The sequence below is a fragment of the Olea europaea genome, chromosome 13 (genome assembly GCF_002742605.1).
Source record: "Olea europaea var. sylvestris chromosome 13, O_europaea_v1, whole genome shotgun sequence".
NCBI lineage: Eukaryota > Viridiplantae > Streptophyta > Magnoliopsida > Lamiales > Oleaceae > Olea > Olea europaea.
The window spans coordinates 17,479,076-17,623,254 of record NC_036249.1 but is presented as its reverse complement, the minus strand read 5'-3'; the positions used below and the strand labels follow the sequence as shown (position 1 = coordinate 17,623,254).

The following is a 144,179-nucleotide window of genomic DNA, read 5'->3' as shown; positions in this document are numbered from 1 at the left end:
AAAGGGGTACAAACATGCCCATAGTATCATTTGGTGTTATTTTTTAATATTCTTATTTTTTCTTTCATTTTATATTACAATACATTTTAATTCTTATTATATCCGCTTTATAACCTTTATTTTAATTTAATTATAAATTTTAATTAACATATAATCACGTAATAAAAAAAATAACCATTTTATACATCAAAATAAAATTACTCATTAAAACTCAAAATTTACATATTTGATGGTTAGAAATTAAGAAGAAATTAGCACTAGAACAATATAAATATTCAAAATAAAAGTAAGTGTACTAAGTGTAATGTTTTTTAATTTATTAATAAATACAATATTTTTTAGTAATAATATAATTTGTAATATATTATTTTTTGAAATCAATTAATCATTGGAAAAAAAGAAATAATATTTATTTATTGAAGTGTTTGTGTAATGTTGGAAATGATTTGTAAAATGGTGTGAAAGTTACACTAATTTGGTGCAAATCGTTGGAGATAGTGTGACTAATGTCCCCTTTCTTTATTTATCTAGTTGACGGGGATTACAATTAAATTTTTAGTAGATTTTGATAAAAATTAATGGATTATGTGGTTAAAAAGTTGTGGACTGTTGACTTTGACTTAAATTTAAATTTAAATTTTATTCACAAACAAAGAAGGGCCTGTCTATTGACTTTTGGTCAATTAATGGGAGATTAATAGAATTTCGTCCTGTCCTTCAAGTGCTATAAAATTGAAAGATTTGAGATGACGATTGCAACAGTGAAAGATTTGGCACATCAACTAAAATTCTTCCATAATATAATTTTGCTCCTATTTAGTGCGAATTAAAATTAGATTTTTAGTAATTTTTTTATAAAAGTTAATGAAATATATAATTGAAAAGTTGTGAATTTTATGAAAGGTGTAATGAAAATTATTTTTTAACTATGATTTTAAATTATATTGATATATTTAACAAGCGACATATGCAATACCCTAAAAAACTGGGAAGAGGACCATAAAAATGGTTGTGTCAAGTTGTAGACACAAATTTCATGCCTGTTTGTTCCCTTTTAAAATTTTAAATTGTTTGTTACAAAATCAATTTTCATCACTTATTCATATAATAAAATATTATACAGACAATCTAATAAAGACTCTTTAATTTTTAATTACATATTCTTGAAAAAATAATATTTAATTTTTTTTTAATGTTTTAAATAATGAATGACGAATAGACGTCATTTTTCTCGTCATTTAGCAACAATAATTAAGTGAAAAGGTGGAGAATGCATAGATTTGGTCAGACATTGGAAAAAGATTCTTGTGGATATCCACAAAAGCTGACGAATTACAAGTTTTGTCCTATAGTGTAGAGTGCACAGACGCACATCACTTGACGGGTCTCTCTAAAGCCATAATAAATTATAAATGATGTAATTTTCTTAAATAATATTTTATACTCTCATAGAAAATAGGTTTTTTTTTTATTTTTTTATTTTTACATGTCATACTTTTCTTGTTAAGAGCATAATTATAGTCTGTTTGGCTGTGCTTTTTCACTAGATTTTCAGCCAAAATTGAGTTGTTGGTCCAAGCTGCGAGTCCCACCTCACACACATGCAATCAAAAATTGTGGGCTGCAACAGTAGGAAAATTGTTGCCAACTCACTTTTTTGCTTTAAATTTCTCCCAAATAGGCCCTTAATGTAATTTTATATTTCCTCCATCTTATAAAAATAGATTTATTTTTTAATTTTGTTTGTCCAAATTATATATCACTTTTTTGTTGAGAGTATAAATATCTTAATTTTTTAATTATTTAATGTGCTGGGTTGGGAAATTATTAATTTTTCATGTGGACCGACATATGTAATTAATTGTATGTAAAAGCTATTTTAAAGTTAAGTCTAAAATTAAAGTCATCTAATAAAGAATTAAGTAATTGAGTTTAGGACATCTAAATAAAAAATGTGCTGAATTATATGTGTAGAGACCAAATTTATTTAGAATTGTATTTTATGATGTGCGAAATTTATATGAAAACTATATATAAGGTTATGATCTCCAATTCACATACAACTTTTCATTCTCTGTGTTATCCTATCAATACAAGAATTATAGAGAAAACATATTGAAGAGGAAGATCCTAAATCCACAATCAATAACAGGTTATCTACTATCAAGAATCAAGAAGAATGATTCAAGAATTCACAATTAAGAGTCAAGATTAAAGATGCGAAAGACAATATTCAAATATTATAATTCATTATACAAATCAATGGATCAAGATATATTTCGCATTAATTATTTTTCCTTGATGATTTGACATAAAGATCTGGGCAATTATGTAAAGTTTTTAAATTTAAATTCTATAATTATTCAATTATTAACAAATGTGAACTAGCATTATTCAATGAAGTGATATATTAAAGAAAATGTAAGTAAAATATATAGTTCACACACATATTAATTAAGTTTTTTCTTAATCTTTGTAAATATAGAAGCAATAGGATTAGCGGTAAGCACGTGCGTTGCATGTCTTATATACGAAATGAACGATATGCGTAATATTTTTAAAGTAAGATAATTGATAATATTTAAAAAAAATTAAATTGTTAAAGAATATTTATAGGAATAAAAGTTTTATGAAATTACGTACATAATGTGAAAATATTGAATAAATTGAAATGTAATGTTTTGTTTACGCTAGACATTGGTTGGACCCTTATTTTTCAATTATTAAAGCGGCATTGACTAGCTTTTTGGTACGGACGGACACAAAGAAGAACCGAATTAAAATATGTACAAAAAAGTATCTTATCTAAAAATATTTGGAAACAAAAAATTACGTACTAATCATGCTCATAATATTAATTCATAGCATTTATTTTAAATTAAAAACCAAAGTTACATTCAAAATAGATATAGAAGTGAAAATTTTAAAACAAAAGTTTTATTTTTCTTTCGAAAGGGAGTAATACAAATGAAGGAATAAAAATTCTCCCTTTAAATGTATTGAGATAAAAATCTGTTTTTATTCTTTATATTTTTATATTTTTTTTCTCCTCATAATTTTTAAAATTCATTTTTCTCTCTTCTTTCCACATATTCTTCATTAAAAATAATATTACATGTAAACTCAAATTTTTTAATTATTTTTTAACTACATATTCTACATCAATTTATTATTCCAAAATGCATTCTTAACTAAAAATGGGGCTCAAACATGCTACTAATAAGTAACTCAATAACCTTCAATTTTTATGCTTATACAAAAATGAACTTGCAATAATAATAAATACCCAATACTTTATTAAATATAAATTTTTATTAATGCTTACAAAATTTAGTTTTAGTGAAAAATGTCTAATTGAAATGCGTAGTGGAGTGGATACAAATATAAGAAGGGTAAGTAACTCCTAATTATTAGAAGTAATTATAATCTTTTTAAAATTGATGGATAATTTCTCTCATATTCGATTCTTTCATTCCTAATTATTAATCACATTTAAGCATTTTTTTCTCAGTTTATTGTCATTTGTATTTAAATAGTTATATTATCTGTTATACTAATTAAACGCGCAATTTAAAATCTTTGAATAAAAATGTTGATAACGTTATATAAGGACAAATTGGTAAATTTAACATTTCTTATCTATCTCAACATTTTATTTTTGTGTATATTGTAATTATAATATAATTATATTAGTAGCGTTGATTTCAAACGGAGCTCACGTATATAAATAATAAATAATATAATATATGTACATGTACATGTGAAATAATAGGGTTAATTTTACAAACGGTCACTGAACTTACAGAAAAATTACAAAACGATCACTGAAATTTAAAAATTTCAGTAACGGTCACTTAAGTATTGGGATGCTTTCAAAAATGGTCACTGAAATTTAAAAATTTTTGAGCTACTTTTGCAGCAATTTTTCGACCACTTCCGACCATCGATACCATCGGATTTTGATACCGTTGGAAAGCCTACAATATCCTCTTCAATTACAACGAAAAAATCTCCCCCAAACTCCAAAGGATTCGACCGGAATAAACCTATAAAGTTGGCTACCCGAAAAGGCAAAAATCTACCCAAATTTTCAAATTTTTGGTGGACTTTTGCGGCGATTTTTTGACAACTTTCGACATCCAAAATACCCAAATTTTGATACCGTTGGAAAGCTCATAATGTCCTCTTTAATTAGTATCCAGAATCTCCCAAAAACTCCAAAAGATTCGGTCGGAATAAACTCACAAAATTGGCATTACAGATTTTCGCCTTTTTGGGGTACCGACTTTGCAGGTTTATTCCGACCGAATCCTTTGGAGTTTGGGGGAGATTTTGGATGGTAATTGAAGAGGACATTGTGGGATTTCCAATGGTATCAAAATCCTGTGATCTTGGTGGTCGAAAGTCGCTGGAAAATTGCCGTAAAAGTCGCGCAGATTTTCAGATTTTTTGGGGCGACTTTTGCGGTGATTTTCCGGTCGAATTCCTTGGTATTACGGAGAGATTTTGAATGGTAATTGAAGATGACGTTGTGGGTCTTCCAACGGTATCAAAATTCGATGGTATCGGTGGTTGGAAGTAGTCGAAATATTGCCGCAAATGTAACAAAAAAAACTAAAAAGTGTTTTTTTAACTTCAGTGACCGTTTCAGAAACTTTTTAAACTTCAGTGATCGTTTTTGGAAGCGTCCCAATACTTAAGTGACCGTTACTGAAAGTTTTAAACTTCAATGACCATTTTATTTTGAATGGTAATTGAAGATGACGTTGTGGGTCTTCCAACGGTATCAAAATTCGATGGTATCGGTGGTTGGAAGTAGTCGAAAAATTGCCGCAAATGTAACAAAAAAAACTAAAAAGTGTTTTTTAACTTCAGTGACCGTTTCAGAAACTTTTTAAACTTCAGTGATCGTTTTTGGAAGCGTCCCAATACTTAAGTGACCGTTACTGAAAGTTTTAAACTTCAATGACCATTTTGTAATTTTTCTGTAAATTCAGTGACCGTTTGTGAAATTAACCCGAAATAATATTATAATATATTAAAGATGATATTAATGATAGATTAATTTCAATTTAATTTCATGTAATCTCATTCTAAGTATAGAGTTCATTTTTCATATTGAAGTCATAATTTTATATTAATTAAATTAAGTTTAATAGCTTAAAATCGAATCTTGTCTACATGTATAATTATATTAAAACCATAATAAATATTATTTTATATCATAACTAGTAGTAAACACATTTGTTTCACAACTTATATATGGAATAAATAGTATGTGTAATAACTTATAACTAAACTAAAGGTACATAAGTGATTTTCAAAATAAAAAATTAAGCATTTGTCTATAACATAAACTTTGGGTAATTAGCACAAAACGTCCTCACTTTTTAATGTTTATGTGCAAAATGTCTTTACCTTTCGTTTTTTGACAATTTCACCTTCACTTTCACCAGCTAATTAACATAAAATGTCTCCACCTTTCAATATTTTTATGCAAAACGTCCATACTTTTTATTATTTGGCAATTTCATCCTTACATTCATCTTTCATTGCGGAACGGGTCCTTCCCTCCACTCACTATCAAATACGCCATTAATTAAAAAAAGAAAAAGAAAAAAAAAGGTAATATAGTTTTACCCAATCTTTTCACTGACATTCTTGCTACCTTTAAATTCAACTATTCAAAATTAAAAGTAATATGAAAACTAATTTATACAATTATTTCATTAAATAAAAAAAAATGACATAAAGAACGCTATATTTCACCTTGAGAAGAACAATGACTACTAAAATACTGCATTACTCATAAAATTTGGAAAGGTAGATAAAGAGATTGCATATGTGATCGATAAATTGAAGATGTTCATCCTCGTTTTGTACTTTTTAAGGGTTTAAATAGGGGTAAAATAAGAAGAACAATGGCAAATGTAATGCTGTAAATAACCTATCAGATTTGAATATGAATAGCTCATCACATATGAATAGAGAAGATGAATTTGATATGTTCTTTTCTTTTTAGCATGAAATTGAATTAATGATAACAATCCCTACCTATTAATACATTTTAGTTCAACAACCCTATCTTTTAACATAATTTGTAAAAAACATCACTACATGTAAAACTAAGTTGCGCACAATATCCATACCTTTGTAAAATAAAAGGTAGGGATCTTTTTAGAAAAAAACATTGAAATGTAAGGATGATTTGTTTCAATTAGCCTTTTTTGTTGACCAATAGTTCATTATCAAATGAATCTTTCCGTTCTAATACTCTATCGGTTAGCGGAGTATTTGATAGTTGGTGGATGGAATGATCTTTTCCTCAATGAAACGTAAAAGTGAAGATGAAATTTTCAAAAAATGAAATATATGGACGTTTTGTATAAAAACATTTAAAGGTAGGAATGCTTTGTGGTAATAAGCTCATAAACATCTTTACCTTAAAAAGTAAATACAAAAATATCTTATTTAAACACATTTAGAAATAAAAAATTATGTACTAATCATACTTGTCGTATTAATCCATATCATTTATTTTAAATTAAAAATTAAAGTTACATTTAAAACAGATATAGAAGTGAAAAAGAAAAGCGTTCTTATTCTTTTGAATGTGATTAATACAAATGGAGGAATAAAAATTCTCCCTTTAAATGTATCAAGATAATTTTTTTCTTTTCTTTATATATTTATATATAATATAAGTAATTGGATTGCCACCAATTTTTATGCTTATACAAAAATGAATATGCAATAATAATAAAATTCTTAGTACTATATTATTTATTTTTCAGAACGCATAATATTAATTATAATTAATACTTAAAATTTTAGTTTTATTAGTGAAAATGTGTAATTGAGATACGAAACTTGTATTTAGTGAGTAGATACAAATATGAGAAGGCTAAGTAACTCCTAGTTATCAGAAATAATTAGTAAAGTTTTTAAGATTGATAGATAATTTCTCCAATCTTCAACTTTTTTCCTTCTAATTGTTGATCACATTACGCATTTTCTTCATTTCAATTTATTGTTCTCTATATTTAAATAGTTATATTATTTATTACATTAACTAAACGTGCAATTTATAATCTTTGTATAAAATGTTGACAGTGTTATATAAGGACAAAAAGGTAAATTGAACTTTTTCATCCATCTCTACATTTTATTTCTCTATATATTGTAATTGTAATATAATTATATAAATAGATGAATGTTGATTTTAATTTTTAAGTGAAGCTCACGTGTATAAATAATAACTAATATAATATAATTTGTCTAAGCCAGTTTGTTTTTTTTTGTCCAAATCACTTCTTTTTTTGTTCATGTTGCTTTTCTTTTTGTCTAACTTATATACATATATGCATGAGATAATATTATAATATATTAAAGGTGACATTAATGATAGAATAATTACAATTTAACTTCGTATAATCTCCTTTCAAGAATAGAGTTCCTTTTTTTTTTTAATATTGGAGTACTCATAATTTTATATTAATTAAATTAAGTTTAATCACTTAAAATCGAAGCTCATCTATACAAATAACTATATTAAAACTATAATAAATATTATTTTATATTGCAAACTAATCTACCATTATAATAATGCAGCTTTAATATATTATTTTATATCATTATAGTAAAATTACATCAATATATGTGAGCTTCGATTTTAAGTAATAAATAATATAATTTAAGTAATTAAACTAAATTTGATTAATTTAAAATTCTAAACACTCCAATAAAAATAATGAGCGTTATATTTAAATGGATATTAAATGAAGTTAAATTAAATTAAATGGTGCTATATAAACATATAAGAGTAGAACCAGGGTATAACTAAATATATAAAGGTAAAATTGGCAATCAAAAATTTCTCCTTAATCCACACTTTTAATATTTTATAGATTAATCTACCATTATATTAATGTAACCTTTAATATAATATATTATATAATTATAATAAAATTATATCTATATATGTGAGCTTTGATTTTAAGTAGTAAACTTAATTTAAATAATTTAATTTAATTTGATTAATGTAAAATTCTATGTAGTCCAATATAAAACAATGAGCATTACAAATAAATGGATATTAAATGAAGTTAAATAATATTACATTGTACTGTATTATATATATTTAAGGCGGAATTGACATATAACTAAATATATAAGGGCGAAATCGGTAATTTAAAAGTTTCTCATCAATCCACACTTTTAATATATTGTAGATACAGATGAAGATAGTATGTAAAATGGGACAATACAAAACTACTACATTATAATAATCACATTTCAAAATTAACAATCTTATTAAATTATTTCAAAATTTAGGTTTTAATTTCAATTTTATAGACACACACACGCNATAATCACATTTCAAAATTAACAATCTTATTAAATTATTTCAAAATTTAGGTTTTAATTTCAATTTTATAGACACACACACGCACACACACACAAAATGACATATATTATATTTGCATCCCCACCCGCACTCCACAGTCCGTACCTAGAGAAAAATTCCAGAAAGTGAAAACATTTTCTAGAGATTACAGTTCCTACCCCACGGAACCGACCCCACTCATCCCATCCACTCCCATATCACTTTACCTATAGAAAATTACTAGGAAAAAACATTTTTTTAGAGATTCCACCCCACCCCACCTCACCCCTCCTCGCCCGACGATATGTAACCAAGTCATTAGCACATATTATATGTGACTAACTATAACTAAACTTATCTTTAATATGATTAACTATGATCAAATTTGCCTTCAGTATGACTGTTTATGATCACTATCAATTTTAACCGTAACTGTATGTGACCAAATCACAATCGGTCAAAGTTAACACATAATTGGTTACAATCAGTCACGATAAACACATATTTGGTCACACTTGGTTGTCACCGTCACCAACACCACTCCTAACATTGTCAAGAACCAAATGCGCACCACGTCACTATGACCACATGTACCACTGGCAACAGAACCATCATCATCTACACCACCACCAACAACTATAGAATGGCCCATGGAAAAGAAAATCAGTGTCACCATTTGCAAAACACCATCAATTAAAAAATCTAGCTAAACATTATATCTATAAAAAACCACCCACCAACAAACTATCCACATCGTAAATCATCCACAGCAAATTAGATCACATAAACCACCAACAAAGACATCATTAAATATCAATAACACATTCAGAGTAATGAAATGCATTCAAACTATCTAAAAATATCTCGTCATTAAATATCAGTAAGCAGCATCATTGATAGCGGCGTCCACCAATGTGACGAGAAGACCGCAGCTAGAGATAATGCTAGAGATGGTTAAGCGAGGGGTGGGGCTGCGTAGGTAAAGAGAGAGAAGATAGAGAAAAGGTAGAGGGTGAGAATTTTAGGGTTTGAAAATGAAATTGATTTTGGGATGCATGGGGGTTGAGTGGAGGATGTCGGGGTGAGGATGAATATGTAGATTAGGTGTAATTCAGTTTTTATTAATTATAATTATTTAAAACCTAATGAAAGGAAAGTTAATCTTCTTTTTTTTTTTTTTTAAATTAATTTTTAAATCTAGGTTTCTAGGTAATTTTCCCTATGTAAAAAGTAGGGAAAGTGACTCTGTTTGGTACGGGGATGTCAATGAATCGAGCTGACCTGAAACTCCCAACTTGGGTTTGGCTCGAGCCGAGCAAAAGCTCGGTCAAACAATTAAGGCTCAACCCAAATTTTCGGCTCGAGTCTCACTGAGCCGAGCTGACCCAGGCCAAGGTGAGCTGGCTCGATTTTTTTCCCATAGCTATAGCTACCTATTTGGTAGCTAAAAATATTTGCCAAATAGACAGTTATAAATGGCAGCAGAAATGCTGCATGTTGAGGCAGCATATTAGCTGCCAAAAAGGTTGAATATTTTTTAATTTAAATGGGTCGGCATGTGTGGCTCGGTTTGAGCTTTGGCTTGGTGCCTTCGAGTCTCAAGCCAAGTCAGTTCGAGCTTTTTTCGGGCCACGTCACAGGCGACCGATTGTCATCTCTATTTGATGCGCATTAAAATTGATAAAAAATAAAATAAAAATCAACAATTAATTTTAGTCATATATATCATGAATCTTGTAACTTTTATCAACTTCTAATTCACACGTTTCATTAAATTTATTAAAAATTAATAAAAATTTAATCTTTAGCTACATCAAATAAGGGATAAGTAAAAATAGATTAAAATTTTATTATTCTTGTCATGCCGATTCAATTTATTTTTTTAATGTAAGATCTAATATGACTACATTTTTTATGCATACGTGATGATTTCTATGGGCTTTGATATTGTGTTGAATCATTGTATCTTAAAAATCAATGTTTAAAAAGGGCGAAGTGAGGTCAAATTAGTGATAACAAAATAATAAATAAATAAAATTAAGTTTGTGAGAGCGAATAGGCTGATTTTGGAATGAATGAATTTCTGAAATTATTAATGAGTTCTAATTTTTAATTTTCTACATACAAACAAACTATAAATCATATTGATTTACTATTTTTTCCAATGAAATTAACCGAACTTACAACACTACTAAGGACAAATAATTTGAGGTAGTAAATCTTCAACAATGTGGAAGCTTAGAAGCCATGAGAATATAGAAACAAAGGGATTCTTTTCGAACCATTTTGCTGGTTTTGGGCCTCCAAATCTGTATTGTGGTTGGAATATAAATAAAAACGTGGGAAAGTTGCATAATTAGAAAGCTTTTAAGACACACTTCCAAAAATAAAAAATCTTCTAAAAAAAAAATTCAAAAATCAGAAGGTCAAGATCACGAAAAAAGGTCAAAGTCACAATAACAGACAATTATACTCATAGTCACAAGCTGCATAAGGTTACAGTCAAAGACACAAATTGTGAGTCACAATTATAAATTTAGTTGCAATCACAAATTTTTCTAGATCGCATATTTTTTTCAGATCAAATATTATTTATTGATCACAAATTATCCATTTTATTGATCACAATCATCTAAAAAATTGATCACAAATACTCTTCATCTTTCACCACAACCACCACCAACAACAATTATAATTTGCAAGTTGACACTAGATTTGAAATTGCAAGTAGTGGCCTGCAATTTTACAAATTGCAGTAGAGTTCCTTGTCTCCAAATTCTCACTCCAATCCTAATTTTTCCCTTCGGCGTTGCCTTCGGCCACATGCATACCGTAGCAGCACCACATATAGCAGTAGCTCAATTGATGGGATCCAAAGAAGGCAATCAACTATCAAGACCTTGATGTTTGTTGAGGGAGAGGCTAAGGGCAAGTTCGAGAATAATTAGAGTCAATGAAGCAATGCCACTCGTTCGAGTTACGGAGTCTAAGAGGTTGGTGATAACAAGTCAAAGACCAAGTTTCATGTTGGACACAGGGCGGATACAAGTTAGAATTCATTTGAATCAATAACTCAAACTTGGAGGCAAGACAGGAGCCTATGCAACTGCATAGTACAAATTGGAGATGCAAATTTTTCAAAATTCGCGAAATCTCATAATTTTGTTATAACTCTGTATTTTTTGATATCTTTTATAATCTTTAGAATTTGATTTCGTTTTAACTAGGTTTACAAAATCTTCTATTTTAGTTAAAACTCTATTTTATGATATCTTTTAGTATTTTTGGACTTATTTTCCATTTTAACTAGGTTTTTATGATTTCCCTATAAATAAGAGCCATTTTTTTTCATTGTAAACAATTAACTTCTAAGAGATATTATTGAGAGGTATAATGATTTCAATTTACGTTCTTCGTGGAACTAATTTCAAACTTATATCAAGATTTATTTCTTACGGTGTTCAAATAATTTAGGTGAGATTCTTGAGTCTTGTGATCACGGGGTTAACATATTGATTGTGATTGTGTTGATTCTGTGATTCAATATTTTTGGATCAAACTCTAAACATTGATTCTTGGCTTTTCTTAGGATTGGATTAATCTTATAAGGGTTTCATAGCTATTATTGCTACATGGATTCGCATCATTAGTTTTGCTACTACAACGAAGAAAAAGTTGGCAGATACGTGCGAAAGGCGAAGGTGGTAAAGTGATGGTGGCAATGGGATGATGGTGGTCAGCGACAGTTGTGGTTATGGCTGTGTGGATGTGATTGCGAAATGGGAAATGGTAAAATAATAAATTAGGGTTTGTGGTGGGGTGGGATACATTTGATTTTTGAAAGAAAGAATATTGTACCTGATTGTTGAAATGAGAAGTTGAAAAGTAAGTGTGAGTGTAATTTCCTCATAAAATATGAAGATCATTCAATTATTTTAACATTCTAGGATTTTTCATTATCTAACATCGATAATGTTGACCTCGATTTTTGGCTAAATAGTGTGGGCAATAGATCTCGACTCTATATACGTCCCCAAGCAAGACTCATACACACTTAGACAAAGCGTTAGAAGGTGGGAGAACTAGTTGCTAGCACTTCAATGGTGAAATTAGTCAATTATAGAGGTAAATATTAAATAAGACATAAACAGAAGACATGAACTATAAGAGCGTGTACATGCCTCGGGATAATGAGCAAGATTACTATATAGAGAGTGCAAAATTGAATTACTTGTATATGACACTAAGTTTGAGCTTTTATAATAAAATAGGGGAGTGTTTATAATTAGATGAAAGACACGAGACCTTATTCGATGGTTGAGGCATCATTTTCATAAACGTCACTTCTATAGTCCTAGGTTCAGGCAGCATTTAATGATTTTGAAAATGATCACTCTATAGTCTTGGTCTGACAATTGAAAAATAGACCGATAAGTTGTTATAGAGCCATCTACTTTAGAGATATCACATCAATCAATCTTACTAAAGATCTTGTACAAATGATCTTTTAGAAGAGGCGAAGCTAAAAAGATGCCTTTGTGAAATTTATGGTTCATGAGTTGCAAAGTAGATAATGGCACCTCGCTTCTGTCATGGAGGTTCAACCTCAACATGATGCCTCAACTGAAGAGATGGCATCATTTTTACTCTCTCTGTTTGATGACCTCGATTAGATTATCTAAGCTAGTGATGTGGAGTGCGAGTTTGCGGTGACTCGTTAGCTGGTTGCCACATGTCCAGTAATTGAAAGCCTCTTACGATGAGGGGTAACAAATAATTTATTAATACACTTGATGGAATATATATTTCGTGGACCTGACTAGTATCATTTGTAGAATTACATCAAAGATTGTCACAAAATATTATTCTAGAATTGGAAGTGCAACCAAAATGTTATAGTATCTTCAATCATGATGTAATATAGATCTAAATTGTGATTTAGATATCTAAAGTCTTGAAAAACCTATGTAATGGAAAGATGCAAAGAAAAGGCAAATTGAATTTTTCAACAGAAAATGTAAAAAGATATGTAAATTTAAATCTTTTTTTTTTTTAATTTCTACAAATGGTAAAAAGTGGATTTAGATCTTTTTATTGGAGCAAAATTTGAATTTGGATTCATCGGATGTAAATGAGGATGCAAAAGCGATTTTGGAGATATCAATTTACATTCAATTTTACATCGTCATTGGAGATATTCACACATTATCAGAGATAGAAATTTATTCTAGGGTTCTGCTCCCAATATATATCAAGTTTTACACTTAAATAAAAATAATAATATAAAATGATATTATTATAACCAATATGCATTTTAGTATAAATGACTTATTTTTATTTATCAATCATTAAAATATTAATTTTTAAAATAAAAGTTTATTAAACACTTTACTAGGTTTTTTTCTTTCTTCAGCAAAATAAAAATTCTCTTAAAAATAGCAAATTCATTCTGCTCTCTAAGTTTGGAGAGGAAACTAAGTCTCTATAATTAAATGCATTCAAAATATTTGAATTTTCAATGGAAGAAAATAACATAATAATTTGAAGGAAAACTAGTGAAAATAAAATATAAGAAACTATAGTAATATTTCCTTAGAGTAGTAATATTAAATATAAAGAACCTGTTGAAGTACTTAAAACTTTTTACTTTATAAATTGAAGAGTATATTTTTTAAAAATAGAAAGTCTTTTGAATACACTTTCTAATCTTAATACGTACAAATTAAATCAAAGATAACATTTAATTTTAACAATATATTTTATGAATTCTACAACTTTTCAATCACATTTCATCAATTTCTATCAAAATCTACTGAAAAATTAATTTTAATTCCCACCAAATAAGGGCTAGATGAAAAAGAAAGTATTAACAGTAGAAAATCCCCTATATACTTGATGATGTGCATTATACCCCTATCTATTGAAAATTGCAGAAAATGTCACTATTTGAAACCTTTTGTTCGAAATACCCCCTACCGTTGAGATCCATTAGTTTAACTGTTAAAACAGGAAAAAAATATATCAAAATAAAAAAGGAATAGTTGCAGCTGTAGTACCCAATTTTTTATTTTTGCAAATTATACCCAAAATTTTTTATGTGACACCTACAATCTCAAAGGAAATAAGTGGAAATAACTCTTTGACTAACCCTTATTTTCACATTGGCCCTTGACCAATTTTTGAAAAAATGAAAAAATATTTTAGACATAAGTGGACAAACTTTCATATTTGTCCTTATCTTTAACAAGCAAACAAGAGAGGGAGAGAGAGGAGAAAAAAAATTTAAAAATCACACAGTCGACTGTTAAAGTCAGGTCCCGTCGAGTCCCAAATCACCACCACCATAGAAAGTTTCTTAGAACAAGGTAATTTTTCCATATCTAAGCTTTGAATTTTTCATTTGAATTTTTTTTTTGGTTATTTGTGGATTATATATTGTTATTATTGATGTAAAATCTTCATTACTGGTGAAGATTAGATTGTAGAGCTAATTGAGGGTTAAAAATGGTTTGAGCTCATCGAAAATGATGATTTCTCGCCATTTTCGATGAGACAGTCAGTGGAAGCTGACTTTCCATCGACTGTTAGAAGTAGTTGACTTCGAAAGTCGACCTAGCCAGCTCCTTTACTATTTTTTTTTTATTTTTTTGTTTTTAATTTATTTATTTTTTGAAATTGTTTTTAATGACTCATTTTTTTTTCTTTTTTTGTTTCTAATTTATTTTGTTTTTATTATAATTTTTAAATTATTTTTAATGACTCTTTTATTTTCCCTTTTTTAATTTTAATTTATTTTGTTTTTATTATAATTTTTTGAAATTTTTTTTGACGACTCTTTTTTTTTCTTTTATGTTTTTGATTTCTTTTATTTTTATTATAATTTTTTAAAATTACTTTTAACGACAATAGCTTTTTTTCCTTTCTTGTTTTTAATTTTTTTTATTATAATTTTTTAAAATTGATTTTAACGACTCCTATTTTTTTTTAATTTCTATTGTTGTTATTATATATATATTTTTTAAATTGTTTTTAACGACTCTTTTTTTATTCCTTTTTTGTTTTTAACTTCTTTTGTTCTCATTATAATTTTTTTTTAAATTGTTTTTAACGACTATTTTTTTTATCTTTTTTTTTTCTTTTGTTAAATTTGTTTTGTTTTTATTATAATTTTTAAAATTGTGTTAATCGAATGAGCAAAATTTTTTTCTTTTAATTTTTTAATTTAAAATTTTTTAATTTTAATAATTTGTTTTTCTTTAAATTTGTATATATAAGATTTATATTATAGATAATATTGTAGAATAATATTAATTATAGAATAATCTTTTGATTTGTTCTACGTCTTGCGTATGGCAGTTACGATTCGGTTCGCATAATTTTTTGTTATTATTCTTTTTCCAATATTTCTTGTACAATGTTTTAATATTCTGTTTGAATTTTTGCAGGATAGATTATCATCTAGACGCAGAGTTGAGACAGATGCGAGGTAGCTTTAACAATATCACCGCTGTACTAGAGCTGCTCGATGATCAGCATGCGATATGCTACGCCAGTCCTTTCTGTGGCCCCTGTACCAGCTGAGAGACGTGCAGTACTCGGGTCAGATAATCGATGCTCTTCTATGTCGATTGCTGAGTCCAGTTGACGGCGATGCCCTCCACTTCGACCTCGGTGACAAAGTCGTCCATTTCTCCATGTTCGAGTTTGCACTGCTCATTGGATTAAAGATTATTGGCGATGACACAGCTAGTGACAGGACTCGAAAAAGAAATAGGCTACATGACGCTTACTTCCACGGACAGAGGATGGTAGTTCTGCCTCAGTTGATCGACTTAATCAGGGGTGTGACGAGATGTTAGACAGATCGAAATTAGGTTTGGTCTATATCCTTGAGAGCATGGTGCGGTGTCACTACAAGAAGACTGCGATCGACCTCTTCCACCTGGAGATCGTCGACAACATTGATCGGTTCAAAAATTATTCATGGGGTCGAAGATGTTTCGAGGACACCGTACACATTTTTACCAGATTGCACTTGAAGCCCAAGATGCACGTGCGTAAGTACGACACCTTCGGATTGTCCCTGGCGGTGTAGGTAAATGATTAACATAATCAATGTTAAAATATTTTTTCTATTGAATTTGTATGTAATAATTTATGTGTTGCAAATCTGGCCGTATAAGACCGTCCCCCTATTGGTTACCCTCTTTGTGAGGCGAGGGGAGACACGCTGTCTTCGGATTCACCACTGGTAAGCATCTCAAGCGGAGGGATGTCTCACTAGAAAATAATTATCGACTCTCCTCAACGACCCTCATGTAAGTATTGTACATTTGTGATTTATATTGTACATAGTTTAAAATATCATTTCATGATTGTTAATGATTTGAAATGTCAATATGTCAGCTTAAAGTAAAAACTGATTTAACACCGTCGATGAAGGAGGATGCTCAAGGTCTTGTGCATGAATTAGCCGTTCCACACACCCAAGACGACCAGATGTCCAATTGGATCCACGATCGAGACTGGGTAAGTAAATTCGATTACTATTTTGTATGAGTTAGCAATTATTGATTAAGTTAATAATTTGTAAGGTTGTTTGTGTAGGAGCGCGATCCAGTTGATCGGGTATCACTTCCATCGAGGGCATCACCTCCACCGCGGGCATCATATCCTCTCCGTCCAGAGACCTTCATCGTGAATCTTTCGCACATAGTCAAGGTCATTATTCTGATGATCTATATGCCCGCCTAATTGGATTTATGGTGGAAGATTGGCATGCTTCATCGAGAGCTGATAGTAGTTATAGCTGAGGAGGTTGGCGTGCTTCGTCGAGAGATGATGGAGAACATCGACAATCTAGGACGCCAGTTGGTAGGGAGGGTCAAAGATATATTTGATGATGTTAGAGTGTCGTATGGCCATTGTGTGGACCTTCATGATGAGATTGCAGCACTCTGAGGTGATATAGCCGGCAGATGATGGGGTGATGGAGATGGCGATCGCAGGGTAATCGAGAGGATGATAGAGAGGAGATTATCGACAGTCGTGGTCAGAGGATGCAGTGAAATTCTTTTTGCAGTCCATAGAGCGGGAACGGGTGATCCCGTTGGGGACGAGAGCGGTGGTGGAGGAAGGGGTGGCGACGAGGGCTGAGGAGGTGACGGTCGTTGGGGCAGAGTAAGTGGCTATCTCCAAGGTGGACGATGGGAGGATGACCACTGTGACTGAGGTGAAAAAGCGTGCTGTTGACGTGCTGGAGCTGGTGGTAGGCAAGAGGCCAAGAGTACCATCACAATACATCGTATCTCCCTTCACGGCTAAGACAAAGATAAAGTGGTTCGTTACAGGATGTACCCCAATCTGTTTCGAGAGGTCGACTATGCCAAATGGAAAGCATTCGATACCCAGTGGAGAAAAATATTGCCCGGGTAAGTATTGTATGATTTTAGTATATTACGATAACTCGTATATGCCTCGTTTAACATTTTCTTTATTTTTTCAGAGCCAGTGGCAAGATAGCCAAAGGACGATATCTGATGCGTACAAGTGGTTCCATGATATTACCACTCAGGAGGCTTGACTCGTGATGATGTAAGTAGTGATACTGTTAATTTTTTTTATGCATTATGTTTAGTTTGATTTATTAAATGAAATAACTACCACTTTTTTTTGTTTTCTTTGATGTAGTACATCGACTTGGCAATGGACTTGTTGTGCAATCGAGGTGAAAGATATCCACCACTGTTCCACATTCCTGGTCGAATAATACTAAATAACGAGTTTTTTCAGGTCGTTACCATTGAGTATCAGTCACTCCAGCTTATGGGTAACGGTGCCCGAGTATATGCTCAAGTAGGTTATCGAGCTGTCGCCAAGTGTCGGGAGAAAGCTATAGGAGCATTTTACGCATATGTACATTCCAGTGATCGTGAGTCATCACTGCATTGCTCTATAGATTGTATTCGCTGACTTGACGATATATGTGTATGACCCCGATCACTCATGTCTGGTACAGGGACAGGTCGAGTTGAACTTGGAGTCGACAGCTGTGATCGTTCCTCTGATGGCTAGATAGGCTCGTTTTACTATGCAGGACAGACTAGTCATCGTGTGGGACACAACGACGGCGAGACAATCCATATCGTAAGTGTTTGTTAATTTATTTTTAAATTTTTAAATTAGTTTTTACATAATTCGAACTGAACTAACACATTGTTTTTCATTTGCATGGAAACAGTGGCAGTTTTGCAATCAAATACATTGAATTTTTGAGTATAGCACATAAGGTTAATGAAATCAATCAATCCTGGATACAGAATTGGCGAAATAAGTAGGCGTGCGACTGTTACGACTTTAATGGTGATCCATGAATTTATTGTAATTATTCGTTGTAATTATTTGTAATTATCTTATAAATATTCTTTGAATTTTTTGTAATTTAATTTTTCTGTAATAATTCTTTGTAATGTATGTACAATCTTCGAAATTATTAAACTTTGTACATTGATTTTTTTTATCATATGAAATAATTGCATATTAAATTACGACGTAGTTTGAAATATAGTAAAATAAATACAAAGACTGTTTATTTTCGACAACATTACAAAATGGTTTGATTGTCATTTAGGAAAACCTGACTTGTACAATATTGACGAGTATGCCCTACTGCTTTGCACCTGCTGTACCTACGCGATCAAGAAAATTCTCCGATAGATGGTATTCTAAATGTATTTGGACGTCTAAGACCACACGATTCAATGAAAGGTGGCGACAATGTATTGAGTGTGCGAATATGATCGGGAACTTCCCACTCGCCTTCATTCGGTAGTTGAAATATTGTCTCAGCATATGCAGCTCTCTAATAATCAGTTGTGTAATAATGAGAGCACAATGTTTTCGTTGCAAATCCTCGATACATAGCCACCTCGACTGCATGCTCACATGGAAAACTCTCTAACTGAAATTTTTTTACAAGTGCATGTGTCATCAGTCAAGTCTAGAATATATGTCGTATTACGTGCACATTCTACAGAGGAGTGTGACTCGTCCAGTGGTTCGACATTCAATTGTCTCACAAGTTCTGCAACCTTGAATAACCTTTCCTCTTGCGCCGGGGCTAGAACGCTTATGCAATTATGTGATTCCGCACGTCGATCGTGAAACCATTGCTGCAGCTTAGTACAGATATTCTTAATCAGTGCAAGGATGGGTAATCTCGATCCTTCTTGAATAATGCATCGAGAGACTCTACGTTGTTTGACATCATTACATTGTATCAACTTCTTGAAAAATACAAGTGCGCACAATGTTCAATCTCTATTTTCATTAGATAATCTTATGCCTCGAATTATTTACTTCCTATTTCAACTATAAACTCATTACACTTTTCAACACTGTAAACTTCAGTCGCTCTCCTGAACAATGAAACTATACCTTTGCCCCGATACCTGGTTTATAGGTTGCCTTGTATATGGTACATGTAATACCCATGATGTGCATCGAGAAAAACTTTAGCGAAAACAATTATTAAAGACGCTATCCAATCGGTTACAAATGCAAAGTCATCGACTTCTCCGATTACTTCCCCCAACTTTGTGAAGAACCACCGCATTGACAGATCATTCTCACTATTGACTATGTCAAATGCAAAAGGGTAAATTTGGATATTGGCATTTTGACATGTAATAATAATCAATTTGCTGTGACATTTAGATTTCAGTGTTGTACTATTAACTAGAATTAGGGGTCGTATAGCATTTCGAAATTCCCGAATGCATTGTCCAAAAGCCATGAAGAACTTGAAGCAATTCTCACCTTCCATCTCAATAAAAAATGACGAGTTAGGATTAGTTTTTTTTTTCCATATTATGGCAATACTTAGCCAATTTAGCATAACTTTTATCTGCAGAACCCATTAAATCCTCAAACGCGTATTCTTTGGCCTTTCAGGCATTCTGATAGCTCAAGACTACTCCGTACTCTTGACGGATGTCGTTAATTATGTCCGATGATTTGCAGATCATACGTAGATCCTGATACTTATACACTAACTATCGACCAATAAAACTTTCTTGTGATCATTTCGACGTAATCTCATTTCACAAATATGTTCTCGTGTATACTTGCGAACTACAAAGCACTCATTCGTGTTCATTTTCGACGTTCGCAAACGCCAACGGCAACTATCGTCTACGCAGGCGATTGTCAACACTTGTTCGATTTTTTTCACTTTGAACTCAAAGTTGTATTTCAGTGCAATTAGGTACACAGATTCCAAATCTTTTTTTTTTTTGGTTTCAAATAGTTGCTCGACATACAAATCATCACTATCGAGAACTACACACGAAGAGTTGAGGACGATCAATTTGATCCAACCCCTGACATGTCTCTGCCGGGATAAAGCGATCAAATCCTCATTGTAAAAGTATTTATATTTTCACACTCGTTGTCTTGAACTATGGAGAGAATTCTATACGTAATTGTCTCTAGAATAACCACATCATCTTTACGAACTATCTAGATCGTATCATAAAAATCATTAACATTGTGATTCCCTTCATCTGAGTTTACTTGTTCACATTCGACGATATCCTTCCTCACTAAACTCACGCAAAGAGGAGTCGTGTGCTTATTGTTAAATTCAAACAGATAATTCACTTTAGAATTAGAAGAAATTGTCATAGTTGGAATCGAAATATCATGTTCTCTGAATTTAAATTTTAGTTCCATGTCATACTGAGAGAGATCGACATTCAACTTGTTCTATAAAACATTATGCACTTCTGCATATGATGTATTTGATGTTATAGAAATTGGGATACCACTATGTCTATTGCTCTTCCATTTCCATATCCATTGATCCCTTTTGTCCAATTCGAAATCACCAAAGTAACGAATTAGGACTACAACCATATTTGCATGACGAAACATAATTTTTAACTGCAAGAAAAATATCAAAAGCAATAAAACAGTAAAAAAAAAATTTGAAAAACAGGCGGCCTTTACAGTCGGCTATAAAATAACCGGTTGTAACAGCCGGCTGTCTGGCCAATTACAATCACCTACATACAAATGAATTTTTTCATATATGCCAATGAATTTTTACTCATCAAATGTTTATATTTTTCACAAATGTATTAAAAAAATTATCTACATTAACATTATATGTCAAAATAAATTTAAATGTGCGTATTTTATACTTACTGATTTGACAAGATTGATATAAAAAATTCTTTGGCTACTGCATTCAATAAATTTTTCAGTTTTTGAGGTTGAAGCGTTTGAAAGATGAGAACATTTTATCTATGTTGGAGTAAAATAAGAAAGGTTTGTTGATTTTGATGTTTTAAGTGGGAAGTGTTTGGTTTTTAATTGTTAACTAAAGGGAAGTAATGTCTTTTAAAAAATTCATCTTTTGTTACAATAGCATGCTTTGATTTCCCAGACCTCGTGTTCGTTCTTGGATCACCTACACATCCACGCGTTCATAATTTTGTCAGCTCTCTTATTGAAAAAGCAAACATAGTAGTAATTCCAGTTGATTACAAACTCGCCTTTGAAATATGTAAGTGATTGATGATAGAAGGAGAAAATAGAAGCATGTTAAAAAGAGAGAAAATAGAGAACTGCAGGAGCGTGTGACTGAATTTCTTCTCATTCAATTATCTCACCTTCAATGAATGCGTAGCTACAGATATATAGAAGAGGGTCCTAACTAAATATACATACCTGGCTAACAGAAAACTAACAAATAGAAAGGTTAATAGAATAAAATAGAAGCAACATCTATACAGCTAACGGAACAAAATATCTATATAAATAACTTAATATACATTATACTGTAATATCCCACTCAAGATGGAGAATAGATGTTTCCCATCTTGGATAAATGTGAAGCAAGAGTAATAGATGAGAGCGCTTAGTGAAAACATCGTCAAGCTGGGATTGAGTGTGGACATAGGATGTGGAGATAAAATAGGCGTCAATCTAATCTTGAATTAAATGGCAATCCAGCTTGATATGTTTAATACTTTTATGAAATATTGGATTGGAGGCAATGTGTAATGCTGCTTGGTCATAAAGGAGTAGAACGGATTGAGGATGAGAAATCTGCAAAACTTGTAATGTGTACTTCAGCCAAGTGATTTGAAAACAGGTGCTAGCCATCAAATTGTACTTTACTTTGGCATATGATATTGATACCACATTTTGACTCTTAGACTTCCAAGAAACTAGTAAATTCCCAAGGAAAATGCAATAACCAGTAATTAACCCCGGGGAATTCGTGTATGTAGCCCAATCAGAATCACAAAATGTACAAAGGATCAGTGAAGATGAAGAGGAAAATAACAGACTTTGATCTGTGCCAATTTGAGATACATGAGTACTTCGTGGACTGCATGAAGATATGTGTAAGAACGGGCTTCCATAAATTAACTGAGGTTTTGAATGGCATAACAGATTCGGGTCTTGTAAGGGACAGATACTTCAATTTTCCCACCAATCTACTATAAATAGTTGGATTAGGTAGAGCCTTCCTGAGTCCTTAATTAGCCATTGTGTGAGCCCCATTCTTTTGATAAGAATGAGTTTTTAAATAATATTTCAAAGAATGGAAGTCAAACAAGGGCTTAGTTTCAAAGTTTGATCCATGGTGAGTTTAACTGGTTTAACCTCAAAGAACCAGAATCAGCTAGTAAATCTAAGGTATATTTGCATTGACATATATAAATACCTTTGTTGGATCATGCAACTTCAATGCCTAAAAAGTACTTCAAATCACTTAGTCATTGAATCTTAAACTGATCGCTAAAGAATTTTTGCAATAAATCAATGTGTTCTAAACTAGAACTCCTACCACTATATCATCTACATACACTAGAAAAATTATCTGTGGCCATGGTGAATAAACTATAATCTGCTTTTGAATGGGAGAAATCGAATGCTATGAGAGTTGTAGAAAATGTGGAATCCCATTGTCATGAAGTTTGCTTCAGGCCATATATGCTTATTAACAGTTTGCAAACTTGAGTGGGGGTCCCTTTTGTGTAGTCGGGCGGTCTTTTCATGTAAGACTCCATTTAGGAAAGCATTACTTAGATCAAATTGTTTCAAATACCAAACTTTAACTGTTACAATCCAATTTTTATAGTCAAAAATTCAAATATTGACTAGTCAAGGTCAAAGTCAATCAAGGACTAACATGAAATTAAATATTTTATTTGGGTTATTCTGCAATTGGCAAAATATAAAGGTTGAATTGGATATATTTAAAAGTTTGGAATATATATATATATATATATATATATACTTTTGAAAGTTAAATGATTAAATGTTACTAAAAAGTGAAGTTAAGGACTTAATTTGCAATTATGGGTTAGTGGACCAATTAATTCAAACCTTTGACCCATTTTCTCTCATTTCACACCTTATACACACACACAGAGAGTTACGGGAAGAAGCAGAGACCGAGAAAGAAGGAGAAAAAGGAAAAGAAGAAGGGAAAAAGAAGAGGAAAGGAGGTAAGGTTGATATCTTCAAGTTGGGTTGAAATTTTCCATTTGTTTTAGGTGATAAAGTATGAATTATGTTAAAATTTTTAGGGTTTTAACTTGTTGAATAATATGTCGAATTTTAGGGATATTTGCACGAATTGGAGCTCAAGTGTGGCGATTTATTCATTTCAAATTTTCAGCAAGGTATGGAGATGTCAAATTTTTGGGAAAACCCTAGAATCCGATTTTGGGAATTTTAATTAATTAACTGTGAAGTGATTATGTAAATGAAATATTTACTTGGGAATTGATTTTATGGAACAAATGTATATTATGTGGGTGGAATTGTGGTTACTAGTTTCATTAGATTGGAGAGTAAAATTAGTTTTAAATTTGAAATGATGGTTATGTTGATAAATTAGTGATTAACCAAGGGATTATAAGGTGTGATTAGCTCCAATTAATAAAGGAAAATTTGAGAATTTATTTAAGTACCAAGAGCATTTAAATTAAGTTCTATTATTAGATATTAAGGTTTCTCGATTTGATAGTGGATAAATTGGTTATCATTATCGTATTTCAGGAGGTAACGAGGCGATTGGAAACGTCTATCAGCCTATCTGGCTTGTAGCTTATACCTTGTGAGTGGATAAAACTTATTTTTCAGTAATAAGTCTTCATTAAATTTTAAAGTTATTTATTGTATAAAGTTTACTTCATAGCATGATTTTTAGAATAAATTAGATTTTATTAACAATTACTTTTAAAGTTAAATTCAGTTCAATTAAATCATTTGACTAGCATGTTATATGAATATAAATGTTTCAGTATAGCTAAAGTTATTTTAAAACCATCATAAAGTACTCAGGTGATTTTATCCCAGTCTGCACTGATGTGAATGTGTTTCCACAGTGTATGACTAGTTACAGTGATTTTACCAGCTCTGCACTATTGTGAATGTGTTTCCATAGTGTATGACCAGATTATCAGAGGTCTTTGGGACCCACTCTCGTACACACATAGGCTTTGGGCCGTGTACTACGGTGATTAGCCTTTGGGGCAGCTCTGCGTACGTATGACCAGATTATCAGATTATCAGCTATCAGATTATCAGATTTGAATGGCTTTGCCTTGTACATCGAATTACTCTGTACATGAGTAAGGCTATTCATTGGGTACTCTTTTTGGTGTGATTTTTCAGTATTTATTCTATTATCAGATTTCAGATTATGGAATTCAGTTAATTCAGTTTTCAGAATAAAGCTTTCAGCTTATAGTATTAAGGCAGCAATATTTCATAATTTTTCATGGATATCAAAGTATTTATAGTCAATATGTTATACAGTTGCCTTTCTAGAATTATGTCCAAGAAATTATGATATGATCATGTATAGTTTTTTTTTAAAGTGTTACTATTTTTTTAGAAGTTCTTAACGTTAAATAGTGTAAGAATTTTCAGAAAATAACATAAATGGAAAAATTTATTTATTTTCAACTATCCACTCACTGAGTTATAAACTCATATCTTTTTACCATGTTTTCCTATCAGGAGAAGGTCGACTTTGAGATATTTGGGAAAGTCTGTTGAAGCAAAAGAGACCGTTTCATAAGTATGTAACGAATAGTTGGGGAACTTATGTTTATTAAGTAATTGTCTAATTTTGGGTGACAAGCATATTCGTAGAAGGGTTTGTAAGTGATGTAATATCTGCATGTTGACAGGATGATGTTGTAGAAACACTCAGTCGAATTTTGTTATATTCTGTAGTAGTTGTGGTGGTATTAGAGGAAGTGGTGGTTTCCAAAACTTTTGGTTTAAATGTCTATTTGAGATTTTGATGATTTTTCAGGTTGGTTTTGTCCATGTTACAGGGGAAACTCTGTCAAAATTTTCATAGAAATTAGCACAGTCAAAATAGGTCAAGTTTGCCTTGGTGGTGGGTCCGGCATTTAGCTGGCATCTACTATCGGGGCACGACACGTGTCGAGTCAATTAGGTTGAGTCGGGACGGGTCGTGTCATTAACTGTTAACTCCAAAGGAGTATACTAAGAAAATGCATTTGCATGTTCAAGGGTCAAATTTTTTCTTCAGTGGACTAAGGTGGATGCGAAGCAAAGACACCCAAAAATTCTAAATTGTGAATAGATTGGTTAGGTCTGAAATAAAATCTCGAGGTGTTGTATTTTGTAAAAGAGGTGTGGAATTCTATTTATTAAAGCCCTGTTTGTTTCCTATTCTTTCTTCATTAAAATGAAAAGTATGATCGTTATCCATCACATCAAACTACTATATTTGAATTTCTATCTCTTGTGTGGGGCCCGTAACGACTATATTTTTCATTCTCATTTTTACATGAATGGAAAACAAATGGGGCCTAAGTATGTAGCTGTAAGTATGAATTCATCCCAATAAAAATACAGAGACCAGATTGAAAGCGTAAAGCTTGAGCCACATTTTACAAATGTTGGTGTTCCCTTTCAATAATTCCATTTTGTTGAAGGGTCTCAACACAAATTTTATAGCGTATAATCCCTTTAAGAGAGTAAAAAAACTTTTAAATTGAATTCAGGACCATTATCACTTTTCAAAATTTCATCGTCGTTTGAAATTGAGTTTTAAATAAATTGATAAAAGACTTAATGCAATGAGTTGCATCAGATGTTCTCTTAAGCATAAACACCCCAGTGGTCCGTGAAAAATCATCAACCATCGAGAGGAAGTACTTGGAGCTATCATTAACCATGCTAGGACATGGACTCCAAATACTACAGTGGATGAGTTCAAAGATGATTATAATTTTGTTAGTGCTAATAGAAAAAAGGTGACCTATGCTGCTTGGCTAATCCGCAAATAAGATAAGGAGTACAATTTGTATTTCTGTGTTGAGAAGTAACAAAATGATCAGATATAAGTTTCAATCTAGAATTAGAAACATGATCGAAACGACAATGGCACAAATGTGACTGAATGTTAGAATTTATTACAGATGCTCCTAAGGAAGGTTGCTCAAAGGTAAACGCAGATAAAGCAGTTTCTTGAGCCTTGGGAAAGACTTTTTCATGTAGGACTCCAAACTTTACCATTATTAATCATTCTCCAAGACAAAAGGTTCTGTACGTAGCATGCATTAGATAAAAAAAAAAAAATTAGACAGCATTGAAGTTGTTGTGCCAATTTCTTGGCTGATAATGAATTGAAGTTAAATATAGGAACACTTTAGGAGTAATTAATTAGTGACTTTAACCACACCAGTATGTGTGATAGGGACTACATCTCCATTTGAAACTTTACCGAAAATGAGGATTTTGAATTAATATAAGTAAAGAACCTGGTGTGACAAATCATAGGATATGTTGCACCAGTACCAATAATCCAGGGAATATTTGAAGGTTCATGAGTGTGTGTGTGTGTGTGTGTGTGAAAAATAGATAGACAAATGGGTATGCAGACATGGAAGACTGAGAATCAATTTTGAAGTGGTTAATGGTCTGAATTTGGTTGGCAGAGTGAGAAGCATCCTTGTGTTGAAGCAAAGCTAGGAGCTTTTGATATCTTCTCTTGGTCAAAGAGTCTTGTTCCTCACTATTTTCCTCCATTGTGTCTGCTTGGTTTGCACTATTTTCCTCCATTGTGGCTGCTTGGTTTGCAAAACTTCCTTATCCCTTTCCCGAATTTTACAATTTGTGGTTTGGGGATGACTGTAACTTATAGCACCTCTTTAGAGTGTCCAGTCATATTATAGGTGCATCGACATTGCCTGCTTTAGAGCAGTTTACGATGGTGCGTTCAGGATCTTGCAGTATGTGCAATAGGATCTTTCTTTTTTCATTCGAAAATGTCTTTCCATAACCAGACACTGCAGACACCTTATGACCCCCAATATTTTTCTTAACAGTCATTGCAACAGTTTCATTGTTTAGGACAAGTTGTTTTTGCCTTTCTTGTTGTCGAATATATGACAACACCTTGTTAACCAGTAGCATGGGTTCCATCATCATAATCTGGGCCCTTGTGTTATCCTAACTATCATTTAATCCCATCCCGTTGATATCTATCAACTAACACATTCAATTTTCTACTACATTTAGGAATAGGCTCATAATTTGATAATTCATCCGAGATAGTTTTGAGCTTACCATAATATATTCTCATTGAATCTTTTGTTTGTTCCATATTTCCTAAGGCTTTCTTTAGTCCATAGATTCGAGACGTATTCTGCTAATAGAATCGATCTCTAAGTTCTGACCAGATTTAATTGGCTTCATCCATGAAAGCAACAGTAGATCTGAGAGATGAAGACATGGCATTGTGAATCCATGACACCACTATGTTGTTGCATCGCTCCCAAGAGCCAAACATTTGGTTGAGACTGTCTGGTTTAGGTATTGCTCCGTTGATGAAACCGAGCTTGTGTCTCTGCTCAAAGTGCTCGTGACCAAGTTGAATAGTTATCTGTAGTCAATAGTTTTGTAACCAGCACAATCCTAAGATTATCAAAAGGAAAAAGCCTCTTACACAAGTCCTGTGTCCATGTGTGTGCACCTGCACAGGCCTTATGCAAAAGAGCCTGTGCAGGTAGCACAGCCGTTATCAGAATTCTCTAACTGTAAAGGATTAAAAATATCAGTGCAGGTGTCTCAACAAAATGGAGGTGGGGTAGGGTGGGGTGGGATAAGGTGGCCTGGGTAGAACATAAAATTTTAAAAGTTTTAGATCACGGATAACACATAAAGAAAATTGGGCATAACTTATATAAGATAAAAAATTTGAGTCCTATAACTACAATTATTTCGTTTCAATTTTAATTTTAATTTTAATTTTAATTTTAATTTTTAATGGTTAAACTAACGAGCCCTGATGGCATAGGTATTTCGAATAAAAAGTTTTAAATAGAATTTTTATTTATTTATTTATTTTTTTTTTTTTTACGATTTTCAAAAGGCCAAGGATACATGGCGTTGAACGATTTTCTCTTGTGAAGCCAAAAGAAAAATAATAGAACTTCGATAAATGAAATAGGGGCAGCCGCTGAAGTCCCATTCTCCTTCACCGCCTACTTTCTCTCCTTTCCTATCTTCACTCCCTTCTTATCTTCTCTCTGTCTCTGTCTCTCCAAATTCTCTTTTTTCAGTTTATTGATTTACAAATGGCCGAAAGTGGAGTCGTAACCGTCTACGGGAATGGCGCAATCACTGAAACCTCAAAGAAATCACCATTCTCAGTGAAAGTGGGCCTTGCCCAGATGCTCCGTGGCGGCGTTATTATGGACGTTGTCAATGCTGAGCAGGCCCGGATAGCGGAGGAGGCTGGTGCATGCGCCGTTATGGCACTTGAGCGTGTACCTGCGGATATTCGGGCACAAGGTGGCGTGGCCCGTATGTCAGATCCACAGCTGATTAAGGAAATTAAGCAGGCGGTAACTATTCCTGTTATGGCGAAGGCCCGGATTGGGCATTTCGTTGAGGCCCAGATTCTCGAGGCTATTGGGATTGATTATGTTGATGAGTCTGAGGTGCTTACCCCTGCTGATGATGAAAATCATATTAACAAGCATAACTTTAGAATCCCTTTTGTTTGTGGCTGCCGGAACCTCGGGGAGGCCCTCCGCCGTATCAGGGAGGGCGCTGCCATGATTCGTACCAAGGGGGAAGCGGGTACTGGGAATATTATTGAGGCGGTGCGTCATGTGAGATCGGTTATGGGAGATATTCGGCTCCTTCGTAATATGGATGATGATGAGGTGTTCACATTTGCGAAGAAGATCCAGGCGCCATATGATCTGGTGATGCAGACCAAGCAGCTTGGCAGGCTTCCAGTGGTGCATTTTGCAGCCGGCGGGGTGGCCACACCTGCAGATGCCGCCCTCATGATGCAACTGGGATGTGATGGCGTTTTTGTGGGTTCTGGAGTGTTCAAGAGTGGGGATCCTGCCCGCAGGGCTCGTGCCATTGTCCAGGCCGTCACTCACTACAGTGATCCGGAGGTTCTGGTTGACGTTAGTTGTGGGCTCGGGGAAGCAATGGTTGGAATTAATCTAAATGATGAGAAGGTCGAGAGGTACGCTAACAGGTCCGAGTGAGGAAACATAATGGCGCCGGAAGCATAGGCAGGCTTCAGCTTCAGATTTCGTGGTCAGTGGATGAGTATAAAGGAACCTCATGGATAACTAATCTATATTGGTCAATTTTACAGTTTCTGCTTAATGAGATGTTACTGTTTTAGGTTCAAAAACTTGTTATAATTTGATACCTATGAATTTGTGTGGCAAATTGAATTTAATGATGATTCTTGTTTGCTACCCTGTTTTTACACCCCCCCCCCCCCCCCCCCCTCTTTACCCCCCCCCCCCCCCTCCTCCTCCTCCTCCTCCCAATGTATTGTGTGTTATAGCATGTTTTATGGTAAAGCTTTTGAATGTTTTCTGTGTTGTTATGTTTCAAATATCTTAGATATGATTTTGGGATCAATATATTGTTCGTAGGTTGGATTATTGGAAAATACCTGTTTTTCTTAAGAGTTCATATCCATGGATCGGCCAGAAAGGCAATTAAGGGTGTTTAGTTAGAATTTATTGGATCTCACACTGGGTTGCTCTGAGTAACCTTCAAAATTGAAAATAGAACTCAAATCGTTTTCACTTCTTACTCTGGACTTCAAATTGGTATCTTTAGGTTTCTTGAATTTGAGTATAATTTTTCAAATACTGGTTATAAAAGTTGATTAAAACAACTAATTATTCTTGAAATGTGCGAGCAGTAAAATCAACTCTTGTCTTACGTGTTTGAAAGTTAATGAATTCATAAGGCCTTCAAACTTGTCTTTATGAGTTTTAACTCTTTCTGAAAGTCCAAAAGTTTATTTTAGAGAAGTCTAAATGGGTTAAGATTCTGAAACTTAGTTCATGACTTACCCTTCTTATGTCAGAAGTCTGCAGCATTAGAGCCATAAGCCTAAGCGGGTTAAGATTCCAAAACTTAGTTTATGACTTACCCTTCTTATTTCAGAAGTCCGCAGTATTAGAGCCATAAGCCTATATAACGCTTCCTAAACTAATTTTACATGTCTTCGTAAAATCGATAGCTCCGTTTGACTTGTGATAGGTGCTTTCGTTGCTTTTTACTCATGCCTTTTAAAATTAAGCTCTTATTTTTGAAATGGGTTGAGATGCTAGTTTCGAAGTTTTAAAACTATTTTCTTCTAATTTTTTAAATTTAGCTAACTCTTTTTACAATCCTTGGAAAACTTCCCAACTGAATTACGTGGAAATATACAGTGTAAAACAGGAGCAATCTTAATGGCTAGATCTGGGTTATTTGTCTATATTAAGAGTTTTGTATTACTGTGGTGAAATTCTTGGTGTTTTAAAGTGTGAGAACAATAGTTAAAAACAATGTTTCATCTCAATTATTTTTTGGAAAAGGCTATGTTTCATCTCAATTATTTTTTGGAAAAGGCCTTGTAGTGTACATCATTGACATAGATTTCTTATATATATGCTGTATGAGATCTTCATTTTTATTAGTCTTCTCAAATACATTTACAAAGCTATCTTAACAATGTTAAGCCACTCATATTTCTTGAGGTGACATCCTTCCAAACACTAGAGGGAGATTCCCCTCTATTCTTTGATCTGTCTTAGGCTCTGTGGCAGTCTCGACCCAAATGGAAATGCGATGTGTCCTGAAGCCTGGGTCCCCTTACTGACTGGGCTTTGCATGGGGTTTTTGTTGAATGCTACTATTCAAAAGCTAAAGGAAAAACCTTTATTAACGTATGTAGATCTTAAAGGATTGAACAACTGTAATTTCAGTGTGAATTACTTACTTTTCTCCCTACTCAATTTGTGCTTTACTTGAACCTTTAGAATTGCATCTGTACCGCATCCACTCGAATAACTCTCTCTCTCTTATTTCTGTACGCATTTTGATTTGGTTTTGAAAAAGCTATAATCTCTTAATTTGCAGAACAAATTAAGGTTTCTACTCAACTTTCCTCGGTAGACATGAATTAAATGACTTACTTATGGATATATGGAGTGTTCTAGTTATAGATCCTCCGCAAAATCTGCCTATATTGGGAAACATTTTGCCAGAGTGATTTTGCAAAAGTGTCTCTTTCGTCTTTTATAATTGTCATTTGAAGCCTACTATTGCTACTGTCATAAATTGTATTTCTTCCACATGATGTACGTTAATGGGTGATGTTTGGATGGCTTTTTTGTTGTTGCTACTGAAATTTAGTGAACGGTTCGAGGATGCAGGTTGTTCAAGGGTGAACCACTGTAAATTTGAGTGTATCTCATTTGTCATTTTTCCTCTTTCGGGATATATATGTGCTATAACAATTTACAGCATGTTTGACTAAGCTCAAACTAGCTTCTTTCACGAGTATTAGTACGAAAGTAATGCCTCAAGAAAATCCAGTGATGGATGAACTTGAACATATACAAAGTATGGTCGATTAATGTATTCTTTTTACTAATGCAATAATGTAGTTTTAGCTGACGAGTCTGAAATAGGGATATGAGCACATAGAAATGGCGTCCGAGAGTTGTCGGAAGCTGTCTAGGTTCTGTATGGAATGGCATCCGAGAGGAGTTGTCTTCTATATGCACATTTTTTACACTTACGCGAGTTTTAATGTACTGATATGTCAAACATGTATTCCTAACTTGTTTGATGTCCATTATTTGTCAAAACAAAGCTTCGAATCATGAATTTTTAGAGAATCTATGGCTAAAAATTATGGAAAAATTTTGGGTTTATGTGTAGAATATTTTATTATACGAATGTGTGGTTGAAAATGAGTATGTATAAAAAGGAGTTTTGAAATAAAGTATATCGAACAGGGTAAATAATCCTGAACATGATTGAGGAACAAAAAAAAGTCAATTCTTTGTGGAGTGTAGACCAATACAGCTTGCCAACATCCACAAAATTCAAATCTTCTAAACTATTTCGGCTCATCTATTTTAACTAATCTCAGTGATGTATCTACTAAAATAGTAATATTTTTCCCTCCCTCCCTCGACTGAGGCGGCGGAAGTGAGCACGACGGAGCTGACGAGAGAAAGGTAAACGACCTTTCAAGAAATCGCCTCTGGTTTCATTGGAGAAGCAGAAGATAGAATTGACACATACTGCTAAAGCATTGGATTTTCAAATGAGCTTGAAATCTTGCTGCTTTGAGTACTCGGTAATGAGATGATACATGGAGTCATAGACCCAATCGATACTCACACTTCCCACAAACTCTTGGGCTGCGCTCCCAATTAATTTTTGCCTGCTTTGGCTATAGACAGTGTGAAGGACGAAAAGTAAAGAATTATACATTATAACGTCTTGTATCTAATATTGCATATCGAACACGTTATATTAGAGTTTTGGGTTCATTAAACAGGATTTTATGGACGGTCGGTTGATCGACCCCTGTTATACCCCTATAAAGAAGTATCTAATCCAAGATATGAATCACTCCCCACTTGTGAAATCAGTTTAGCATGAGTTTTTGGTCGGAACTTGGCATGGCAAGAATGTATTTAATGCTTACAGACCAACCATATCCTTCATGAGGAGGACATCACTTGTTTGGACTAGCTTATTTTCTTGTGGATCATTTATTATTGTTTTATTTCATAGGGCTTTTATTATTGAGTTTGGCCCAAGCCCACTTACTTTTTAGATTTATTGATTTCTCTATTTGTAAGACTTGGTAATGTAATTTTAAGGAGATGATGAACATGATGAATTGAATGAGAATTAGCTTTGCTTTCTCCTGCCTTCCCCTCTTGTTCTCTTTTCCTCCGGTCTTCTCCCCCCATTCTCTCCAGTTCTCCCCCTTCTTGTTGCCTATTTCTTCTTAATCCTTTGCCTATTTTCTGCTGGTTATTGTTTAATTGCTGAAATCCCTTTGATTCTACATCAACTTGACATCAAAGCTAAACCTTGGTCATATTTCTTCATCCATTCCACACACACAACCAGGTAAATCCATCAAACGTTGCTGCAACTCCTTTCTCGCCACTAGTGCTGCAACCGTAATTAGAGAACCAACCAATTCCACCACATGCGAAACCAATACTTCTGCTACCCATCATTAACCGTCACAGTATCAAACCTGACTCGGCTGCACCCCCATGTCTTCATCCAAGCAATCCATTACCTAAAACCACCACAACATCCACTCACAAAATAACCACCCACAATCATTAAATCCCCCAACCCTTTACAAACTATAGAGTAATCTCCTGCAAAAAGTAATTAGCCAATACCTTTCAATAAGCCACACAAATAAATAAGCCACCAAATCCATTATCTAGTAACCAACACCATTGCCCGCTCTAATAATACAATAGGCTTGACCCAACATTCGTCTGATTATTTCTTGCACAACCCATCAGTTCAACCACCATCTCGCGCCAACAAAATCGACCACACCGCGACTCAAGTTTCATTGCCTGCACATATACACTACCACTGTCAAAACGCCACCTCCTCACTGCGACCTATACGCAGTTGCTCAAACGATCTTTCTCTTCCACAAATAGCTGCAAATTGCTACTTTAAACTCGCGAACTCCAACAATAATATGAACCATTACTTAAAGTCCACTGTAGGAGTCGCCAATCGAGTATTCCACCTCCGATTGACGCTAATTGTCATAGAAAATCGGCAGCCCAATCGCTACAGACTTGATTTGCTTCACGGTGTTGGACCTCCATTATGTTATATAGCCTAGTTTGTGATTTGGGCTAGGGTTGTGCCCTGTTCATTTATATTGTGGTTAATTTAATTTTGTTAGACAAAATAAAAAAGAAAAAAAAAGAAAGAAAGAAAGAGAAAAGAAAAGAAACCAAAAAAAAAAATTAAAAATAATAATAATAAAATTAAAAATCGAGAATTTCCTAGCATTGTTTTGCAGGTATATTTTAGTTTGACTTATCAGTACCGAGTCTCAACGAATACGGGAATTTTCTATCTTGGCATCTCAATAAATCAACACAGCATCTCCATGAACGAGAAAAGTTACTATTTTTTCTATTTTGGTTTATATTACTGTTCATTTTAAAATGGCATTGATTAATTTTTTTTTTGCTGCGGTATTCCTCATTTTTACCTAAAATTCACATAACCAACACCCTAGACCTATTCAAACTCTTGTCTTGTTCACTTTTCACTTTTCACTTTTTACCTTTTTACGCCATTATATTGTTAACTAGTATTTGACCCGTGCTTTGTTATTTTACATAGATAAGCAATATTAGCTTACATAATCCCACACAAATAATAATAATAATAATAAAATTTCATAACTGCTCAAGTCTATATTGTCTTTATGTGCAATTGTTGTTCATTGATGTCCTCATGCATTGCATTTAGTTGTTACTACATTGCATGCAATTACGGGTGGTCGTCTTGTCATCCCTAGTGCTAATATTTTGATCATGGATCCTTCCCAATTTGATGCATTATCACGACAATTAGCCCAACTTGTCACTAATCAACAACAGTTTCAGACTCAATTTACGACTGTCCAATTCGATATAGCTGCTACTCGTGAGGAGAGAAAGAACCTAGCTGCTAAGATGAGCCATTTTAAACAAATCCCTTATTCGACTGACGTTCATAAATCTAAAGTGATCCATAATAGACAATATCATCATCGACAGAGTAATAAAAAATGCTTCTGACACGATCGTAGGGATAGAGATCAGGTTCGTGAGCGAGAACGAGGTTGTAATCGTCACAGTACTCATTCAATGTCTCGTCATAAGGAGAGTTTTTTTTAAAGACATTAAATTAGATACTCCTACTTTTGATGGTTGCTTAGATTTTGAAGTTTCTACTCAATAGATTGCTCTTAAACAAGGGATCGGTTAGTGACTGAGTATATTGCACAATTTGAGGAATTTTGAACCAAATCTCATTTCATTGAGGATGAGACCATGACTTTGAGTAGGTTTAGCCAAGGTCTAAGAGATGATCTTAGGCGTGAGCTTTTCCTTCGAAGTGTCACTATTCTTGATCACGCTTATTCTTTAGTTAGAGATTTTGAGTTGTCTATTAGTGCTTCATATGAAAAGCGCGATCACTATCGTTCACCCATGTCATTATCACCACCTCAACATGAGTCTGTCATAGAGCCTTCCCCGTCTAGTGTTCTTCCCACTTGGAAAAATAAGTGTAAAGGTCGTGGTAGTCCAAGGCCCCCTTCTTCATATAGAAGGCGTATTGACAACCATTCTTCTGTTTCATTAGCTCAACTTCCTCCCGTTAAGTCCCTTCTAGGACTTCTCCCGTCTAATGTTCCTCCAATCTTGGAAAATAAGGGTAAAAATTTTGGAACTCCAAGGACTTTTTCTCACTAGCTATGCATCAGCTGAAAAGACTTTGGCCACATCTATTCCAAATGTCCTAACCAAGCCTTAGTCATAGAAAAACGAAATGATGTAATAGAAGAGTCGTTAGAAGATCTAGTATATGAACCTAAACTTGAAGATTTTGATGATGATAGTGAGGACAATTCCTTAGGTGGTATTCAGACTCTTCTTGAGACTCTAGATACTATATCCCATGATTTTACTAGTCACTTTTGGAGAACCTAGTCGCCTATGGTTGGCACTAAATTGAATCTCCAATGCAGATCAACCTCACACTGATGGTCAAAATAAAGTCGTTAGCCAAAGTCCTAGTAATTTGTTCAAGTCTCTAGTCTAGAAAAATCTTGAGAATTGGGACTTGATCACCCTAAATATTCAAACTTCATATAACAATTTTGTGAATCAATCTCTAGGTCTAAATCTAGTTGTAGTTGTTCATAGTTATAAGTCTGGGTGGCCATTAGATCTTATTCCCATGTCCCCTCATGCTAGTATGTTGTTGTCAGCTGGAGCATTTGTATATCATCTTCATGACTTGCATACTGAGACCAATAAACAACTTGACGCAAGTAATGCATTATATAAACCTTGAGCTGATTGGCATAAACAATATTTTGAATTTAACATTGAGGATTATGTAATACTGCAAGCCCGCAGTACTGGTCCTTATGAAATTTTAAAGCATGATGGTTTAAATGCATGTGTCATTGATCTTTTATCACATTTTGGCCATCATTCTATTTTAACTATTAAGGATTTCGTCACTTATAAATGCTATTTTAACCCATCTGCTGATCCGTTTCTACCTCCACATGGGAACTCATACACTAAATCTTTTACCATGTCTACTTCAATCCCTCCTATCACAGCACACAAAGATAAAATTGATATTATTTTAGATGAAGAGATTGTGTTGACCAATGATAAAAAAAATCGGAGCTTCCTTGCTTGTTAGGTAAATCGGCCTGATTTTGACTATACATGGATTGTCAAAGAAAAGCTACAACAACTCTGGATCAAGCTTGAGTTTCGATTTATGGTTCTTACAAAAGATTGTCCCCCTTGAAGTTCAACCACTCGATAGAGTCGAGTTTTTATCTTACTCCGAGAGAGTTGATGAAGACATCACTTGTTTGGGCTAGCTTATTTTCTTATGGATCATTACTATTGTTTTATTTCATTGGGCTTGTATTATTGAGTTTGACCCAAGCCCACTTACTTTTTATGTTTATTAGTTTCTCTGTTTATAGGACTTAGTAATGTAATTTCAAGGAGATGATGAATTGAATGAGAATTAGCATTACTTTCTCCTGCCTTCCCTTCTCGTTCTCTTCTCCTCCGGTCTTTTCCCTCCATTCTCTCTGGTTCTCTCCCTTTCTTGTTGCATATTTCTTCTTAATCCTCTGTCTATTTTCTGCTGGTTATTGTTCAACTGCTGAAATCCCTTTGATTCTACATCACTTTACCATAGATCTTGTACCGACATAATTGCATAAGAAAGAATAGGGAAAACTGAATCACATTTAGCCCAGTGTGAGTTCATTATGATGATCCCGATGAGGCGTTTCAAAAATGGTCTAACGGCATGTTTAGTACGATAAACTGGTTATAGAACTGAATACGCTTAAAAAAGTGAGACGAATGGGAAAATATGTTGTGTTTTTTTTTAATCCAACGGATCAAATATACATAAATGGTCAAATCTTGCTACTACCTCAATTCAAGTCAAGCAATGACTCATTTCCCTTTTCAACTTTTAAAATGGTAATGCTATTTGATTATCAAAGTATCCAATGAACATTTATCAACTCTTATTTTTATTAAACTCGAATTTATTTTTCAGGTCATATTAATTATGCAAGATACTTCAAAACCGTTTATGCGAGCATTCACTCTATTTTGTCTTCAATTACACTTACATCCACATGTTGAAGTATATCTTTATTTTTATTTTTTTTTTATTACTAATATCTTAATATTGCAATTAATCATTTTAGCATCCTTATTTATACTATGTAACATAAAACATAGCTAGTATAAACTTCATCATGGAATTTACGTGCGAACACAGTGGTCTATGACCAGGACCAAGAACCAACACGAGGTAGGAGCTAATCTTTTACTAGAGGGAAAGCTGGGGACTCCATTACGCTGCTCGCCCTATTAGTTGGCGGCAACCATGGTAATTCATTAATCTCAGCCAGTCATAGTTCGAAAGGCATGGTTTTCAATGTCTCTAGATCGGGCCTCCACTAGTCCCGCTAGCTAGTGAGCGGTTCTTTGGGGCGAGAAGGGGCAAGTTCGACTCGTGAACGATCAGCAAGTGAAGGACTGATCCTTCTTTTGCACCAATACTATTGCGAGATTGGTATTTCAGCTTGCTGCTTGCTTTCTCACATTCGAGAGGCGAAGGGAGCCTGACCTTTTTAATAGGTTATAACTATCAATAAAGTAGGGATGGTAAAGAAAGAGGTGCACTTATTTGGACACATGATCTAGAGTTTTTTCATCTAACTTTCATTTTTGAGTGGTTTCTTTGTCCTCTTATTTATTTGGATTGAATGGTATCATAGACCGGCATGGATATTTTAATTTCTTGTCCACTCTTTCCAATATGAATGTTCGATGGTACCTTGCTCTGACCTGAGCTATGTTGCAACGAGATCCCCCTTGATCCTTGCCGAATATTTTATTTACCATAAACAACGCACTTTAATCATTTATGATGATCTCTCCAAACAAGTCCAAGCTTATTGCTAAATGTCTTTTCTATCATCAAGATTGGAATGCAGATTTTTTCATCGCCATATAATGATTAGCTCATTTCCCTACTTCCATTCCGTTTATCAGCCAGATTCGAGCCTCCTGTTATTGTTTGGCCTGGTTAAGTTATAGCAGCGCTGACCACCATCCAAAAGCTCCAGTCCTTCTAGTTTGCACTAGAGTGGCTGTTGTTGAATCTCGTGCAAGTTAGGTTGTGGTTGTATTGGTTGTAAGCCAAACCGAATGTGTAGGGAAAGCAATTGGTAGGATATTTGAGGCAGCTTCTAGGTAAGCCCCTACAATGAAATATATGTAACAAAAAAAAAAACATTAACATACTATGGCAGATTTTTTTCTTAATAAATTTAATTATCAATTTTATTGTAAACTCCAATTAGAACTAAATCAGTTTGATTCTAGATCTAAAATAACCAATGGAGTGCCCCTCGAGGCATAATCCAGTGGTGCAAAGGATATGAATGAGGTAGTCTCAGCTTTGCTGACAGTCGCAGTGTGAGGGTTCGATTCTTAAGATATGAAATTGAACTCTTTGTGGGCAACAGTGTACGGGTAAACTCTTGTTCCCTAACCTACTGGGATATATCCCGCAATTTACCTCTCTCACGATGCACCAGGGAATGGACGGTGGGGGCCCTCGAGGTTGGAGTCCAATCTTAAAATAACCAGTGGAGCTGGACGAGGCCCGTAGGAAATGGTGGCAGATAGGCAAAAAAAACATACAATTTTCCAAAATGACCATTGACCACTGCTGAAAAAAAATTTGTAAAAACTTTAAAAACAATGAAAACTCAAAACTGCCCCTGATAAGAAAATTTGAAACCGACGGCAGGAGAGAAAGAAGGGAAGGAAAAGAAGGAAATCGACGAGTTTTTCTTGGAAGGAGACGACCGGCCACCATTTGAAGCGAAGAAAGTAAGTTTTGCATAATTTTTCCCCCATTAATCTTTGTTAAAGGTTTATTTTGTTGAAAATAGTGGTAGAAATTATTGTAGAATATGTAAAAATAGTAAAAACGTTAATTTTTTAAGGTTTAAGTGCCGGAGACCGCCGAAAATGGCGATCTCCGGCAAGGGGCCATCAAATGGGGAAGAAGGCGTGTCTGTTTTAACTTTTTTTTTAATATCTTTAAATTATTATTTAAATGATAAATAATTATTTAATTATTATTTAAATGGTAAAAGAAAAATATAAATAATGAATAAATGTTAATAATCAAAATATGTAAGTAAAATTTAATTACAGATTAATTGAAAGAAATTTATCATTTTAAATAAATAATTAACTATTTACGTTTACTTGTTCAATAAATAATTTAAATAATTAAATTAAATAAACAATTGAAATGAAAAATCATTGGAATAAATAATTAATTTCTCACAAAAATAAATAATGGACATGTAAATAATAATTAAATGATTATTTAAATGATAAATAAATAAATGTTATTAACCAAAATACCAATTAAAATTTAATTGATACAAATTTCTAACATTTGAATTAAATAATTACATTTGCTTGTTCAATAAATAATTTAAATAATCTTTCCATATAAGTAATTAAATCAAATAATTTAAATCAACAGTTGAAACAAATAATGAAAAACAATTGGAATAAATAATTAATTGAAATGCACAAAAATAAATAATGAACATTTAAATAATAATTATGTGAATATATAAATGATAAATGAATAAATGTTAATATTGAAAATATTAATTAAAGTTTAATTTAAATAAATTTTTAACATTTGAAATGATATTATTAAATATTTACCTTTGCTTCTTCAATAAATAATTTAAATAATCGATTCATATAAGTAATTAAATCAAATAATTTAAATGAACAATTGAAACAAATAAATGAAAAACAATTGGATAAATAATTAATTGAAACACACAAAATAAATAATGAACATTTAAATAATAATTAAATAATTATTTAAATGATAAATGAATAAATGTTAATAATCAAAATATTAATTAATGTTTAATTGAAATAAATTTCTAACATTTGAAATAAATAATAAAATATTTGTGTTTGCTCTTGTTTAATAAATAATGTAAATAATCGATCAGTATAAGTAATTAAATCAAATAATTTAAATGATCAATTGAAACAATTAAATGAAAAATAATTGGAAAAAAAATCAAAGTAAGTAATTAAAATGTAGATAAACAATTGATATAAATATCTAACATTTAAAATAAATAATTAAATATTCGCTTAATAATTAAAATAAATATTGAATAAACAACTAAAGAAAAATATAACAAATAATTACATATTTACACTTCAATGTTCAATAAATAATTTAAAGAAAACAATTAAGTATACAATTACAATAAATAATTAAAATTAAGCATTCAATAAACAATTAAAATAAATGTGAAATAAACAAATAAACAATCGAAATAAATAATTTTGATAAACAATTGAAATAAATAATGAACATTTAAATAAAAATAAACAAATTAAATAAGTAAGAAATATAAATTTTCAAAATAATTTATTTAAATATGTAATTAAATATAAATAATCAAATTTAATTAAATAAAGAATTGAAATAAATTTCTAACATGGGTTAAAATAAACTATAAAATAAATAATTTTATAAAAATTACTTTTTCCCTTTTTTATAAGTTGTTGTGTAATTTTTAATTCATTTTCTTTATTATCTGTTATTTCGTGCGCATATTACTTACAGTTCGATTAGTTGAATTTTGTGACATTATGTTTTAAATATTCTAACATTTGAAATTTTGTAGGATGGATTACCATTTGGATGCAGTCTTGAGATAGGTTCCTGGCAAAGTTACATCGAACTGTAACTTTGCCAGTTTCACAGCAATGTTGGATTCACTGGACGAGGAGCACGCAGAGATATTACGTCGATCCTGTCTATGGCTCCTATATTCACTGCGATCTGTACAGTTCTCTGGACAGTTGATCGATTCATTACTGTGTCGGCTGCTTAAGCCAGTTGACGGAGATGCCCTCCACTTTGATCTTGGGGGCAAGGTTACTACATTTTCTATATTCGAGTTTGTCCTCATCACTGGATTGAGATGTACGGGCGAAAAGGCAGCGAGGGCCAGTATTTCGACAGACAATAGGCTGCTGAATGATTACTTTGATGGGCACACGACAGTGACACTTGCGCAGTTAGGAGATGCATTCAGGGGATGCGACCAGATGTCCAAAAAGTTGAAGTTGGGGATGATATTTATACTAGAGAGCGTACTGAGGTGTCATCACAGGAAGACGTCGATTGACGTTTTTCATTTGCAAGTTGTTGATGACATCGATACGTTCAACAACTATTTGTGGGGGGAGAGATGCTTTTCAGATACATTACACGTTTTCAGGAGGGGGCATTCGATGCCTAGGGGAGATAGGTCGAAGCGTAAGTACGATATATTTGGCCTGCCGTTAGCTTTGCAGGTAAATGTTTAACATAATGCGTTATCCATATTTTTATTAAATTGTATATATAATAATCGTAATTGTTGCAGATATGGGTTTACGAGACTGTTCCCCTCCTAGCTGGTTGGTATGCGAGGAGAGGGGATACATGCATCCCTCGGATGCACCATTGGCGAGCACAAGACAAGCCCCTTGCAAAACAGCTATCAGTTATCCTAGACGATCTTGAGGTACGTATTATATATTTGCGCTTTCTGTTGTATGTCACTTTCGAAGTTGGATACGTGGTCAGTAATTCGATGAAAATGTCAATATGTCATGTTGAAGTCCTCACTGAGCTGACACCATCGATCGAGGAGAAAGATCAGACTTATATCCGTGAGTTGTTGACAGATCGTGCTACTCGAGAGAGGCCTGAGTCCATCGTCGATCGGGACATGGTATGTTAATTGAATATAATATGTTGATTATCATTTTAATTTTTTAATGAAATTATTGATTTGTAATGTTTCTTTTTTCAGGAGCGTCGTCGACTATCACCTTCACCGAGGGTGTCACATTCCCCGAGGATGTTGCCTCCGTCGAGGGTGTCCCCTCCCTACATGAGTTCACCTCCGTCGAGAGTGTCACCTCCCTGCATGAGATCACCGTCTCCTGCGTCTGGACACCTCCCACATGGATCAGCTGCACGTAGTCAGGGTGTTTCTATCTATGATATTTTCCGACTTATGATGGAGATCAGAGGCGACGTAGCTGGCTTAGGAGACGAAGTAGCTGACTTATGACGTGATATCGGGATGGTACAGGTCGGTTTAGCAGACCTTTATGCTGAGGTCGTAGCGATACGGGGCGACATAGTAGGCCTGCGTAGGACTGGCGAGTATCGGGATGGAGGGGGTGGCGGAGGAACAGGCGGCTATCAGGACGGAGGGACAGGTGAAAGGGGATGATGGAGGGACATGCGGCTATCGGGACGGAGGGGCTGGTGGTTATCAGAGTCGAGGAGGTTAGATGGGGTATGTTGACTCGTTGTGGGCATCGAATGATGCATTAGCTTCATATCTCGATGGCCCGATAGATATGGAGATGGAGGATCAGGCCCCGATGGAGAGGGAGAAGGGGGTACCCGAGGTGACGGTCGGGAGGGTGTAGGAGGTGGAGGTTGGGAGGGTGCCGGAGGTGGGGGTCGTCAGGGTGTCGGAGGAGGAGGAGGTTGGGAGGGTGCCAGAGGAGGGGGTCATCAGGGTGTCGAAGGAGGAGAGGGTACCCAAGGAGGATGTCGTGAGGGTATCGGAGGAGGAGAGGATGCTGAAGGAGGATGTCGAGAGGGTGTCGGAGGAGGAGGGGGTACTAGAGGCAGCGGTCGGGAGGGTGATGGAGGTAGAGGTTGTCACGGTGTCGGAGGAGGAGGTCATGAGGGTATCGGATGAGGGGAGGGTGCCGGAGAAGGAAGGGTTACCCGAGGCGAAGGTCGTGAGGGTGTCGGAGGAGGAGAAGGGAGTATCCGAGGCAGAGAGGGTACCATATCAGATGTCAGACTCGTCGGATGTAGTTTTTGTGTCAGAAGGGACGAAAGAGGTGGTCCCGATGGTAGGTGAGGGAGTGTCGGATATTGGGAGGGTTTCGCGTACTGTTGATGCGCCGGAGCTGGTGGTCGGCAAGAGGCCGAGGGCACCATCACAGTACGTCGTGTCTCCGTTTACTGCGAAGGCGAAAAGGAGGAGGTTCGTCTACGGCACGCACCATAATTTATTCAGGGAGGTGGACCACGCCAAGTGGAAAGCACTTATGCCCGGGTAAGTATTGTATTATTCGTTAAGGATTTGTACATTATGCAGATGCTGACACATCTATATTTTTACTTAACAATTTCTTTTCTTATTTTTCAGAGTCAGTCGCACGATTGCCCATAAGACGATCTCAAACGCCTACAAGTGGTTTCACAACATCACAACGGGGGCTTGGCTCGCCGATGATGTAAGCGAAGTAGTAATAGTTTTATTTATTACGTATACATATTTTTGCGTTTTGCATTTATGAAATTAAATAACTCATTTTTTAATTTGTGCAGCACATTCACTTCGCGATGGATTTGCTACGAGATCGAGCTAAACGACATCCAAGATCGTTCAACATTCCTGGCCGACTCATATTGAATACTGAGTTCATACGTGCCGTTGATATTGAGTACTAGACGTTGCAAGCTATGGGTAGCGAGTACACGGTGCCTACATACATGATGGAGTGGGTCGTAGGGATGTGGCCGAGTGTCGGGGAAAAGTCATGAGAGGGTTGTACGCATCTGTACATTCCCGTGTGTGTCAATCATCACTACATTGCAGTGGAGATTGTATTTGCCAGCTCGACTATATATGTGTATGACCCCGATCATTCATACCTAGCACAAGGTTAGCTTGAGAAAAATTTGGAGTCGGTGTCTATGATCGTCCCCATGCTGGCTAGACGAGCGAACATTACTGTGCAGGACAGACTAGCCATCGTGCAGGACACGACAACGGCGAGACAGCAAATATCGTAAGTGTTTATTATTTTATTTTTGTAATTTACAACTTACGTTCTAGTTAGAATATTTTGTAAGTACTAATACGATATTTTGTAATTGTAGAGGTGATTGCGGCATATTCGCTATCAAGTACATAGAATTTTTGAGTGTAGCACAGAAGGTTGACGCAATCAACCAGGCGTGGATACAAAATTGGAGAAATAAACTAGCTTGTGATTTATTTGAATTTAATGGTGATCCGTATATATTGAGTCGTGTTTCTTTAAAATAATTGTAAATATTATAACGTTTAAACAGTATATATTTCATTCATTCATTCTTTTGTAATTATGAAATAATTGTAAAACATATATTATTTTTTTAATATTTAAATTTTTTTTCTAGTTTATGTATTTATTTAAATGTTTCATGATGTATTTATAATGTTTGGGTATATTGTGGAGAAAGCACTGAGTTTTAAAAAAGGATTAACTTCAAAAATTACGCAACTAATTAATGAGATATTAAAATAAAAAACTAAATCTAATAATTAACATAAATAATGAACATTAAAAATATGTGTGGATAATTAATATCAATGTTATAAATAATGTTACATAAATTTCAATTATACATCTGTTACGTTGTTATGCAGAGGGATTTGACTTGTGCAAAATCTTCTAGTATGTCCTGTTGCACCACACCTGCCGCACTTACGAGGTCGGGGAAATTCTCCGATCGATGGTATTCTAGACGTACGTGTACATCCAGGAGTATGTGGGCCGACTGCTGGTGGCAACAAGTTATTCAATGAGAGAATATGATCAGGAACTTCCCACTCGACTTCATTCGGTACAGGAAATATGGTTTCGGCATATGCTGTTCTCCAAGAACCAACCATGTAATAAGCATTACATAAGGTGTGTGGTGGAATTCCTTTATACATAGCCACCGCCATTGCATGTGTACAAGGAAAACTCTCCAACTGAAACTGTCGACACGTGCACGTGTTATCATTTAAGTCGACGATGTATCCGAAATTACGTGCACATCTCGCGGAGAAGCGAAACTGATCTAGTGGTTCTACATATACCTTCCTTCCCACCTCTAGAGTCTTGAAGAGTTTATCTTCCTGAGCTGGGGTTAGCACACTTGTGCAACTCTGTGATTCCTTACGACGAATGTTCTCAAGCATTGCGAGAATTGGTAACTCTCGATCCTTCTTAAATAAGGCATTGAGCGACTCCGCATTGTTCGACATCATCATGTTGTATCGACGTCCTGGAAAATGTGATCGTGCCCAATGTTTGATCCCCATCTCCGTCAGATACTCCCATGCATCATAGGATTTACTTTCGATTTCAACCATAAACTTTTCAAACTCTTGAAAACTGTAAGCCTCTGCAGCTCTCCTAAACAATGTAACGATGCTCTTGCCTCGATACTTGGTCTTCAGATTTTCTTGTATATGGTACATATAATAACCATGATGTGCCTCGGGGAAGATTTCGACGATACCGTTAATTATTGACTGTCCTCGGTAAGATACGAATGCAAGGTTCTCAACATCCCCAATTACTTCCCTCAACTTCGTGAAAAACCAATGCATTGCCAAATCATTTTCTCCGTCAACTATGCCGAATGCAAGAGGGTAAATTTGGATGTTAGCATCTTGACACGTTGCAATAATCAACTTGCCCCCGTATCTCGCCTTGAGGGTTGTACCGTTCACTAGAATTAAGGATCGCATTGCGTTTCGAAATCCTCAAACGCATTGTCCAAGGACCATAAAAAAATACTTGAAGCGATTCTCGTCATCATTCTCAATAAAAAATGCTGATTCAGTATTAATTCTTCCCATGTTATAGCAAACCTAACCAATTAAATAAACAATAATCATAATTTAAATAATTAAATAAACAATATTAAAAAATGAAAAATTAACAATTGAATTAAATAATTAATTACACATTAGATAAAGATTCGATAAATAATTAAATAAACAATTGAAATTAATATTTGGCTAATTTAGCATAACTCTCTTCGGTCGAACCCATCAAGTCCTCCAACGCGCATTCTTTGGCCTTCCAAACCTTCTGATAGTTCATGATCACCCCGTACTCTCGACGAACGTCATCAATAATGTGCGAAGGTCTTTAAATTGTTCGTGGGTCCTGAAATTTGTGCATTATTTTTCGACCAATGAACCATGATCGGGCGTGCCTGTGATCATTTCAACGAATACTCACTTCACAAGTATGTTCCTATGCATACTTACGAACCACAAAGAACTCATTCGTGTCCATTTTCGTTACTCGTAAATGTCAAAGGCAACTGTCGTCAACGCAGACAATTGTGTAAGTCGACTTATTTGATTTCTTCACTTTAAACTCAAAATTGTGTTTCAAAGCAATCCGGTGAACAGCTTCTTGCAAATCTTTCTTCGTGTCAAACAGTTGCTCGATATACAAATTTTCATCCTCGGGGACTATACGCGAACAATTAGATGACCGTGCACTCGGTCCAGCCTGTGAGCTCCCGCTCGACGCATGTCTCAAATGGGATAAAGCAATCAAATTTTCATTTATAAAGTCATTATCTCTTTCATTGTCTTGAACTATCGAGCAAATTCTGTGTGTAACAGTGATATCATGGTGAGGAGCAACTGTCTCTGGAACAGCTACAACATCATCATGCATATTTCCACTGTGTCCCAAAATTCATTCACATTACGATCCCCTCGGTCGAAATCTACCTGTTCACTTTCGGGGACATTCTTCTTCATCAAAATTATGCAAAAAGGAATCGCACGTTTCTGATTCATTTCAATTAAAACCTTCATTTTAGTTTCAGGAGTAATCGTTATAGGTGGAATTGAAATGTATGTATTCTCACTCATTAGAAATTCCAATTCCATGGCGTACTCAGATGAATCAACTTTCAACAAGTTCTATATCTCATTGTACATTTCTGGATATGATGTACTGGATGTTATTACAATTGCAGTACAACCATGTCTTTCACTCGTCCATTTCCACACCCATTGATCATTGTCATTATTTTCAAAATCACCAAAGTAACAAATCGGGACAGCAGCTGATCCCATATCTGCATTATGAAACATTATTTAATAAAAAAATTATAATTACGAGAAAAAAATTTACGTTTAACAGCCGGCCCGGACAGTTTGGGCAGGCTGTTAGTAGCCGGACTAGATTGGGGCCGGTGGGCTGGCTGTTAAACATCCGGCCTGGACACAAAAATTCGGCTGTTTACATCTGCACAGATGAATTTTTTCTTCGTTTTGGCTAAAAATTTTTTTTTTTACATCCATTCAAGACTGTAATCTTTCATTTTTCTAAAATTATATGTTGAAATAAAATTTAAATATTCAAACAATGTACTAATTTAACTAAAATGAAATTAAACATACGTATTTATACTTACCAAATTCAAGTGTCGATTGTGAGTAATACTTTTTTGTTGAGCCTTTGATTATTTTTTGAGATTTCAATGTTCAAGCAGATGGAAGAGGAAATTTCTTTTTAATTGTGTTGAAAAATCTGATAGAAAAAGTGATTTCGTTTTGAGATTTAAGTGGGATCGTTTGGATTTATTATTTTTTTTAAAGAGGGTATTATTGTCTTTTGGACAGATGGTATGTTTTTGTAATTACAACACATAACAAGGATAAAATTGATATTTACCTTTCAAAAGACCATTTTGGTGAATGACAAAATAAGGTTGATCAATGTGAAAAATTGGTGTTTTGACTTGATTATTTTAAAAAGTACCCTGCGAGGCCGCCTAGTCAACAAAGAGGCCCAACATTCTCGTCCAATTAAATCGGCCCGAAACACGTCATGGTCGTACGTGTCAGTTCACCATTGGGCACACCCATAGAACCCACACTTCCATTATAACCCTCGCAGCACTCTATTACTCACAGAGTCATTGGTTTGGATTAGCTCACTTTCAGAGTTGGATCTTCAAAGAGACGAAAATGGCGAGATATTGGTCGCGGCAGTTACTACTTTTCGGTCTTATGTTCTTTCTCAGCCTTGTTGCCACTCAGGTTCTTGTTTTAACAGGAAATTTTCTTTTTTGATGTTTCTTGCTTCCGATTGGAATTATATTTTGTTTTCTGTAAATTTGATTGCTATGAAATTCATTGACTTGTGTTAGGAAGTGGAATAACTGTAGAATTTTACTGTTATTAGCTTATTTTCGTTTTTCGATCTGGTTTTGATCGATTTGATCTGAGGACAGAAATACACGACATCAATTTGGTTACTAGTTTTTCGATTGATCTGAATAAAATTTTCTTGAGATTAGTCCGGCGAGATCTTGATCTAGTTCTTTCGTATAGCTCAGAAAGCAAAATAGTGATTTCGTAAGTAAGCTGGAGGAAGTCGGCAAGACTGGTGAATCCACTAGGAAAACTGAATTCTGGCAGTTCGTGAGCCAGTACTTTAGTTATGGAGCCAGAAAAAAAATGTTTAAAAGGACTAGTTTGTCCATTTAATTGTCTAGATAGAGAATTCTGGGACTTCAGGGAAAAATAAAAAGAAAAGAGAGAGAGAGAGAGAGAGAGAGAGAGAGAGAGAGAGAGAGAGAGAGAGTTGAGATTGCAGGAAAACCAGCTGGTATGCTCTTAATCTCAAATCAATGATATATTTTTATGATATTGCATTATAATTTGAAAACTTTCATTCAACTCTTCTTTTTCATTGTAAAAGACCCTGGAAAGTCTTCTCTTTTTGGTTTGTGCATCTGGAAATTGTGATGCTTAAGTTTTGTTTATGTGTGTAATGCGTATCAGCGAAATTGACCATATTATTAGCGGAATGAGAGAGTGATATTTCTTGTCAAACTGATGTGAAGAGATTCTTACACTTGATTACTTTAAGATTTTTGCACAAGAGAGAAAATTAACGTTTCAAGTTGTTTAGCTGTTTGTGAATACTACATGGAAACATTGTTTATCCATTTTGGTAGAAGAGATAGTAGGATCTTGAAGAATTCCGAACATTCCAGGCTCTCGATAGACATCACATCTAGTGCTGGATTTGCATCACAGGATCCCGAAAACTTCAAAAGATACAAAAATTTCTATAAAACTGAACTTTTCTCAAAATCAAATCTTCATATGATTTATGTAGTCTTATCTTGCCATATTTTCCAAGTATGTATTTCCAAATTGGAAACTAAAAATTGATAACTAGATCAATTCCAAGAAACTTGGAATTACTGAAAAAAATCACTTGTCCATTTTAAGCTCTTAACGTTCTGGAAATTATGAAGAGCTGAAATGTACCCAAAACCTCTTTTCTGACATGCTAAATACAAAGATTCAAATCCTTCTCTCATCTTTTCATGATCGTTATATTGCCTGCCTCATTCTTCCTCAGCTGGAGAAAACTCATTGCTTGTTTTTAGGCTTTGGGGGTTAGAATTCATGATTTTTGAACTAGTCGCCATTACTTCGCACAAGATTTTGTATGCATCTGCCATCACTACCTATGAGACAGCGACAAAAATATAAGGATAATTAGCTTCTTTCTTGTAACCCGAAATTGTCTGGAATAAAGTTTTCCAGTCTAATTATTTGAATCCTTTTTGTTTGGGCAAGGTCACCTTTACCTCCCCAAAAAAAAACAGAAAAAAAAATTAATTGCCAGTTAAAATATAAGCATGAGTTGATAAGAGGAGAGAACAATTTGGTTCACGGGTGTCACGGTGTATGCTGTCTAAATAGGAAACTTCTTCTATCCAAAATAGTTGTAATAAATATTTTGAATGATTCCTCATATAACTCATTTATTTGACATGTGGCTAGGTAACTGTTGAAAGTGATACAAGTCAAGCGGATAATTATTGTTTCTTAGTGTGTTTATCATTGCAAATGTCATGATTTTTTTTGTCTGAAATTTTTATTAAGGGCAAGCATAGGAAAAATGAATTCTCATCCCATAACTACCAATTTAGGCTGACTTCATTTTAAAATTTACTAATAGATTCTCGTGATCTAATTTTTTGCTAGGTTTTGTAGTTTTATTCACCCTAATATATCAAATGCGCTCTCTGTTCCAGGGCGTATTGTTATGGGTCTCTTTGGAAAAACTGTGCCGAAGACAGCAGGTATTCTGGTTTTATTAGATGAATTTTGATAGAACTCGTTTAAGATTTGATGTTCTGGGAATTAATTTTACCACTTACTTTCTCTTGCAGAGAACTTTAGAGCTTTGTGTACAGGTATACTCACCTCTGCTTTGGCTGTGTTTTTTTATCCAAGTGGCTAGCACCGTTCTGAATCATTTAATTGGATAGATGAATATTCTCTTACTATATCACACTAAATGTTTTATACTAGTATAATTTTTTGGCTGCCTTTCCGTTCAGCATCTTCACAAACGTGTTTTTATGCATTCAGGGGAGAAAGGCACTGGAAAGAGTGGGAAGCCTCTTCATTACAAAGGAAGCACATTCCACAGAATAATACCCAGCTTTATGCTTCAAGGCGGGGACTTTACTCTTGGTGATGGAAGAGGCGGGGAATCAATTTATGGGGAGAAGTTTGCTGATGAAAATTTCAAAATCAAACATACTGGACCTGGTAGGAAAACTGCCTATGCCCAGAACCTCCCCTTCCCTAATACCATCTCACTCCATGATTTCAGATTTCTGAGTTTCACTGTGTGAAAGCATTTATTCTATTGTGTCATCTGATTATTTTTGTCCAATTTTCAGGGCTTTTGTCTATGGCAAATGCTGGCCAGGACACTAATGGTTCACAGTTTTTCATCACAACTGTGACGACCAGCTGGTAACTATATAATTTATGATCCTGCTGTTATGAGAAAACTGTCATCCATTTTCAGATCTTCTGTCTGCTGCTTCTAACAAAAGTTTCTTAACGTTCAACAGGTTGGACGGTCGTCATGTTGTATTCGGAAAGGTGCTGTCAGGAATGGATGTGGTATATAAGATAGAAGCTGAAGGCAACCAGAGTGGAACACCCAAAAGCAAAGTTGTGGTTGCAGACAGTGGTGAACTTCCCCTGTAATCAGCTTGTACTTGTACTTGTCTGTTTCTCCCATCTATTTACTCCGGATTATGCATCTTAATTTATGTACCTGAACTATGTTAATTCAGGAAAATGAAATATGTACCTTAAATGTACACTTTTCAGTTTGGCACTTAATATTATGAGTCCATATTGCCTGTAGAATATGTATCATTCTATTCTCAGGGCTGGAAAAATGTTAATGGGGTGGGGTGGGGTGGGGTAGTGTGGTCAAGCAACTCCACTGGTAAATTTCTACTTTGGGCATTCCTTCCCGGGCAGGTTTGGTTGACGGAAAATTATCAGTGTTGAGTACATGTAAGATGTGTTACATAATTTTGAAAGAAAAGTTTATTATTATTTTTGTTGAACTAAAACATCTGAAATAAGGGATCTTAAAAGTTTTTCCATTTTCTTCTATATCTAAAGAGTCAGCCGTAGTTACCCTCATAGCAAAAGAGTTTCTCCTTTTTCCCCTTTCTTTTGCAAGTCATCCAACAAGGTCAATTTCAACTCACGTGAGCCGAGCTAAGTGAGAACGAATAATGACTATTTCAATTTTAAACTCTTTATTATCTTGTAGTATAATCATATGAAAAGTAGTAAATTAGTGATTTTAAATGAGTAGAACTAAAACTAATTACACTTGAGATAAAATATTCTAGGTTGGATGGGTAAGCATGTTTCCCTAAGCTTAAGCTTGAAAGTAACTAATTCCAACAAACGATCAATCATAATTAAGGCCCCGTTTGGTAGGGATTTTTTGCCTCAAAAAATTGATTTTTTGACTGTTATTTTATTATTCAAGCCGTAATTTTTGACTTCTTCTCTCACGTGTGGACCCCACTTTTCTTCTAACGGTCAAAAAATCAATTCTCAAAATCCCTAACAAACGGGCCCTAAATCTTCCTGTTTCCTGACGAGACATATTCTATAGATAGTTTCCCCCCGTTTGAGCTCCATTTTTTCAAATTATAATGAGGAAAATAGTAATATTTTAGAGAATGTGTCGTTAAAAAAGAAGGAAGAGTTTGTAGGTTTGCGTGTAGTATTATTTTGTTGGAAAGTACGTGATTGATAAGGAGAGAAAAATGAATTTTAATTTAATGAGTGTCAAACAGGATTTATTTGTTTTCAATCTCCCATTTACCGATTTCTTTAGTTAATCATTAGAAGATCTGACTGAGCCTTGAGGCACTTCATGGGTCTATTATTATTATTATTATTATTATTATTTTGTTGATCAAGTAAATAAATTTGGATTGATCAAAATTGTGAGTATAACTGCTCCGAGAATACTTAGACGTTCAAAGTAAAACATTACAATGATCCAGTAATCCAAACCAAATGATTGAATATGAATCAAAACATTACAAACTTGGTTAATCTAGAACATGAAGTGTCAAACCATTAACGGTAACAAATTTTCAGAGTCTTGTCAATTTAACTTCAAGACAATGCAGGCCGAAATCCCAGCTTCAAGGAGTTTCCCATTCGAAAACTTGATCAATTGGCAACACTTTTTGCCATAATCGGGTTCCCAATGCTGCAAGAAGCAGTCAACAATGCCGGTAACTGCAGGGTACAATTCCTTTCCCAAACTAGTAAAACCAGCTTAACGATGATCCTGAATTTCAGGCTGCTGACCCAGTTTCAAAATTCTCCCAATCTGGAATAAAAGCTTATTGCAGCCTATCCTTCTAACACAATGTCGGCTAATATAGAGTGTATGCCATAGGTAGTAGTGGCCGGAACTAGCAAAAGGAGGCTGTCGGAAAATTCAATTCCAGGCTGTTTTTGAATTCACCTGAACTTGGATAGGGTTCTGCATACTGTAATATTGCTATGAAATTCTGATTTTTCAGAAACAGGCCTCTTTATTTTATATAACCCTTTTGTAGATTTTGAGGTACACTTCCCAAAGCACCACCAAAGAAGCTACCTTTGAGCGAACAATATTTGCAGCGAAACAATTGTATATAATTATGATAAATGGAGACTTAAATTTGGCAACGGGCGGGACAAGGCTGCTATTTCCATTCCTCCGCCTAGTCGAGTAATTTTGTCTTCTCAGCTATTTCCATTCCTCCGCCTAGTCGAGTAATTTTGTCTTCTCATCCTGCTCCCATACTCAATTAAAGTGGAACGAGGACGAGACATGCCCCCCCCCCCTCTCCCCGCCCTTCCTTTTTGCTTTTATTTTTATAATATTTTTAGTTTGTGAAAATCATTTTTTTTCCTAATTATATAAAAATCCATTTTCATCTAGAACTGATGATTTTTACTTTTTGAGACCCGTATCTCGAGGCCCATTTGTCCCCATCCCATTGCACCCTACCCTATTAGGCAAGGAATCCCAACTCCGTTCAAGATGGGACCACAGGTATTGAATATAACGAATTTTTTTGCCTCCCTACTTAGACCTTCATCTGATGCAATTTATTTTAACATACAATGCTCTCTGGAATGACAATTAAATTTCAAATTCTTTACAAGTACAAATAATTTAATGCAAATTTGCTACAAATAACTACATAGACCGCACCAAAAACATAAAATTGTGTCCGAAAGTGTACTTCGAATTTCTTGACCTCAAATACTACTTCAATTTCCGTTGTTGAATTGCCATGCACAGTACAGTTAGGATGTTCACCTTCAGTCAACTAAGGGTCTAATGCTCTATAGAGCATTTTTCAACATAATGTCCCATGGTACCCCAAGCCTTGCTCAATTAGAAAAACAAATTTGTCATAACAATGTTTACTAAAGATCATCGAAATTTTAAAAGCTATACAGACAAAGTGAAAGCCTACCAATACTTTTCTCATGTTCTCTTTAGACAAATTTATTGACACCACAAAACAACCTATCAGGCAATATCATGTATGCACATTAAAAAATAATAATAATAAAAAAATAAAAATAAATAAATTTATCGGCCAGAAAACTACATGCAAAATTCAACTGGCATGCTTTTGTAAAATGTGATACGCGCAAAAAGTGTGAAATACACAAAAAAATTGCGACGAGCTTCAGAACCTATGCAAATTCTAAAAAGTGATCCCTGAACTATGTTATTGGCAAGTGTAATCCTCATCCTACATTTCTTTGTTTTCAGTTCTCTTCTGTTCAATGCTTTTAGCTTGCAATCGTTCTTACCATCGAACTGCCTGGAAAAAGAGGCATAGAGCTTCAAAAAGCCAAACATCTGAGCTTGCTGTTACAGTACAAAATACAAATTTATTGACTTGCAATGGAAAATTATTCCACATTCTCTTATGGGTACTACATGCTAAAAGAACATATTTAACTGTCAAGGAAACTGTAGACTAACTAGCTTTAAAGTTGATGGCTGAGGACAACACTTGCCAATCACTCAGATTTGGAACAGCAGCTTGCATAGGTTGGGAACCTCCATTGCAATTTTCCTAAAAATATAACCAGAGATATTAAGCAACCCAGCCTGCAAAAGTTAATTGTAGAAAAAGTGCAATTTGACTATATTCTCAGATTTTAGACCCTGTTTGACAAATTTATAAATGGTTTGTAAAATAGGAATAACAGTGAGTCTCATGAAATGTATAGTTACGAATGTGTGGTTAAAATTATCTTTGACTTTGACTGAGTTAATAAACAAATTTATAAATTGATTCCAAATGGAGGCTTTTTTTTCCATATATGCATGTTCCAAGATGTTGGTAATTAGTGTTCAAACAGTGATTCAATGTGAAGAAGACGTATATGAAGACTATTGGCAGCACATAGTTCAATGAAAAATGTGTGGGGTCCAAAAATGATCAAGCATTAATTTCAACAAAAAGGCAGCAGTGAAAGGGCCTTATCCACTGATTCTATTCTGACCAAAGTATTATACTGTAAGAATTCTTGTACATAACAAAGAAGCTTAAAAACTCAAATAAAAACAAAAAAGAGAACAAAGATGCAAATGGTAGTGGGATTAAGAAAAATCTGCATGATACAAATAGACAAGCAATGCTGTCCTTCACCCATGGTTTCTTTATGAACTGTTGAAGGATTATATGCTATAAATTCAGAGGTCGAAAGTAACATCAAGAAGCATGTTTGATGTTTCCCATGAAAAGAGAAAAAAGATAACACAGAAAGCTTCATGTAATTCAAATAGAAGCATAAACCATATCCACTGAAGAACTGTGTAGCCCTACACACGTAAATCCTAAATTACATGCCAAACATGCTTCCCCTAGTTTATGTGAACGAGAAAATAACTTCCAAATTTGAAACCCCAATTAAAAAAAAGCTTTCCTGCTGGCTGCTGCTAAAGTACTTCTGTCCAGCCAACTACATGACACCAACCAAACATGGACCACCGTCCAAAGTTAAGAAAGTTATAAGGGCAGATCAAGTTGAGAAAATCCCAACTAAGACAATGTGTATACTTACATCCAACTTTAATCTGTCCCTAAAACTTGACACTTCAAAGCACTCGTCAAGAAGGGTTGACAGCTGGGGTGCAGAAAATGGTTACATAGATGATATTATCCAAATTCTAATTTACATATCTGCTCTGTAGATTTAGAATAAGGACAGAAATATAAATGCAATGTTATAAACATAAGTGCCTTAAGTAGAAGTTGCCTGCCTGAAATATACATGGACAATAAACAATCAAGAGGTGATTGCCAATAAATCTTTCCAAATAAGATGGTGAAATTCCAGCACAGTCAAATTTAGAAGGTGGGTAGTCCTCCAAGAGGTTCTCTGGTTCCTACAACTAAAGCATACGCATTTCCAGCAACTTAAACTTCTCTGGTTCCTAGAATTAAAGCATGCACTCTTCCAGTGTCAATGATGTAGAGAACAAACACATTTTCAGTAAGCCTCCTTCAGTTGACTTCATAACTGCCTTTTGTATTTTCACTTTATGGATATTTTGATAAATTCTCGCTATTCTATAAATAAGAGAACTTTAGGAATCAGCTTTAGTTTATAACATTCTATGAAACTTCGGAAATTCTAAAAGGCATAGAACTGATTCAGCAGTTAGTCTAAATAGTTCCCACATCGCAATCGAATAATTTGCCCTCTTGGATATACGTGCTCGAAGTCTATGTGAACTCGTGTGATACTTCGACTTAGATAAGAATTTAGTAATAGAGATTTAAGAAAAATTAAGTCTTGGATTTTGAAGTGCTAATTCAGCTCTTGGTTTGATGCCTATAGGATCATATGATCAATGCCTGTGAGAACTCCTTAATTTTTGTTCAGAACTACCCATCAGAAGCAATTACAGTGATTAATTTTATTTCTCAAGGTTTCTTTGGGGTTTAATACATATTCACCCAAGACGATTCCCAATACAAATCCATAAGCCCCAAGGATGTCAAAGCATGAGTTTTTCATCCCATACAACTTTCCCACTAAATTCTACGAGATTCAAAAACTCATTATTCTTCATTGAGCTATGGATCAATTATGCAACTCAAACACGAGAACTGATTACTTGGAAAGCCAAAGAAGTTATCTTGTTGCAGAAAACAAAAATTTGAAATAAGGTTACTTAGTTTGCAGAAAAGTATTTGACGTCAAACAAGGAAAGCCTGGGCAGAATAATTGATAGTGTATGGATGGCTAGAACGATTATACAAGGAAAGAAATCCTTTATCTTTATTTATTCAGCAGAGAAGAAACATAAGATAACATGTATGTACTGAATCCTCTTTGAAATAAACTATATTACAAATGGAGATCAAAAGACTGCAGCACCAAAGAAAGTAAAAAAATGTGTTATAGTCTTGGGGAAGCAGCACATCTATCTGTCAAGAAGTCATACTAAAGAATCTATTTAAGAATAGGAGATCATTATCGCATAAATTTGATTCATGGCTGAGAAAATATTATACCAATTCAGTCGAACAAGTTTGTAACTCTGAATAGGCACATGTTGAACAAATGCAAAACTCCTGGATGCATACTCCAAATAACTATCAAAGCTAGATAACAGGACTTGGTAGTGATTAAAAAATGCTAGTGGAAGATTTCGCCTTGTTAATGATGGTGCACTAAAGATGCCTGCAGAGAATGAACATAGTGATGCTAATGGGACAGAATTACTGAATGTAGCTCGTCAAAGTATCAAGAAGTTAGTTAAGCTAAATTTGAAAAAACTGCTATTTTGAACTGGTCACTGAGTCAGAAGACAAATTCATTCATTCAATGGGAGATTGATGGTTTTAAACCGACGTGAACTCCAAAAATCCATTTTCAAAAGCAGAGGTATCACATTATCTCCACAAAGACCAAAATTGAAGCAAAAGATGTTTCGAATACAGAAATGGTCATTGGCTTGGAGTCTATCGATGAATATGTAGCTCACGTTTCAGAGACTTGAATGTTTAAGGCCAAATACCTTAGACACAACTCTACCCAGAACTATACTAGGATCTGCATCAAATTCAGCTATTGAGTTCTTGGACACACCATGGATATATGATGCTTGCACTCTCCAAAAATGGAAAGCATCCATGTCGACACGACATGACATGAGATATGGATCATATCATTGGTTTTGCAATTGGACACTGGAGCAAAAGGGATAAGATTGCGGAAGGTGGAGTCATGCTTCTAAGTTTCAGAAGGAGATGTTGACAAAGAAGAGAGAGCTGTCCGAACATGAAATAATTGCCTTATCTAAAGAGTGCAGTGCAATCACACAGCACAGGCTTCCGCCCAAACTGAAGAATCCAGGGAGTTTCAATTTGCCTTACTCTATAAAAAATTTAAATAACATTAATGCTTTATTGATTTTGAAGCAAGTATTAATTTGATCCCTCTGTCTATTTACAGGAAATTAGGATTGGGAGATCTAAAAGGCAACCTCAATAATCCTATAGTCGGCGGATGGAACATTGAAGCACCCTTATGGAATAGTTGAATATATGCTCACTAAGACTGGAGACTTTATCTTTCCACCTGACTTCATTATCCTTGACATAGAAGAAGCACAACAGCTGCTAGCTATTTGGGGAAGAGCGTTCCTATCGACTGGTCCTGCTTTGTTGGATTTTGAAACAAATGAGCTCATCTTGAGAGTGTAAGACAAGCAGCAAAATTTCCAATGAACACTCCACTCAGGCGACCATCCTATTTTGAGAACTTGAAGAAAGTAGAAATAGAAGAAAATGATGACTATGCATGTCATCACTGCAAAAAGGGAGTTAGTGGAGTAGTTAATACAAGAGGGGATACATCTGGGCACTATCAACTGTGGAGTGTAAAGGATGGTGCTGCAAATTCCCTTTTTAAGACACCATGAATAGTTCAAGCAACAAAGTTAAGCTAAAGACTATAAATAAGCGTTTATTAGGAGGCAATCCAATTTTCTTTCCCTTTCGTTTATTTTGCTTTTTAGATTTAGGATAGGAGTTTAATTCTTTTTTATTTTTTATATGTAACTCATTGATTTTTTGTTTTCCCTAGGTCCTTGAAATTTAGTTGACCTATTAGATGTTTGAGCTAAGTAACACTTATTCCAAGTATTTGATCTTTAATGTTTTATTTTACCGCATTGTACATGAACATGACGTCGTGGAACACTTAAACCAACATTAACCAAGGAGATGACGAGAGCAATAAGACAAGCTAGCCATTGATTTTACGCCATATTAGAAGAATATTTTCTTCATTTTCTCTCCCATCCCTTTAGATGCGGACTTAAAATTTAAGACATTGAGGGCAATGTCTAGTTTAAGCTTCTATGTGGACAACTTTTCTTTTGTTTTGTGTGTATTTTATTACTTTAAATATTAAAAAAATAAAAAAAATGAAAATTTTGAAAAATTCAAAAATTATTCTTTGCATGCACTTGTGTGAGTTAGTTGGCCTGGCTGACAAGTTGATCTAATGTGGATAACCTAACATTTATTATATAACATTTAATTACTAATCAAGCATTAACAATTGGAACTGGGAAGCAAAGCATTCTGGTGAATATCAAAGTATAAGTAAAGATGGTCCAGGTATCAAGCTGCCAATTTAGTCTTGAAATAAGGATTTGACGTTTTTTGTTTCTTCACTAGAATTTGCACTGGATTTTTCTTCTCTACATAAATGAGAAGCTTCGTCTTCCCATAAAAAATAAACATTTTTTTCCATCAAACCTTCGGTTAAAATTTTCCAAATTCTTGCTTACTCCCAATTTTCATACATGAATCCATCTAACTCTACATTAGATATTTGTTCATTGCAATCTTCAGATCCTGTCAAGGAAGGAAAAGTACAAAGATAGGCTAACAAAATATTGGGATTTGTGTATGTATGCCATATTCTTATATTCTTTATTTCTTTTTAGATATCTAATTTTATTAAATTAATATTCATATATCTATATATTTTTGTAGGCAGGAATCAAATTGAATTGGATAGACAAGGTGGCATTGAGATAGCGAAACTATCCCTTGATGAGAGGAAGATGAGTAAAGCTTGATTGGGAATGCTTGTTTAGTTTGATTTCAAGTGGGGAACTTTAGGCATTGTTTGATTCCTTTTTTTTTTTTTTTTTAAATAATTTTTTTTTTTTTTTTTTTTTTTTTTTTTTTTTTTTTTTTTTTTTGGATTTTATCATTTTAAGAAGCATTTGTATTGAGGAAATTTCTATTTTCTTTAATTGAACCATTATTCTCTTTTTATTCTCTTTGCTACTTTGGCATTGTTCTATCATATTTTTTCTTTTTAAAAAAAAAAAAAAAAAAAAAATTTGTAGGACATATCTCTGTACCCGTATCCAAAATTCAGATAATTTTTAACCGTATCCCAATATCTTAACTTTTAAAATGAGAAGGATTCGACTACCCATATCTAAGACCCACTGGAGTCTAAGAAACATAGCCATGCGTCATCAGCCAAAGTTGGATAAGAAGTTACAAAATCAATTAAGGAAGCTGAATGGAGTATGAAGAAAAAGTGAGAGTCAAAGGACACATGATTGTCACATAGTATGTTCTTTACCACTGCCATATACCACAAGGGCACAAAGAAATGTAATAACATCGAGAAGTTCTCCAAGATATTTGCATGTTTACCAAATGACAGAAACTAAGTGCACAACTCCTAGCGAAATCAGTTATCTATACAATAACCAACCCAACTTTATCTTAAAACAGTCCATGTATCCAAGCATGTCAAAGATAATAATTTTGGTATGGGTGATAAAGCTTAGTTTGTTGTTGCATTTACAATTGGAATTAGTCTTAGTTGTGGTTATTTCTTTAGTAATTCTAGAATATCTAAAATTAGTTAAGAGTTGATATGTTAGAGTTTCCTATAAGGAATAAGGAATAATAGGAGTACGTTGCATAGTTCTTTAATTAAAAGAAAATTTGGTACAAAAATTCAGTTTTGAATTGATGCCCTGTTCTTCTTCTTGAGAGCCTAGCCTTGCTCCTCTTCCACTAATAGTTTTTCCACGTTGCTGACTGGCACGCAAAACAGCCATTAATTTTTTTTTCTCTTGGTATCTATAGGATCTTCAACCTTTACCCATTCAATACACAATATAAATCCCTACAAATCCAGAAAACCTCAAGGTTGGCCAACATCACTCCCATTTATGTATACATAAATACCCCATACAAATCCTATATCTCTGCCTTTACTGGCAGCATGTGACAAAAATAACCATTAAATCTTATTTGTGAGGTGGTTAGGGGTCACAATCTTACTCTAACCCTAATATTTCAATCCCCTCCAGTATGGGAGGTGGTGCGAGCCTTAGTTCAGTGATATGTCATGAAATACCACTTGTCTCTCGCCCATATGCGAGGACAATCACATGGCGGTTACCTACATCCTCCATCGTTTCAATATGATCCGAAAGTTTCACTTAACAAAAGTAGCAGATATTTATTCTAAAAGTATGTATGAAATAACTTACTGTGGTAAGTCATAAGCATCTTCCAGGACAATTTGACCTGGGATATCATACCAATAAAACAGAAAGTGTCCAAAAATGTCATTATCCAATTCATAATTTGAAACTTTCAATGTTATGGAAAGATATATAACCTTAGTGATGCAAATTGGAAATTCTAGGCGTAATTGTAATCAAATCAATTAAAGATTGAATTTTCATTATTGCTTTTCTTGTTTTGGTAGAGTAATAAATTTGTTTCCTTTTAAACAAAAGGAAATTCTAGTTTTTCCTTGCAACTCTCCTTTTTTCTTGTTATTTGGAACCTATGAATTAAGGTTCTTGGATTGTAATAGACACTTGATTATTGAATAAATCTACTATCTTCCTTAATTCTTAGCTTCTTACTCTCTTCACTTTTTCTATTGTTCTTGTCTTCACAACTGGCATCACTTAGCCTAGTATATCTTATAAGAAACTGAAACAAAATGAGACAAACACACACGATTGAAAAGAATCTCATGTAAAACGCCTAATATGTTACTCTAATGAAACTATGAAAATACCTTGCCATATACCACTATCCACAAATTATAAGAAATTTACAGAAACCTAAAGCAAATAAAGTAAAAATTACCTCATTTCGTCTGCGGGCATCATTCAATCAATGTAAGGTAGTCCCGCAGCTCACAAATCAATCATCAATCCTTAAGATAGGCAACACAAGATAAACAGAAAAACTACATGAGCGTCATAATCGTAAAATCTCCACCATCATCAATTCGGAATGTACTGAGATGAAATACCACATAATCCGTAAGAATAATCATTATACTTGACTCGTTGAGATACCAGTTAACACAGCTAACGCAAATTCTATTATGACACGCCAAACTGTCCTAAGAAAAATCAAAATCACAATCAATGTAGTTAAATACCACATAATCCATGCGAATTGTTAAGTATTATGATAACTGACTAAACGAGTCCATACAGCGAAGATCAAATTATATTCACACACACCAAACTGACCCAAGGGAAATCACCACCAAAATCACGCACACGCACACGCACAAGCACACACATCTAGATCTTACTTCAATTAAAAGGTCGTCGAAAGTTACAGGAATATGGAATCAGTCATTTCAAGATTCAACGTCCTACAACGCTTTGTTGCTATCATTTTCTTCGCTGATATTCTTCTCAACAGCCGAGTTAATTTCCCGCCGCTGTCTGATGACGCTGGAGAAATTCGAAGACAGATTCGAGTAAAGAACGAGTACTTTGGATATATTTCCATTAATTTCCTTAATCAAATCAACATTTTTCGCCAAATTATCAGGAATCTTCGACTGGTGATTCTCGTTCGCCTTTTGAATCAAAACACGGTTGTGATTTAACACAGTTTGTACCTCCTTGAAGGCCTTGCTCAAAATCTCCCATGCTTCCACGTCGCAGCATGCTTCTTCTTCGACGTCCTCGTCATCACTTCCGCCGCCGTTGATACGGCGATTGGCGTTGGCATCGATTTGGAAACTGTTGTCCATGATCGAGGAAGGATCAGCTGTTTGTCATTTCATAGTGTATTTACCATTGTACGTGCGTGTATATATATTTTTCTTATTTTCTAATTAATTTATTGGGTGTTGGTGGAAAAAAGGCGGTCGCGTGAATAAAAGAACAACCGACTCCACAAAGACTGCGGCTTTTTCGAATAATTTTAGGGTGCGTTTGATTACAAGTAGGAAAATTACATGGAAAGAAAATGAATTCCAAGGAATTGAATTACCTAGAAATTGTTTTCATGAAAATTGTAAATTAATGTGTTTGATTGTATAAATTTTTCACGTGAAAAATGTTGAAGTAAAAGTATTTTTTGATGTTCGTTTGACTTTGTTTTATGTGGAAATTGTCAATTTCAGGGATATCCTCTTTTACAATTATTCCTAAAATTTGTTCCCATTGCCAACAATTAAAAATAAATAAAAAAGCAAAAAAAAAATAAAAAAAAAGGTGGAAAACCAAAAACCATCTATCCCCTAGGAAAAAAAAAGTGGAAAATCACGCTTTAAGGTGTTGTACCTAGAAATTCATGGAAAATCAATTCCCTGAAAAATTTTGTCAATCAAACAGGCCAAAAGTGGAAGTTGGAATTCGAATTCCAAGTTCCATGGAAAATTTCGTGCAATCAAACGGGGCCTTATAGAGTTTTTGGCTGTCATACTTCACCAATAAATAATTTGTAAAAATCTTTGACGTGATAAATAACTAAAAATTAAATCCTTGTTTGGGCTCTATTGAAAAATGTTTTGAATGAAAAATAGTAATTTTTGAAAAATGTGCGATTAGAAAGAAGAAAATGATTTGGGATCAATACATAATAGTTAGTTTTAAAGATTACATTTCACAAATAACAAATGCATTAAAATATTTCAAAAATCATGCCGTAAATAAATTTATTAAATATTAAATTATAATATAATATACATTAATTATTTCCAGCCCATGCCACCTCACCACAATACACCACCTTCCCTCTACCTCTCCACTAGAGATAGCCATAGGCTCCCACGGCATTTTTTTTCTTATCATTGACATGTGATTAATTCTATTGGATTTGTAACCCATACATATTGTGACATATGAAATATGACTTGTAAACCATGAATTGTTACTCGTGACTGTGATTGTATGCAACCAACATGTGTTATTTTTGATCAACTATGACCAAATTTGTCTTCAGTGTAATTAATTGTGACTAAATTTGTTTTAAATATAACTGTATGTGATCGGGTCAATTCGAATCAATACTGTATGTGATTAAGTCAAAATCGATCACAACTAACAAAAAATTGGTCACAACCAATTATAATAAACACATATTTGGTCACAAAGTGTCACTACAAACAAATATGCACACACCACAAACCAATACCATAATCTACCACCACTACCATAACCTCTAATGCATCACAACTACCACATTCAACTTAAATCCATGATCATAAATACTACTTTATTTTGTGACTGTCTGTAACCAAATTAATCTAATTTGTGATTGTATCTAATCAAGTCACATACAATCACAAATCTCGTCACGAAAAGTCACACTAAAAATAGAGTTGGTCGCACCCTATTGCCGTCGCCACCACCATTCCGAATACCATCAAAAATTAAACGCACACCACCTCACTAAGACAACATGCACCACCACATATTCAAACATAGGTTCCACAAACAGATCCACACACATCCAGCTACTTACCACCAATCATCACCACGAACCCACCCCAACCCCCAACCCCAACCCCAACCCAAACCCAACCCAAAATAGCGAGCTAAATAGGCACCCAAAAATATGACACAATATACAGGTTGGTAGATTGAACGAGGGACTCCCACGTGTACCTCAATCCATAATGACAACCGCCACTATCACATTAAACCCGCTTTGCGATTTAGCAAGTTTCAAGCCCTGAGTCTATTGATTTGGGAAAATCAATTTAATCCACCAATCATAGACCTCACATTACTGAAGGCCCAATCATTAATTAAGAGGAAGCCTTTATTGCCGAAGGTGAAGAATTTATATTGAATCGACTCCTTTGAGTCCACTGAGTCAAATTGGTAGGTATTCACTCAAAAATAGAGCTAGGCATGGTCCGATCCGATTCGATTCGATTCTCTTTATAACAGAATTGAACCAAAAATTTTGGGTATTTAGTTAGTGGAACCGTCGGGTCCAAATATAATTATAGAACCGTTCGTGTTCGATTCGGTTCGGTCCGGTTCCGTTATGTTCGATTCAATACCATAATTACATTTTAAATATTTACAACAACACTACATAAATACAACTAATAACATATTTAATCATAGCTTTTACAAATTAACAAAGTCCAATTCAAAAACATATAAATAACAAGTTGTCCAATAAAATTAATTTACCAACGTATACAAATACCAAAAGTAGATACTAATACTAAAATATTAGCAATCCATATCAATAATTCATTTGCTTCAACCGTCAAGTCTACATGAAAAAATTCTTGAATTAGAAGTCATAGAGATAAAATATTTTTAAGTATTACTAATACTTACCAGTTATTTGGTTTAATCATCAATTGGGTCAAAAAATGGATTTAGAAATTGGTTGGGTTGGGTCAAGCTAGCTAGGTTAGGGCTTCGGAGATGGAGTATCAATCAATCACCTAATTAGTTAATTTGTTTAGAAAAATTTAAAATAGTTTGATTTATTCAATATTAAAAAATTAGGAAGATTCGGTTCTTATTCGATTCTTCAATTCCTGGTTTAGAATCGAGAACCGAACCGAATAGTACCCGTCAATTTTCAATTCAGGTATCCGTTCAGATATTTAATTTGAGAAGAACCGTCGAGTTCGGTTCGATTCGGGTTCGATTTGATCGATTCTGGAGTTTTGCTTAGTCTTACCCAAAAGAACATGGCTATGGAGAAGAAGAATCGCCATCGAGTGATGGCACTATTTCTAATAATGATGCTCAATGCTGCGCCAACCACCAAATGCACGAAAAGGAGGATAGGTGACATATTTTTTAGTATTCCATACCTTCTTGGCACTATCACGGAGGCGAAGAACAAGGTGTATATTGGACTCCTTCAGGATGTAGTTGATGATGGGTGGGGCCGTCCTCGAGGTGGCCGGAGTTGATTATGCCATCGGAGTTGGTATAGATAATAGAGAAAGGGAATTGTAGGTTTGGGTTCGAATTAGTCGGAGTGGTGGGGCTCTTGAAACTTATCCCCATTTTTTATGAAAACTAATATTTAATTTTATGATTCAAGGTAATTGTCCTAAAAAGTTTTGGGTTTACATGTAATATTATTTTATCGAAGAATGTGTAATTAAAAAAATATATTTTGGATAAAATAGAGTCGAGAGAGGGGCTAAGTTTGATGTGAAAATCACACAACACCCTATTGAAAATTTAGAATTCTAAAATCAGATTGGATGTTTCATTGTTCACAAATCAGATGTGTTATTAATTAATTAATATATATAAAAATTATAAATCCACCCAACCTTAAAAACCCAAAATAATAATAATCATAACCCACATCTTCTGTCTCTTTCCTTCCCTCCCTCCCTGACGACTTCGATAACAAGACATGGAAGAATGGTGGCTCCGATCTCGTTGATCGTTTGCGGCGTTGCTATAGTAACTACATGCGGCGCTGTGCTTGTCGCGTAAAGCCTTATAAGACACAGCAGTAGCATCGTCAGAATCGTTGATGCAGTGGTTGTGGAGTGATTTGGGATGGTTTTTTGTGGATGCTGTTTGCATATTGTGGTCATGGAGGTCGTGGTGGTGGTGACGGTTTAGGAATCTTTTAGTGGACGGTGGTGGTTGCGTGGTGGTGGCAGATCGACGCTGTTGAAATTGTTGAAATCGTTGTTGCTATGGCGATCATGCAGATCGTGAATGATGGGGGTTTTCATCAGATCTGGTGACACCACAATTGGTAAGATGAGGTTGGGAGTGGCGGTTCGGTGATGATGGCGGTGGTGTGCTATTGTAATATTGTGGGTGTGGTGGTGGTGTGATGAGTTTTGTGATGCTATGGGTGTAGTGATGGTGGTTCTATGATGCTGTGGTTGTGGCGGTGGTGCAGTGAGTTCTGTGATGTTATGAGTGGGGCAGTAGTGGTTCTGTAATGACGTGGTGGTTTTAGCGAGCAACAGTTTTGGTGGCGTTGCAGCTAATAATAGTGGTGAGGTGGTGATCACAAATGATTTGGTTGACTGTGATCAATAAATAATATGTGACCAATAAAAAAGATAAATTGTGATTAAAAAAAAATGTGACCTAAGATTATGTTAATTTGTGATCAATATTTGATTTTTTTTACTGTATAATAAATTATGACTTGTAAAATTTGTGATTTGTGACCTATGAAATTTTTGGTCTGTAACCGTTAAATAATTTGTGACTTATAAAATTTTTGATTCGTGATCGAAAAATAATATTTGTCTAACTAAATCGTTAATCAGTAATCAAATTGTATAGATCTATAACTTTAATATATTTAATTAATAAAATATATAATTAATTAATTAAATCATAAATAAAATTTATTAAATATCTAATTTTTGAAATTTGAAACTTTTATTCTTAGTTTTGAAATAGATAATACTTATTCTCTTACTTACGAAATTTTCCCAAGTTTGATTTACTTTTTTGAAATCTAAGTTTTAAATATATGAAGAAAAAGAAAAAACTAATTAAGTAGGCCATTTAAACTTTAAATTTTGCCCATTTGAGCTCTATTTTAATTTTGTTTTTCAAATTCATATTTAATCTCAGGTTTCACAGCAAAAAATAAAAAATTACAAGTAAATTTAAAACCTTTGTTTCGAATTTTTAACCACGCATAATAATAATAATAATAATAATAATAATAATAATAATAATAATAATAATAATAATAATAATAATAATAATAATAATAATAATCAAGTTTTACAAAATTTATTTTGAAAAATGGACTCAAATAGGGGCTAAAAGCCATTTACCCATTTTTAAAGTCTAAAATTTAAATCACCATTTCTTATTAAACTTTGGAAAAATTGTAACCAAGGTACTAAATCTTTCATTTAGTAGAAGACTTGATTCAAACTTTCATTTGTGTCACTAGAGGTACCAAACTTTGAAAAAAATTGCAAGTCCAGTCCAAAAATAACAGTTTCTGTCTATTTGACCACCAAAACCATTAGTTGACCCAGAAATGAAAAATTTAATAATTTTCCCCAAAAAAATGAAGTGCAATTTGGATAATACACATTTTCCCTTAACAAAAAAGTCAGTTACTTCTTTATTTCATCATCCACTATGAAACCTGTAAAAACCTACAAAGAAGAAGATGAAAGATACGAAGAAGATGATCATCCATCAAATATTGCAGCACATTCTCAAGGTTCTCTTCCCTAACCTATATATGATAAGTGTGCTTTCTTTTTTTCCCATTCACGATATGAAACACTATGATGTACTGGGAAATGTGAAAATGTTGAGTGATTTGATGATTTGGAATTTAATATATTTTATAATATCTTGTTTTGTACATGTACATTGCTTGAACTGAAAAGGATTAGGCTTGATTTTATTTTATTTTATTTTTCTAATTTTTTTGTTCAGTGGAAAATTGAAGTATTTCAGCATGCAACTTCATCATGGTGAAATTTTATTTGGAAAGATGAGAAATTTTTGTACGAGCTTGGAAAAATAAGTTATCTGGACTATGTCGACTCTAATATTTTCAATAGATTTCTTCTACACAATGCCATGAAGATATTAGGATATTATGATGGAATCATATATCTATACAAGATGGAAAAGAAAAGATTGAGTAAAGCATCCTTTTGGTTGGTAAAAGATTTAGATTTCATGAATGTAGTGAAGTTGCTTGGTGATAATATGATGGCTGAATTGTATTGATTGCTGTAGTTGAGGTTTTGGAGTTGACAAGGGATGAAATAGAATGTAAGGATGTCTCTGTGGTTGACTGTGAGACTCATGAGGAGTTGGCCAAGGTTTAAAAGTTTGGAGGACATGATGACCCGCAATGGATGAGAAGCGACCATGCTATACCGTTGAGATTTATAATGAATAATTAGAAGGTGATGTCTTGTACATAGTTGATGAAATAGATGACTTGGAAGCAGATGAGAAGCATGTTATCTTTTGATGAGATGATGGAAAAACTGAGATGGATGTTGAGGCATAAGATGATGTTGAAGAGGCTGTAGTACATAGAGTAGAAATTTACCCTAGTAAAATCGATTTTGGTATTGAAGATGTAGAGTTTATGAAAACAGAGGTTGATTTAACTATGGCTGAACTAGTGTTTGGGGTGAATTTTGATAGTAGTTTTGAACCAGACTTACATGAGGTATAATCTAAGATTCATGAATCTGAGGTGTAGGTTGCTGAACTAGAGGTGCAGGCTGGTGAAAGTAAGATGCAACAAGGTGAAACTGATATGGAGAATGGTGAATCAAAGGTACAATCCAGTGAAAATAAAGTGCAACAAGGTGAACCACAAATTGAGGTACAGGCTGGTGAATTTAAGGAGTAACATAATGACCCAGAGGTCCATGATAGTGAATCTGAGGTGCAATTTAGTGTACCATAGGTACATGTTGGTGAATATGGGGTACACAACATAGTGAACTAGAGGTGCATGATGGTAAATCTAATGCGTAGTATGGTGAACCAGAGTAGTTTGAGGCTAACTTCACTGCAAATATAGATGTTACTAAGTGTGAAACGGAACCATAAATTGAAGCTGAAACAGATCATCATGTTGAGCAAGAAGACCTGTAGATGATGTATAAGTAGATTCCATATATCCTGAGTTAGATAATGAATATGAAGAGGGTATTTTGAAGGAATTCAATGACAGATATAAGCAGGAAGAAAATATTACCATGGATGATAATGATAAAAACAGAGATTTCAGATTGTGTGAAGGTTTTGATATTGGTATTGATAATGTAAAGGGTGAGCAAGAAGGTGGAGCAATTTCTCAAAATGAAGCTGGAACACATTATGAAGATTCCGATGAGTTTAGAAGCTTACCTAATGACAATACGGCTAAGGTATCATCTGGCAAAAGGAAAAATGTGCGTTGGTTCAATTTACAACGGATATGGATGATCTAAAGTTCAATATAGACAATGCATTTGTAATACCTATTCAGTGTTGTTCGAAAATATAATTGAAAATATGCTTTGTTCATTTCTTACAGGAATAAAATTTGACAACTCTAAGGTCTGTAGTAGTTCAGTACTCAATTAAAAATTCCAAGCAACTCAGATACGTGAAAAATATAGGGACACAGTCGAGTGTTAAATGTCAAAATAACTGCCCTTAGATTCTATATGCATACTTTTTTTGTTATTCTTTAGACTGATTGTGCCTAGTTTGTTATTTATTGCATTTATTAGGATAAACTCATGTTTGGATGAAGAATTAGAAGCAACATGGAAAGGAAGTAAATCTAGAGTTCGGGGACCAAAGTGAAAATACTCAAAAATTGTGTCGAACCTCAAGATGAAGATTCAAGACTTCTAGGTGTCAATTGGATGATGAAATAAGTCAAAAAGATGAAGTATAGTCAAAGTATTATCACAATTCAACTTTTACCCGAACAAGTTATGCTTTGAATTTTCAGCCTTATATTGAGACCCAATTTTAGCATAGGGAACTTTCGAATTAGAAGCATGATACATAAAGAAAAATTGTATCTCTTTGAGTTAAATTTCTAAAACACTTTGAATCACCTTAATAGGATACCGAAAGAGAAAATTATGACAAACATATTGAAGGATGTTTAGTTGTTGAAAATTAGGCGATGGCGCAGTAGAAGTTCCATATACATCCAGACTGGCCTAGCTTGCACCTAAGCATAGCTAGGGCGTGCACCTCAATACAAAAAGGAAAAAAATAATCTAATTTTCCTTATTTTCATTTTGTAACAATTCAATGCAATCTTTTTTACATCCTTTAAATACCAAAACTCGACTGAAATGTGGAAAACCTTCATTTGACCTAAATTTCATCATATTCCACGTATTTATAGGTGAAGAACAAGTCTATATATCAATTAAAGGTGGATCATACAAGAATTTTGAATATTCATAGCCCGATTTTGAGATTCGAGCCAAGAATGTGGATTTCTCCTATTTCTTCCATCTTTCTTATTTGCAGGTGATGTTTTTCCAATAATTCTTGTGTAACAATCATAAGAAAGTTATGCTAAGTTTTTCATTGTATTGAATGAATGATAAACCCTACAGTTTGTTTATTTTAATTGAAGACATTTAGTTTAGTGTTTCTTGATTCTTCTTGCATTACCATTGAATTATTTGATTGCTTGATTACCATTTAGATAGTAAATTGCTTGTTATAGGATAGGAATGCGCACAATAAGTCTAAAATTTGACACAATCAACACATGAACAATAGGTATTTGGAATAATATCTATGGCATGTGCAATCATTTGTGATAAATCTTGTGAATCAATGCATATTCTTCACATAAATTCAGACTAGGAATAAAATCTGGTCGTGTTAAACATAAGTTTCGATTGTCTTGAATGCATGAATTTACTAGATTACGAATTCAGAATTGAACTAAATGGCAATAGAGGGATTCACGATTCTAATACAAACAATTCGCATATTAGATAAATACTTTCTTTACTTTCTTAGCTTAGGATTTGTATAGAAACATACAAACCATATCTTTTGATGTTACCACACTGAGTTTAATAGTAGCTATGGACTATAAATTAGACATTATTCCTTGTGGGGAAACTCACTGATTTTTTTACTTGTCAACAATCTCGCAGTTTGCGGGTTTCGTCCGAACAAATTTTTGGCGCCATTGTCGGGAATAACGATTTTAATTTTAGTTTATTAGTTTTTATTAGCTTTGGTATTTTACTTTTCTTTTTTTGTTTGTTTTAGGCTATTCATGTTACTACCTAATTTCTTTGTATTTCACTTCTTTCAGGTTGTCAACAGTTTATGCAGATTATAAAGAAATCGATCTCCTACCATTAGATCTCGAGATTGAAAGAACATTCAGACAATGTAGAAGAGAACAAAGAGAAACAGTGGCAATAGCGAAAAATCAAAACAAGAATCAAATTTAGAATCTAACACAACAGCCACCACCAGCTCCATAGATACGTATTGCCAACAAGGGCTGAATATTAGTAGAGAGTTTTGTGAACAAGTACTGGCACCAGTGCACCATGAAATTATCTACCCACCTTTTAGACAAGCTAACTTCAAAATCCAACTAGATATCATTGATCTCTTTTAGAATCATCAGGACATCAGGTTCTGCGGGAAACCACGAAGAATCCACACGAATACATACATGCTTTTCTAGTGTTGTGCGAAATTATCAGCCATGAAGGGATGTGAGCTCTTGCAATTTTGATGTGATTTTTCCTTCACACTTTGAAGGATGCTGCAAGAGAGTGGGTCTGCACACTGCCTCTCGAGAGTATCTTGTCATGGAATGACATGGTGCATAAGTTCACGATGCAATTTTTCCTGCCATCTCGAGTCCATCAAATTCAAAAATGAAATCTATACGTTTAAGTAGAAAGATCTCGAGAGCTATCCAAATGCATGGGAAAGGTATAAGAACTTTTTCAGGAAGGATCCCAATCTTGACATTCCTAAGCAAGAGCAAGTATACCTCTTTTACTATGAAATACGCCAAGAATTCAAGAATATGGTAGTTGTTTCAGCAGAAGGATCGATAATAACTATAGACGTAGATGATGCTTATGAGCTATATGAGAGAATAGTAGAGCAATAGGAAAGTCGAGGAAAAAATAGTTGATATACATAAAGTGGACACAATGATAGGTTTTGCAGCATAGATAGAGGTAATAACAAGAAAGCTTAACACTTTTTGGTACAAACTTCAGCTCCGATTCGCATAGGTTGTGGGATTGATTACATCACTGCAAGTTATCCATTGGTTTTTTCTCACATGGGTCAGCTAACAAAGGTTAGTTATGTACAAAACTTCAAGAGGTAGGAGAACTATCCCAACAATTACCATCTAGACTAGAACAAGTAGACAAACTCCTCATGGGCTACTAACTAAGGGTAAAATTATCAGAATAGAGCTCCAGGGCTCCAATGCAACAACAATATCATCAAGAATGAAGACCGTCACTGGAAGACTTGTTATCTTAGTACATCATAAAGATTGAGACCAATTATCAGAATCAGCAGACTTCTATCAAGAATTTAGAGCATCATATAGGATATATAGCAGTTGTAATAGCCAACAGACCACAAGGTACATTGCCTAGCGACACGGAGAAAAATCCATAGAAGCAGGTACATCAGTTGAGGCGATGAAATCTGAATCTAAAGAGTCGCCATCATTGATCCCCGCCACTTTTGTTCAAGTCATCACCGCTAAAAGTGTGGTTCATCTACTAGAAATTACTAGAAGAAGGAATGAAATTGAGGGTACTTAGGTATCTACAAAAGGAAAGGAACAAGCGAAATATTTTGAAGAATCAATAGAGACAAATGCCTTTGGACAATCCACGAGTTGAGGTACAAGTTTCTATCAAAGTACTTGTACACCCAATCCTATTACCTTAAAGGTTGAAAGACACTAAGCTGGAGAAAAAGCTCATAAAGTTCATGGAAGTCCTCAAACATCTGTGTCAACGTCCCTTTCTTTGACCTGATACTTCAAACATCAAACTACTCCAAGTTTTTGAAGGAGATGTTAACTAAGAAGAGGAAGCTATCCAAGCATGAAATAATAGCTTTATCTGAAGAGTGCATTGCGATTATTCAGTGCAAGATCCCTTCCAAATTTAAAGATCTAGAGAGTTTCACTCTACCTTACTCCATAAGAAATTTAGATGGTATAAATTGTTCAATTGATTCAGGAGCAAGTTTTAATTTAATTTCCTTGCCTCACTACAAGAAACTAAATTTAGGAGATCCTAAGGCAGCATATATTATCCTTTAGCTGGCTGATCGATCACTGAAGTACCCCTACAGAATAGTTGAAGACATGCTTATCAAGATGGAGAAATTTATTTTTCCAACTGACTTCATCATCCTAGATATAGAAGAGGCATATTAGATGCCAACAATCCTGGAGGGCCATTATTGTCTACAAGCAAACCTTGCTGGATTTTTATATTAATAAGTCAGTCTTGAGGGTGGAGGATAAACAAAAGAGCTTTATCATGGAGAATCCAATCAGTCAATCCTCCTACTTTGAGGATTGCTAATGAGTGGATCATTGGGAGAGCTACAAAGACAACCCAGATGCAAGATGATATTGGTAGAGATAACAATAGAAACATGATTGTTTGGATACTAAAGGATGAGCCAATGAAGTGTAATTTCTGCATCAAGTGTAGAGTTGAGAACTCTATTTTCAAGCTATCATGAAGGGCCTAAAAACAACACGAGTCAAGCTAAAGACTTTACAACAAAGAGCTTAATGGAAGGCAACCCAATCTTTTTTCCCTTTTATTTATTATGCTTTCTAGTTATACGCTAATTTAGATTAGTTATTAGTTTTAGTTAGGGAATCATCATTCCCTTCTCCTTCCCTTTAGATCCTTGAAATATTAGTTGGTGTACTAGATGTTTAAGCTAAGTAATGCATGTTCCAAGTTTTTTTATCATTAATGCTTTATTTAACCGTATTGTGCAGGAATATTACGTCACAGAACACTTAAACTAACATTGACAATGAGAACAATAGGAAAGCTAGCCATTGAATTTCATGCTATATCAGGGGAGTATTTTCTTCCTTTTCATCCCCGTTCTTTTATATTCGGACTAAGGATTTAAGATATTGAGGATAATGTCTAATTTAAGTTTGGGGCGGAAAACATGAGTTTTCTTTGTTTTGTGTTTTTATGTGTTTTATTGCTTTAGAAATTAGAAAAATACAAAAAATGAAATTAAAAAAATTGTAAAATTTCAAAAATATGTTCTTTTCTTGTGCTAGCATGAGTTAGTTGGCTCGGCTAGCAATGATAAATATATTGAATTATGAATTGATCTATAAATGGTGAATATGTTACATGCTTAGTTTAATTTTTTCTTTTCTATGCAAATTTTGATATATATTGAGTACATGAATTAAGTTGAGTATTGTATAGGAATAAGTTGATTTCATAATTGAATATGTTGAAATAATGGACCATAGAAGCTAAACCTAAAATCACTATATTTTTACATCTTTAGACCAAATTTAGAATAATTTGGGGGAGATTTCACTGTTGTAGGAAGATGTCAAGATAAATGAGAATTCCATATGTGAAATTAAAAATCTTGTGTGGATTGTCTAAGGTTAATAGGATGAACTTGGGAAACACTCTTAAGTTAGAGGTTGGTTTACTTGGATAGGTGTTTAATGAGGGACATTACACTAATTAAGGCAAAAAAAATATTTTATTTGAAAATTTCTCTTTATAGCCTCTATGACTTGAGTTATTAAGCTTGTGAGGGTGCTAAAACCTGTTTCTATAAAGTCAACTGCTTTAGGAATAATCGGCCTAAAATGTATTACATGGGTCAATTAGAAAACTTAAAGGAGGGAATGTTGCAAATAAAGAAAGGAAATAGTGTAGAAAAAAATTGAGAAAAAAATATAAAAAAGCAGGAAAAACAGGTGCATGAAACAAAATAAGCACCAAATGCCTTAGTTAAATCCCAGACACTTATTTTGGGAAATTTGACTTTTGATAAGAGATTATTAGCATAGTTAAGTCCTAAAGATTGAAGTAATCAAACATGATGGAGAATCCTTGTTTATTGACATGTTGAAATGCAATTGGTGAGATTTATCTAAACTAGAGAGGTGAGGATAGTATAAAATTCAATCTTAGATCACACATTTGAAAAGAGCGAAAAGAACAAGCATGGAGTTGTGTGAATCTCACGAGTGAAGATAAGAACATATTTGAATATTAAGGGTTTGGAACTAAACAACTTGTGAATTCATGATGCCATGCTTAATTCTTGGTACGCATGTTGACTTTGCATTGAGAAAATAGACTTTGATTTTTGTATTATAATCTTGAAGATGTACTTAGATTTAATGTCATGATTTCAATTCTAAAATAAAATGCCAGGTTAGCTAGCTAAATATTTCGTAGGTTTTTAAGTTTGTTCTATAATTGGGTTTTAATTTTGTTTAAGGACAAACAAAGATTCAATTTTGGGGTTTGATAACCGTAATTTCTACACTTATTTGGGATCCTAAATGATAAAATTTTGTTATTCTTTAGATGGATTGGTGCCTAATTTGTTATTTATTGCTTTTATAGGACAAACGCGTGTTTGGATGAAAAATTGGAAGAAAGAACGAAAAACGGCTAAAATGAAGCAAATTCAAAGTTTGGGGACTAAAGTGAAAATACTCAAAATTTGTGTCAAACCTCACAATGAAGATTCACATGATTTATCACATATCAACTTTCAGCCGAAAAATTATGCTTTGAATTTTCAGCCTCACATTGAGACCCATTTTTCACAGAAAAATTTTGAATTTGAAATATGATACCTCTATAAGAACTATAGCTCTTCGAGGTGCTTTTCTAAAGCACTTTGAATCATCTAAATTGGATATTGAAAGAAAAAATTATGACAAAAATACTAAAAGCTGTTTGGTTGTTGAAAATTAGAAGAGACGTGCCTCAACAAAAAAAGAGGCGCCTAATATACCCCAAACCTACTGGATATGCTATAGCTATGCCTAGGTGTGCGCCTCAATACAAAAAGGAAAAAAATTCGATTTTCCTTATTTTGTTTTGGTAACAACTCAATGCAATCTTTTTGACATCCTTTTAAATATCAAAACTCGACTAGAATGTGGAGAACCTCCATTCAACCTAAATTTCATCATATTCTACATATTTTGGAGGTAAAGAACAAGTCTGTACATCAATTCAAGGTGGATTATACAAGGATTTTAAATAGCTCGATTTCAAGATTTGAGCCACGAACGTGGATTTCTCCTACTTCTTCCATCTTTCTTATTTTTGGGTGATGTTTTTTCAATTATTCTTGTGTAATTTAATCATAAAAATATTAGACTAATTCATTGTATTGTATGAATGATGAACCTATTACTTGTTTATTTTAATTCAAGACAATTAGTTTAGTATTTCTTGATTTTTTTTTCAATTGGTTTTACATTCGTATTGAACTATTTGATTGTTTGATCGTTAGTTAGATAGTAGGCTGCTGGTTATAGTGTAAGGAAATAAGTCTAGAACACAGTAAAATCAACATATGTGCAATAGATATTAGAAAATTCTATGGCATGTGCAATCATGTGTGATAAATCATGTGAATCAATGCATGTTTTTCATATAAATTCAGGCTAAGACTAGGATCAAGTCGTCTTAAATATATGTTTAATATATCTTGAAAAAATACTAAGTAAAAGTGAATTATCGACTTTCATGAATGCATGAATCCACTAGATTACGAATTAATAATTGAACTAAATGGCAATAAGGGATTCGTGTTTCAATACAAACCATTCAGATATTAGGTAAGTACTTTATTTACTTTCTTAGTTTAGAATTTGCATAGAAAATATATAAACAATCTCTTTTGATGTAACCACGCTTCAAATTTAATAGTAGCTATTGAACTACAAATTAGACCTTATTTCTCATGGGAAGATAAACTCAAAACTTGATGATTTTTATTACATGTCAACGATCTTGCGAGTTTTGTTCAAATATCGGTTATCTAGCAAAATATACATAAGAATGTTTTGGTCAAATCCTAAAATGCCATTGAGCAGTTTTGTGAAAACTGTGAAAAAAGATTGTATTTATGAGATTTCAAAGCATCAGTTCTACAAGACAAAATCTAAATGTGCAGAAGTGATGCATGAGATTGTAGTTGAGCAATACAAAATTTTATGGGATTATGGAGAAGAATTAAATAGAACAAATCCTGTAGTTCAGTGCAGATTGAAGGTTCATATCATACTTTTAACAGATAGTACCTATGTTTAAGGACTTATAATGAATGCTTTAAGGTTAGTTGCAGACTAGTAGTTGGGTTGGAAGGTTACTTCATAAAGTTTGCACAAGGTGAGCAATTGCTGGCAGCTATTGACATTGATGGTGAGAACTGTATGTTCTCTATAGCATGGGCAGTTATAGATGTTGAGAACAAAACAAATTGGCAATCGTTCATAGAGTTGTTGGTTGAGGAAATATGAATGTAAAAACCTAGAATTTGGACATTCATATTTGATAAACAAAAGAGATTGGTGGATCCTATAAGTCAATTTTGTGAAGGAGCTGAGCAATGTATTATGCTAGACATCTATATAGCAATTTCACTTGACACACAAAGGCCTAACATTTAAGAATTTCTTTTAGGCTATAACAAGTGCAGCAACTGTGCTAAAGTGGAGGAGAGAAATGAATAAGTTAAAAGATATTAATGAAGATTATTACAAGCAGTTCAATGAACTTCCCAGTGAAGCAAATCACACTTTGAAGAGCATTCCAAGTATGATATTCTTTTGAATAACTTATGTGAAACATTCAATTCTTCCATTGTTGTTGTCAAAGAGAAGCCCATTTTCTCAATGCTGGAGAATTAAACATCAGCAAATGATAAGAATGAATGTAAAAAGAAAAATAGCATAGAGGTGGGATCTTGCATTTAGGCCAAAAATAATGAAAATCATTCAGAAAGCTAAGTTTGCGACAAGGTAATTGAAGGCAAATTATGTAGTTAACCAGAATTTTGAGATAAACAGCAGAAATGGATTGAGGTGGAATGTTGATTTGACAAAATGTGAATGTACATGCAAAAAATGGTAATGATTGGAATAATACGTCCCTATGCAATATCAAGCATGCTTTCAAGGGATATAGACATATATGAGCACGTTGATCCACGTTATAGTAAGGAAACATACCTAATGTGTTATTCCCTAAGGATCCGACCAATGTCAGGACCTGAGCTTTGGCCAAAACTGGGATAACACCCTCCAAATCAACCTCACAAGAGAAAATAGGCAAGTATACCCAAAAAATGAGAAATAGGTCACAAACTGAGCCACATGCAAGAATTAATATGGGAAGGACTGACATGAAGATGACCTATAAACGATAGGGCCTAGACATAACAAAAGAAGCTACAAGGGAGCACTACTTGATGAAGCTAGTTCACCACAAGAATCACAACCAAGCATACAACCAGAGTCTCAAGAAGATACACAGTCAAAATTTGTAAATAGGAAGAGAAAAGTACCTTCAACAATAACTTCCCAGTCATAGATGAAGTAGTCAAAGAATAAAAGATCCAAATCTTGAACATGATGTGATTTATCCTTCATAGTTTTGTTGGAAAGTAAATTTATTTTGTGAATGCTATGATTTTGTAAAGTGAACTTGAATTACTTTGTAAATGCCATGGTTTTTTGTAATGTAAACTAGAAATAAGTGCAACAAATGGCGTGATTTTGTAAAGCGGCCTCGAATTTCAAATGGAACTGTCGCATATGTTGTTCAGGAATGTTTAAGCTGAATTTCTTGCATTATACTGTGTTTTCATCAGATTTTCAAATTGTATTAATCAAATCTGAGGTGCAAGTGACTAGGATTTCAAATCTTTGGTAATTTTTTTTGAATATCTTACTAAAGGTTTGGTACTATCTATGCAACTATTATAAAAGGTTTGGTACTGTCATTGTAACTATTACAAAAATGTTTGGTACTTATGCTGTGATTCATTAAAATGTTTGATACCTATGTTGTATCGTCTACAAAATGTTAGAGTGTGACCTAATTTTTATTTCATATTAAACAAAAAGGCAGAAATAGAACTGTGAAAGTTAGTACCAGCAATAATACAAAAAAGGGCACTTCATTTCAAGGAAAAAGGTACAATACAACCACAATTTATATCCAAATTTCACAACATCTAATACAAAACTCCGCGCCAAAACCTTAAATCCAAATTTCTGAAGCTAAAAACCCCTCATCCCACAAACCCATCCTACATACCCTGGTACAAACCCATTTTACAAACACTTTACATACAAATCCGAACAGTTAAGTTTTCCATACATTTGGTTGCTTGGAGAATGATGATTTCAGCTTTCATTTCCCTTCTAGTCCGTAACAGACTAGGAATCAACTCCCTAGATCTCTCACAAGTTAGAGGGCCACACCACACAGAGAAGGTACATCCACCCAAATCTTGGCTTCAAGAAAAAGTGAGAAATATTCTTCCTAGGTTCAGGTTTGTCCATAAGGTCTTCATTTGCACTGGGGAACCACATCTACATATATTTATTTTCATCTATGTGCTGATTTTTCTATCTAATCGTGGGAGAGAGAAGGATATTGATAGTGGAGAAAATGAACAGTGAAGTGCAATAATAGAAGGGAAAATGTATAATGCCCCCAATTGCCTTCACTTATTTGGAAGAAATTATTAAAATTTTCATTTCTAGGATTAACTAATGATTTAGGTGGTCAAACAGGCAAAAACAGTCAATTTAAACTAGATCTGTGATTTTTTAAAGGTTTGGCGCCTCCAGTGACATAAATGAAAGGTTTGGGTCAAGACTGCTACTAAATGAAAGGTTTGGTATCTTAGCTGCAATTTTTTTCTTAAACTTTGTTTGCATAAAACTTCTTCAAAAAGAACAAGCTTTCAATGAAACAATACATCTCTTATATCCTAATCTGATACAGAAGACAAACAAACACAAGCTTTCAAAGACATACATGCCTACTAGTGTTAAAATCGAGCCACTCGACTCACCTACCTTTTGGCTCAGCTTGACTCACATAATGAACTAGCTTATCTTGTAAATGGGACTCGTTGAGCATAAGCTGCCTTGCTTTACAAAATCTGGCTCAGTTCTTCCTACCAAGTACCGACTTGTTCTTTGATTGGGCTAGCAAGCCACTTATGTCTCTTTTTTAAAACTGAAGACTTCATTTTACTCCATCAGAGTATAATAAAGAAGTGAATTTTTAAGAAAATGGCAAACATATAAAAATTATTTTGTCAAAAGAATTATAAAGGTGTAAAAACTCCCTCATTTATCTAGGCTTATGATCGACTACAATAGATAAATGGAGTTAAAATTATATTTAAATAAATATGTTGTGCACAATATTTTATTTAAAAAAAATTAAATGTCAATGCATAATAACAAATCTAAAATTTAGTGTACCAAAAAATTCACGAAGATTATAATTGATAAACATATTTAGCAATTACATTAATGATCTCGTCTTGTATTCGGTAATCCACGTCTTGCCAGTCCTTATAGCACATTAGAGCCTCAAACATACTTTTCAACTTGCTTTTTTTTTGTGTGATATGACCCGTAACATGTACTAAAAGTAAGCTACACTCTACAGTTGACACTAGAAGAGTTAGTTGATTGCGTATCATCAAAAATAATATCAAATATTATTTTCATTTGTTCATCATTATTTCAGAAGATTAAAATTATTTATTTCTTTTCGATTTAACACAATAAGAATATGGTATGAAAATATCTAGCTAACTTAGCGAGAATTTCATTTTGTTGGTATTAGTACTAGAAGAAAAATAAGATGATGAAAAGCCTGCAGTAGTCGTACTTAAATAGATCCATACATCTTCATCAGAAAATGATGAAGTTGTACAAGGTGGCGATGGTGGATCATTTCTGTCAAATTGATAGCACATTCAGAACATAAATTGTACAAAATACTTTCTATATCAAAATATGTAATAAAGAGAAGATTTTTTTTTTTTTTTTAAACATTCATGTAAATTAATACAAGAATCCATAACCATAGGTATAAGAAATAATATGGGCAAGTCCTTACAATATTTCCAAAATTTCATCTCCATACTAGCAATAATATCACCAGAAAATGAACGTTCTTTATTTACAAAATATTTTTACAATATTAAAAAATGAGCTAAAATGATAAGAGCAACAAAATATTAGACATCTACGCACATCAATGAAACCTTAAAAAATTTCATCATCTCAAAAGCAGTTGACCAATCATTCAAATTTAAATCATAATCAAAACCATATAAATATATACCATTACAAAAGTTAATACCATTGCAAATATCCTATCAGATAAATTAGAATCTAACCATATACTCGCAAATGTTTGTTTGTGAGATAAAGATACATAAATAAAGACAATAACTTGTCTAATTATTGTCAACTGTGGTGTAATGTACCTGAGGTCATCTTGCAAAATCAAATCAAAAGTACGACAAATACAACACAATTGACAAAGCTTCACATCAAAATTCGGAGGAAGTTGTTAATCATTTTTAATAACCTTAGTGTTAGTGTTAGCATTATGAAAGTGAAACTACATACTTTTCTTCGCCAAAAAAATCTCTAAGTACACATGTTAACGTTGAAAATTTTTTGTGCATTGTGTCGAAATTCAATAACCTTAAATGCAATGATTTTTATGCATAAGCCATAACTTATCAACGTAATGGATTTGGGCACAAATATACTTTTTTTCCTTAACAAATCACAAATCAAAAGTAAATGAAACGACATCGCTATAATTTATAAGTTGTCATTAATTGGTGCTTTTAACCTTTTGAACACAACTAATATCTATTCGAACTCCCTTTACTTGTAGGAGTGCGTCTTGACTACTTAAATTTACAGCATCGTTAAAAGCAAGATTGACTCCTAGCACGAGCAAGATCTTTTTCACTAAATTTGATTGACTTATAGTGTAATCCAACCTTCTACAATGTTTTTGGTGACTTACAAACAAGGAGCACTAATTTTTTTTTTTTTACAACGTTGAGCTTTACGGGACCTCAACACGATCCACAATTTTATAAAATGAAGAGTTTACAATTTAAAACTTCCCTCACAATAAAAGATATATTCAAAATTGATTACAATGAGAGAAGTAGGCTAATACTTTAATGAATAACAATGAATAAAGCTTAAGTGTTAAGTTTGAAAAACTTTGATAAATGAAATGATTTGCAGAAGTAAATTCAATCAAAAGTTTTTTGAAAGTAAATGAATTGATAAAAATAAATAAAGAGTGGAGATCAAAAGTTAAAGTTCTATAATATCTCAATTTAATGTTCTTAGAAATGCTGAAATGAATGCAAAAAGTGGGATATTTCAGAGTTCAAAACAAAAACAAAAAATATGTATTAGGATAACCAGTTTGGTCGACTGTCTCATCTGGATGACCAATATAGTCGTTTATACAGTAAAAATCAGAGGTCAAATCTTTGACCCTTGGAGGGGGATCCAATCGACGCCTCTCTGGGCAGTTGACTGTCCCGACAGCGCAGCTTTTTTACGTTTTGGCCCCGTTTGTTCCGATTTGAGAATTTTGAGGTGCATGGATTTTGGGAAAATATTTTTAATTAACTTTTCATGATAAAAATGTTTTTAAAGTCCAAATATCATTTTTTAAAGTTATTTTTATATTTGATCAAAACGTTGCATTTGAATATCTTTTAGTGCACAAAAATTGTTTTTAATGTATAGAAAGATTTTGAGCTAACTATTCATTGTCAAATATCAAAGTGTTAGTACTTTTACATTTTGTTTGAGAAATCAAGTCTTTGATCTTTGAAATTTACCTCTTAGACTTCTCGTCTTGATCTTTCTTTGATGTCGTCTCTCATGCTTTTAATCTTAATCTTTCTTGGTGTTTATCTTTTAAGCTCTCGTCTAGAATGATTTGACTTGAATGCTTAGCTTCCACTTTGATCTTCATTTCATGTCCGATATATAATGCTCGATTGATTTTAACATTGAACTATCATCACTCAAAATAAATTGTTTGAAACAATATTAATTTTGTTTGTTATGATCAAAACATTGAGGATAAAGTCGACCATATGTCAACAGATAGACGAATTTGGTGAGAAAATACCAACATATCCATGTAATTAGTAGAACATCAATATTAACCTATTTGACAAGTCTAGCATTTATTTGTCATTTTCAACATCACGAGTCATGTATTCCCTATCGAATCCATTATTTGATAAAATATTGTATTTCGATTACTTGTATATTTCAGATAAAAACAACTCGATCACAAAGTTAAGGGGATGTATAGTAAAATCTCTCTATAGTCATATTGTTGTGATCATACTAATTTTATTACTACGAGGATGTTATAACTTAATAGAATGCATTGCTAACATTCTTATTTTACTTAATTATCCTTATTACAAATGGTATAGAGGTAAAGTATGCACTATACTAATATAATCAGTTAATAGAACATGTCAAATCTAAGATATATACATTGAGAAAAGAGATGGATATAATTCGAAATAACTAGTACATGTATCAATGTAATGTTGAAAATATGAAAAGTCGTCTTAGAAATCTAAAATTATATATTTTAATTTCTTCAAATTTTTTCAATGTAAATTCTATATATACATTGTATATAGCCCAGTTTGGTATTGATTTAAATCACATATTATTCTAAGTCAAAAAAAGTCAAACAATCAATATTAAACAGTGGAAGCATAATTAACATAATAAACGATCATGTTAAATTAATTGATACATTTTATATATTTTTCTTTTATTTTTCATCATTTTCATTTATTGAATCATGAGTAACAATATATATTTAAAGGGCATACTGGATGCCAACAATCAAGCCAATTTTTTTTTATTAGCATCGCAATCTGATAATTGTTCCCAGGCATGAAAAAATTGATTATGTCCTTGAGTAACCATTTTCAGTTACACCTACCGATGACCCAAATAAGGAAGAGGTGGCTATAATAATAACATGGTGATGATGATAGTACTGCAACATGTATGATGATCGTATTATGTCACCTGAGTTACAAAAGTAACATGAGGGTATAGATGATAATACATGATTTTTCATCTCAAAAAGTTGCATAATGAATAATTGCGTGTGAAATGATATAAAACTTCTAAGCAACTATACTAGTGCAAGATGATAGAGTCATCTTTAGTTAGTGCTCATGTATTGAAGATGATTGACATTGAGTAGTTGTCTCAATTAGGTTCAATATCGAATATTAACTAAGATAGACTAGGTTTTACAATCTCTGACAAATAGCTATTTATAACTAATTATGAATTTTAATATGAATAACTTCGAGTGCATACTCCCTAAATTGCTGAACATGCTTAGGACTATTAAGCCCAGCATCAAATTATGTAGTGGGCAAGTTTTGGCCGTTGATTTCTCTAAGGATAATAAGAGGAAGTCTAAAGGAAGCTTTGGGAAAGCATCTAAGATGACTAAGTCAATGAAAGCAAATAAAGACATTATCAAGTCCGATGACCTTGATATCATTATAGGATAAAAGGTCATTAGAAGAAAAATTGCAAGACTTATGTCTACTTCATTAGTCTCTTGGAGATTAGATATCCGGTATGAATCTCATATTTGTATAGATATGTAGAGATTAAAAGTAGACTACTGCAAAAGGCAAAAGTTGACCTACTCGTTGACAATTAGCAAAATGTTGCTGCATTACCTAAAGGAGCATACTTTTGTCATTGCCTTTAGGCTTAGTAATAGAATTAGAAAAATGTCATTTGTTTTCATCATTACCAAGAACATATTTCAATTTCATGCTTTGACATGAATGTAAGTGTTAAGGACAATTGTTGTTTACTTATTCTTGATAAGATCTTAATGATTATGGTAAATTATAAAATGACATTTATATTCTAAATATTAAGTATTCTATAATGAGTAAAGAAATTGAGAGGCATAAGAGTGATGATTTGATAAACCTAAATTTGGCATTGTAGACTAGGTCACATAAATTAAAATACAATTCCAAAATTACATGGAGATGTATATTTGAGGTCAATTGATTTTGAATCATTTGACAAATGTGATCATGTTTGTTAGACCCAATGACCAAATCTCTTTTTACTTGAAAAAGAGAAAGTGTTGCATAATTACTGGCCTAATGTATAGTGATGTCTATGAACCCATTTCAATTAATAATATATGTGGTTTCTCTTATTTCATCATATTTACTTACGATTATTTAGAAATGGTCATGTATACTATGAAATTCAAGCATGAAGCACTTGAAAAGTACAATATATTCAGCTAGAAGTAGAGAAACAAATACATAAAGGTATTCTCACAATAACATCAGATTGAGGTAAAGGACATCTTAAAGGAAAATTTTTAGATTATCTAAAAGAGAATGAGACTATCTTGTAGTGGACTTCGTCAAATATATTGTAGCATAATGGTGTATCTAAACGGAGGAACCGCGCATTATTAAATATGGTACAATCAATGATGAGCCATGAAAACATCCTAAAATTATTTTACGGTCATGCACCAATTGCTGCGTGCTACACACTAAATCGTGTTTCATCTAAATTGATCAACAAAACTCCATACGAGTTATGGAAAGGAAGACAGCTCAACTTATAATATATGAAAGTTTGGGATTGTAACGTTTATGTGAAGCGTACTGAATTGGATAAGTTTGAGAGTAAATTGATAAATGTATAGTTGTGGATATCCAAAAAAGATTGGATGTCAATTCTATAATCTCATTGATAAGAAAGTCCAACAGAAACAGTTCATTCTAGGAGAGGACAGTAGGAGCAGAATAAATCTTGAAGGAGTTTAATAGTCCACAAATATAGTTAACGAGTAGATGAACCTGAGTCTGATCTCACAACTATTGATGGACATACTCTTGATCAGGAAGTAGAGACTTCTAGGGATAAATCAGCTCCGCGTAAATCTTGTGGGATCATTTGACTTCCTAGAAGGTACAAATCCATGATTACTAATCAAGGATGATTAACCTATTAGCTACTAAGAAATAAAGTCAAATGTTTGACTCAAAGAGATGGTAAGAGATCATGAAATTCAAGATGAACTCGATGTATGTGAACAAGGTTTAGACCTTGATCGACCAGCTTGATGGGTTAAAACCCATCGGTTTAAATGAGTTTACAAGAAAGAGGTTGACGTGGATGGAAACATCCATGCATATAAAATAAGGCTAGTAACAAAAGGATTACAAACAAAGACAAAGAGTTGATTTTGATGAAACCCTTTTACTTATAGCCATACTTAAGTCCATTCGAATTTTATTTGCAATGGCTGCATATCATGAATATAAGATATGGAAAATGGATGTCAAAAATATATTCCTTAACGGGAACTTGTAAGAGGAATTGTACTTAACACAACCCAAAGTTTTTGTATCAAAAGATGCTAACAGGATATGTAGGCTTAATCTATTCATATATGGATTGAAGCAAGTCTCTACGAGATGGAATTTTTGATTTGATGAGACAATCAAAATGTTTGATTTTATAGAAAACGAAGACAATACGTATGTTTATAAAAAGATAATAGGAGCGTTGTCATATTCCTAATATTATATGTAGATAACATATTTTTAACAAGAAACAACATCTCTATATTTCAATCGTTGAAATTGTGTTTGTTAAAAGATTTCTCCATGAAAGATAGGGGAGAGACAATTTGATCTATAGAGATAGATCTAGAAGATTGCTTAACTCATCCTAATCTACGTAGATAAAATGGAGAAAATAAACTAGAGTTCATGAATACACTAGTACTTTTAGTCAGACTAGAAATGATTGCAAATATCAATCATGATATTGGTTTACTCTTAAGCGGTGTGTTGAAAATGTTCCAAATAAAAAGGTTGTGGTTTGGATTAGGAAGTTCATCAATGAACTTGGAGTAGTTCCAAACATTGTTGATATCATGCTTCTGCATTATGATAACAATGGAGACATCGAGCAAACGAAGGAACTAAAATCTCATCAATGATCCAAACATGTGTTAAGGTGGTATCATCTTATCAGAGAGATAATACAAAGAAATGATATAAAGAAAAAATGAGTTCTCATAATTGATTAAATTACAGATCCACAAATAAGGAATTGTTGCAGTATGAACATGCTTTCATGTAGGCTCTTATAATATTAGATATATAAGTTATTGGATATAGTGTAACTAAGAGTTTGTAAGTGTTATGCCTTAAGTTTAACCAACTTTACATGTAAATACTTTTAATATAAAATTGACTTAATTTTATGGTAGGTCTATTATTTAATTAATAGTTAATTAAATTAAATAATAGAGTCCGTAGATTTAAATTTTAGTAATTTGTTAATCACAAGAAGTTATAATTGTGAGATTTAAATCACCTATTACTGAATCTTAAATCATTCATTGTCGTAAATTATAACGAGATACGGATATTGTTATTATGGATAAACCATCACGTGTAGCTTTTTTACTTGTGAAATAAGTAGCCGATCTCACAAGTTAAGTGTAGTGATACTTAAATTAACATGTTGATTTTTGTTATAGAACAAAATGTGGGAGACTTAAAGAGGAGATTCCACATGGACAACTATTTAAGTGTTAGTAGTTAATCTCTAACGTTTGGCAGTGAAATTGGTCCTTTGACTTGAGATCATCATATTACTTTATATGAGGACAGTTATACTTTAGTGATGTTGGATGTTGCTCTGCCAAGGGTTGCTAATACGACATTGTTTGGATATGTCAGGAATCATATGAACGCTGTGAATGATCAATAGAGGATTTATCATTCTTAGATAGTATGATATTATGATTTATATTTTATTCAGTTAAATTGATAACAAAATTCTTGGCCAAGATGTGTTACACCCCCATTCATATAGATAACTATCCATTAACCTGTGTGGGAATGAAATTGATGACTCGACCTAGGCATAAAATTTCACACTTTTTTTTACCTGATAAAACAACATAACTATGTCTCTAACCCTATAGGTCGTCATCCATATACATCGAACTCTGGAATTCCGTAAGAGCTCCATAGCTAGCCGTGCTCTCTATGTAGTTCCAGGCTCACCTACAATGCAAGAACTACATAAGCCAATGCTTAGTAAGCAAAAATCATGTATGTCATGAATATGAATAATAATGATATATGACACTATGCCATTTACATTAAACATTACGATAAAGAAGCATCATATTCTAATATTCATCAAAGTTGACTCGAAATCATTTCATTTGAAACCTTTCATTTCATTGGACCCTTGACCCACCTACTATGCACCGGATAGAGCTCTACATAATATCAATATCAATAATCAAATGGCCAATATGAAATCGACATCGGCGAGTGAACCATCCTCTTGTGACTACTAGAGGCCTATTCCCTAACTATCCCTATGATCACCCAAGAAGTCTCCCACTCGATAGCGCCAATAATCATAATATCACAAGGGTACAGTCGAGTGGTCCACCCTCCCGTGATCACCAAAGGCTCATCCCCTATCTACTTTTGCAATCACCGAGGAAGTATCACCCGCGATGCCAAATATATCACATAAGCATACCTCACATGCCTCGGTGCTCTAGTAGTGGTCAATAAGAATATTTATAAAGAAAACTCACTTTGAAATCATGTTTCACATGCAGGATTTTCAACCATGATCACATGTCGTGCTTGCAGATGAAAATGCTCATGAATGATATATTTAATGAAAATTGATGTCAATAGGTTCTCCAACCTCTTACTCAACGATCATAACCATCATATGATGTGCAATAATCCTCTTATCAAAGTTATGTGACTATTTCAACATTACCATATGACAAATACTAGGCTCTTGCATCGTAGTTGCATATGGATTTTTACTTACCTTTCGCTTTTGTGTGTGCAAGCTCCTATAGAGTGTATATCAATTTCCTTTTTTGCTCAATGTCGAAAAATCACTTGTATTACCATCTAATATTAAAGTCAATCCTCCATTTAATAACCTTAACACACACAATCCCAAAATACGTCCATTCACGCTAAAACAATTTAGATGAAATCATTATTTCAAGTTACCAATGACATTATAAATTGATCCCATAAGTCTCGCTATTTCTCGAATCCAATTATGAACGTCAACATCATCCAATTGTTGTCGACAACCTAGTGCTCATTATAATCTATTTTCTAGGGCCAAAAGATAATTAATAGATATGTAAAGGTTGAAATCACATTAAAAACACAAATGGGCAGAATCTATTTTCAGATTTCTATTACCGTCCAATTATTTTTCTAATCCTTTTTCACCCCCTTAACTATAATGAACAAATTACAAATTTTACCACACTTATATAACATCTATGTGAAGGTAATCATGATTTAAAGTTGTGACAAATGAAGTGTTTTCAGCCTCAAAAACCGTCCCCTTTTCACCACACCAAATCAGGCAGTTTTCTTTTCTTGTGACTGTTTTCGGTTTCCATTTTACTAGCATGTCACCAATTAGATTTCAAGATGTTAGAAGACCATTTATATTCTTGTAACTCTCATATAAAAACATTCATTTACATAGATACAAGTTATATCTTAAGTATTATCCAAAATCAAAGTTTAAACCATTCAAATATAGTAAATCCTCATCTCTGTCCAGATTACTTTCTTTCAAATTCTTATAATTAATTACCTCTAGTTAGGCATCATAAAATCATTAACAACACTCCAACCTAATCACAAGAAAGTTCAGAAGTTCAAGAAATCATAAACCCCTTAAGAAATAATGGATACAAACCTCAAAACTATGAAGTAACAAAGCTGTCCAGAATTTTCAGCTTCTTGTTTTCTTATCCCTTTTTGCTTCCTTTGCTTTCACCACTTGGGGTCAGTTGGGGCTGTCTTTGCAGAGTCATGTCTCTTATTTAGGATCTATTTAAGAAGTCTTAAGGATTGGGGTCATGAGTGATACTTAAAGGTGAAGGAATTTGTGATTACAAGACAAGTATTCCCCAAGCATGAGGTGTCCAAGCAGGATGTGGCTCCTTGCAGCCAAATCTGACTTTTCTCCTATCTTATATGGAGTCATTTGTCACTTAGGAGATGCACATCTATCCCATATAAAGTTCTAAGGATTTAGAAGACGTGCTGGATGCCTTATGGTTGAAGCAATTATACATTAAAGTGATAAGTCTCCTAGCATCAGCTGTCTAAGTAGGAGGTGGCTTCTTGCAGCCAACTTTGACTTCTCCCTTGCACCATATGGAGCCATATGTGACTTAGAAGAGTTATATATATCTTTTGTAAAGTGCTAAGGACTTATAAGATGTGTTGGAGGCTTAAGGTTGAAGGAATTAGAGTTTAAAGTGACTAGTCGTCACATGTTAAGTATGTGTTGTCTCCTTTGATTAAATTCTGATTTCTTACTTATCATTGGGGGGTTTTTTTTTATTTTTTAATGAAATTTAGGGATAATATATCACATATAAGAAGTCTTAAAGGAGTGATAGACGTGAATAATGTTTAAGAGTGAATGAATTGACCATTACAAAGACAAATGAATAGGGATGACGTGTACTACGTATCAAGGTGTTCCTTATAGCAAAATCCGATTTTTACATCTATCCTTGCAAGTATAAATCAAGTGTTGTTGGCTTATTTTAATGTCTTAAAAATCCGTTTTACTTGCCCTAATATCCCAAAACATATTATAGAGCCAATTCCTTAACTATTCATTTGATTACTTACCCGATTCTCAACTGATTTCAACAATTCGTATCTTCATATTTATAACATCATATAAAACATATATTATTACTTCGTGATTATGTCACTTCATGTCTTATGTCCCAAATATGGTAATTACCTTTCTAGTGTTTAAAGTGACCTCGATCAGCTGAATGGAAAGCTTAAACCTTCGTCAATACAAATTTTCAGCCTTTCCGATATTGCATTACTTACCAATCTAATCTTCAACATTTAGTTAACCTAATTTTTTATCATAGCTCAATACAAAATTCACCACCTAGGTCAAGGAGTCGAAGTTTATCACCATGTAAAAATTATAAAGCCTTAACAATCGAAGATACCGTTTTAAGAGAAAGCAATTAGAAAATTGATGCTAATGACAATGTAATTAGCATGAAATGCATGAATCATATTGACCATATGTATAACGTGAAGCTCGAGGTATTACAAGATGTACTCATAAGTCGAATCATATTGGCAAAAGGATTATAGTTTCATCGTAAATAAACAAATTTGGTTTTGTCATACCACATGACATTTTTCGTCACATGTATTGTCTTGACACATTGCTAGATGTCAATTTAGGATGACAAATATAAATTGGTAATAAATTACAAAATGGATATTTTAATTTATCAATTTTGATTAGATTAAAATAATAATTCACATTATTTGGTCTCGTGATAAAAAAATCTAATAGGTCACATACAAAATGAAAACTAGAAAAATGAGATTTATCAGTTAATTAATTGAAAAATGTTGGCTAATTAATTAATTGGGTTGCTCGTTATAGATAATTAATTCATGGACCAAATTCAATTAATTGGATTAATTAAATATTGCACCGGGTTAAGTTTAAGGGATGGGTCAAGCTCCATTTCGACTTATATGAATAAGTTGCTAGGGTTTGAAAATTCATAAGAGATTCGTATTCTTGTTGCCTATGTGGATTTTTATTTGAAGTTATATAATTGGACAACTGTGAATTGCAGATCGTGATTGTTCATGTTCTAAGATCAGCAAATGAGCTTGCAGATTTTGTCAAAGGCATTGTTCAAAACACAAAGCAAATCCATGGTGAGAATTGAAGAATAATTTTTTTCGCTATGCATGACCCAAAAAAATAAAATTTATAATTCAGCAATTTGTTCTCCCAACTGGTTGGCAAGTACATTTTGGATTACAATTTTCGAACTTTTAAGAATGTTCTCATATCATTTTGAAGTACTAACATTGTACTTTAAAATATACATTTCAATTCGCAAAATCACTAGACGATGAGGTAACAATAACAAATAAAATTGGTTACACGAAATGAATTTAATAAATCTAATATGTAACCATCACAACTTTTAACTTATTTTCTGACTATATTTTACAATCGTCAGGATAATTCTTTAGAATGTTCTCAAAAATTTATGACCACCTATGCAATTCATAAACCAAAATAAGAAATCGTTAAACATTTGAATTAAAATAGTTAGTCAAAGATGGTTGCTAAAATAATTTAATAATTTAATTTTGTTCTCTTGAACACCGATGTCAACTTAGATAAATTTTTATTCGACATCAATCAACACTAGTCGGATTTGAATATCCGTGTCCCATTAGTCGAAGTGCAGAAAATTTTAATTTCAAGAGAAGAATGTTAAATGTGTTGGATTCTCGTGAATTACATACATAATTAAATGTTTGCTATGGCCGCATTGTGATTAATTAATTTTTTTGAATATACAAAGAGACTTATTAAGTTATATTATTCTAGAATATAATAAATCTATTCACGTGTGGAATAAGGTCTATTAATTTACGAGATGCTGCTAATGTTATGGTGGCGCCTGATGCTACTAATGATGCTGGTGCGATGGTTGGTTTTGATGATGGTGGTGGTGCTAGAGATGGTAGTGGTGGATCCGGCGATGGCGGTGAGCTGTTGGTTTTAGTTTTGGTTGTTGAAGTGGTTGTGGTGGTTTCCATATTTTAATGTTGTTGGGGTTCGAGTGGTTTTTGTTGGTGGTGCTAGTGGAGGTACTAGTGTTGGTGGTGGATTTGGCAACGACGGTGACAGTGAGGTTGGTGGTGGCAGGGACTATGTCGGAGTTCTGTAATTCATAACAATTAGAGGCAACGTTGATAGAGTGAAGCTAGTGACCTTGGTGATGGGGGGAGGTTCTTTGGTTGGCTGCTGGTGCTGTTGGTGTGGTGGTGGGTTGGTGATAGTGGTACTCTAGGTGGTTAGTACAGGTAGTGGTGGATCTAGCACTGGCTATGAGGTATTGGCTTTGGTTTTGTTTGTTGGAGTGGTGGTGGTAGTTTCCATATTTTGGTGGTATTAAGGGTTTGGGTGGTTTTTATTGGTGGTGCAACTACTGGTGATGGTGGTAGATTTGATGGTGGCTGTGGCGATCATGATCGTGGCAGTGGTGTGGTGGTTGTAGGTGGGATGGCGTAGGGTGGGGATGTTTTATGATCAATTATTTGGCTGATTGTGACCAATAATTTGAGATTGTTACCAATAAATTGAATATTCCGTTGTCAATAACTAATATGCAATCGATAATTTATAACCAATAGATAATGTGACCTAAAAACTTGAGTTGTGACTTATAAAATTTGTTATGTGTGACCGATAAATAAATAGTGACCTGTAAATTTGAGATTTGTAACAATGCTACCAAAAGTGGTACCTCGCGGATCCCCAGGATGATGACTGAAGATGACACGAACAAAGCCTTCCAAATACCTGAAACAAAGGTAACGAGGTGTGTGCTCGTCGTCCCTCCAATGCTTAAGTCAGAAAAGGGATGCAAAGAAGAATATATGCTGGAAATTGTGTATGTAGAACGTACCTGAATAATGGACCTGGGTCCTGTATTTATAGCGGTAGGTAGTGCACTCCTAGTAGGATTGAATAAGTTGGATGTTCTTATCTAATAGAGTCTTGCCTGAGAGAAGTATACTATTTATAATATAATTGCATGACCAATGATACAATTGTTGACATAGAGTTCTTGTGGGCGTAGGAGTCCTGGGTAGAGATGTTTGAATCACATTGAAATCCTCAGAAGGTAAGACTTATTACGGGCTCGGGTGAAAAGTTTGGCTGGAAGGACAGTGCTTGAGTACTTAACCTCGAGGACTTATGGGCTTAGGAGATAGAGTAGAGTCTTCGGGATAAACACCTCGAAGACCATATAAACCCCAGGGACTATACCGCAAAATGAAATTATAAAATTCAAAATGTCCTCGAAACAATAGTCGTCGAGACATGTCAGTCCTTGAGTATCCAACTTGGCAATATCACTGGACCTCGCGCACTCCTTCGTAGAGCTAGCACTCAATGGAGGGGTGCGCTTGGATGTGTGCCACGTGTCGTATCTTGAATGGCTCAAGATAGCGACTTTGGCCTTCCGTATTCCCTCCCTATAAATACCCTCATTTACCTTTCATTTTTTACTTTTACTCACTGTGAAAAACCACTCTACAAACTCGTGCTCGAGGAAAGTAATCCTAATCTAGGCATCAAGAATTCTTTAGGTAAGGCTCGAGACTTCAGTTATTTTTCTAGTACTATTTAAGCAATGTCGGGTAGTGAGGGTAGTGATCGTTCTGAAAGCTAGGGGGGTAATGAGGGCTCAGGAAAGGTGTTAATACCATTAGCTATTCCTATCGACGCCAAACCTAGGTCCTCGGGTGATGTCGTTTTGGAGTACCTTGACCAGGTCAGTACCTTGAAGGAACACCTTGCAATAGCTGCGGCTAGGGAACATGGGTTAATGCCTAACTATGACATTAGATGTCCAAACCTCGAGGATAGGATGGTAAGGGCTCGACAAGGGGAGTTTGTTATTTTTAGGGAGACACTTAAGGCTGGGTTCAGGTGGCCATTACATCCTTTCTTTACTGCATTACTGGTCGAGCACTCTATGTGCCCTGGGCAATTAGTGCCCAACGCCTGGAGAATGGTAGTATAATTTTTTATTGCTTGTAGGTATTTAGGCATCGTCCCTTGTGTTGACCTTTGCAAGTTAGTCTTCGAGCTCAAGAAGTACCCTAGATATACATGCTTTGGGTACCTCTTGGCCATAGGAGGGTTCAGGGTCCCGAGGATGTCTAGTTCTTTGAAGGGGTGGCGGGCGGGTTGGTTCTATGTTATAGCTCGAGACCTTGACTTTCCTTTCTGGCCTGAGTGGGGAATCCCCGATGCCGAGAAGTTTTGTGAGGGTGAAGTGTATCCAGACCATTTGGAGCGAGATAGGAGGATGCTGGTGAAGCTGTGCCCTCTGTTCTCGAGCATGAAAGAGATCAGGGAAGAGGTGATAGATCTGGCAGATGTTAGAGGCATCGAGGGTAGGGTTTACCTCTACCATCCATGTTCTTTTGGAATATCTCGAGCTTATGCTCGTTCTAATGTGTTGTTCTTTCCTTTCAGGAATGTCTTTTGATCCTCGAGCATTGCGTAACTTCGTAAATTCTAGGGCCGGTGCCCAGCCTCAGGGCCAGCCCCAGACGAAGAAGAAAAGCAAGAAGAGGCCTCGAGGCCCCCAATCTGACCACATGGAAAGGGGTCCTAGTGAAACATCACGACCTCAACCAGAGCTACCGAGCCCGACGTTCCAGCAAAGCCAGAGGTCTCCAACTCCCAGGGTCACTCCTCGAGCTCCCTTTGAAGTCGTCGATCTTGAGGACGACACCACTCCTACGGTGGCTTCGATTACTGAGGAGTTTGAAAAGTGCCCCCTGGTCCCGAGCTTGGTCACAAAATATCGGGAGGATGTTGAGCTTGATGAGGACGTCAAGGACCTCGAGCTCCTTATAATGAAGGTTATCCTCGATATTTTTACTTTGAATTCTTTTGTTTACTGTGCAAGATGTGATGCTCGAGGTTTATTGCTTGCAAGTTTTGAGTGTTGCTCGAGGAGTCACCCAAAGAGGTCTTGGAGAGTCCAAGAGAATTGTTGATATTACGGAGTCCCCGAGAAGTAAAGACATGAGGATTGCTGAGCTCGAGGCTGAGCACGAGGCTTGGCTGAAGGAGTACGAGGATGTCCATAAGGAAAACAGGAAATTGAGGGACGAGGCTGGGGCTACGAAGGATGAGGCCAAGGAAGCTAAACTCGAACTGATGCGAAAGACCAAAAAGTTCGAGAACAAGATAGCGAAAGTCAAGGAGCGAGCTTGGGAAGAATTTAAGACGTCAGAGGACTGCGACAGAATCAAGGACGAGTACGGCTCGGGTGCCTACCTCCATGCTTTTAAGGAGGCTCGAGCTTTTCTTCGTCCAAGGTTGCCTGACGTTATCCCTGAGGCCTGAAGATAGTGCCCTCCACTACTGATACTCTCGAGCTCTTAGAGTCTGATGATGGGGGACCGAATGAGGAAGATGATAGCATGGAGGGAGGAGAGGTTGAGGATGCAGATGATGAGATCGATATTACAAACCTCGATCCCCCATTGGGGCATATAGGCTAGGCAAATCCCACCCCTATCCTCGCGCTCTGTTTTTACTTTTTGTAACACATTTTGGAAATGTAATCAAGTGTTTTTCTTGAGGTTATGATTGTACTAGCTTTTGTCCTGTGTTAAATTTTTATTGTAAATGATAGCTCGATCTTGATCACAATTCTCGAGGACCTATATACCTCGATCACTTGTTTTAACATTTATGTTGTTTGTGTATATGGTCTTTTTTTTTACGGCTCGAGGGATGTCATCTCGAGGAATGTTAGAGTTTAACCAAAAGATGATTTGATGATCTCGATGATGAGTGATTTACACTCATTATATTATGCCATTAATTTCATGATTTTGCTATCTTGGAGAGTATTTTAGAAGTGCTAACAAGTGATTTTGGTGTTGTTTTGTAGATTGATGGAAGTGGAGAAAACAAGAGCTAAAAGAGGCCAAAGGAAGGAAATAGGCAAAAGTTAGCGAAATTGGATGAAATGACCAAAATGTAAGAGATCCAAAGTTCGAGGATTAAAATGAAATTAATCAAAAGTCGTGTCGAAACTCACGATGAAGATCCGAGAGTGCTAGGATTCAATTGGATGAAGGAAGGTGTCCAAGGGATCAAATTTAGTCAAAATATGATCACAAATCATTTTCCAACCGAAAAGTTACGCGCCGAAGTTTTGGTCTCACATTGAGACCTATTTCTGACATCGTAAACGATCGAATTGGGAAATGATGTTAGAAGAAAAGTTATAGCCCTTTGAGTTACTTTCCAACGCATCTTGAATCATCTCAACCGGACATCGGATAAAGAAGTTATGCTAAAAATACTGAAGGAGGCAAAAACTGCCTTTTCCACCCGAAGTGGGCGCCGTGGCGCCCAAGATGCTGAAAACAACAGTGAACGTGGCGCCGTGGTGCCCATCTCGCCTGTGCGGAAAAACGGGATTTTATATTTTTGGAATCTTTTTTTGGCCCAACTCAATCCTAATTCGTCCAATAACCCCAACATACTATAAATACTCTTTAAAAACCCTATTTTCATGAGGGATGGAAGGGGGCAAGATGGAAGAATTCAACCACACAATTTGAAGGAGGCAAACATCAAAAGGAAGGAGGAACAATATCAAGGAAGAAGATTGAAGATCTACCCAAAAGACTAGTTTTTTCTATCATTTTCCTTATATTGTTTATTATAATTTGTATGATTTTCATTTATTACATCATGAATTAAACAATTTATCTAAGGGATTGATGTAGCCGAATCAAGATTATGGTTTGATGATTTTATAATTATTTCTTTGATTTTCCCGCTTATATTTAATTGTATCATGATTTTAACGCTTTCAATTGCCTGATCAACTATTGGATGATTTGATGCTTATCAATTCCGACGCTCGAGAGAATGGGAATTTAGGCGTGATCATAAGAATAATACAGCATAGAATTTATATGTTTTGAGAGAAAGTATAAATCTGTGAAGCTTACTCCATAAAAGAATCGGATCTTTATTAAATTATTGATTTTCAATTTTGAACAGAGATGTTAGAATTGGGATCTAGGGTTAATTTCTAATCGGTGCTTGAGAGAGGGGGTTAGAAATACATTAGGATTCTTGCTTTTAAATATGGGAAAATTAATTGGAATAATTTGAATTCATTGAATCATAATTGAAAGTTAGGTGAAATCAATCCCTAAGCCTTCTCATTTGATAAATTTGCATTCTCCAATTTTGTCGCATCCAATTCACGTTAGATTTAGTTTATATCATTCACTCATAAAACATTAAATCCATTCAATCATACATTTGTCTAAATAAAATAGAAATTTCACAATTGTAGTACTCAGTGAAATTTAAATTACAATCCATGTAGGTTCGACACTCTTTACTCTATTACTATATTACAAAACTTGACACCGTACACTTGAGGTATAAAATCACATTGCATAAATCGCGTGGCAAGTTTTTGGCGCTGTTGCCGGGGTTTTTTAATTTGATTTTTACTAATATTATTACCAAGTAATTTCTATTTTAATTTAGATTTTTTTATTTATTTTTTGGTTTTTTGTTAATTTTGGCTATCCATCCTGATCATTTTTGGTATTCTTTTCAGGAACTACTCAATAATATATGCATGTTTCCAACAGTGGCAAGAGAGCATAGCAATTGAAATAAGTAATCTCAACATGGATACAAATGACGTGGTTGTAGAAAATGTCTTCTGTCAGATTTGCTAGGAGATGCATTACATCGAGTACTGTTGACATACACCCATGAACCCTTATACAATAAAGATTGTAAGGTTTATACATTATTTAAAATGCCGACAAGAAGCGATTGACAACTCTGATGAAGACTATATGCCTTTGGAAGATTATGCACCTGACGATTGGGATGAGGACATCATACTTACGGGAAAAGGTCCTCCTATGTTGAATGAGAGGGTGATTGCAAAGTACTACAATAAATTGGCCAATTTGGAAGAGAGCAAAATATCGATTGGAGATTGGAGTTACTTGAATGAATTGAAAAGGTGGAAATACAAACCACTCGAAGGGGTTAAAAAGAAAGATTCCTCGTTGCTTGTGGATCTTGAATGTGGATCAATCGGTCAATCCGAAGAAATTTCAACAATCGTAGAAGAGCCTGAAGTGAATGACAACTTGATCACAAAGGAACCAAACGAAGATGTAGAAATCAATGAAGATAAAAGCAACATAAATTCGTTCGAATTCATTGATGTTAGACAAATTGATTTTGTGATTAAGTTCGATGAAGAAGTTGAAGTCTACATTGTTAAATTTGAATCGGATGGCCTAAAAAGATCCTATTACATTGAAAAGGGCAACGACGAGATTTGGAGAAACAACGAAGAGTAGAGCAAAATCAAAAGAAGAAAAATGGACAGGGCATCAAAAGCCTTCTTTAAAGTTCCATGATGCAATTGCCAAACTCAAGCTAATGACTATAAAGAAGCGCTTCTTGGAAGGCAACCCAAGCATTTTATTTTATTTTTATTTTTATTTCGTTTTCTATTTTTGATTAATAGGATAGTTTCAATTATTTTATAATTTCTATTTAGGAATTCATCAGCCATATCCCATCTTCCCTTAGGTTTATAAGTAGTCAAGTTGGTTATTTGATGTTTGAGCTAAGTAACACTTGTTTCATGTATTTAATATCTAAATTTGATTTTTCAGGAACATAACTTCACGGAACAATCATACCAACTTTGACAAGGAGAACATGAAAAATCTCAAGTTTGGGGGTAAAAGCTAGAAGAAGCGTCCATCAAATTCAACGTCAGAGCACAGACTGTCATTGGCAATTCAGACAATTCAGGGAAGTCCTGCTCATTTTCTTTTAATTTAACATTGGGGACAATGTTTAGTTTAAGTTTGGGGGAGTATATTATAAATTATCTAGAATTGCCTAATTTTCTTATTATTGTGTGAATTGTGTGCATTTAAAAAAAAATTATTTTATTTTATTTGTGTGTTTGTTTTTAATTTCTTAACTGTGTGTATTGTTAAAAAAAATGAATTTATTATTAATATTTTGCATGCTTGTGTGAGTTAGAAAGCCTTGTCGGCGATAATATATATTATTGAGAACATGTGTTGATTTATGAATTGTGGACGAGTTATGTGATCGAGTTAAATTTTTGCTTATTCGTGTGAAACGGAAAATATTTATGCACGTGAGTTAACTAGCGTTGGGCATGAGTAGCTTAATTCACGTTTATAGGTTGAAAAAGAGAACTTAGATGCTAAATTCAAACAACCTTTAAATATCATTATATCCTTAAACCAAATATAGGCTGTTTGGTAGGTTAAGCTGTTGTAAGGAAACTTGGAGATATATGTGGATTCAGCGTGTGCTAAATTTTGTGTGGATTGTCTGAGACTAATAGGATGAAATTGGGTGAAAACCTTAAGTTAGAGGTCAATTTTCGAGAATAAATGTTTAATAAGGGGCATTGCACTAATCATTGCATAAAAAAAAAAAGATCCCAATGAGGACAACTTTAATAATCTCATTGTAAATTGTCTCTTCGTAGCCTTTATGACTCGAGTGATTAAGCCTATAAGGGTTTAAAACCTGGTGTCCTAAAGTCTTCTGATTTGGGAGTCATCGGCCTAAAACTCGCTACAAGGGTCATTTAGAAAGCTTAAGGAAGGGACGTCTGCACAAAGGATGATTAAGGAGTAAAATTTATATCTGAAAAAAATAAAAATAAATTTGGAAATCACATGCCTTGATTAAACCCCGAACACTTGTTTTAGAGGATTAGACCTTTGATGAGAGAACAGTAACTTGGTTGATTCTGAGAGGTTGAAGCAGTCAAAAATAAGGAGAATCCTCATTTCTTGACATGTGGAACTACAACCAGTAAAATCTAACCAAACTTGAGTGGTGTAAGAAATTAGTATTGAAAATTTAACCTTAGGTTACACCATTGGAAAGAGAAAGGAAAATATAAGTGTGGGGGTGTGTGAATCCCACGAGCGAAGCAAGGAAAAATTTGACTTCTAAGGTCGGGAATTGGGTCAACTTATTATTGTACAGCATTGCACTGGACTCTCTCCACACACACACACACACACACTCGTTTTGCATTGAATAGGTGAGAATTTAGCTTTTGCATTATAGCTTTGAAGTGATTCATGGAATCGAAGTTATGTTTTTAATCCTGAGACATGAAGGCAAGCTATCTAGCGAAATTTATTTTAAGTGATTTTGTTTGTCTTAGTTGTGCTTGTGTGTCCATTAATTATTTTTATTGGTTTTGGTGTTTGCTCGAGGACAAGCAAAAGATTATGTTTGGGGGTGTTTGATGAGTGATTTACACTTATTATATTATGCCATTAATTTCATGATTTTGCTATCTTGGAGAGTATTTTAGAAGTGCTAACAAGTGATTTTGGTGTTGTTTTGTAGATTGATGGAAGTGGAGAAAACAAGAGCTAAAAGAGGCCAAAGGAAGGAAATAGGCAAAAGTTAACGAAATTGGATGAAATGACCAAAATGTAAGAGATCCAAAGTTCGAGGATTAAAATGAAATTAATCAAAAGTCGTATCGAAACTCAAAATGAAGATCCGAGATCGCTAGGAGTCAATTGAATGAAGGAAGGTGTCCAAGGGATCAAATTTAGTCAAAATATGATCACAAATCATTTTCCAACCGAAAAGTTACGCGCCGGAGTTTTGGTCTCACATTGAGACATATTTCTGACAAAGTAAACGATCGAATTGGGAAATGATGTTTGAAGAAAAGTTATAGCCCTTTGAGTTACCTTTCCAACGCATCTTGAATCATCTCAATCGGATATCGGATAAAGAAGTTATGCTAAAAATACTGAAAGAGGCGAAAACTGCCTTTTCCACCCAAAGTGGGCGCCATGGCGCCCAAGATGCTGAAAACAACAGTGAACGTGGCGCCATGGCACCCATCTTGGGTGCTGTGGCACCGCCTGTGAGGAAAAACAGGATTTTATATTTTTGGAATCTTTTCTTGGTCTAATTCAACCCTAATTCGTCCAATAACCCCAACATACTATAAATACCATTTAAAAACCCTATTTTCATGAGGGATGGAAGGGGGCAAGATGTAAGAATTCAACTACACAATTTGAAGGAGGCAAACATCAAAAGGAAGGAGGAACAACATCAAGGAAGAAGATTGAAGATCTACCCAATAGACTAGTTTTTTCTATCATTTTCCTTATGTTGTTTATTATAATTTGTATGATTTTCATTTATTACACCATGAATTAAACAATTTATCTAGGGGATTGATGTAGCCGAATCAAGATTATGGTTTGATGATTTTATAATTATTTCTTTGATTTTCCCGCTTATATTTAATTGTATCATGATTTTAAAGCTTTCAATTGCCTAATCAACAGTTGGATGATTTGATGCTAGTCAATTCCGACGCTCGAGAGAGTGGGAATTTAGGCGTGATCATAAGAATGATACAACATAGAATTTATAAGTTTCGAGAGAAAGTATAAATCTGTGAAGCTTACTCCATAAAAGAATCGGATCTTTATTAAATTATTGATTTTCAATTTTGAACAGAGATGTTAGAATTGGGATCTAGGGTTAATTTCTAATCGGTGCTTGAGAGAGGGGGTTAGAAATACATTAGGATTCTTGCTTTTAAATATGAGAAAATTAATTGGAATAATTTGAATTCATTGAATCATAATTGAAAGTTAGGTGAAATCAATCCCTAAGCCTTCTCATTTGATAAATTTGCATTCTCCAATTTTGTCGCATCCAATTCACGTTAGATTTAGTTTATATCATTCACTTATAAAACATTAAATTCATTCAATCATACATTTGTCTAAATAAAGTAGAAATTTCACAATTGTAGTACTTAGTGAAATTTAAATTACAATCCCTGTGGGTTCGACACTCTTTAATCTATTACTATATTACAAAACTTGACACCGTACACTTGCGATATAAAATCACGTTGCATAAATCGCGTGGCACTCGACCATTAAGATAATTAGTTAATACCTCGACGATAATGATTCAATGCTAATCTCGATGCCTAAATGAAGTTTTAACCTTGACGCCTAAGATATTATATCCGACGACAAAGATTCATTTTTGATGAGCTTGACCAATAGGATTATCTTGAGGATTGAATTTCACAAAATCATTTTCAAAATTATGCATTGAGCTCTAGCATAGTACATGTTTATCTCGAGGACTCAATTTCGTAAAATCATTTTCGATGATCAGTGTTGAGCTCGAGCATATAAGTTATCTCGAGGACTCATTTTCACAAAATCATTTTTCGAAATTATGTATTGAGCTTGAGCATAGTTCATGTTTATCTCGAGGACTCAATTTCGTAAAATCATTTTCGATGATCAGTGTTGAGCTCGAGCATATAAGTTATCTCGATGACTCAATTTCACAAAATCATTGTTCGAAATTATGTATTGAGCTTAAGCATAGTACATGTTTATCTCGAGGACTCAATTTCTTAAAGGTTTCGGACAAAGGTAGTAACTCGATCAGGTCATTCCTTAGTAGGGGGATTATCTCGAGGATTAATGACAATGTATGGTACCGACCTATAACATGATTCCCGAGGACAAGGATGGCATTTTTATAAGATCTGTCACATCATTGATCGAGCACTGTGTGGTCGGGAATGTTATTTGTATCATTTGCCCTGGTAACAATCTCTATGAGTTTGCTCGTGGTAATACTTTTTGATTGCTTGCGTGGGGCAAAGCTTTTTGATTGCTTGAGCGGGGCAAGGCTTTAATGTTGCTTACTGCGGCAAGGCTTTTTGATTGCTTGCGCGGGGCAAGGCATTTTGATTGCTTGCGTGGGCAAGGCTTCAGTTGCTTGCGTGGGGTAAGGCTTTTTGATTGCTTGCGCAAGGTAAGACTTTAGTTGCTTGCGCGGGGCAAGGCTTTAGTTGCTTGTGCGGAGTAAGGCTTGATTGCTTGCGCGGGGCAAGGCTTTAGTTGCTTGCGCGGGGCAAGGCTTTTTGATTGTTTGCGTGGGGCAAGGTTTGAGTTGCTTGCGCGGGGCAAAGCTTTTAGATTGCTTGCGCGGGGAAGGCTTTCAGTAGCTAGATCATATTTTGATGAATAACTTAATTCTTATCATATTTTAAAAATAGACTTGGCACGCAGGTTTGACGACTAAAAACGTGAATCTTGGTACGCAGGCCTGACTACCGAAAAATAAGACTTGGCACGCAGGCCTGAAAACTGAAAAAATTAACCTTGACACGCAGGCCTGACTACCGAAAAATGGAAGAACATGTTACTTGTAATATATTTTTAAATTCTCGACGTTCCATGGTCTTGGAAGTGGTCTTCCTGATGTATCCTTTAAATTGTATGCACCTCCTTGGAGCTGTCGAATGACTTCGAAGGGCCCTCCCAAACTGGTCCTAGCTTGCCCAGGGCATGATCCGCTGCTTCGGCCCTTCTTAACACAAGGTCTTCGGCTCTGAATCTCCGCATCTTCACTTTTTTATTGAAGTACTTTGCTGTTCTATCTTGGTAAGAGGCCACTCTTAAAGTTGCTTGATCCCGAACTTCTTCCAAGAGGTCAAGGTGTTCAGTGGTGCACCCTACATCTTCAGGCTTAAGCCTTCTTTGGCTGGGCAACCTGACTTCAACAGGGATGGTGGCCTCAATACCGAAAGCCAACATGAAGGGGGTTTCCCCCATAGTGGTTCTATCGGACGTTCTATATGTCCAAAGTATGGAAATAACTCATCAGACCAAGAACCTCTTACATCTCCGATCCTTGTACGGAGGTCTTGCAATATAATCCGATTGGTCACTTCGACAAGACCATTGCTTTGAGGATGGGAAACTGATGTCAAACGGTGATCAACCCTAGGTTGGAGCAGAAGCTTTTAAATTGTGCATTGTCAAACTGCCTGTCATTATCAGTTATGAGGACTTTCGGTATCCCGAACCTGTATATGATGGACCTCCAAATGAAACTTCTCAACTTAGGCTCTGAAATTGTTGCTAAAGGCTCAGCCTCCACCCACTTAGTGAAATACTCTACAGCCACCGCCACAAACTTCAATTGCCCCTTGCTATTGGAAAGGGACCAAGGATGTCAATTCCCCGTTGCTCAAACGGGGCCCTACAACTAATGCTAGTGAGGTCTTCTGCGGGAGAATGGATGATATTGCCGAATCTCTGGCACTTGTCACACTTCTTGACATATTCCTGGGCATCTTTCTTCATGGTAGGCCAATAATATCCATACCTTATGAGCTTGAAGGCTAATGCCCGAGCTCCTTGATGGTTCTCACATATCCCTTCTATGGAAGTGTGAGGCTTCTGCGAAGTAGAACTCCCTCAATCATGCAATACCTTGGAGCTTTGGACCGGATGTTTCTTGCTACTCGAGGATCTTCTGGAAGATTGCCATGTTTTATGAAGTCCACTATTGGATCCATCCACGATGGCTTATCATCAATATCCATTACACCTACGGTTTGATTGATGCTTGGCTCGATTACAATTCTAACGTGGACTATCCTGTCAAGTCCATCTATTTCCATGAACACCAATCTTGACAAGGCATCGGCCTTACAATTCTCAGTCCGAGTAATCTTCACAATTTCACAACCCTTGAACTTTTTCTGGAGATCATGCACTTTCAAGCAGTATAAGCTCATCTTCTCGTCCTTCCTATCGAACGTCCCTTCAATTTGTCCAACCACCAACAGAGAATCACTATAAATTTTGATATTTTCAAGCTCGAGATTGATGGCAAGTTCTATGGCTATGATGACGGCCTCATACTCTGCTTCATTATTGATCGCCTCAAATTCGAACCTGAATGGACACAGAATGTCTATGAGCATGTCCGGGCTTATGATTATGACCCATACACCCGATCCCGACGAGTTTGATGCTCCATCTACAAAAATTTACCACACGTCTGTAGTCAAGCTCGAGCTACCACCTGGCCCCCGAAGCCTTGGGTGAGTTCTGCAATGAAGTCTACTAAGGCCTGAGCTTTGATAGATGGACGGGGCTTGAACTCTATGTCAAATTCTCCGAGTTCAATTGCCCACCTCAGTAATCTTCCTGAGACATCTGGTTTCTGAAGAATGTGTTTTAGAGGCTGATTGGTGAGCACTACAATAGGATGTGACTGAAAATATTGTCGAAGCTTTCGTGCTACCACTATCAGTGCAAGGGCAAGTTGTTCTGCCAAAGTGTATCTTGTTTCTGTATCAAGTAGGACTTTGCTTACGTAATAAATGGGTTGCTGGGCCTTGTTGACCTCTTTCACCAAAACATCACTCACTGCATTCTGTGATACGACTAAGTATAAATACAAAGTATCCCCGGGCTCGGGTTTGGTGAGGATAGGAGGAGATTCCAATATCTGCTTGAGCTCCTGAAAAGCCTTCTCGCACTCCTCATTCCATTCAAAGCAATGATTACCCCTAAGGGCTTTAAAAAAAGGAAAGCACATGTCTACTGTTCGGGACATGAACCTGTTTAAGGCGGCTACCCTGCCTGTCAACTTTTGAACTTCTTTCTTGGTCCTTGATGATTCCATTGTTGCTAGAGCCTGAATCTTGTTGGAGTTGGCCTCAATCCCCCGATGAGTGATCATGAAACCCAGAAACTTTTCCGAAGTTACGCCGAACACACACTTCTCTAGGTTGAGCTTCATCTTATATTTTCATAGGGTGACGAACACCTTCTCAAGGTCGGATATGTGTTGCTCTACCTTCTTACTCTTTACAACCATGTCATCTACATAGGCCTCGATGTTCTTCCCTATCAAATTGGTGAAGATTATGTTGATGAGCCTCTTGGTTGCCCCAGCATTTTTCAACCCAAATGGCATCACCCTATAGTAATATATGGCTGAATCAGCCATGAATGAAGTCTTCTCTTGGTCTTCTTCAGCCATGAGGATTTGATGATACCTTGAGAATGCGTCTAAGAAGCTGTACAGCTTATGTCTGGATGTGCTATCCACAAGATTATCAATCCTGGGTAGCGGGTAGCTGTCTTTCGAGCACTCCTTATTAAGATCTGTGAAGTCAATGCAAAGCCTCCATTTACCACGGCTTTTTTCACAAGAACAACATTAGCGAGCCAATCGGGGTATTGGACTTTCCTTATGAAGCCCGCTCTCACCAATTTGCCAACTTCTTCCTGAATGACCACACATCTTTCCGGCGCAAACAACCTCTTCTTTTCCTTAACAAGTTTGGCCTTTGGGTTGATATTGAGTTATGGACAGCTACTTCTGAGTCTATCCCGGGCGTATCATCTACCTTCCATGCAAAAACATCGATGTTGCGGGTCAGACAATCGATGATTTCTTCTCGGAGGTTGGCCTGGAGATCCCGATAATAGTGATGGCTTTCTCGTGCTCGAGCTCGACCACTTCTAACTCCTCAACGGGGGCCAATCTGCCCCTTGGCTCGAGCTCGAGGTCTGAAAGTTGCATGACGTCTGTACTCATTCCTCGGATGCTAGTAACATAGCACTGTCTGGCAGCCGTTTGGTTTCCTCTAACTACTCCGATGCCCTAATCTGTGGGGAACTTCATGGCGAGGTGGAAAATTGATACAATAGCCTGGATCTTGTTCAGTAGGGGTCTTCCCAGAATGATGTTGTAGGCCATTGGGGTATTAACCACTTGGAATGGAGTGATCTCCATCACTTGTATATTACCAAATCCTAATGTAAGCGGGAGCTTGACGATACCCTCAGGGATAATGACTCCACCACCAAATCCCTGTAGAGGAGTTTTTACTACTTTGAGCTATTTGGGAGAGATCCCCATTTTGGCGAAAGCCTTCTGCAAGAGTATATTTGCTGCACTCCCATTATCAATCAGGATCCTCTTTACTTCGAAGTTAGCCACAACCGTAGAGACGACCAAGGTATCATCATGAGGATATGAAATTTGTTCCAAATCTCTTGCCCCAAAAGTGATGTCTTTAACTTCATCACGAGATTCCATTGGGGTATGAGCATGTTGGCGGGCATACTGCTTTCGCCCACTATTTGTGTCTCCTCCAGATGCTATGCCCCCGACGATAATATTAATTGTCCCGGCAGTGAGTTGAGCACTGCCTCCGGTTCTAGGCTCTTTCCGATTATCACGATCATTCCTCGGGCATTTATCATGTCCAATGTAATTCCTTAAGAATCCTCTTTTAATGAGAGCTTCGATCTCCCGCTGCAAAGCTTGACAATCCTTCGTGGTATGCCCATGATCCTAATGAAATTCGCAATATTTGCTCCCATCTCTTGTGTCAGGGGGGACTTTATCCTTGAAGGCCACTTTAATTCTTTCATATCCTTAATCGCCATCAAGATGTTTGTCTTAGAGGTGTTCAACCGAGTTAGAGATTCTGAAGGCGCCTCATTTTTGTGCTTTTCCCGAGAATGTTCATGCCGGGGAACGGGATCATGTTGCCTCTTGTTTTTGACCTTTTCATGAGGGGGACCAGCTCTCCTTGGATTCAATGTCTCCTCCATATTGATGTACTTTTTAGTTCGGTTAAGGAGCTCGGTCACTGTCTATGGTGGGGTCTTTGATAAAGGCATTTTGAAGGCCTCACACCTTATGGCATAGGTAAGGGCAGAAACTGCTGCTGTAATATGGAAGTCAGGTATTTGAAGTCTTTCCTTGTTAAATCTTGTCATAAAACCTCGTAGGGTTTCATTTGGCCCCTGGCGTAGTTGCATAAGGGAGGCTGCGGTCTTCCTGATTCGTTCGCTACTCACAAAGAAGGCTGAGAACTTATCAACCAAATCTGAGAATGAGGCTATGGAGTTGGGCTCCAATGTCGAGAACCAATCCCTAGTAGCATTAGTAAGTGTTTGTGGAAAGGCTTTGCACATAACCAGATCCAGCGCAACTTGCAAGTTCATGACATCAGTATATACATTGAGGTGGTTGATGGGGTCGGACGTCCCATCATACTCTTTAATGCGGGGATATTTGAATCTGTCGGGCAAGGGATATAACAATATCTCTGGTGTGAATGGAGTGTTAGGGGTGAAACTCGTTGGTCCCCGAGCATTCCGTTTCAGGCCAGCTGTAATTCCTTCTTGAATGATCTGGGCAATTTCACCGGAATCCATGGCGACCGATCTTGAGCCCGAGGCCATATTGTGAATACCCGAGGTTCCTACTCCGCCAGTTGCGGGGTTTGGTGGTTGTGCTCGAGCATCAGGCATAAAACTGCCATGCTCTGCCTGGGCTGGCAACGGATGTGAATTTCTTTGACTTAATAGTTGTGTGAGCGTGGCAACCTGCTGACAAAGTTCTTCAAAGGCTTCAGTTGTGATGACCGCTGGCAGAGGTGCGGGCACTCCTGACGACTCTTCATGAGGAGCCTGTTGATCTTAGGCAGGTTGAGGGATGGGAGCTGATGAGCTTACGGGAAGAAGACCTGATTGTGTGTTAACCATGGCTTTTGGTAGTGTTTCCCACAGACGGGCGCCAATAATGCTACCAAAAGTGGTACCTGGCGGATCCGGAGGATGATGACTGAAGATGACACGAACAAAGCCTTCCAAATACCTGAAACAAAGGTAACGAGGTGTGTGCTCGTCGTCCCTCCGATACTTAATTCAGAAAAGGGATGCAAAGAAGAATATATGCTGGAAATTGTGTATGTAGAACGTACCTGAATAATGGACCTGGGTCGTGTATTTATAGCGGTAGGTAGTGCACTCCTAGTAGGATCGAATAAGTTGGACATTCTTATCTAATAGAGTCCTGCCTGAGAGAAGTATACTATTTGTAATATAATTGCATGACCAGTGATACTATTGTTGACATAGAGTTCTTGTGGATGTAGGAGTCCTGGGTGGAAATGTTTGAATCATATTGAGATCCTTAGAAGGTAAGACTTACTATGGGCTCGGGTGAAAAGTTTGGCTGGAAGGACAGTGCTCGAGTACTTAACCTCGAGGACTTATGGGCTTAGGAGATAGAGTAGAGTTTTCAGGATAAACACCCTGAAGACCATATAAACCCCGGGGACTATACCTCAGAATGAAATTATGAGATTCAAAATGTCCTCGAGATAATAGTCGTCGAGACATGTCAATCCTCGAGTATACAACTTGGCAATATCAGTAACCGATGAATAAATTATGCCCAATAAATTTTTTGATTTATAAACATAAAATTATTTGCGACCTACAAGATTTCTTATTCGTGATCAAGAAATAATTTATAACCAAATAATATAGAATTGTAACCTTAATATATTTAATTAATAAAACAATTTTTTATTATTATTTCATAAATAAAATTTGATAAATATTTGATTTTTGAAGTTTTGAAATGGATCATACTTAATTTCTTCAATATGAAAATTTTCCCATTAGGACTGAAGAAAATGAAGTTGTGGATTCTCTTCAAAGCCCTTTAACAATGGCTAGGTGAAGATAAATTTCTTTAACAGTTTTGTTTAAAGCCTCTCAAATTTTGAGATCCCAGTCTATTGCCTAAATAGATTAGCTTTCGTCCGGGACATCGAGCCTGAGCTTCAAGGACCAAACTTATCAGCCACTGATAACTGGTCTGCCTGTTGAATGACCTTGATATAGGCACAAGTTCCAATTAGTTTGCTCAATTTGATGCCTCTACTTTCAAAATAGACTCGAGTTTTGGAAGAGAGTTTTATTTAGGTATGTCCTATTTAACATATTTTAATAGGACCAACCAAATCGACTGACCGCATCTCTCTCTTATGTTCAAATTGCATCTTTTCTCAATTAAAGAGCAGCCATTCATTCGTTTGCTCAATGTAGCCACCCTATATCGTCAACATTTTGATCTCCGTAGAACATGAGTTAAATTATTTGTACACCATGATATATAGTCCCCTCACATGTTGAGGGTGCCTACATGATCTTTTAATTATGGGCCCCCTCATTGTGAGGGGACTGCAAAGATGTACAGCAATAATTGCTCTACACCAATCACAGTCCTTAGAACATAGATCATTAGTGGTTGCTAAGAACATATGGATGAAACGATAATCCAAAACGAATTCAGATAACCGACCTCAAATTTATTAGAAATAACATAGCAAACATCCTAATGCATTTCACTCTTAGCCCCTATTTGATTTGAATAAAAATTAATTTATTAGTAGATTTTAATAAAAGTTAGTAAAATATATATAGTTAAAAGTTGTAAACCCCAATAATTTATGGTTAAAAATGAGTTAAGAAATGGGAAGGATCAAACAGGAGCTAAACATATCTAACTAGAGACTTAAACAACAATTATTTTCCAACACAAAAAAAATTCCAGATGTAGGAGCAAAACAAATTATTTGATAGAAAAATTCAACAAAGATATGCATTAGCTCTCCTCTAAAGTCAAACACAGCATAAATGGGCCCAAATGTGTTCCCATAATTAGGTGGTTGAGCAAAATTTTCTAATTTTTCTTTTCCTAATGCATTCATAATTTCATGTTTTTTGAAGTCGATATTTGAAGACACAGAACTGTGAATATAGGGCGCAAAATAAGTTTCAAGAAAAGGGATCTAATATTACTTTTCAACAAACGATGACTCGGCCAGATCAATGGCTCGAGCAAGAGCAGCAGCCTTGTTTTCACACTCACTCTGCTCATCAACAGGATCACTATCGGCCACTATGCCCGCCCCGGCTTGGAGATGAGCAACCCAATCTTGACGCGTGTTCCTTTCATTGTATGAGTACATCGTATCATAACGCATAGATGTTGGGAATACGATAGTCCTCAAAGCTAAGGCAATATCCATATCTCCAGTGTAAGAAATGCCTCCAAATCCACCACTATATGGCCCACGCCTTGTAACTTCTAGTTGATCTATCAATTCCATTGCTTTCACCTGCACAGCCAAAGATAAGATATATATAGTGCATCCTCTTCTAGTATAATAAGTGAACTGCCATTCGACTCATCTTTGAGAAAGAAAATGATCGTGTTAAAATGTAACTTTTAAGGCCATGTCTGAGCGCAACATCAAGGATATTCCTCTGGCCAACTTGCCTCTTTGTGTCAAGGCCAAAATATAGGCTTACTTTACTCACAAGCCCAAATAATACCAACCTTGGCCTTGGTCAGTCTACAATGATGATCATAGACGACAAATGTCCAATTCCATGTCATGAACCATTACTAGATGATAATAGACTAAAAAGTCCAATAAATATAAAGAAAATTCCACCTACACACTCTCGGTTCTAAATTCATATGCACAATGAGCTTGGTCCAATTCAATGTGGGTGAACAACTACTAGATGATAATAGACTAAAAAGTCCAATGATTACAAATAAATTCCAACTTAACCCTCTCAGTTTTACTTATATATGCACAATGAGCTTAGTTGAGACTCCCTCTATCCACAATAGGCCCATTTAACCTCCGCAGTCAACATATGAATTTTTAATGCAGAAATTCTAGTTAATTTTATACATACATTTGAGACAAACTTATAATAAACTTCCCATCAATCTATCATTTGAAAACTTATTTTAAGATAATAAATTGTAGAAGTATGTACATAAATTATTGCTCAAAGAAACTTCAAATTGACTTTGAAAGTCGAATGGGAGCATGCAATCATGATCGTAGGCAGCAATAAAAATTAAACTTGCAAGAATAAGATAATGTTTCTACATAAGATTATGAAACAAAACTCAGTATCGGATTCAAAGGAACAATTAATGCCGGCTAGAAGTGACGGCAAACATAACTCAGAGCTGAACTATTAAATCATTTCAACTTGCAGATGGAAAAGCTACACCAAAAAATAAAATGGATGAGATAGAACCCTCTTTGGGATTAGAAAAATGGCAACATGCAGCCTAATTCATGGAGTGGGAACTCCACCAAGCTAGTTTATATGTATTTCAGCTAATTTCGGGGTTTCATTCAAAATTAGACAGCTCAATAGATTTAAGTTTTGAATGATCCATATAAGATAAGATTATAAATAACAAAACCACTTATTTGCAATAAGAAAGAGAAGGAATGACCTTTGGAGCACCACTAACGGTTCCAACTGGCAATGCTGAACGCAGAGCATCCCAGCTAGTTAAATGATCAAGTAACTCACCAGTAACCTGTGAAACCGATATGAAAAAATATATTATGCGCATGTTTGATAATCAATACTAGATAGTAAAGGACATTACGATGGACAGGATTTTAGTTTCTTTTTCTCTCCTATAATGCCCAGTACTAACAGTCCACCTTACCAAACTAACCATACAAGTACTACAAATAACATACCAGCAGATCGTTTTTCCCAAAAACAACTAGTACCTAACAGCATCCAAATTTTTCATCTTTCAAACAAATGAAAATATCCAGACATTTACAATCCAGATACAAAAATTAATTTTATCATTTTAATAACTATGAATAACCATCATCCTTATCCATTCCTTTCTAATTAAAAAGAATGTCTTTTTTGTTGGGTAACTAATAAACCTTCACATGACAACCTTCAAGAGCAGATTAAATCATCCTCTGTCCATGTTAAAAAAAAAAAAAAAATAGCTCTTCCAATAACTCAAAACAAGAATATCAACTGATATTTTCCACAAATATATACCGCCAAATATGGATTATATCAGCTGAGAAATACTTACTGTGGAACTGATGTGCATGACATGGGAATAGCCCTCTATGTTCATGAGCTTCTCAACCTTCACAGAGCCAGGTTTTGAAACCTACACCGGGAAAAATGTTTCTTCATGGCTAATGGCAAAGGAGATTCATAAATGGCAATGTTATTCATGATTCAACTTATCAACAAAAATGTAAATGGAGTTTCATAAACCAGGATTCCATGAAAAAACGTGAAAAAATATACTCCCCCATCCCAAAAGCAAATGTCTTTTTTTGACATTCCATGACATTGTTCCAAAGACATACAGAATTTATATCATAACGTTAGAAATACAAGGACGACCTTTCCAACATCATTTCTTCCCAAGTCAACAAGCATAATGTGTTCTGCACACTGTTTTGCATCATGCAAAAGCTGATTTTCCAACATATAATCTTCTTCTAGTGTCTTGCCTCTCCGAACAGTCCCAGCCAATGGGCGATTAGTGATCTTTCTCTGCCCAATATAAATAAAAGACCATGAGAAACAAACATGGAAAAAAATGCCGTCAAATGCTTGTACAGTCAACTGGATCGAAAAAGAACAGAAAATACTGCCATTTTAAAAAGGACATGTAAAATGGAACAGTAGTTCTATGAAACTGCTTCAAAATTCAGATTATATATGAAAGAGAGGTATACTTACCTTCTTAACTCGAGTAAGAATTTCGGGACTTGAAGCAACCAGGATGCTCCCTCTAGTCTATCATATTAATAGTTTATGGAAAGTCAGAAACAAAACTTGAAATGAATCTCTCAGATACAAATAATTTTAGGGATGAGTAATCAGACTTGTAAGTAAGTCATATATGGACTCGGATTAACGATTCTTAGAGCTCTGTAGACTTCAAATGGATCTGCAAAAGTGTGCCGTTCAAATCGTTGGCTTAGCACTATCTGAAATATATCTCCAGCAAGGATATGCTCCTTAGCTTGTCTTACAGCTTTCTGATATTCTTCTCTTGTCAAGGTGGACTGACTTAATGAAGTGCCAAAAAGGCTAGTAGACAGTTTAACTGAACCTGAAGGTAGCCTAGGGCTGTAATTGATAGCCAAGTCAAACATAAGAATAAAAAGCGGAAACAAACATAGAAATGTTGGTCTGTCAAATTAAAGCCACACTTACGGCACTATATCATGCACTCTCGACAATAAGGCTTCTAACCGATTCATCCCATCATTGTAGGCCTCTTCAACAGAAGAGAACTGATCCAACCTTACCCAGTGTATCACATATGCTTTCTGTGAGTAATAAATAAGCAAGCATTTAACCATATGATGATTAAAAAAACAAAACAATAAACTTCGGAAGGCAATCATAGATGGAGCTAGAAGTCCTAAATTTTACTAAATGGATGCACCTGTCATAAGAGAATTAATAACAAACAAAAATATTCATCCCACAATGATACTTACCAGTAAAATGTTTGATTGATTTAATAAAAATGTTTTTCGATTTTTACATAAGAAGTCAATTGAAAAAAAAAAAAAAAAAAAAAATAATAATAATAATAATAATAATAATTTAAATTATATTATTCTTCGTCTTGGCCTTGCAATGAATTATCAAATATTACAAGTTTCTAGCCATATCAAACCAATAGACAAATATATGATCAAATAGTATAATAGATAAGGAATGCGCCTTTGTGTCCGTTCCATCTCAAGACACAGCTTTTCAAGAAGAAATGCCATCTAATGAAGAGAACTGAATGAGCAAGGATGTAACTTGTATATTGTTTATCTATTACGAGTGATGAGCTCAATAAATTAGAGAGAGCCTTGTACTGAAATGCCATGTTTAACAAAACAATGAAATTGTAAAGGGCAGTGAGAGAACCTTCTCCACATGATCAAACACGATCACGTCGTCATAAAGGCCTAGATGAACATCAGGAAGGTTTCTGTCATCCTTGGGAGCATTTGAAAATGGTAGCTTTTTCTTTTCTACATAACGCACTGTATCATATGAAAAATAACCAACCCAACCACCTGTTTGAGAAATAATATACTGTTAATGAACTTTAATTCACATCCATTTCAAGGACAAAGTCAATTTTTTTTTTTTCATTTAAAGCAAGGACCTAAAAGATTTTATCTCTCAAATAAACATTATTCTTTACGGCGAATTCAATCACCTTTAAAAGACTGTCAAGCGAAATGATGGCTATTTGAGAGACCATCAGGAAAATAATAAGAATGGACAAGTCCGGGTCCAAACTAAGTTAATACTTGTTATTCAAGGTCAAATAGGAAACTAATGAATGGTGGTAAGGAACATAATATTTAAGTAAATCTTGGTCCGTAAAGCATGTGTACATGTAAACCTGAACAAATACAGCTATTAATAAACCTGCGTCTATGCATAACTACATACCTTCAAAATATAAACATCAAATCAGGCATAATATCAGCTCAGCAGGGATGACAAGAAAGATCAATAACACTCAAGCGATAACTGAAAAGTGTGATTCGTCATTTAATAATTAGAGATTCAAACAAAGTAACAAACATTAAATTGAATATCGAATTTCAGAAATTGTGCTACTTTACAAAACCAAATAAAATAAATCCACAGATTTACAAATGAGGATTATAAATCAACACATTTAAAAGAGGTTTCCAAATGCAACTCTTAAGAAAAGTGATGAGACTAGCATCAACAATATACAATAAGCCGCTCTATGGTGATACTCTATAAAAGTAACCTTCATGTAGTCAGAAAAAGTTGGGAAAACATTAATCTGGATCCATCTTAGATATATCTTTAGCACCCGTTTGAGCTCAATTTTGGTAGGCATAGTGATATTTAGAAGAATGTGTGATTAAAAAACAATAATAATAAAAAATAAATAAATAAATAAATCTGTTTGTGTAAAATTGTTATATGTGAGAATGTGATTAAAATGATTTTTGAGAAAACGAGCTTTTAAAAAATGGAGGCAAAACATAGGCTTAAACTCGAGAAAAATTGAGAGCATATCGTAAGATAAAGCACATCAGCAAAAAACTGTGTTGAGAGAAAGAAGACTTTTTGATACAGGACGAATTAAAAAATAGAAAGAAGAAGCAAGAAAGAGGGGAGAACCGGAGAGAATGGAGGGAGAAACCGAAGAAGCAGAAATTCATGGGGAAGAGGGAGAGGGAGAGGAAGGAGAAGCCATAGGTAACAAACCACCAAAATATTCTTCAATTCATCAAAATTAATGACATTACATCGCAATTAGGTTTAAATGGTAAAGACTAAAACTCTAAGTAGAATGGACTTGAGCCAACACAAGCCAAATTACATAAATAAAATTTAAAACATAAATAAAGTCCAACTAAAAATAAATAAAAAGTAGATATCCTCATCAACTCTCCCGGGATGGGAGAAAAACTTGACCCTGTCGAGTTGATAGATAGTATAGGCTGCAGTCAATCTGATAATCCAAATGCGTCAAGTCAAGCCACGGGGGACGATCTTTCTGACGAACCAAATAACGAAATTCCATGATTGATAATACTGAAAACTGTACCTTATTCCCAAGAATATGATCTGACCAAGGGGGCGATCTTTCCTTCTAACCAAATACTGATACTGGACTCCAAATAACCAATACTCATACACCTCATCTTCAAAATTTTCACATGATTGTATATAATGAGGAGCATAAGAAGCACGTCGATCTACCCAACAAACTAGGAAGTACTGAATCTTGCCATAATTGGTCAATACAACACGTTCATCTAAAATAACATCAATTTTATCTTTGTGTGCTGTGATAGATAGTATTGAAGTAGAAATATCAATATAGTCAAGTTCGGGGGTCCATAAAGCTAAGTAGAAATAGATCATCAAAGGAAGTAATACGGTGTTTGTAAGTAATGAAGTCCTCAATATTAAAAGCAGAGTGGTAGCCAAAATGTGATGAAAGGGCAATGACATGTGCATTTGAACCAACATGCTTTAAATTTTTTAAAGGACCAGTACTACAAGCTTGTAATATTACATAATCCCCAATATTAAATTCAAAATATCGTTTATGCAAATCAGCTTGAAGTTTATATAATGCATTACTTGCTTCAAATTGTTTATTGATCTCAATATGCAAGTTATGAAAATGTGATACAACTACCTCAACTGACATAAACACACTAGCATGTGGGTACATGGAAATAAGGTCTAAAGGTTTCCTAGGTTCACAACCATGAATAACTTCAAAGGAATTTAGACCTAAAGACCAGTTCACAGGATTATTATATATAATTTGAACAGTTGGAGGAATTAAGTCCCAATTCCCAAGATTTTTCTGGACTAGAGACTTGAATAAATTGTTAGGACTTTGGTTAACGACTTCATTTTGACCATGGTTGGTCTGCAGTGGAGAATTTCGATTTAATGCTAACCATAGGCAACTGGGTTCTATAAAAGTGACTAGGGAAATCATATGATACAGAATCTGGAGTCCTAAGAAGAGCTTGGATGCCACCTAAGGAGGTGTCCTCACTATCATCATCAAAATCTTCAAGTTTAGGGTCATATGCTAGATCTTCTAACGACTCTTCTATTGCATTCTTTCGTTCTTCTATGACTAAGGCTCGGTTAGGACATTTGGAAGAGATGTGACCAAAGTCCTTACAGTGAATGCATAGCAAGTGAGAAGTCTTTGGAGTTTCAAAAATTATACCCTTATTTTCCAAAATTGGAGGAACATTAGACGGGGGAGGTCCTAGAAGGGACTTAACAGGAGGAAGTGGAGCCAATGAAACCGAAGGATGATTGTCATTACGCTTTCTACATGAAGAAGACGACCTTAGGCTATAACGACCTTTACACTTGTTTTTCCAAAGGGAAGGAACACTAGACTGGGAAGGCTCTATGATAGACTTATGATGAGATGACGCTAATGAGATGGGTGAACGATGGTGATCACGTTTTTCATATGCAGTACTAATAATTAACTCGTAGTCCCGAGCTGAAGAGTAAGCTTGATCAAGAGTAGTAATGCCTCGAAATAAAAGCTCACGTCTAAGTTCATCTCGTAGACCTTGTATAAACCTACTTAAAGTTAGGACCTCATCCTCAACGACATGACATTTCACTCGAAATTCCTCAAATTGAGCAATGTACTCAATTACTAGCCGATTCTCTTGTGTAAGGGTGTTCCATTGGGTAAAAATTTCATGATCTAAGCAACCATCGAAAGTAGGAATATCTAAGTCAATGTCTCTAAAGAAACGCTCCTTACGATAAGGAAGAGAATGAGTACTATGATGACCATGGCCTTGTTCTCGCTCACGAACCTGATCCCTATTCCTACGATCGCGTCGAAAATATTCTTGATCACTTTGTCCACGATGATATTGTCTATTATGAGACGTTTCAGAATTAGTGTCAGTCAAACGAGGGGTTCGCTTAAAATTGCTCAACTTAGCAGTTAGGGTCTTTCTCTCCTCACGAGTAGCAGTTATATCTGATTGGACAGTCGATAGGCTAGTGGCAAGTTACGCTAATTGTCTAGTGAGTGCATCAAATTGGGATGGATCCATGGTCAATGTATTGGAAATAGAGACGACAAGACGACCACTACGCAACTACATGCAATGTAATTGCGGTAATTACATTGTTGAGATGGATGAGGAAATATATGAGTGGTAATTATGGTGGAAATGTATGATCTTGGGTTGGTGGTGGTGGCCTATGGCGATGAAGCGTTAGTGCTCTAGATGCCCGGGTACAATAGATAATGAAGTGGTGGCGTGATGGTGATTAGAGGTGGCAGCGGCAAGAGAGTGGTTGTGAGAGAGGAACCGGGTGAAACTGTGAGGTATTTGATGTTAATGGATTGGTTATAATCGGGCTTGGTTGGATATTTGGGACTGGGCCAGATGGGAAGGGGTTTGGATCCTGTTATAGAGATGGACCAGCTGGGGTTAGTGTTTGGAGAGTGGGCCTGGGTCGTAGAGAGTAGGCTAGGTTAGTTGGGCTAAATGGGCTTGAATGCTAGGGTTTGGGATTTGTGGAACACCACCACAATTTTTTTTATTTATGAGCAGCAGCAGGGAAAAAAAGACGAGATTTTTTTTGGGGGCGTGAACAGTACCCATGAACAGTATTTTATTTTTTTAAGAAACTGACCAAAATACTAAACTGAAATTCTAGGTGAACAGTACCCGCGATGAACAGTATTTTTTATTTTTTATTTTTTTTGGAAACAACTATGAAGAGGCTGGAAAAATAATAACTTGGCTGCTCATGCTAAAAGTCTATTTGTTTATGCTGTTCCACAAGTTCTTGGGAAATAAATATGAAGAGATTTTTGGATTGGAGATGAGAGATTGCCCAAGTTTAGGCTCTGATACCAAATTTGATGCAGGACGAATTAAAAAATAGAAAGAAGAAGCAAGAAAGAGGGAAGAACAGGAGAGAATGGGGGGAGAAATCGGAGAAGAAGCAGAAATTCATAGAGGAGAGGGAGAGGGAAAGGGAGAGGGAGAGGAAGGAGAAGCCATAGGCAACAAACCACCAAAATATTCTTCAATTCATCAAAACTAATGAAATTACATCGCAATTAGGTTTAAATGGTAAAAACTAAAATCCTAAGTAGAATGGACTTGAGCCAACACAAGCCCAATTACATAAATAAAATCTAAAACATAAATAAAGTCCAACTAAAAATAAATAAAAAGTAGATGTCCTCATCACTTTTCTCTTACGTCTACGCCTTCATAAGGACTACCTTATCGTTGGTTAGATAGTCATTGAAGATTCCAATTGCTACGCATGAGAATATGGTTTTTTTTTTTCCCAACAAATTTTATAGCAAAATTTAGCAACTTCCAATCTGATGGTTGTAACACCCCGAAAATTTTAGAATAAAATTATCTATATTATTTTTTATATCGTTATATTTTCAAAAGTTGAGGGACTAAGTTAAAATATATTTTAAATTCTTATATTTTGGAACAAATATGTGAATTTNNTATTTTCATTATATAAACTATTTCTTATCCAAATAATTAGATTTTGATAAACATGGATGAAGTACATCAATAGTGGATTCATTTTAAAGCTTGTAATTAATTATAACTCTTCGACTCGAAAAAAAGTCGATTCGAATAAACCATCACCAAGATATTACAGTTTGAATAAATCACTAAAAACTAGTATTTTAACTTAATTAGACTTGGATTTAATTGTGGCCGCCACCACGTGTAGTAGGTAATGTGATTTTATTATTATATTTACTTGTTTTTGATTTTGAGATTGTCCAAGAATTGGCTCCATGTGTTAGATAGAGATTGTGGATTTTTGTGGTTGATTAAGATAATAATATAGTACAATCTTGAATAAATTTTTTGCATAGTACACGTCACTTGTGATTTGGCTCTATCAAATCAATTGTTTGTTTAAAATAAAACTTATCGACCACTATCACCTACACCTATATATAAAGGCATGATAGAAAAGCTTTTACACACACAAATTCTTATACCCTCATACAGCAGAGAGAGAGAGAGAGAGAGAGAGAGAGAGAGAGAGAGAGAGAATTGAAATCAGTAAGTTTTATGCCTCAAATATTACTACCAGTTGATAATCTACCACCAAAGCAAAGAAAAGAATTTTGAACGTACATTTAGATTTTTATATTTTTTAAACGAGGTAAGATATATATGTGCAAGTTGTTTACGTTTCTATATGCTTTTATATGCAATTAAATATGCATCGATTGCTAGTGAACCTTCGGATTCTAGAGAAAGAGAGATGAAATTCCTACGGAGATTTAAGAGGACCTAAGATGGACGTGTCGCTTGATCACCGATATACTCCATAAGAGAAGAGCAGTATGAAGTATATAATTTATTTGTTATGTAATTGTGTATGGGAACTGCACGTATCTTACTGGGTATTTTTTTAAATACTCACTCTTACATTAATTTTACAAGTTAGTTCGGGTCGATTGGAACAGTGGCGAATTGGTGATGCGGACGGCCAAGATGAAAAATATTCATTAAGTTTTCTGTCTTTTAATTTAATAAGTTTGATTTGTTCTGAAAGAATAAAATGTTATTGAATTAATTAGTTGAGTATGTTTATTTTAAAGATACGATTATCATGTTTTAAGTTAAATTTGTGAAGGTTTCAGTTATTTGTTTATTGAAGAATTTTATTTTCATAGTTCTGCATTCTAAATAAAGAAAAGTGAATTTTCCTAACGTTCCGGAGTTTATACAAGTTTTGGGGCGTTACAATGGTGGCAGTGAATTCTTGAGTTCTCAAGTTGAAGACAAATTGCTTCAGAAAATACTAAGATGATTTCTTCAGACGTTTAAAAAGAGGTTTCTAAATGCACCGCTTAAGAGAAGTGACAAGACTATCATCAGCCATATACAGTAAAACCTCTCTATAGTCGTGTCCTATATAGGAATAATCTCCATGCATTCAAATAAAAATTGGTCTCAAATTGGGCTTGTTATACATAAGAATAAAGTCCACATTGTAATAAGTTATGATTGTTCTAGGTCCCGTCCTACGGAACTTGCCTCCACTTAGTAATAGTTATTGGAATATTACCAAAATATATGTGTGTGTGTGTGTGCGCGCGCGCGCTTGTGTTTAACTGAAGGTGTAAGATGAAATAAAACATTTATCTAAAATTGTTTCAGACCAAAAAATATATCATATGTTATGTTAAAGGTTTAAGATAATTTTGCATATTTTCGACGCTACATATATATATGAAATAGTTTTTGAAGCTGTCTCCCTTTTATCAATGTCTATAACTTTAATTTGACATGCTCTTAATTAATTATTAATGCAGTTCGTACTTCACTTGTACACAACTTGCACTAAGGATAACTAAATCAAAACATTAACATTTGTAACTACACCTTTATAAAGTATTAACCTCTTCATGGTAATAAAATTAATTAGGTCTCAACATTATAACTATAGAGAGTTTTACTGTATCTAGAAGAAGAGATCACCCCAAAATAACAAGTAATGAAGTTCAATTCTGCTAAGTTAAACCATGGAATAGCCCATTATAGAGTTGGAGCTGACCCCAAAGAAGAACGGGATTAGGCATTGTCTAGTCAATTAAGTGAAGAATTGTTCTTCTGAGTTAGCTCCTCGAATGCAAGTTTTATGCTTCCTTAGATTTTTTGAACAATGAAACGTTGATCTTTCCAAAAACAAAACAAGCTCCTTTAATAGTTATTATTATTTTGGATTAGGTAGGTGTAACTCCTAGGCTAAAGAAACTGAATAACAGACATGAAACAAAGACTAAGACTGTCGAATGGAGAATGCACATTTCTTTGGAAAGGAATAGGTGAACAGTGATTTTGTCATTTAGGGACTGGTTTCTATGCCCAAGTCCCCTGGAGATCTAGTTTCCTAAAACTCAATGCCTAAAAATCTGTGTTTTTAAAACCAACCGGGAAACCAAATCGGAAAAGATTAAGATCTAAGGTCAAAAGGTTAAACTTGATGCCAAAAATAAAGACATAAATATATACACACAAAAAAAGGAAAAAGAATAGGACAATATTTAAACAAAATTAAAACAAGCGAAAACTTTTGAAAGAAGAATGACTTGGTCAACAGCTATGTTCATTCTACACTATAATAAAAAGCCCACAAACTCATCTATAACATCATTGGTTAGTATTAAAAAAAGATACACACAACTACCTCAGACCCCACTGTACCCACTTATCATATTTTGCAATGGGAGTTTTGTTTATCCAACATCAGAAGCTTAAGAACGAGACTAGAAAAGAATAGCTTATAAAAGGCGCCCAAGGATAGGGAAATATAGCATGCTTGGCAGCCTCTAAGCAAGCAATTCAACAATTTTTAATTTTAAACAATAAAATTTTTCATAAATTAGAACCGGGAAAAAGGTCAAACCATGACCCATTAACACATATTACAGTTCAAGGCAATTCATCAATTTTTTAACCAAATTCTAATAGCCAGATATAACATGCAACCAGTCTGACGTCAGGTCAAGATTCCAGTTTTCATAATTGAAACGGGCAGGCGGACCGGCCAATTTTAAAAGGAATAACTAAAAATATTACTCTTATGGGAAAGTGGTCGTGGCACTTCATGTTTGAGGATGCTCCCTCTAGAATAAGATTATTAGTAGCAACTAAGCCAAAGCCAGGCCAGCAACAAAACGGGTGTGACACCAAGACTATCATCAATGTCACTCATGCAAGTCTATCAAAGTTTATGTCCCACACATGAAGACAGGATAAATGCTTTTCTCCTACCGTTTGTTTATGTAAACATCACAGTGAAAGCCATGATCATCCATTTTTGCATTGTATTATGGCAAGAAAATGATCAAGATTTTTTTAATTTTCAGTAATAATCCACTTTTCACCATGCATTCTCACAGAACATTTCTAACAGACTTCTATGTTGATAGTCAAGCAGATTGCAATTGTTAAGATGAGCAAACAATTACTGGTGTAAGCATAGAGACGTGCTAAGACATGGTGTAATAAACACTATGTTTCATTCTTCACTGAATGAATAAAATGAATTGGCAGTCTAACTGCTTGTGATAGAGTAGGTTGAAAAAGTAGGAAACTCTTTGTTTTCAATTGAATCTTAAAATAAAAACTGTGAAGAATCTGTCTTGAAAAAGACGACATAAAATTATATGAAACATCCCAAAAAAAAAAAATTAGACAAAACATCCCTACATTTCATTTTTGGCATTTTTACAACCATTTCCACCTTTCATTGTGTAAATCATCATTTTCTCAATTAAGAGCTGTAAAATGATGAATATTTCCTCCTATTTAAATAAAACAGAAAAGTAAAAAATAATGAACTAATTGCAATCATAGTCCCAAATTTTCAAAAAAGTATAAATGAGTCACAAATATATAATTAAAAATCAAAACTAAAAAAACCAAAAACTCCTGCCAACCACCACCATTGAATCCAAAAAAACTCCAGCTAACAACCACCCAAACCGCTGAACCTCTATACAATTGGACAGCACTCACTCCGACTACAGATATCACCCAGCCACCAGCCCTAACGCTAATAGATTTGGCCGGAATTGATGGCCAAAATCTTCCTTGCACGCACGTACTATCCCTGTTCGATCTGTCATAGGGAGGCCACATTGATGAAAACCCATGGCTGGAATTGGTGCGTTGTTATCAGGTGATGGCGGAATGGGTGGTCCACGATCATGGATACCACCAACGGTGTCGAAAATCATGACTAAAAGTTGCATTTTCACTTGATTCGAAAAACGGGGATGTAAATTTTGATTGTGCAGATTTGTTAATGTTGCAAGACATGACTAGGTATCCCTAATGAGTATAGTCGACCTGTATGATGGAAAGGGAATAGGTCTTGCTGGAGAAGGGGGTGCAGCCGATTTTTGTGTTAACAAATTTTGGCCATCGATTCCGACCTAATCAGGTGGCCTTAGAGCTGGTGGCCGGGTGGTAGGTGTAGAGACGAGTGAGGATTGTCTAATGGCATGGAGCCCCAAACTTCATCCTAGTCATGGATAGATCACCCAGGTTAGGGTCCATAAGCAGTGAAGTTCGTATCGTCGGAAAAACCAAGGGGTCAATAGGTGAAGTTTTACTACAATTACTTGAAATGTGTCTAAATATTCAAGAGCTAAGACCATTCTAATGCCCCATTTCGCCATGCATAAACTAAACCACTCATCAGAGCCATCATTAACCATTGGTCCTTAGTTCCGGTAGTTTAGGTGGCGGTTGGCTGGAGTTGGTGGTGTTTTTTATTTTTAATTATATATCTGTGACTTATTTATAATTTTTTGAAAATTTGGGACTATGATTGAAATTAATTCTTTTTCCTTCTTTTCATTTATTTGTGTTTTACTTAAATATGATGGTATATTCATCATTCTACAATTTTTAATTGAGAAAATGGATTAAAAGAAGGATTTCGCAATGAAATGTGGAAATAAGGGTGAAAATACCAAAAAAAGAAAGGTATGGACATTTTACACAATAAAATCAAAAGGCAAGGGTGTTTTGTGCTAATTACTTCCAATCATAAATGTAGGCGTAACTATTTTCTTAGTTAAATTGGAAAGAGTTGCTTTCTTGGCTTTTTGATGGTACATGGCACCGAGGGGATTTCACAGTACATTAGTTATCAGATATGAACCTAGTCGAGGCTCCATTTATTCAAAAACTGCATTGAGATTAATTGCCAAATACATGAGTTATTATTTTTAATATTTTTACCTTGAGGACTCCCTGTACAGTAATATTGTCCTATTTTTCCTTTAACAAAAATATTTTATCCAAACCTAATATCAAATGTAAGTTTAACATTTCACACAAATCCAAATAGACATATGAAAGGGTATAGAGTATAACTTGTTACCACAAAATGCTTCGGGGAGCTCGTCGATGCCTTGGGGCTTCCATTTCTCCATAACCCTACGAGGAATAGCCATCGGATCATCCTCAAACACCTCTGTCCTCTGTCCCTCATGGTGGTCCAATAAGGTCACCTTATTCTCTTTTGCAAGAACTTCCATGGTTGGTTGAGCCCCAACCACACTATATCGCCCCTAGGATAGTTGTTCCACATCAATTAAACTATAGAGGGAAAAAAGAATAAACACATTCACATAAATGAGTGAAGGGAGAGAAATTTTTGGCAAAGAGTGAATTAATTTTTCTTAAGTTAAGATAACAGTACAAAGACATAAAAAGCCTATAAAAATCACCCATTTAAAGATTACTAGATGATGTGGGATACTTAAAATACGAATCTAGAACAAATAAAAATATATCACTTTTTTTTCTTCTTTTAATGAGTGAAGGGAGAGAAACTTTTGGCAAAGAGTGAATTAATTTTTCTTAAGTTAAGATAACAGTACAAAGACATAAAAAAGCCTATAAAAAACACCCATTTAAAGATTATTAGATGATGTGGGATACTTAAAATATGAATCTAGAACAAATAAAAATATATCACTTTTTTTTCTTCTTTTCATCCTTTTTTTCCTTTTTTGGTGGGATGGTGATAGGCCTCCATTTCTAGAAGAGCCCAAAAGCATTGAGAAGAATATACATCAACAGAATTCTGTTATGGCAAGTGGGAGGGAAAATTAGTTAGAAAGATCTATAAATAGAGAGGCAACCTGTAGGGCAGAGGGAAGGAATTAAGTGAGTGAAAATGAAGTTTAGGAGAGTGTAGTCCTCTCGAATGACTATATGTTATTTCCTTTCTTGATGTAATTTCTTTTAATTCAATAAATATATTGTTCCTCCTTTGATTCTTACAGAATCCTGCCTTTTATAGTTAGGCCTTATCAAATGGTATTAGAGCACGTTGATCTGCTGGCCCAGATGAAGATAGAAAGTAAAGTGGAAATCATGGAAAAGGGGATGAAAAAATTGAAAGTAGAGATGCAATACCTTCCCAAATTGGAAAAATCTGCGGAACGCCTTACACAGAATATGGCCAAGATGATGCAGACAGTAGAGGCAACCCAGAAAATTGTGGCATCAATAATTCACCCTGACGATGCCTATATTCATTTGAAAGCAGCATTCAGTAGCAAGGTTGAGGGAGAGGGATCCGAATGCCTTACAAAAGAATGGACTCCAACGAATCCATTCCGGACTGACCACTGGACAAAAGATAGAGGAATAGCATCAGAAGGATCAGGTGAAGCTAGTTATGGAGGAATCACGATGGGCAGCGACCAGAACGCAGAGCAAAAGAATTGGAGGCAAATTAGGAAGTTGAAAATACGGATTTTCAGTGGAGACAATCCGGATGGGTGGTTGTTTCGAGCTAAACGATACTTTGAAATTAATGAGCTGACTGAGCAGAAGAATATGGGGACGATTGGTTTGAGTTTGGATGGAGATACCTTGTCTTGGTTGCAAGGGGCAGGAGCAAGAAATTTGTTCTACTGCTGGGAGCAATTTCGACATCAACTTTTGTTGCGTTTTCAACCCACAAAGGAAGGCAGCCTGTGCGAGAAGTTTCTGGCAATAAAGCTGGTGGGTTCCGTGGCAGATTTCCTGCGATCCCCCGAAGCTTTGGCTGTACTGATGATTGGAATCTCAGAAGAGGCTCTGGAGAGCACATTCATCCAGGGGCTGAAGGGACAGATACAGGCTGAGGTCTGTCTATTGTATCCAAAAGGATTGGGAAAATTAATGGATGTGGCCCAAAGAATCGAGGACAGAAATTTAATTTTCAAATCTACTAAATACCCAGCCGAGGAGTAGTAAATTGTCTTCATCTCCAATACTAGAAAATGGGATTTTTATCAATGGACTAAAGGCCAATATAAGCGCTGAAATCAGGTTTCTAAGCCTAAAAGAGTTGGGCTAACTAATGGAAGTAGCCCAACACAGAGGAACTCAAGCCAAATATAAGGACTGAAATCAAGTTACTAAGCCCAAAAGGGTTGGGCCAACTAATGGAAGTGGCCCAAAGCATAGAGGAACTCAATCTGATTTTAAAAATGGTCCAGGAAAACCTAGCTCAAAAGATAAATAAAACACTTGTCAGCTTCAAAACTAATTGAAGATAGAAATACAGCAGCAAAGCCACCTAAAGAAACCATGGGCTCCAAATTCTCCAAACCAAGGCAGATTCACACACAGACAAAAGGGGACGATGAGTTCCAAACGCGAACATTGAAGGTAGGGACGACGGGTTATGGAGTTTGCTAGGGACTATACTACTAGTAGTTAGTCATTCAGCCCCGTCCCTTGGATTGAACTATTCCTTTTTTGCATTAACCTCGGCCATATTCATATCAAAGAAAATTGCAGCTGAATCTCACTTCCACCTTGAGGACAAGGTGTCTTTGGAACCTGGGGGTAATGATAGGCCTCCATTTCTAGAAGAGCCCGGAAGCATTGAGAAGAATATACATCAAAAGAACTCTGTTATGGCAAGTGTTGGGGGGGGGNNTTTTTTGTTTTTGGTGGGTGGGGGGGGGGGGGGGGGGGGGGGGGGGGGGAATTAGTTAGAAAGATCAAAAAATAGAGAGGCAACCTGTAGGGTAGAGGGGAGGAATTTAGTGAGTGAAAGTGAAGTTTAGGAGAGTGTAGTCCTCTCGAACGACTATATGTTATTTCCTTTCTTGCTGTAATTTCTCTTAATTAAATAAATATATTGTTGCTCCTTTGATTCTTATAGAAATCCTGCCTTTTATAGTTAGGACCTTATCAGATGGATTGGTATTTATGGTTTGGACTAGAGTTGTTTGGTAACAATGCCAGAGGCTTATGTTCAGAGGTGCACCTTGTCAAGGAGCTCATTACAAACCTCAAAACTTACACATCTTTCTCAAGGCATATGCCTTGACTTGCTGAGTGCACATCTAATGGCTGTGTGCTTCATAGTCTCGCCTTATCTGGTTTTTTATTTCATTGGCCTCAACTTCTTAGATAGATTACTACGTTTCAAGTGTACACTTTTAATTAGGTTTTCCCACTTTTAATTCAAGTAGTTCAATTAATTATCATAATTAAATTAAAACAATGGAATAAACCTAAAGTCACAAATCAATAATAACTAAAGGTTAAAGGCTCACTTTTGTAATAGTGTACGTGGCTGAAGTTAAGTGTACAATTAGGTATGGAATTAGCTATCCTCAAAAAATGGGTTAATCTAAATTAATTCACCTCTAAAAACTAATATTATCTGATAATATAAAAATGATTATAAGAGAGAAAGCAATAAAAATTTTGAGAGAGAACGAAAAAGATAGAGAAAAAGGAAGAAAAAGAAAGATTGCACGTTGTCACAGACTGCAAGGTGATGACTTGAGGCTTGGCATGACATGAGAATGCCATGACACAAAGTGGGAACGTGAGATAGACTTATGACAAATAAGGTCTAAGTTTCGGCGATACATGGCAATAAGGGCGTCGCCAAATTTAGTGGGGGAGTGACTTACGTCCCTCATGGTCGTGGCCAATACGTCCAGGTTGCGGTTGGAAAATTCGGGTAACGCAGACAGTGTGTTACGGCTGGACGAAAGTACCTACATTAGAGGATGCAAATAGGAAAAACACAAACACTACGTTAGGGGACGTAGGCAGAACAACATAGGAACCTGCGGCAGAGGACGCAGGCAGGACCAAGACAGGAACTACGGTAGGGGGACAGAGACAGACAAAACTTAGGCAGACGCAGGCAGGTTGCTACGGGGGATGCAACAGCAACACAGGCAGACTGTGTAGGCAGCCACAGGTTGGGGACGCAGGCAGATGTTGGCTGGGGACGCAAGGACGAAAATCTGGTTTCTTCAGGTTAAAACTAGATTCGTGATGGGGACGCAATACATGGATTGCAACCAGTTGTTTTGGATGCAAGTGTGTGCCAACTTGAGCTAATTGGACAACTTGCAAAATGAGGCCAACATGCAACTTGACAACTTGCTTGAGGAAGCAAAATCCAACTTGGCCACTTTGATGGAGACATGTCCACTTGCACACATGAGTTCTAGAGATCCACTTGCATGAAAAGTGACATTTCAACTAACATAGAGTTGGAAAGATGCAAGATACAATGCAATAATGCAACTTGCAAGTGTAGAGACATGCCACTTGCAAGATAGTCAATTCCAGCTTGACTACCTTATGGTCAAAGGAGTTTTAAAGCAACTTGCAATCAATGAGAACCCTTGGATCAAGATTAATCCTAGCCATTGATGCCAACTTACATACCTTGAGTTTGCCTATAAATAAAGGAACTTGGTTATTTGTAAAATCATATATGAAAGAATACATGAATTAGTAGAGAAAAAAATAGAGAATTGAGAGAAAATTTCCATGGATTGAATGGGAGTAAAGTGAAATAGAGTGATATCTTTGTAGAGAGAAAATTGTAGTGAGTTTGTACATAGTTCTCTTACATTTATAGAAAGAAAGTTTTCCCCAAATATGTGTGCGCTCTCTTCCCCATAAATTTCCTATCTACTATCTCTACCTAAGTTAGCATATAATTTAGCTTCATTTGGTTAAGTTATTGTGAGGATGTAAGGTTGACTTAATGCTATCTTGTGGGGACGGGAGTGTTGGAGCATTAAGGCCACACGGTTCTAGCGTAGTTTGGGTGTAACGAAACTAAGCTCGTGACAATGTGCTTCCAATTAAGATTCAAGTTTCCTTTCATGACTTTATTTTTTTACTTTCAAGATTGTTTCACAAGATTCAAAAATCTTTTTTAAGATTTTATTATCTTACGAGCCCAAGTATTTCAGTATGGATCGTACATGACTAATGTTTTAGTTTTCATCTTTTAATGTTTTAAGTTAGAAACTAACATGTTTTATGTGATCTTCTAAGTGAGGTTGAGATGGGTCTTATAGTTAGAAATCACGAGGTACGCAGATCTACACAGTTACCTTACCCACACTAGATGGGCCTAATTATGGTCAGTTTCTACTCCACTAGTTCATAAAGTTATGCTGCATGTTTAATTGCCTTCTTTCTACATTAAATTATGATAATTATCAGCATGACCCATATTAAGAATATTTGTATCCTCACATATCTATATTTCTATATATGCCTAATTGATCGGACCAGGATGTTGAGAATTGTTGTCGGAGCCACATGTTGGATCATGGAGTTTAAAATTTGACTAAAGTGTTTTATTATTCTTGAATGAGAGAGTATATTGTACAAATAATTTTCCTTAATTCATCTCAAAGGTACATGGCAATATTTATATTTACAATAGGAAAAATAAAGGAAAGAATAAAGTAGGAAAGGAAAAATTAAATGCTAACTTTAAGGAAACTATATCCCCTAGAATATGGCCAATTTGGAAGCTTTCCAACACTGCCCTCAAGCTGGTTTACAGATATCTTCCATAACCAGCTTGTTGATTAAGCTTTCAAACTGTTTCTTTAGCAGACCCTTTGTAAGTAGTTGGCTACTTGCTTAACTATAGAAATATAGGCCTCACAAATTACCCCACTATCTATTTTCTCCTTGATAAAGTGTTTGTCCTCCTCCACATGTTTTGTTCTATCATGATGAACTAAATTGTGAGAAATAGATATTGCTGCCTTATTATCACAATATAATTTCATTGGTAGCGAATTAGTAACTTTCAAATCCATAGTGCTTCACAAATTCCATGAGCAATAACCCTGAACTCAGCCTCTGCACTACTCCTTGCCACCACACTTTGTTTCTTGCTGCACCATGTTGCTAAATTTCTTCCAACAAATGTACAATAACCAGAAGTAGATCTTCTATAAGTGACACTACCAGCCCAATTTGAATCAGTGTATATTTCAACTTCTAAATTCCCATAACCTCCAAACAGTAGGCCTTCACCCGGAGTCCCCTTTAAGTACCTTAAAATCTTGTAAACAGCTGTTTCTCCAAATAAATCAAGAATATATTTTCGTTGAGAAACAAATATACCTTTCTTTAACCTTGCAAACTCCATACCAAGAAAGTATTTCAAGTTACCTAAGTCTTTGATCCTTAGCAAGAATCTTCTTTAATCTCTCAAGTTCATTGCTATCATCTCCTGTCAAAATAAGATGATCAACATAGACAATAAATATAGCTACTTTGTCTCTGCCAATGTGTTTATAGAACATAGTATGCTCAGCTTGGCCTTGATTGTAGCCGTGACTCTTTATTGCCCTTCCAAAGCATTCAAACCAAGCTCTCGAAGATTGCTTAAGTCAATACAAAGACTTCATCAATCTGCACACTTTCCCTTTGCCTCCTTTGTTTTCAAATCCCGACGATAGATTTATAAAAACTTTCTCCTCTAGGTCTCCATTTAAGAAGACATTCTTCACATCTAATTGATACAAGGACCAATTGAAATGGACTGCTAGAGAAAGCAACACACGGATTGAATTCATCTTGGCTACAGGAGCAAAGGTTTTCTGGTAGTCAATTCCATATGTTTGAGTAAACCCCTTCGCCACAAGTCTTGCTTTGTACCTCTCTACACTACCATCAGCCTTGCATTTCACTGTAAACAACTATTTACATCCCACAGTTTTCTTCCCCTCTAGTAGATCACCAATTTCCCAAGTACCATTAGCAATTAGTGCATTCATCTCATCTTGAAAAGCTAATCTCCACTCCGATTGATCCAGGGCTTCCTAAATGGTTCTTGGAACAAACAAATGAGAAATATTAGATGTAAAGGCCTTATGAGCATTAGAGAGTCTATGATATTATAGATATTTTGCAATAGGATGTGTAGTACAGGTTCTAACTCCTTTCCTAAGGACTATAGGAAGATCTAGATCAGTAGAATTGTCAACAAAAGGAACGGGAATGGAAGAGTTACCTTGTGTACTGGAAGGACCAACTTGTAGAGGTGATTATAAGTGGCGTTGCTCTGGATTGGAAGAAGGACTTCTATTATTTTGATGATCCCTTCTTCTAGTATAAACACGAAGTTCCGATGAGGTAATACCTGGTAGTATTTCTCCCCCTGGTTGAGAATCACTTATGTTTTGTATAGGTGGACTCGGGTTTTTATCATTTTCACCAGATAAATTTTCCTTTTCCTAGCCTTTTAAAGGAGTATGGATGTTCAGGTCAATGTCAGAGAAAACACTAGGAAGAAGATTAAGATCAAAAACACTAGGAAGAAGATTAAGATCAGAAATTTTGTCAGGACTTATCTTCACTTTTTCCTTTCTCCCCCTGAAGATAATCATGGCTAAAGTATGGCTGGTTTTCAAGGAAAGACACATTCATATTAACGTGAATTTTCTTTGTACTAGGGTTGAAACATTTGTTATTAGGAGAATATCCAAGAAAAACATATTTTCCTGCCCTAGGGTCAAGTTAGGACCTATGAACAAAAACAGTACATCCAAAAACTCCTAGTTGTAAATCCGATGTTATTCGACAAATAGGAAAATCTTCTTTAGATAGGCTAAGAGAGTGATGTATTTTAAAATACGATAATAAATGACGATTTTTTTCTCTCAACAATACCATTTTGTTGTGAGGTGTCACGACACGTAGATTGGTGTTGAATACCTTTTGCTGACAAAAAAGTTCTCAAACATTTGTTAAAATATTCAGCACCATTATCAGTTCGAAGGATACTGATTTGTGTTTGGAACTGATTTTCTATCATGTGGTAAAAATCTTTGAATAATCAACATCAAATTTATCACTCATCAGGTACACCCAACACAACCATGTATGATCGTCAATAAATGTTACGAACCATTTTTTTCAAGATGCAGTAGCGATTTTTAAGGGACCCCATACATCACTATGAATTAAATAAATGGGTTTTAAAGCATGATAACCTATTGATCGATAAGTGTTCCGATGACTCTTGGATAAATGACGTATCACAATAAAGGGTGTTGCAATCAACAAACAAGTTGGGGAACAAATGTTTTAAATAGAGAAAGTTAGGATGTCATAGTCTAAGATGAGAAAGCATAATTTGTTCTCGCACAGGTATTGAACTATTACCATTAGTACTTCACCCTTGAACTTGTCTATTGTTGAATAGGGTATCATCAAAATAATAGAGTCCATCAATCATCCTAACACTGCCAATTATCCTTCTTGAGAGTTGGTCCTGAAATTCACAATGGGAATCAAGGAATATGACACGACAATTAGAATCACGTGGGAGTTTACTAACAGACAGCAACTTACAAGCAAGTTTAGGAACATTGTGGGCAAATTTTAGTTCAATTTTCTCAGAGATTTGGACAGAACTTATTCTTACAATGGATAAGAGACTTCCATCTACAATTCTAAAGGGTAATAAGATTTAAAAAATTGTGAAGTACTAGTCATATGGTCGGATGCACCAGAATCAATAATCCATGGTACAAGAGTTAAACCACAAGAGTATATACTCGGGAGATCGCCTGTTTCGACTAAAGAACCAATAAGAGGACCGCATGTAGCAGTGAATTTCAGCCATTAAAAAAGGTGATCCACCTGCTCAGCACTTAAGAAATTGGCCGTAGATTAGAATTTTTAATCAAACACGTAAACTAAGCCCAAATTGAATTAACTCAACCCAACAAACATTAACTCCAATGATAGTCAACCCAACAAGGATTAACCTGGCCCAACCAACCAAGAATTAACCAGGCCTAACCAAGAATTCACCACACTAGTCCACACAGAGATACTCACAGAGGCGACGCAAGACGAAACTGGAATTCCTCTAACCAATCTGTGATTCCTCCGTCCAGAAGCAAGGGACGACAAACGATGTTGGAGGTCCAGGCAACTATCAACGGCGCCGGAACACATTGCAGCAACACGAACTAAACCACAAAGGCACCTGAACTGCGAATCCCAGCAGTAGATGCAACCAACCAAACACAATGCAATTATCAAAAACTCAAACAACGCAGGAATGGCGAGGTTTGGCCACCGAGGATGCTGATTGTATAACTCAAGAACACAAGATTACGGGATGATACCGGGAGCACAAGATTACGACCACAGCTTCGAGAATTTTAATGCTCTAATACCATCTTGAATGGGAGAATATATTGTAGAAATAATTCTCGTTAATTCATCTCAAAGGAACATGGCAATATTTATATTTACAATAGGAAAAATAAAGGAAAGAATAAAGTAGGAAAGGAAGAATTAAATGCTAACTCTAAGGAAATTAAATCTCCTAGAATATGGCCAATTTGGACGCTTTCCAACAATTATTTAGCAAGAAATTTTAATTATTAAAAGCTAAGACTTTTATTAGATTGAAAATTCTTCGACAGATTTATTGAACTTAAACATTTTTTTATTTACATAACCAAATATTTCACCCTGCACCCTTTCTTCAAAGTTGGGTTTGTAGGTTCAAGTCCTAAAACAGATTTTTGATCTACAGTAAAAAAGAATGTTTCTGAGTAACCCTTGAGGATCTAGGTTCTAGGCAGTTATGAATAATCCAAAGCAACTAGCAGAGGCTTACGTGCAGACCACTTGCTTATTACGTCATCAGTTTACCATAACTACCAAAAAATAAATTAACTTTGTATAAAAAATATCCAAAAAATAAAAAGGAGAAAAGAGAAACTTACAACGCTGGAAGCATTCAATCCAGGTTCAACTGACTCGAATAGAAAGCTAGGGGCCTCCCTGTCATCTTCCTTCACCAAGCATCGGTATGCTAGCACTGGAGTCAAGTGATCTGAAAATATTGGCTTATACAATGGAATCAAATTCCCATCTTTTGCTGCTTCCTTGAACTTGACCAAGTGGTCCACTGCACTCAACATACCCCATTACAAACCACACATCAAAGAAAGTTATAAAATAGAGGACAAAATGTATGTACTCGCTCCACTGATAACCAAACTTATCGTGGTGCTTCTCAACATTACTTAGTCAATCAAACCCTTCATGGAGCATACTTACAGGTTAGTGTATTTACATCTTTATGGCTTTATATAAAAAAACAATGCACATACGTAGGAACAGTAAAATGAAATGCTCATCAAATTTAAACATTTTCCGAACTCTTTAACAGTCCTTTGTTCTAGATCCATTAATTCATAAAGAATCCAATTTGAACATGAGACCAATTGGTTAGCCGCAGAGCACTGTACATTCTGGAAAATTACATCAATCACTATAAAATTCATAACTCCATAAAACCCACAATTAAATTACAAAATAAAGTAAATTGATGAAAATAGTAAACCCACCTAACGATGGTGCGGAAACGCAGCATTTCACATTTCGGAGTGTGCGGAAATTGGTTGTTAAGGTGGTACAGTAATTGAAGGAAATAGAGTGGAGGGAAGGGAAGGAAGCTGGACAGTGAGAGAGGGAAGGGAGGGCAAGGGTTTTCATTTTAGTGCAGATTTTGAGAGTTTGAATTAGTTTCTTCTCAATATATTACAGTAGTATTTGTTAATTAATTAATTATCCTATTAATGTTTTAAGTATTATTTTCAAAAAGGCCGATTTCCATTAACCATTTGTTAATCAATTGATTATCCTGTTTTAAGTATTATTTTCAAAAGGCAGATTTTCATGGATAATGCCATTTGTACAATAGTTTTTGACAACATTTGTTAATCGATTAATTATCCTATTAATGTTTTAAGTATTATTTTCAAAAGGCAGATTTTCATGGATAATGTCATTTGTGCAATGATTTTTGACATTATTATATGTACCAAAAAAATATTGGTTGAAAAGATAAATTATTTTTTAAATTGTTCAATGAAAATATGCCACGTGGTGTGTTGTCAACAATATTACCCTTGTTTAAGCCTCATTTTAGAGGAGAAATGAATTTTTAAATAGTGTATTAATGTATGGTTAAAAAATAAGAAAAAAATTTTATTTGTGTATAATATTATTTTATTGAAAAATATGTGATTGAAATGGTGTCAAATCACTATTGAATAATGTATTTTGATGAAAAAATGGGGCTCAAACAAGGGCATTGTAAAAAATATTGTATGCCGAGCATGATGAATTTTCATTAGTCATATATGTTTAAATGTGATTCACATCATCACATGTGCTTTACTTTTCAAAAACAGTTCAGTTGTTTGCCCTTTTGTTTTCATAGTGGCTTAAATTTAGTCCAATTACTAGGACTGAACAAATCTCTCGAATCGAACTGAATCGAACCCGACAGTTCTTGTAAAATTAAATACCCGAACCGGTATTTGAATTGAAAACTGACGGGTACGGTTCGGTTCTCGGTTCTAGACCAAGAACCGAAAAACCGAATAAGAACCGAATCTTTTTAATTTTTTTTATATTAAATAAATTAAATTATTTTAATTTTAATTTTTTCTAAACAAATTAACAAATTAACAATTTCTAAATCCAAATTTTTGGCCCAATAATTTGTTTCATTTCTAATTTTTTAATTTTGGCCCAATTACCCATTTTATCGTTTCATTTCTTAGCCCAACAAGATCTAATCCACTAAATAACCCTAAATACCTACACTAAAGTGCATAACGCTATCTCGACTCTTGCAGCCTCGCTGACATTTCGAAACATATACAATCGTCAGTCGACGCTGTGACCTCCACCAACCGAAACTTTGACCGTAGCGATCATTTGAATAAGGTAGTCTACTAGTTTCTAAAATTCCAAAACCATTGAATGTGTTATTAGTTGTATTTATATAATATTGTTATAAATGTTAAAAAATTTAATTATAGTACAGAACCGAATGGAACCGAACTGAACCGAATGGAATCGAACCCGAACGGTTTCATAATTATATTTGGACCCAAAGGTTCCATTTACTAGATACCCGAAAATTTTGGTTCGATTCGGTTCTCTTTCGAACCAAACCGAACCGACCCGTGCCCACCTCTACTAATGACATAGATATGATGTTGACTGAAGTATAAGTCAATAATGAATTAAGCCTCCATTTGGCATTCATTAAATTAAGGGTTTGTTTGATTTGGCTTGTCTATGGAAAATGGAAACATTTTCATTTTTCAAATTTTGGCATGTTTGATGGCAATAATTTTTTTGGCAATTTATTTTCCTTCTTCCCTCTATATATGTGCCATTTCTAGGGATGGCAATGGGCCAAGCTAAGTTGGCTCGGCCCTTTTACCCATGAGCTCGACTTGCGTTCGTGACGAGCGGAGCTCCTCGTTGCTCGTGGGACGAGCTTGTGGGCTAAGTCGAGCTTGGGCTCGCGAGCTCTTCAGTTTTTTTTCTTTTAATGGTAAAAATAGATAAAACAAAAATTATGTTTTATTTTTTTAACAAAAAAATAAATAAATCGAGCAAAAAGATGTAATTAAAATGATTCTTTTTCTTTTTCTTTTTAAAATAGATAAAAAAAATAAAGTCATAAATCCTCCTTCTTTATCGGGATATGGGACCGGCTACTTAAATTTTGAATAGGTGGAGTTAAAAATTGTACACAAACAATTTGTAACGTGTACAATTTTTTAAAAATAATTAAAATAATATTATAAAATAACAAATTGTGATTAAACTGGTATACTTAAATATCACTTACTTGACGATTGCAATTTTGGCATATTTATCTTGTATTAGGAAATGAATGTCCTACCAATCCTTCGTGCACATTAATGCTTCTAAAATATTTTCTTTCAGTCGGCTCGTGATCTCGAACAAAACCCTCTTAACTGCACTAAAAGCAAACTTTGAAACTATAGTACTAACTGGAGGTATTAGTAAATCTTTTGTAGTTGTGGAAACTACTGCCCCTCGTCATTCGTACCTCCGCCAGAATTTAATAACATCTTCGAAACTTTTTTTAATTATCTTATTAGTATGCATATTATGATTAAAGTAATAATTAATTCAGCAGGCAAAGCATTTGCACTTCTGTCCAATGTTTGGGCCAATGGAGATGCAGAAGACAAAGTATTACTAGATGAAGATGAACCTATTACATTTGAATCATACATATACATGCTAATGCCTTGAAATAAATTATATATTTCAGCATTGTCTTCTTCAAGTTTAGCAAAAGGAGTAGGCGCAGAGGGTACTAAACTAATATTTGTGCCCATTGGTAGGAATGTAAAATGTCATATTTTTCATTCCTTTACCTTATGCTTTTGTGATTAATTAATGCCTAAATGTACTGAATATCCTTACATTTTGATTTAGGTTGCAAATGGAGAATGTTGCATAAATTAGAAGAAAAGAGCAAAAAATGACTAAATTGAAAGAAATCAAAAGTCGAAGGACTAAAACGCAATTATCCAAAAGTTGAACCGGAAGGTGAAATGAATGAATGAAAGATTTGAAGGTCGATTGATGGAAGACTCAAAGTGTTAGAAGAACGAAAGCAAGAAAAAGAAGCCAATAGAAGAGAAGATGAAAATTCATGGATCAAAGTGCAACAATTGAAATTATTTTATACTGTGTTCGCGCACGGGCTTAAAGTGGCACGCGCATGAGACCTTATTCTTGCATACCAAGAACAAAACAACAAAGTGGTGCACGCAATGAAATATATGGCGCGCGAGCGCGTGCCAAAATTTCTGTGACGGGCCAGTTTCTTTATTCTGATAAAATTTTACATGGAAACAATATTTTTTGACATCATATATATACCTAAAGATGCCGGAACGAGGGAAATCTCCTTTTTGACCTAAAAATCTTATATTCTACGTAAAAAAATCTTATATTCTACGTATATTTGGAGGCAAAGAACGGACCATAGACTTTTCTCTCTTTTTGCTTAAGGATTATTGATGTAATACTAAACTTCATCTCTTGGTTGAAGAATATGGAAGCCTAAGAATTATTCAAACTGTGAGATCTAATAAATTTCATTGCTTTCATTCATATCTTATGTATTGAATATTCTTCTATGCATGATTCCATGGTTGTTATATTTGAATTCTAAGAGGCCTATTAGATATTCATGTATCACAATATATTGCTTGTTTAAAGAGAAAATACGTAATTGTTTGATATCTTTGACATTATGAAGAAACTAGAATTTGATTAATCGCTGCTTTAGAGATTATTAAATTCTAGAAAGAATATTTGACTAGATTAAAATAACCGTTTGTGATTGTGTTGTTTAGTTTCATCGATTTCTCTAGTTTCCAATGCTATTATTGAATTAAATCTTAAAGTGCTTGTCTTGGGGTTGTTTAATAATAAGGATTGATTGGATCACTTATTTTCCGGTTAATTACAATTAAGCAGAAATAGGAAAAATAAATTCCAGCGATGAATGCAAAAATATGAATTGATAATCATTCATAGATCCACGATCAGTTTAAAATTTCTATGGTGGATATTGACTTAGACCAAGATTCGTTCTATTGATGTAATCCAATTTATTAAATTGTATTGTTTTTAGTTAGAATTGATTTCATCACAAACAAAACCCCCGTTATTGTTAACATTGCATAAAATTAAACTAACCACTCTTCGTGGAAACAATCCTTACTTCCACTACTACATACATTTTTTGGAAGTGTAGGTTTTATTATTTCTGGATGCTTGCGACAGCACGCCACCCATTCGTTCATCACATAATTCATACATTTCACTTAAAGTTTGTTCTAAATTTTTATATGTGATGGGTGTACCAAAAGTTAAAGCTTTAAAAAATTGATCAATTATATATTCAGTTCCCGATAAATTATATCGGGGTCCATTATGTATGCTAAAGGAAATAACATAGGCAAGTCTTCTCAGTATATTCTAAACTTCGATTTCATAGAGTATATAATTGCACTAAAATTAGGGTCATTTTTGTATTTATAAAACGTCCTAGCAATTATATAAAGATGTTATAGTACCATACAGTTAGTGGGCTAGTAAATCTCAAATAAAGTACTGGTACTATCATAAAAATTTGTCAAAAATCTTTTAACTTTTAAAGGTAAAGGCCAATCGAATTCGTTCAGAATAGTTTCGTCATCATTTTTAATATGCCTATTGTTGTAAAACTCAGTTATTAAATATTCAAAACCTTCACATGACTTTAACAATAACCAAGTGGAGTCCCATTTATGACTTACGTCACTAACTAATATTTTAGAATTCGGCTCTCCAAGTCCGGCACAAAATTTCTCAAATGCTTGTTTTCTACTAGGGAAGATCGTGATATATATTAGTACATTCCTAATTCTTTATATTTTATCTTTAATGTGTTTCAAACTATCTTGCACAATTAAATTTAAAATATGACACACACAATGAATATGAAACAAATAACCACTGAAATCAGGCTGTAATACCCTATCCAATTTATCGATAACTACTTTATTAACACTAGTATTGTCGAATGTAAAAGAACAAATTTTGCTTTCGCAACGATATTCTTTAATATTAGTCACAATCACATTATATATATTATTAGTGTTATGTGGGAATTCAATAATTTTAAAAGCAATAATTTTTTATGCATACAACAAAGTGGGTCGATGTAGTGTGTAATTGCAGTTATATAAACTCTTTTATTAATCCCCTCCCATATATCCTATAGAAGCCCCCCAGAAAATAAAATAAAATGGAATTAGGCTCATATTTTATGTGATGATATAGTACCATGAGCTTAGCCCATAGATGAACATTATGCTTGATCCACATAAGAAATTAAAGTTCAATACTAGTCCAGTATATCTCAGAATAAATTTATTTACAACCTTATGGTTGTTCAACATGCAACTCATGTCCGGACACCATACATATATATATATATATATATATCGTTAATTGGTATAAACAAGTCTCAATTATACACACATACGTTATCATAGATTATTGCTTTAAAAAAAATGCTTTTATGTCCTTTAAATTTAGTTGGAGCTGCCACCATTTTTTTTTACATATAACAGCCATATTTTACGCAGAACGTAACTTAAACCATTTGATTTTAAATTGCTTTTAAGTTGTTTCAATTCAATGGCCGCCAAAGTTTTAGAATTTAGGAATGAAAGCCACCGTTTTTTTTACCTTCATTTTCAATTTGATTTATTTCAATTTATACATGGAATAATATATGCACCCACATAAATGTAACAGTAAAAAAATAATGAATTGAAATGTTAAACCCTTTCAATTTTAAGGTTGTCTAAAGTTTGTTTTCTTTTCAAGGGCCAATTGGAATTCACCTTTTCATTTCCCACCAAGTCATCTATATCCTCTCCATTGTATGCTTTGTCACTTTGTAAACAAGAAAAATCTCCCAAATTAAGAAAAAGGAAAAGAAAAGAAAGACAGGCAGATTGTTTTAGCATTGGTTGCATCCACGAAGCTATATTACGTCCAAAACTTCATCGATCCAAAAGCATCAAACGAAAGTAAGTAAAGGTATAAGTGTTATTTCGTTTTCAAATTATGATTTTTGGTTAAATGTTTTAAATGAAATGGTACCTCCGGGTACGGTGTTTTGGCACTACTATAGTTTAAATGATCATTCTCCGGCTCTACGTGTTATGATAATGCTATAGTAATTGAATTTTTGTCGAAAATTCATCTACGTGCGACTATATAAATTTATAATTCGGAAATTCTAGTTTGATAACGAAATGCGTCGATGACATCTATTGAGTTTATAACTCATGGGTTAATTCCCTTCCTACTGATTGATTTGACTTGCTTGGGGCATGGATGATGGTAAATAGAGATGCAACATGCCATGGAGAAACCGGTGATAAATGTTTCTTTAATTTAGATTCTCATGATTGTTGTGTATGGATCTATTATACGAACATTCTTTATGAATAAGTTATGTTTTAAAGTAAATATGGGTTCTAGAAATTAATTCACCAATCATCATTTACCAAAAATTAAAAAAAAAAAAAGCAGTGTTAGCAAATTAAAGTATTGCTATCTCTTTAAAAATTCGGTTTCTATCATGATTTTAAAAATTCATAGGTCACTCTTTACTTTGAATTTTTAGATAAGACCAGTGGCAATTGATAGCCTCATAGGTTAGCTACTGAATGAATTTAGAGTTGTGTCAATTCGATAGCGGTAAAATTTTAT

General features: G+C 34.7%; 6 protein-coding genes across 6 annotated transcripts; 3 read left to right on the top strand and 3 right to left on the bottom strand.

Annotated features, from left to right (window-relative positions):
* Positions 1 to 28,873: 28,873 nt before the first annotated feature.
* On the top strand, positions 28,874 to 30,183 carry LOC111407755 (probable pyridoxal 5'-phosphate synthase subunit PDX1). Its single transcript, XM_023037416.1, has one exon. It carries the CDS (start codon positions 29,032 to 29,034, stop codon positions 29,962 to 29,964), a length of 933 nt encoding a protein of 310 aa, XP_022893184.1. The 5' UTR covers positions 28,874 to 29,031; the 3' UTR covers positions 29,965 to 30,183.
* Positions 30,184 to 49,598: 19,415 nt separating this feature from the next.
* LOC111407754 (peptidyl-prolyl cis-trans isomerase CYP20-1) lies at positions 49,599 to 52,207 on the top strand. The gene is made up of 6 exons (XM_023037415.1): positions 49,599 to 49,620; positions 51,068 to 51,115; positions 51,206 to 51,229; positions 51,408 to 51,590; positions 51,725 to 51,800; positions 51,902 to 52,207. The coding sequence occupies exons 2-6, from the start codon at positions 51,079 to 51,081 to the stop codon at positions 52,038 to 52,040; spliced, it is 459 nt and encodes a 152-aa protein (XP_022893183.1). The 5' UTR covers positions 49,599 to 49,620; positions 51,068 to 51,078; the 3' UTR covers positions 52,041 to 52,207.
* Positions 52,208 to 63,026: 10,819 nt separating this feature from the next.
* Positions 63,027 to 63,577, bottom strand: LOC111407753 (protein ELF4-LIKE 1-like). Its single transcript, XM_023037413.1, has one exon. It carries the CDS (start codon positions 63,471 to 63,473, stop codon positions 63,087 to 63,089), a length of 387 nt encoding a protein of 128 aa, XP_022893181.1. The 5' UTR covers positions 63,474 to 63,577; the 3' UTR covers positions 63,027 to 63,086.
* Positions 63,578 to 93,353: 29,776 nt separating this feature from the next.
* On the top strand, positions 93,354 to 94,528 carry LOC111408497 (glycine-rich protein 5-like). Its single transcript, XM_023038247.1, has 4 exons — positions 93,354 to 93,358; positions 93,874 to 94,008; positions 94,100 to 94,180; positions 94,378 to 94,528. The coding sequence occupies exons 1-4, from the start codon at positions 93,354 to 93,356 to the stop codon at positions 94,526 to 94,528; spliced, it is 372 nt and encodes a 123-aa protein (XP_022894015.1).
* Positions 94,529 to 108,604: 14,076 nt separating this feature from the next.
* On the bottom strand, positions 108,605 to 109,563 carry LOC111408496. The gene is made up of 3 exons (XM_023038246.1): positions 109,393 to 109,563; positions 108,929 to 109,300; positions 108,605 to 108,814 (listed from the first exon to the last, which is right to left on the bottom strand). Exons 1-3 carry the CDS (start codon positions 109,561 to 109,563, stop codon positions 108,605 to 108,607), a joined length of 753 nt encoding a protein of 250 aa, XP_022894014.1.
* Positions 109,564 to 112,366: 2,803 nt separating this feature from the next.
* Positions 112,367 to 137,585, bottom strand: LOC111407752 (anthranilate synthase alpha subunit 2, chloroplastic-like). The gene is made up of 11 exons (XM_023037412.1): positions 137,402 to 137,585; positions 136,775 to 136,959; positions 127,108 to 127,297; positions 116,560 to 116,711; positions 115,846 to 115,961; positions 115,512 to 115,758; positions 115,366 to 115,422; positions 115,024 to 115,176; positions 114,701 to 114,781; positions 114,083 to 114,169; positions 112,367 to 112,931 (listed from the first exon to the last, which is right to left on the bottom strand). The coding sequence occupies exons 1-11, from the start codon at positions 137,547 to 137,549 to the stop codon at positions 112,608 to 112,610; spliced, it is 1,740 nt and encodes a 579-aa protein (XP_022893180.1). The 5' UTR covers positions 137,550 to 137,585; the 3' UTR covers positions 112,367 to 112,607.
* Between the last annotated feature and the right edge of the window lie 6,594 nt (positions 137,586 to 144,179).

Bases quoted from the DNA above. Each gene is read 5' to 3' on its own strand.
- LOC111407752 (XM_023037412.1), bottom strand. From the start codon at position 137,549: ATGAAAACCCTTGCCCTCCCTTCCCTCTCTCACTGTCCAGCTTCCTTC. The intron at 116,712-127,107 runs GTAACAAGTTAT...TTTCTCAAACAG, and splicing joins GCTCCCCGAAGCATTTTGTG to GTGGTTGGGTTGGTTATTTT. The intron at 115,423-115,511 runs GTCTGATTACTC...TTAATATGATAG, and splicing joins CATATATGACTTACTTACAA to ACTAGAGGGAGCATCCTGGT.
- LOC111407755 (XM_023037416.1), top strand. From the start codon at position 29,032: ATGGCCGAAAGTGGAGTCGTAACCGTCTACGGGAATGGCGCAATCACT.
- LOC111407754 (XM_023037415.1), top strand. From the start codon at position 51,079: ATGGGTCTCTTTGGAAAAACTGTGCCGAAGACAGCAG. The intron at 51,591-51,724 runs GTAGGAAAACTG...TCCAATTTTCAG, and splicing joins AATCAAACATACTGGACCTG to GGCTTTTGTCTATGGCAAAT. The intron at 51,801-51,901 runs GTAACTATATAA...AACGTTCAACAG, and splicing joins ACAACTGTGACGACCAGCTG to GTTGGACGGTCGTCATGTTG.
- LOC111408497 (XM_023038247.1), top strand. The intron at 94,009-94,099 runs GTTGGTTTTAGT...TGGTGGTGCTAG, and splicing joins TCCGGCGATGGCGGTGAGCT to TGGAGGTACTAGTGTTGGTG. The intron at 94,181-94,377 runs GTAATTCATAAC...TGTTTGTTGGAG, and splicing joins AGGGACTATGTCGGAGTTCT to TGGTGGTGGTAGTTTCCATA.
- LOC111407753 (XM_023037413.1), bottom strand. From the start codon at position 63,473: ATGGACAACAGTTTCCAAATCGATGCCAACGCCAATCGCCGTATCAAC.
- LOC111408496 (XM_023038246.1), bottom strand. From the start codon at position 109,563: ATGGAGGAGACATTGAATCCAAGGAGAGCTGGTCCCCCTCATGAAAAG. The intron at 109,301-109,392 runs GCGATTAAGGAT...GAATTTCATTAG, and splicing joins CTAAGACAAACATCTTGATG to GATCATGGGCATACCACGAA. The intron at 108,815-108,928 runs GTAAAGAGGATC...ACTCCTCTACAG, and splicing joins CGGTTGTGGCTAACTTCGAA to GGATTTGGTGGTGGAGTCAT.